Source organism: Blennius ocellaris, assembly GCF_963422515.1.
Source record: "Blennius ocellaris genome assembly, chromosome: 1".
Taxonomy (NCBI): Eukaryota; Metazoa; Chordata; class Actinopteri; order Blenniiformes; family Blenniidae; genus Blennius; species Blennius ocellaris.
Genome location: NC_137650.1, coordinates 21,360,043 through 21,504,221, shown reverse-complemented (window position 1 = coordinate 21,504,221; position 144,179 = coordinate 21,360,043). Strand labels below are relative to the sequence as shown.

At 40.7% G+C, this 144,179-nt stretch overlaps 5 protein-coding genes across 5 annotated transcripts; 1 reads left to right on the top strand and 4 right to left on the bottom strand.

Moving 5' to 3' along the window:
• Positions 1–46,681: 46,681 nt before the first annotated feature.
• On the bottom strand, positions 46,682–47,644 carry LOC308130811 (protein phosphatase 1 regulatory subunit 3E; the record flags this gene model as incomplete). Its single annotated transcript, XM_080497300.1, has 1 exon — positions 46,682–47,644. Exon 1 carries the CDS (start codon positions 47,603–47,605, stop codon positions 46,682–46,684), a length of 924 nt encoding a protein of 307 aa, XP_080353426.1. The 5' UTR covers positions 47,606–47,644.
• A 6,161-nt stretch (positions 47,645–53,805) lies between these two features.
• atmin (ATM interactor) lies at positions 53,806–62,817 on the bottom strand. The gene is made up of 4 exons (XM_080497417.1): positions 62,534–62,817; positions 58,354–58,479; positions 57,621–57,832; positions 53,806–57,523 (listed from the first exon to the last, which is right to left on the bottom strand). Exons 1-4 carry the CDS (start codon positions 62,768–62,770, stop codon positions 55,747–55,749), a joined length of 2,352 nt encoding a protein of 783 aa, XP_080353543.1. The 5' UTR covers positions 62,771–62,817; the 3' UTR covers positions 53,806–55,746.
• A 2,627-nt stretch (positions 62,818–65,444) lies between these two features.
• Positions 65,445–69,766, bottom strand: cenpn (centromere protein N; the record flags this gene model as incomplete). Its single annotated transcript, XM_080499099.1, has 10 exons — positions 65,445–65,566; positions 66,119–66,242; positions 66,359–66,456; positions 66,590–66,644; positions 66,841–66,942; positions 67,031–67,204; positions 67,338–67,411; positions 68,157–68,216; positions 69,090–69,135; positions 69,596–69,766. 10 exons carry the CDS (start codon positions 69,764–69,766, stop codon positions 65,445–65,447), a joined length of 1,026 nt encoding a protein of 341 aa, XP_080355225.1.
• A 1,576-nt stretch (positions 69,767–71,342) lies between these two features.
• On the top strand, positions 71,343–74,552 carry cmc2 (C-x(9)-C motif containing 2). The gene is made up of 4 exons (XM_080503334.1): positions 71,343–71,603; positions 72,285–72,401; positions 72,485–72,556; positions 72,656–74,552. Exons 2-4 carry the CDS (start codon positions 72,321–72,323, stop codon positions 72,737–72,739), a joined length of 237 nt encoding a protein of 78 aa, XP_080359460.1. The 5' UTR covers positions 71,343–71,603; positions 72,285–72,320; the 3' UTR covers positions 72,740–74,552.
• Positions 74,553–78,074: 3,522 nt separating this feature from the next.
• On the bottom strand, positions 78,075–111,419 carry LOC308132005 (chromodomain Y-like protein 2). The gene is made up of 7 exons (XM_080498940.1): positions 111,309–111,419; positions 92,068–92,674; positions 86,564–86,781; positions 79,387–79,559; positions 79,080–79,290; positions 78,848–78,991; positions 78,075–78,771 (listed from the first exon to the last, which is right to left on the bottom strand). The coding sequence occupies exons 1-7, from the start codon at positions 111,330–111,332 to the stop codon at positions 78,613–78,615; spliced, it is 1,536 nt and encodes a 511-aa protein (XP_080355066.1). The 5' UTR covers positions 111,333–111,419; the 3' UTR covers positions 78,075–78,612.
• Positions 111,420–144,179: the final 32,760 nt, after the last annotated feature.

Genomic DNA, 144,179 nt, shown 5'->3' with positions numbered 1-144,179 from the left:
AGATCATTACTTCTGTTTGAAAAAAACACATCTAGGAAATCACAGTTTTATTAACATTCCACACACAGGATTTAAACCATTCCACTCATTCATACTAAAGGACCGTCATAGTTGTGATTTTTCGTTTTAATCTTTACATAAAATTACATTTATACATGGGCTGATTGCAATTTGTAGGTCAAAGTTCAGATGTGGTTTAGTGTGATGTTGTCGTTCTCCGACGTGTGAAATGTTCTTCTTATCACTTCTATAACGAAAATCGTGCGACTGCATTACAGGTTCACTCCCCCACTCTGTGCCCAAATTAGTGTGCCCAGTATGTCCATTTGTCTGTGTTTATTGGACATAAGGTTGGGCAGAAAACCCATCATCCATCACTGGGTTCAAAAAGGTTTCTGTTCCAGGGGTTAGACCTTCCTGTTTTAATGCTGGCAGACAGGGAACATTTGGCTGGGTGTAATCTGAGATGACCCCGTCACAGCGAGCTCGAGGTTACAAGGTCAGCAGGCCTTATCGTTCAACAGCAGGGCCCGTCTCCACACTGCACTCTCATCCCCAGAACACACACACTCTGAGTTTTCATGCATTTTGGGGACATCGCAATGACTTATGTTATTTCTTGTAGACTTAACTTGATCTTTCGAGCCTCAGACGCGACAACGAGCTGTCCAGCCATTAGCCGGACCGCAGCACAAGTCTCACAACATGTTTTCACCTTAACATGGAATATGTCTCCTCATATTACTTTTTGTCCCCATAAGGATGACAATTCTCTATAAGGTGTGTAAACAGAAACACACACAGATATGCCTGTGTTCCCATGGCTGCAGCAGGTCCACTGGTTGATGTATAGCAGCTTGTAAAGCAGGGTTGTCAGTCAGCTTTTAACAGCCTATCACAGAGATCCAACAGGACCACAATCATGCACGCAGACTCAGACCGCTGACCGGTTCAGCAACACTCCATAAAAACAGCTCAGACGCCGTGCTCACTGACTCCGCCAAGTACAAAAAAAAACAACAGAGAAAGACGGCTTTGATCTGTGCTGACAGATACTTAAGATGCTCCAGTGCTCAGAACGCTCTCGCATGTGTGCGCATAAGCATGAAAGCCCGGACTGCCTTTTGCACACAATCGCAAGCTTATATACAACTCTGAACAACTCTGACACCTGTGGAGCGGCGCATTGTGGGATCCGATCCAAAGCCTGCTATCATTCCAGCGCCGACACATGTTCCACATTGAGTGGAAGTCAAACACCATCTGATCACCGCTAAACCAGCGTCAGTCTGTCTGAGACTCGGGTTTGTGGGAATCACGGTGCTCACTGCTGTCCTCAGGCAACCAACAGGTGGGCAAACATCGGCCCGCTAAATCCTCACCTGGGCTGGAGAGAACACAGCTGGTCATCGTATGGCCAAAATGATAAGAGAAAGAGTAATCGCATTATTTCGTACTGGACGCATGCCATATTGGATCAGAGGTGGTGTGACTGTTAAAATTGCATGGATAGCTGAAAGCTCGGGTCATACAATTTAATTATAGCGAAAAAGTACACAATGCCTGACAAACTATAATTAGACTGATAGAACAAAAACATACAATATAACCATTTAACTTCTGTTCATAAGAATATGCAAAGTCCACTTTACGTCCTCTTACATGGTTTTCTCTCACTATATCAAGTTGACAGACAAACTGAAGGTAATGACTCTGGCAGACACACATCTGTGCCTCAATTGGCTAAAACCTTGAAAGACAAATATTCATTAGCAGACTGCTAAGCTACCTGACCTGTGACCCATTCACTTCCTCTTTCGAGGATACTAAAGCACGGAGTTGCAGGCGGATATGGTGCCTAATAAAAATGTCTCTTCTTCACCTGTCTTGTCTTTTGATCCGTTCTCTGTGACATGGTATGTCTGCAATGTAGAGTTGTTTAACCAATCTAAAGTAAAGCTACATACTAAACCCTTTTGTTGCACATTATTATTTCTTTGAGCTAACAGTTATAAGTTAATGATGATAGGAAACATTACAGATACAATAGGGTCCTGGACTTTCGGGCTCAGTCCCGAATAAATGAACGATCACAAAAATGAAACACTTTTCAGAATATAGCGTTTTCTCCAGTAACAGGTAGTTTAAGGGATGTGACAGCCACATCGTGAAAGGTTTTTGAAGACATCCAGTGAGCATTTTATTCCATTTACAGATTAATTTTCGTTTTTTTTTTTCCAAGTTTGGCCAAAAGATTTTTAAAGTATATGTATTTGTTTCTTTTAAATAGGGACTTTACTATATATATATATAATATCTACAGGAACTCAAACATGGCTATGTTACTCTGAACAAACACTCAGATGCTTACACAACACAGACAGCATTCAGCTGTGTGTCTCTGACCCGGAGGCACCACAGGCAGCAAGAATGACTTATGTTTACAGGAAATACAGAGCAGTGCCAAAGACCAATATCCCTGACAGCCTCTACAATTAGTCATAGATACATATACAGACACAAGGATGTCCCCTCCTTCTATAGTTTACATTTCCGCATGACTTTGGTGCATAACAGCCACCCACAGAAATCTCCTCTCTCACTTTAGTTGTCAGCAGCTTAGGTGTACAGGGAATGACTGAACTGGAAACGCCTCAGAGAACACTGGAGAGAGGTTAAGGTCGGGTGATATTGGACAAGAGAAACAAAGCTGCTTCAAGTAAAAACTGGGAAATAGAAAAAGGCAGAAAAGGTCCAAGAGAAACTCAATGGTGAAAAATAAAAGAGATTTAGGGCAAGAAGGGGACACTATCAAGAAATATGTGAAAAGTATGAAGTCCCTGTGTCTCTCACACACACACACACACACACACACACCACACACACACACACACACACACACACACACACACACACACCACACACACACACACACACACACACATCACACACCACAACACACACACACACACACACACACACACACGAGCACACACACACAGCCCTTTCATACTCTGCCAAAGTTTATTACAGACACCTTTAAAGAATTCTGAAAGGAACAAATATAGACATCTGGGAACAAGCTGACCAAAGTAACCATGTGCTCAAGTGGCTTCACAGTTGACCTTTCATAATTACAATGGATCTTATCCCAGAACCTTGGGAAATTAAAATATTCAACACATACAATTTGTGCGAACGGTGAGCAAAAAGCATCACATCACTGCAATGCAGAGAGGATTCAACCTCATTTCACTGATCAAATAACTAACACAATGCATTGCATTTGTACAATGAATACAGATGAGGTAGTGACAGATATTGCACATTTTAAAATATGCAAAAGTCAACTATAACTAAACCTATATTGACACACAATGGTGTAGTTGTTAGCCCTCTCGCGTCATGGAAAGACCGTCTCTGATTCAAATTCAGGTTTGGCTTGAGGACCGTTCTGAGCTGAGTTGCATGGTTTTTTTATGGGTTATCTCCTGTCAATGCAGCGCTTCCACAGTTCAAAAAACATTTATTTTAGGCTATTCACAACTCTAAATTGTCCATTGCTGTGAATGTGAGTCTGTGGTTGTCTGTGTTTGCTCTGAGATGGACTGGAAACCTGTCCAGGATTCATTCTGCCTCCACCCACAGTAACCTGGGAATGCTCCAACGCTACACAATCATGAACAGGATGAAGATCAAGCGGTATAGGAAAAATTGATGGAGGAATAAATGGACCGGATACCAACGGGTCTTTACAATGATACGCACTGGGATTTGAGACTGGTAATGTATACAGACAAAAATAAAAACACAGCCACAACCTTCCAACCATGCATAGTAATTCAATCTAACCAAAAAACACACACCCACTCACAAACCTTTTGTCTTTGTCCAGTTTGTACATATATTTACTGTGACCCTCTGATTGAGTCTTGAATCCTTTTTTGCTGTAGTGTCTATTAAGAGTCGTAAATGGAAACGGAAGAAAGATCAGTTGGGGACCAGCAAGAGATTAGGAAAAAAATAAAAATGTGTGGAAAGCTAGGTCAAGAGTTATCACCTCAGTGACCTGAAGTGATGTGACAGGACGTGTCACCACCTTCACAAACAGAGACCGAGAGCTTGAGCAGGCTTTGCGCAGAAATTAAAATCCAACAGGACTTCATAAATCATCTGTTTGTGAACACATGGTCCACTTGTGTGCATGGCTGTTCGTATGCATTGGTGGTAGTGTTTATGCTGCACAGATCCATCGCTCTTCTTCTGCGAGAGGAAACGTGTCGGGTCATATGGTTGTGTTCAGAAGACCCCCACCAGGATGGACACCACGTCAGTCTTTAATGCCCCCCCCCCCCCCCCCCCCCCCGAGGTGTGAGATCATGTCTGCATCAGGGATGTTGCCAACGGAATCGGGGAGCTCTGTGTGTGTGTGTGTGTGGGTGTGTGTGTGTGTGTGTGTGTGTGTGTGTGTGTGTGTGTGTGTGTGTGTGTGTGTGTGTGTGTGTGTGTGTGTGTGTGTGTGTGTGTGTGTGTGTGTGTGTGTGTGTGTGTGTGTAAGCATGTGTGTGAAGCAGATGGGAGGAAAGAGAGAAATTAGAGAGGGGTAAAAGGAGAGTAGCGACAGAAAGTCTGCGAGCGCATGTGTGTGTCTGTGTGTGTGTTAGACAGAGGGGGCTGCAAGGGGTTAGGGGGAAGCAGAAGGGAGAGGAGAGGGGGAGCAATGTGGTTAGGCATCCAGAGTCAGTGAACATTTTTCTGGCAAGCTCTCCTCTATGCTCCTGGCCGCTTGCCCGGCTCTGAAGCAAACTTAAACAAACTCCTGTTGCAGCCATCTGCTGGGCCCGCGGGATAAATCACAGCACTGCTATGCTCTGTACTGCTCAGTTGCACCACTATCAGGTTACTGTGTTAGCGGCTGTGTGCGCGCACGCACACACACGCACGTGCACACACACACGTGCACACACACACACACACACACACACACACACACACACACACACACACACACACACACACACACACACACACACACACACACACACACACACACACACACACACACACACACACACACACACACACACACTTACTGTTAGGCATGCAGGAACACATTACAGTTCTCTCTCTCATTCACACACAGCTACGCGTCAGCCTGGAGCCAGGGCCTTCCATGGGGCTCACACCACCAGGGAAGACCAGCAACATGTGGCCCCCGTGAATACCACAGGGAGAGATGAAGAGAGGGGGGGAGAGGAGAAAGGGGAAAAGAGGGAAAAAATGGGGGCATAGAAGAAGAGGGAGGGTGATTGAGGTGATGGAGGGCCGGGGGAGAGAAGGAGAGAGATAGCAGAAAGACACAGCTGGGAGATGAAGAATGAGGGGGGGGGAAGACTGAAAAGGACCTCTGACACCTAACTTGAGCCAAGTGCTATTTTTGTTGCCCCCTGTAGAAGAGGGGGGGATATATAAACATTTTGAACCCCTCTCCCTTCGTGAGCTTTCATAACAACTTAAGCGTTTTATAATGCAAAATTTATCATCTCAAAATGTGGAACACAGGCTTTTGTCAGTCTTATATGCTATGGCTATAGTACAGTCTTAAAAGTGTCATGCTCTATAACCTTGCCTATGATAGTGTTTTGCCCAAGGCAGTTTGGGAATCATTTGGCCAGATTAAATCTACTCTGGTGGCTCACCACTCTGGCCTAGCTTGAGGCTGTACTCTGCACTTTAGCCATGGCCACCACATTGGTCCACTTCATGCACTTGATGTTGTGGGAAATGCCACTGACTGAGCTGGTGAGTTGCATGGTAGCAGAATGCTAACCACATAGTTTGGGATTAGACGAGACATGCTTTCAATAAGTGACGGACATAACCAGCAACAGCAAACAGCCAAATTAAATCTATATTTCAACATGGCAAATCTGATACTTGAAAGGGATAGTGGGCACAAAGCAACAAATAAATAATGACCAGGCTTCTGAAAGTATCTTCAGTATTTATCTGTCACACAGATGCAGAAACTGTATCAGTTCATTTCTGACTCACAGCATGGTCACGTCAGTGTGGGAGGAAATTTACCAATGGAAAGTATTCACAAAGTATCCTGAATCCCACAGAGTGTCTGTGTCCTCATGATTGTTTGTGTGTGTGCGCCTCTGGTAAAAGTTTAGATGGATTCACGTTTTTGTTTGTGGGGCACTTGGATCATCATCTAAACAGAGCCAGTAGAACCTAAGTCGATGTACAATTTACAAAAAAGAAATCCAATACAATGTGTACGTCATCAATTCAGTGCCACAATTGTGTGGTGAGTCCAACCTGGTGGGGCAAATTTAGGCATCCAGCATTGACATCACGCAATGCTAAATGTGTCAGGGCTACTGTATAGTCTGCATTCTCCCAGAGGCATCGCGGTCTTTCGCTTCATGGGCGGCTCAATCCAAAAGTCCCTCTCCGTCTTTCCAGCTGTCCCGGAGCTGGCAGGACAAGCTGAGTATGCGAGAGGCCAGGTGGCTGCATGGTATGGTGTGGGGGGGGTTGGAGGGGGTCAGGGCCAGGAACGGAGGATGCTTACAGGAGGGGGGGGGGGGGAGTAATCCAAGAAGAGTACGTCTACTGCAGCCAAAATAAGCACCCAGCAGATCACGCGTAATGCTAATCTTTATCTCTGCTCTGGTTGGCTGGCAGAAAGAGGTGAAGTAATCTCAACTCTCGTTGGTTGGAGCAAATGGTTTCCAGTGAGCTGAGTCGTGGGGAAGAGGGAGCGTCGTATATTTAGTCCATTACGGAGGTCTCTTTGGGCTACAGCTGACACCTCCAGTTGTCCTGACTGCAGGGTGAGGGTGAGTTCTTCTCACCTCTTTGTAAATACCAAAAGGAGGGAGGGTGGTAGGAGTTGCCCTGACAAGAAAGTGTGAACGAAAGAGGAAGAGCCAAAACATTAAAAAAAAAAAAAAAAAAGAAAATCACATCCATACAAACATTCAGCAACGCGTGGATGGTCTAAAAAAAAAAAAAAAAAAGAGTAGCACTGAATCGCAATGAATATTATCCAGTCAGCTGAGAGCATGACTTACATGTTAAATGTCTGGCAAGGGAAATCGTTCTGCTATTCGCTACTGTGCCGCCACACACTCCAGTTGTGTCCAGGTGCAGCAGCACACACGCACAAGGACACGCATACGTACACAGCTGTGGCAGGATCCAGCTGCATTTTGCCAGCGCAAGAGCAAACACCTGCCAGTGCTCCCAACCACCTGCCCTACACACACGTGTGCAAACACACACGCTTGCAGCTGCACTGTATGCAAATGACGACAAAGATCGCATTCGGTGTAAGCCTAAAAGTCTTAAGTGTTCTGCACTTAGCTGTGGCGGTGGGCGTTTGTGTGTTGCGTGCAGGGGAAAGCGAGCAGAAAAGCCAGAAGCTGTAGTTACATTACACTCTGTCCTCTATTATTACCACACTTGAAGCAGGTTTACTACTGAAGGAACCAAACTAAAAAGCAGTTGCATGACAATCTTCACAACAAAACCACAAACATCAGGTTAAAAACTGGCCTCAAACTAGATCTTCTTTTTTTCTTTCATAAATAATAGGCAAGATTAACTAAGGTTTCATCTGCCAGAGATATTGAGATAACACATTTTTTTCTTTATTAGGATATAAAAACACAAATTTATGAAAATGTACATAGAGGTGAATGTTTTTACAGACGAACAGAGAAGATCTTCAAAAAAGTATCCATGGAAGTCAGCAGCTGTCTTTAGAAAAGCCATTGCACAGAAATAACTGCACCACACGTCAACGTCTCCGAGAATTGCTTAATCACATTTTCCATATTAACTTTAACAGAAAAGTATCCGTTTCTACTGGGAATGTCGGCTCTTTTAATGTAGACCCTGTAATGACAGCATTCTCTTCTTAATGGAAAGAGCACGCCATCGATTTAGCTTCGTGCCATTAGAGCACAGTCAGCTGCATGATTGACAGTCTGACAAAAATGTTTTGAATTGCTGCTGCTGGGAGAAATGGCTATGCCGTCTTTCTATATGCTTCCACTTCCTCGTCAAAATGCCATCTTCATACCCATGAAATCACTTAAGGCATTTATTTTCCCCTCTGGAACCAGGCCTTAGAAACATTTATCACATATGCAGTCGAATCCACACAATTTTGAAACAAATTAGTCGAAAAATAATGCTCCCCTTTAAGTTTATGTCCAGCAAATTTAAACAATGATATCTCAAGGCTCAATTATATTTCTTAAGATACATGAGGATATACCACCTTGTGTGCTGCAAGGTCGTGTAGTGGTTCGCGCCTGCTTCTCACAGTGAGAATATTCCGAGTTTGATTTTTGTCCATGCATTAACTTTCTGCAAGTAGTTTTGGTTTCTTGCAAAATATGTTTGCAGTTCATCTAAATTGTCTCTTTCTGTTTGTCCTGCGATGAAGTTGATGATGAAGGAGTTGCTCCTGGATGGTAAACAGCTAGTTTATGTCATAAATCGTGGTGCCAAGCAGGCACACACAAAGACAGAATTGAAAATGATTCACAACACAGAGATTTGTCTCTTTGTTTCTTTGCTCACACTGTCCACTGAAACTGAAGATGACTTTTTATGTAATAAAGGCACATTATGAAAGCTTTTTTGTATTGGGGAGAAAAAAAAAGCTCTAATAATATTTGTTTCCAGATGCTACTGCCAGGTATGAAGCAAAATCAACCTACTGATTTATCAGAACATCAGCACATGTCAGACAATTTTGTTTTCATTTGCTTTATGCAATGGCTATCTGAAATCCAAAAACCAACAGGAGAATTATAGTCTATACAAATCATTTGAAGTCACTCTTTTCTGTGTCATTGAATAGTGATCCCAAATATATTTTTTTCCTTTCCCCCATCCTTGATCTCAGATATATTGTGTACAACAACCAAGAAATAGAAATGGTGTAACTTCATCCCTGCTGTAAAAATCGAGGAATTTTTAATTAAGCTTCACATTATCAAGTAAACCAACAGTGCTTTCAAGTGAGTGATGAGTGAGTTAATAACCTTGTTCTAACAAAATACTTAACAGCTTTTCCAAATGTGTAAATGTGTAAATGTACTTTATTTCTCCTGGGCAAAAATATAAGGTAAAAAGCTACAATTGTGATGATTTATTTAAACTCCAACTGTTAAAGACAACTAGTAAGTCAGACAATAAAAACAAAAATAAATATCAGTGGAAAGTGAACACAACAGTTCTACTAAAGGTGGAATCCTCATCAGTGGAGGGATGACTTCAAAATGTTCTTTTCACTGTTGAATAGTATTTCAATTCGATTGAGTTTATAAAATCCAAAAGGCAAGACTGCATGACTTTAAGACGGTGTTGGATTTAGGGTTAAAACAGTAAACAGGTGTGTCAGAATCTTCTTGTATAGTTTCTTTCCTTGCAGTCTGACAAATGACCCCCGGCGACCCTGTCCCGCAGTGCCGAGCCAGATTGATATCCCCTCCCTGCTAAACTCTGCCGGGTTTAAAGGTCAGAATGTCTTCATCTATCAGCTCCACACTGCACACAGACTTCGAAGAGTCGGACAAAGACGAGCTTGGAAATGCCAACCTCACTCTTCACCACTCTGTATTTATGAAAGAAAGTTTTTTGGTTTTTTTAAAGTCGCTGCATTCATGCTCATATTATGCCTATTTACTCCAGCTCATGACAAGATGGGAGGAAACATTCAAAGCCGTTTGGTTCAATCCATCTATTTTTTCCCTCCTTGGCCATATGCAGCACCCTCCCATGCCAAGTAACTTCAACATTGAAATCCAATTTATGATCCAATTTGTTATGTGCTCATCTATTTGGATCCCCTACTTCAGTATGGTCATACAAAAAAGGAGCCTATGACTTTTGTAATTTAACAGCTGTTCTAGGAACTAACTACGATCTTGAAATTTCCCGATGGCATTTGAAGTCAAGAACTTTAAATCTGACCGTAATGATTTCTAAAAGTGTCCAGAATACAAACCTTTTTCAAAGGGTCTCCTAGCGTTTCCTGTATTGACCCACCTACACATAGAAAATACTAAAAGAACACATTTATAATTATAAATACATCCTCTCAAATGAAGCAAATACAAGACCTTTAAATCAAAAACCTGGTCAGCAGTGAGCAGTCAGCTTCTCAAAGTTCAAAGAGAAACACAAAAGTTTGATTGGCATTTAGTTAACTACACCTAAAAAGATCATCAGAAATGTTTTGCTCTCAGTGTCATTAAAAGGAAATATCTTTGAAACTATATACTGTATAAAACAACGGAAGTTTCATGGATTTCTTGGATTTGTAAAATATAGCAAGAGTAAAAATAGAAATGAACAAATATGTCAAAGAACACTTCCACTCAGAGTAAGGTTTCAGTGCTTATAATACCACCATGACATTTGCCATAACTTTAAGCATGAAAGAAATTAAAACTTGATGAGTTTTTTTGAAGAGCCTCTACGGTTTAAAAAAAACTGCCACAAATCTCAGGCAACAACAGAGAACTTTTGAATATTTGCACTTTTATTGCAAAGGCTGGATCCCATCTGATGAATCCCATGATGAGTTCACTCATTACTTTTAGAACACGCATGCGGAGCAGGAGAATGTCGTGCCATATCTGCCACACGACAGCAGTGAAAAGGGTTTTATTGTAGCGAGATCAAAGGCATCACTCTTCTAATATATTGAGAGCTGAGGCAGCCCAAAACAACATCTCTGACCTCCAAATACCTGTTAAACCCAACCAGATGAAATAATGAACAGGCCAGGTCCAGTAGAGGGCTCTGACATCAGTCTTGGGTGTCCCTGTACCCCTAAAAGTATCAGTGAGTTAGGCTTGTACGCAAGTTCACCTTTGCCAGGCTGGGAAATAAGAAAGATGAAGTGACACACTGGAATATTTCCATTTCATCTGCTCTATGTCTGATTTTATATCTTTATCAATTTATGGAGAAGAATGCAGCACTAAGTCAAGCTGGCGGGAAGAGTGTGATTGAAGCTTTGAGAGCTAAATCAAAACCCACCTCCAGCAGCTTTGACATTAAGCCCCTCGAATACTCGAGGATTCCCTGTGAAACGCTACGCTGTCTGTCAGAGAAAACAGCAGAGGGAGAAGAGACGCACAGCTGCAGAAGCTTTCCACAGTACACGCAATAGGAACGGTTTTGACTTTGACCAAGAACACACATTTTTACCAGCTTCAGCAAAATATACCTCACACACCTCATATTGGGCATTTTAATATCCAGTTTATCGGATATCACTGGGCTGCATCCACTCTGAGGCCAGCATGTTGTAATAGTTCCTTTTATGATGAAATGATAGCAGTGGGACTTTTCTCTCCTGTTTTCTTCTGGCTGCCATTAAAATCAAATTAACCCCACCACCTCTATGCAGTCTTCACTCCTCTTTTCTTTCCAATAATTTTCTCTGGGTAATTCTTTTCTCTCCGTTTTTAAAGATCATATCTAAATTCGCTGTATAATCTTGAATTTACGTCATTCTGACTTTGCTATTAATCTTACTTGGCGACACTGTCAGGACGCCAGCATGTTTTTCCTGTAATGGCAAATACCTCTTTCACGGGATATGGGCCATGTAGTGAGAACAATATTCATCTTTCACACCAAACCCACATCAACATATGATATGGAGTCACACATACAGAAATCAAAATACAAGTTGTGTTCTCACGGCTTTCGAAGATGTTAAAATGACATATATTAATTTCCTACAGACTTACTTAAACACAGCCTGCAACTGACTTTAACCTTAACCCTTATCCAAAGCATCACACCAACCTTAGAAACCTTAATATTTGTCCTTATAGGGGCTTTTCTTTTTTCCTATCAAGGATAGCAAAATCCCACAATGTGAGCACAGATTTTGGTCACCATATAACCCATAAAATCCCATCAACACACATACATGCGTACACAGTAACTGAATGAATAATCTCTTCCACACAGGTCAACAACAATCATCCACTTAAAACCATTGCTCAGCAGAGCACACATTCATCTCCACAGACAGGAGTAAAAGACGTTTGTTTGAGTACTTCTACATACAAATGCATAATTTATCATTGCAATACCAGAGGGTTTATTTACAGTTTGAACCCTCTCCACCCCCTGTACAAGCGCTAGGTGCATTGTCAACTACAGAGAAATTGTAGGTTTCGCTGAGAGCATGTCTGTGTGCATCCAGTCTCTAACACTTTGTTGTTCTTGTCATTGAAGACAAGTTTTGATGACTTTGTCAGCATGTTTGTTGTCACAGCAGCATGAATAATTCCAGCTTAAAGACCAGAATGATTCACAGACAGACGTACAGACCAAAAGTACTCCCGACATCATGTGCATCTTGAGCTATTGGCATCGTCAAAATCATGTGCACCTTGTGACAACAAGTATTCCAATTTTATTGAAGCGCCCGAGAATCCCTTCCACGGTGTCGTCCAGTCCTATTTATATATTTCTCTGATATAACATAATAAAGACTTTTTGGAATGCAAAGCTGCTCTTTCTTTGTGCAGCACACTGAGTTTAAAGCTTCATCGTTAGCATTAGTGGACGCTGTGGTCTCCGGTGAGGAACAGAACTATTTCGCTGTACTCCTGTTTACTGGAATAGAACCTCATCCATCCTGTACTAACTCACTCCACTGGAAAGCAACATGAAAGACATCTGACTGGAAGATACATGAACATTAACAGTATTCAAACTATGTATGTATTAGCAACCTTGTGAAAACACGAGCTTCCCTTTACATCTCTCATCATCATAAATGTGTTTAGTCCTTAATATATGAGTAAAATCCATATTATAGAGCATCTTTCACCATATAGCTGATGTAATTTTAGCTGAATGAATGGATTAGTTATTAGACAGGCCAAGAGTGCTGCAGCTCAGCTATTATCACACTATGAGGAGAATCCTTACTTAGGAAATTAATTCCAAAGTAAATTCCACTTTTAAAGAAGCAATTGTAGTTCTCAAAAACAAATCGTTTTCAATAGCTTAGGCGACACTGCTTGCATCAGAAATAACTATCACAGACAAAACATTAAAGTAATGCTTCTCTCACAGTTTAAACTAAAATCTGAATAAAGGAATGGGTTTGTTGCAGTCATTTTGTGAGAGTTTTTTTTTATACTATGTAAATTGACCGTGTAAAAATTGTACAAAACACTAATTTTACTTTTTAAACTACAAAAAAGTTTTATAACATCAAATTAAATGTTGCAGCTTGCTTATTTTCATGTAAAAATCCGATTAAGATTTCACACTGGTATATGTAAAGAGAATACAACTGCAGGGCAGCGGAGATCCTTTTCACTCAATGTGCAAGTGAAGGAACTGCTGACCAACCACCCCTCCGCAGTTCTCGGGTGCGGGTTTATACTTACACACCTGTCGAGGGTCATGCTCAACATACTAATTAAACACACAGTAGCAGAACAGAGTACATGATGAGCAGCCATGCTTGAGCCTGTGCACGTTATTTCAAATGCTTCAAGAGTGGCATGTGGCAGATCCCATTTCATGGGCTAATTCAGATCTTGCCAAGCAGGAAAATCAGACAGTGATATTTTCACACTTTGTACTATATACTCATGCATACACTGTCATGTTTACAACATAACAAGTAGTAGAATTACAATAAAAAAAGACTTATTTTGGTTCTTCATTGATAGTTTATCTACGTCTGCATTAGTGCAACTGTTTACGTGGCAATCTCTCAATTACAGGGATGAGATTTTAAAAAAAAAGTGCCACATAAAAATGGCAAATATAATAGACTGCGATAGAAAACTGCACATAAGAGCGTTTACATTTGCAACGACCATCCACTGAGCACTCGCAGGGTTTTAAGGAACCAGATGGGCACTCTCTCATGACAGCTCACGCTCACGCGATGACAGTCCCTTTCATGCGTGGAGTGTGACACCAGGGGACGAAATGCCTGTTCCCTGGACATCCTTTGCACTGCCCCTTTCCCAATGAAACATACGCAATCATTTTCTCTGATATAAGGTCCCTGGCTTTCACTGGTCACTCACTGTTGCCCAAACTGACTGCTACATGCAAACTGATCATCCAGAACCCTTAATGTCCTCTCAAATGGTCACTCAGTTTCCTCTCCTCCTTAACCTTACCGGGGGGATTGTCACATTATCAGGCTCAATATCCAGGCTATCCATACAGAATAGAATAGAATAGAAATACCTTAATAATCTCAGAGGCAAATACTTTAATGAGATTGCTAAAAACCTAAACTGAGTAGTGTGGATTTAAGTACGACAGTTCTAACATCAACTTTCATGACTGCAAACAGGGACATAGACAGAAAGGTGAACAGCTGGAATAAATGCTCAGCATGTTGAAGTTTCTGAGTGTGAATGGCATCCACAGATGTTCTTCACATGTCTGCTTAGTTGGATGGTCGGTGTTTGTTTGCATGATAGATCGGTTCATAAGGCCAGCTGGCTGTCTAAATGCTGCACAGCTCTTCATTAACACATAACTCAATTGGTCTGCACTGCCTTCAAAATGTAAAACTTGACTATGGATCATGTGGTTACATCTGACATACAAAAAAATGGACTTATACTGTATGTCTGTTGTTGAAAGAGGAGTATACAGTACATCAAAGCTGACTCAGTGCCAAAAAAGCATAGAAAGGGAAGAAAGTAAAAGAGGATCAAATGATTGTTATTGAAAAAGCACAGAAATGAACTGGTCACTGAATAAGCTCCATTGAATCACATTTGCAAACATCCTCACAAAACAACTCATCACAGCACATGTAGCTATGCCAAGAATATGAAAAAACCCAGAATGATGAATACAACATCACACAATACCTTTGAACACACACTACAGACAAATCTGTCAAATTAGGAATTTTAGTCACTGTATGACTGATTGTTGTGCTACAGGTATAAAGTTGTCCCTTTACAACTCACTTTAAGCAAGTCCATTAGATCAGTGAGAAACAGTTAGCAGCAGCTAATCACTAAGCACGTGCTGCTAATGGATGTATACTAAATGCAGCACCAATTCCAAACAAATGGACTTTCAAAAAAAGGTTTTATCTAATTTTAGATGCAATAGAAAAACTCCATTATGATTGAAGTGATGACAGTGATTGGAAGCTGCTGATGCTGTTCTTTAACACCTCACGCCGAGTTGAATGTGATGCACACCATAGTGCAAAGTAGAAATTGATACCATTAGGCGTCAAAGCTATGTGAAATACAGGTGGAGCAAACTAAATGCGCTATTTATTTCTTCAATGTTGTAAATTCTGCATTAGGTTGTCAATTCGTGAGTAAAATAAATTAAACAATTCAAACGACAAGAAAAACCTGACAAATATCAACTTTCTGAAAGCCATTTTCTCACTTCATTGCGCTTATCAGATTCGCACTGTGACAATTATTAACTGTGGTTACACGAATCATAAGTAATCAGATTGCTGTTCCATTTCAAATAACTTCATTAAAATGGGACTATCTGATTAGATTTAACCAATCCCATTGAATTTATGACAAGATTGACAGAGGAGATATAATCCCATTTATGATCTAATCATAGTCTATGTAAATGGCATGTTGAATTGCTTACACTGTTGGAGCTTTGTGCTCATTTCTGTTACATGATCCACGATGTGGAGCTTCTTCCAGAGTGTTTGGGGGAAAAGGTGGAGGAGCATCACAGTGCAAAGCATTATGGGATTGATTCACTGAATCAAATCAAATCCACAGCGCATATAGTCACACATCAGTCCAACCTTTTTATTCAGTGTTCTTATAAACGGGACAGAATTCATTCAGACAAACAAAAAAGTTATTTAACCATCAGATCAATTCTCTTGTTATTAAAACTCAAAAACTTTTAAATAACCAAAATGTGTTGTCATTTTGACACATCATTTGAGAATAGTGAAACTATTTATTGATGTCAAACAATCAAAGCAATGCAATTATTTTTAGATTCAGCATTACAGCCATTTTTCGAGAGGTAAAATTACTCTCAGTTCACTTAAATGAAAACAAACATATGAAACACCTCAAGATACATTCCAGTCATGCCAGCTCTAATACAGCAAATATAGCACTGGGTTTTGTCTTTTCATCTCTTTGGGCTTCCTTTGATGATGCAGAAGTGTGAATTTAGATGAAACTATTGAATTTCCCACCATCCGATATAGTGTACACACACACACACCGTCTCAGCTGCCCATAGCAGGATATACTGAGCAGAAGCACTTGTAATTCATTAAGACTATGATTATGACTTCAAATGTTTCACATACCCATGTCATATGACTAAGAGGTCGTTTCAGGCCACATTCTACACTGCTCTGTGGAGTAGGGGGATTTAACAGACGACAGGAATCAGTCATTTTTACTAAATTCTTCAATGCACTAAATGGAATTTCAAAACATGTGGCGTGTCACATCAGGGTGTTTGGTTTGTTCTTACCTTGTGTCGAGACTGTGGTGACGCCGATTCTGGGCCTCTCCTCTCCCGGTCTGAAGATCCAGGTCCCAGCCTGGTTATGTCCTGCTGCACGTTCTGTCCCACCTGTACCATTGCCTTACATTCCACACAGGAGCCAATCACCAGTCTCTTGCCATCATCCACCAGGAGTGTGCGTGTGCTGCGTGGGGCATACAGGAACACAGGCAGCCTGGCCACAGTAACGGCACTCAGCCTGCCCTGCCGACGTTGTTCCTGTCTGCAGAAGAAACACACAAAAGCCTCACAGCTGTACTGCCGGGCCCAGGGTGAGCTGGGAGGCTGAGGGTGGGCACCGGATGAGCTCGAGGTAGAAGAGATTGAGGGACCCAGACCCTTGCTTTCATGTTGGGCCCACTGAGCATGTAGGTCATGGTAGCAGAGTGTACAGGCTGACACCAGACCGGTGGCGTCAACTGGCTTGGCACCAGGGGCAGGAGGGTGGACCGTGAGAAAGGGGAAGAAAGGCTCCCTCTCGCCACATTGACCAGGTGGATTGACATGCAGCTGGTACTCTCCGCCTGCACACATCTCCGCTCCACACAGATAGCACACCGACATGGAGCTGCCGGGGCGCGAGGTCACCCCTGTCTGAGGGCGGCCCAGTGCAGGCCCATCAATAGACATGGCAGCATGGTACCTGACTAGAAAGGAGCTGACAGAGGTGATGAGGTCTTCACTGAGGCTGAGTCGATATGCACCCCAGATCTCTTCGAGGATAAAATAACACGGTGGGCAGCAGTGTATGCGGTCATTCCTTATACCCTGAGAATTAGGTGGGCAAGGCAGAATGTTGATGAAAGGAAAGTACATAACGCCACGAGATTTGCCAACTCCTGCTTGCGCATATGCTAGTCTCATATCTCCTTCACAGTCCTGGCCGCAGAGAAAACAGGCCTCGCGGGACACCTTGTGTTCAGGCATGCATTCCATGATCCCTGTGGGTTTTCCCTCCTGTGCAGCAGCCTGAAGATGATGGAGATCACTGTTGGTCTGATTGAGGGGAACCACATACAAACGCTGGAGGACGGGCACATCTGCCACCTGGAAGCTGTGCCACTGCTGCATGAGGGAGGTGTGGCAGCTGCCACAGACAAGGGTCGTACCTGCAGCACTGATAGGTACTGCACCGCTGGGAGCAGAGTGAAGCCACAGGAACGGAAAGAAAGGCTCCCCCTGTGCGTTCTCCTGCTTCTGAACACTGACTTTGAAACGGCCATCATGTCTGAGTCCAGTGCCACAGATAAAACATGCGTACTCATCTGGACTGGAGTTTACAGTGTGGCGCAGCAGGGCTTTTTTTCCACCTGAAAAATCTGTGCCATGTCGGAAGTATGATGTTGGCCCTGGTTTTCTGACATACATGTCCCTGTCATCATCACTTGTGATGTTGATCTCATCTTCATCAGAGACGTCAGAGCTATTGTCCCTGGCAGCAGTTATGTCACCTTTATGGGTGACAGCAGTGGTGCCAAAAGAGGACAGAGGTACATTGGAGTGGTCCTCTCCTCTCCCTTGGTACAGAAGTGATGGATGCCGGGATGGGGCACAGCTGCTGTCAGCAACACGCTGGATCTGACGCGGCTCCACATGTCTGACGTTCTCCTCATCCAGCCACCGCCTGTTGCGCATTATGACCCCGTTGTCCTGCACAGGTGTGTCAGCGAGAGGATTGTCATTGCATCGCTGAGGGAATCTCTCCTGGGACTTTGCCAGAGATTCTGATGATTGACAGACATTATTTATAATTTTAGCACCGCGCCTCGCCGGCACAACACCCTCGGCTTTTGGCGACCCCTGCGCCCCGTAAACACCCAGGACCGGGTAGCGCATCGCCCGCTGTGAATCCGGGCTGTTTTTAATACTGATGACACTGTTTTTCCTGCTATTGTCTCTGGGAGATTTACCAGCCGGTCTCAAATACTTGTCTTTGCCCACACCGACTCTGTCGACTAAATCCATCTCCTGATCTGACATGTTCTCGTTATCAGAAAAAGACGAGAAGTCGGAGTCCGCGCCCCCGTCGTAGTTCTGACTGCCGACACTGATCCTTCTCTCCAGGTCGTAAGAGATGTTCCACTCCTGTGGGACCCTCCGAGAGTCGCACTGGTAGGGTCGCTTTAACCAGTACATGCGCTTCTCGACGGGCGTCCTGCTCCGCTCGAAGGAGTTCCACTGCTCCGCCAGAAAGCAGTGACACACGGCGCAGACCAGCGCGTGTCCATCCGGGCTCACTTCGCACGCACCGGGGGCTGGCTCCTGGTTTTGCAAAAACGGGAAAAAGGGAATCCTCTCTTTTTGATATGCCACTTGCAACCTCAATTCTTTCCCCGGCGTAACTCCACTCCCGCAGACGAAACAGTGAACAAGCCCCGCTACTCCATTGCGATCAGCCCTGGAAGTTGTAACGGGCAGAGGGCTCTCTTCACCGGGCAGAGCTGCAGCCATGAGTCGGTGTTTCCGAGATGGTGCCAGTTCCTGGTCACGGGGGGAGTTCATTGTTTTTTTGTTTTTTGTTTGTTTGTTTTTTAAACCCCCGACACACGGCTACATGTCACGATGTGAACGGCGAAGTCATGCTCGTAGTAAACACTTGTCTCCGAGTCAGGAAACCAATACAATCGATTCCAGTGCAAGTTACTCACTGAGTGATAAGACAGGCGACAGTCCATTGAAACGCCAGATTGCAGCGGACAGGGAGAAAATCACGAGGAAAAAAAAAAAAACAACATCCATAAAAAAAAAGTGCACAAATGTCCTTGTTATTTAGAAGTCCGGAGCCCACTGGACATTCGTGTGTCGCGTGACAGAAGTTGGAAACACGGGTCCCCGCTTCTGCGAATCCTTGCTGCCTGCGCGCTGCAACTTTGGCTGCGAACTCACTTTCACTGTACACAGCGCCATCCCCGCTCCGTGGGACACCCCCGAAGGCAACCTACACACCCCCAACGATAGCCCACACTCACATTTCTGCGGATTATTACGAGCGCCGACTTCTTGCAGAAAGCAGCTCGCGCTAGAAGATATCCACTTTAACATGCACACAGAGGCGTGTGTTTATCCAACAAGCTCTCAGAGGAAATCACCTGCGACGAAAAGAAAAAAAAAAAGAAAAGAGAAAAAAAGTTGCCAAATCTTTTGCATCAATCAATGTGGGCGTCTGTGCGTCTGCATGTGTGAGAACGTTGTGACTTCCCACCCAAACTTTTCTTTTGTTCTAACAGTTGCACAAATCCAATGTGCTGCATGTTCCCAACAACGTCCTTAGATTCAGCTGGCATAATGCCAAATATCAATCAGAATCACGTGACGGTATATATGGCGCACATCTATTCATGTGCAAGAGAGTTGCCCAGAACACGGGAGGATTGTGACAATAAAACATCCATATCAGTATCTCTGAGTTTGAAGCTTAATTTGGAATGCACATTTAATCCCGTTTTAGTCTACTGCTGGGGTGGATAACAATTAAATTCAAATAAAAAAAGCTTCTTTTTTTTTTTAAAGACACCTTCATTTCAAGTCACTTCCAAATCTTACTTATACTTTATGCAAAGGAGATAAATATTTGGATAAATATATGTATCAACAAGTGAAAGAATATAAATCAAAAGTATAAACACAGAAATATAAAAATTAACAAAGTGCATAAAAGTGGTATATACTAAAATGTAAAAAGTACAACGCTCATTGCAGTGTCTGAACAGTGGCTCAGGTGAATTGCCACTTTTAAGAAAAGCTGACTCACCATCATCTATATACTGTTTTATCATGGGCGCTGAAGCCAATGCAGGTGACCAAAAAGGAAGACATGGTACATCCTGAGGAGGTCGACAGTTCATGGGCAATTTAGAAAAGTCAAAGACACATAGGGGGAATGTGCAATCTTCACACAGACAGGCCCCTGTCCTCAAACCGGGCATGAACTGAGAATTTTATGGGGTGACTGTGGGGGCACTGCGTAGCCCTGAAGAAAAACATTATAATTACAGTATGGCTAGTATGGGGAACCTCGGTAACAACCATGACCTTTTCTGGTTTCATAAAACCAAAGCTGGCCTTTTGCCATATATGTGAAAGCCAAAGCTGGCAAATGAACAGCAGCAAACTTTCCCCACATTTCAGTACGGTGGCAGCAACATCAAACTGCAAGGTTGTTTATCTGCTGCAGACCCTGCTCGATTCACAGCACAAAGTACGTTTGGCAGACTGCCCTCACTGTGTAACTTCTTTCCAGTTTGTGAAAACTGAGCAATAGAGATTTACATTAGAGCAAGACAATGACCCCAAACATAAAGTTAAAGTTACACAGGGATAGACTCCTCAACTGAACGCAACCGAGAATTTGTGTCAGAAAAGAAGCACTTTCAAGACTGCCAAAACAGGCCCAATATTTTTCTTTTGTAAATAAAAAGGTCTATCTATCTATCTATCTATCTATCTATCTAGCTAGCTAGCTAGCTAGATAGATAGATAGATAGATAGATAGATAGATAGATAGATAGATAGATAGATAGATAGATAGATAGATAGATAGACAGACAGATAGATTATCTACATAAATAAACAATTTGATTGTCTACTTTATGCTACACCTGACTTCATATATGAGCAGCTGATGTCACAATGTTATGAAAACCTCTTTGTACCTCCTCCGTATTATCATACTCATCACCTCGGTGTTGTCTGAAGAAAAGCAAAGCTTCCTCTTCACTATTTCCAATATGAGGGCGCCAAAATGTTGCTGTGCAAAGACTCCGATTTTTAATTAGTACAGTATTTGAGTAATATCCTCCTGACAAGGGAATCTATTGTGACAATGCTTGTTTTCATTGGCAGTTTCCTCAGAAAGGAGAGGACACACACACGCACACACACACACACACACACACACACACACACACACACACACACACACACACACACACACACACACACACACACACACACACACACACACACACACACATACACACACACACACGCACACACACACAAAAGGGCTGGTTCTTCACAGCACAGTGTATCAGTAGAGGTGTTTCACTTAATTATCCAAGTAATTAGTTCTCAAATTAGTGTAAGCGCATATGCAAATACCTATCACTGTCCTCACTTGAAGTCATTCCTAGCACAGAAGTGGTAATGATCTACTGTCAGCATAGATTTACAACACTGCCTTACACTGTCAAATCTGGGTACTACATCATCTGGGAAATCCCCGATTTAACCAGGCAGAGGTTTATTCAGGCAAACTCACAGATGAGCAGCAGAAAATAGCAAAACAGTGAGAGTAAGCAAAAAGAAAGAGATGGACATATAGAGAAATGAGAACTTATATATTTAGTGTCACATTTCTGTAATTGCACTCATAAAAATAGCAGTAATATTATTGCAAGTGAAGAGATCTGACAGTTCAGACGCACTAAAGCCTCAGATATGCATCAAATGAAGAGCTATCGTTCACTCACAAGTCACATCATGCAAAGGTTATAACTTGTGTTATCACCCGTTGTGCGCCACTGTATGGAAACTCCTCAAATAGATCTTTCAGGCTGAAGAAGAAAAAAAAAAGATCCCAAAAAAGGAATTCTGAAACCTGCATAACAAAGATTAAACTGACTTTTAATGTCTTCTGGGAAACCAATTAGAGCAATCAGAGTATAGTAAATCCTGATTATACTGTATGTAAACATATGCACAGCTCGTTCAGGTGCAGCATTTAAACAACTTTCACATCCGGCTGATTTCACAGCATTCTTTAGATACAGACACAGAACTGCTGCATAGCACAGGATGGCGTTGACTGTGTCCCTGACCTCGACTTGATTAAAAAGCTTTTTGGGTCAGGTTGCTCACCTGCTAAGTCTGTATATCTCACACAGGCTTTATTCAACTAAACCTGAACTTTTCTGTCAAACCTTAATCATCCACATCAAAATGTTCAGCTGCACCTCAACAGATGTTTTCTCTCATTTTGACTGATTAAGAGTCTCCCGCAAGACCCGAGGATGCTGGAAAAGAAGAAGTCGTGATTGACAGCCTGGATTCCTCAGTCAGTCACACTTGTCTTTCTTTCCTCTTTTTGTCAGATCATTGGCTTGATAGCTTTCTTGTGCTACTGCTCCTTCGCTATTATATTTATGTATCTTTTGCAAAAGGTTTGTCCTGGACTCGTAAACTCTGCGGGTGGATATGCTGTACCGTACAGTAAGTCTCCAGCTTGATATATGGTTTTAAAACGGCGTCGCCCCCAAAGGCAGAAGTGAGAGGTCATGATGTTCTGGAAATTGCTATTGAGTACAATACGGATAAAAACAAATGGCTCCTCCTAATTTTTCAAAGTCATACAACACATGGTTGACACATGAGTGTCCTCAAGTGCAGTCGCTGTTGAATTTATCACACAGTCAGGGGTGAGCACTCACCTCAACACTAGTGCTCCAGCATGTAATCTACAAAAAGGGGCTGTTAAAGTCACAACGGGATTGTTTTTTTTTAAATACAGTAGCTCACACATAACACAATAACACTGAAAATGCAAAGATTCTTAATTCCCCTGCTTTTTGTTGGGACTGACTGATGTCTGATAGGACAGGGGCCAAAGACAGGAGTTGTATTTTGTTTATTATTGTGTGGAAACAGCAGACACGTTTTGATGCAAGAAATAACAGGGAGGCCTCACTGTCAGCTCTGAGGATAATATACATGCCACTAGGGGGAGGTAGCACATGAATAGCATTAAGGCAAAGTCAGCGTGTCAGTTCATTGATAATGAATTTCCATAATGAATTGCTGAAGAGCACTGGTCATACATTTTGCAAACTGTTTAATAAAAGAATACTATGTACACCTGTAACATGTTAAAGTTCTGAGGTTGTTCAAGGCTGAGTTATCTTTAAAGCTTGACCCATTCAGTGAAACCTGAGCCGCAGCACATTAAAAAAAAATGTCCACGCTGTTCTCATCTGAACTTAAATCCAAGAAATCAAAGACAATTGGGCTGTTTATATTTTGAGACAGTTGCATTTTTTTTTTTTTTTTCTGCATTACTGTAAGAAATTCTCAGGCCAAATTGAACTTCATGCAAACTATAGAGAAGGCCATAAAAAAAAAAAAAGCTTGTTTAAACAGACTCAATATGGTCATATGATGTGACCATCTGAGTTTTGGGTCAGGAAGCTCCTACTTTGCCTTTTATAGTGAACCACATCACAGCTGTAGGCGACCTCTCCTCTCTTTCCCACAGAGGCGTAGCCTGGTTGGGGCCTTTGTATGTGACACAAGGATGACCCAAACCACTTTTCACCTGTACTTGTCAGTCAGTCGTGAGGCCCCTCCCAGTGCCTGAGGGCCCACAGCCCTCCCACTGGTGAGTTTGAAAAGTCTTGACATACTTCTGATGTGCATTCCTCCCTTCTCAGGTCACCGAGACCCGACACAGGAAGAATCCTCAGAGGGAAGCTGAAAAGAACATTTGAAGGATGAGAGGAAGAAATTTGGTGGAGAGAAAGAGAGAGAGAGATGGGGCAAAGGAGCAGAGGAGTGGATGTGTGGAGCAAGAGATGTGATAAGTGACCCTATTGGTGTTTTGCTGTGATCCACATAGAAACTAGAGAGCCTTGGACACCTGTTCCCTGTAGCAGATGTTAGCCTTCACTCTCCCTCACCCTGACATCCATCTGCAGGACTTACTGTGATTTACAGCAACAATTACTTGTTGTAATTTCAGTCAAACAGAATTGGTGAAGTGTTCTTCACCTTGATTAACCTGTAAGACCTGACGGCGGGAATGTCATCAAGATGGAGAATGTAGATGAGGAAGAAAAACCTTGATCCGCACACACACACACACACACACACACACACACACACACACACACACACACCCACACACACACACGCACACGCACGCGCACACGCACACACACACACACACACACACACACGCACACACGCACACACACGCGCACAGGACCTTGTGGTAGTGGCAGCTCTGGCCCCTCCCTCTTTTTGCTCTCTGGCACATCACCATCTTGTACTTGAGCAGCTAATAACCAAAAAATAATGATGAGGATGAAAACACAGGACATCAGGGGCGAGAGGAAAGGCCAGACGAATCCGGGGATGGTGCTGCTCGTAAAGAGACGCCTGGAATAATGGGAAAGGAATGTGGTGTAACGACTCTCCTGGGACCGACTCAGCCGAAGGCCTTCTGGCTCGGCAACAACAAACGGGAACGCTTGAGGAGTGCAGGGTGCACGCATAAGGGCTTTAACAGCCCCCCACCCCCCCACCCCCCAAATACATACACACAAAACACACACACTCACCACCAACCCCCCCTTCCTGTGCCGACCTACTGGAGTCGACTGTTGTTGTTGGCTGCCTGCCGCCTTCGGAAGAAGTGCGCCCTCGGCCTCTCCCTCCCTTCCCTCTCTTCACTCCCTCTTTCACTCGCTCTGCCAGGGAAATGCTGATGACATGACATCTTCAGAGAGGTCCCTGGAAAAAATGATTACCTCCCACCCTCGTCCCTATCAAATAATCCTCCTCCTTGTCTGCAACCCCGCCTTTCACTCCATTGAACACTAAGCATGAACTGATGAACTGTCTGTGTGTGTGTGCGTGTGTGTGTGTGTGTGTGTGTGTGTGTGTGTGTGTGTGTGTGTGTGTGTGTGTGTGTGTGTGTGTGTGTGTGTGTGTGTGTGTGTGTGTGTGTGTGTGTGTGTGTACTTTTGTTATGAGTCAGATCACTTATCTTCTGCCCAAGAGAATTATCTTTATGTGCAAGCTTTGGCAAACACATTTGCACCCATGCACTTTCACCTGTCAAAGTAAGTATTTTCTTCGAAGACCCCATAAGCTACGTTCGTGTGTGTGTGTGTGTGTGTGTGTGTCGTCTCCTGTTGATTTTCCTCCAGTGAGCAGAGGTGCTGTCTGACACATGAGGTGTCTGACATACCTGCAGCTTGTAAAAAAGGGTCTTTAAGACACTGCACACATACACACACTTTAGTGCACATGTGGATGCACACACAAAATCTCCTCTCATGGCTCGCGGGGTTTCCTGGGGTGTGTTGGTCACGCGAGGAGTATGTGCATTGAGTCTGAGCCAGTCGTCAGAAGACGAGGAAAAGTTCGGAAGGAAGAATGGATGGAGGAAGGGCGAGCTGCTTTATTTGGGTTCAAGCCATCTTTATATCCAGCTCTTTGACTCACAGCTTAGTCTCTTCTGCCAGAAGTATTAAACCACTATGAACTATTTAGTACGCCTTGGAAGACAGAGGGGAAACAATTGTCTGTTAGCTGGAAAGAAGCACAGTTTTATTGTGAAACCACTAATAAAATCAACAATGGCACAGGTTTTTCTGTTCATGAACATCCAGGAGTAAAATGTTCAGTGATTTTTGTTTTTTCAACTCTATATTTATATTTCTCTTTACGATGTCTGAATCATTGGCTTTTCTCAAGGATCACCTCATACGTAGCAGATTACGAGCAGTTTGTGCATTGAGAAATGGTGGTTTCAGTGTGTCAGACGTCCGTGGCTTGATCTCTTTCATCATAGTTTGGAATATTGCAATCAAGATTGACTGCCATGCAAATCTGTACAAGCTCACAAACAAATTCAACTTATCCTGCAGTTTGATCTTAACAATTTGAAGTAACCCCTTGAATTTTCATTTCATTCATGTATATATATATAATTCTAATTATAAATTATAATTGACTTATATTTGACTTGTTCTCAAGAATCCTTTGCAATTAGGAATGAGCATCTGAGCATATCACTTAAAGGTTTGCCTGTGTAATAATTCCCAGTCACTCAAGTTACATCTCCAATGCTTTGTGCTCTACAGTCTTTAAAACGAGAGACAAAAAGCAGAGGTACTATCCACTTCCAAAAAGCAATTCTTTTCTTTTCCCAATGTCAGTCTTCTCCTGCCTTCCACCATGACGACCACTTTCACAATCCGGCTTCTCATGCTATGTCCTGCCAAGGGCCAGATTTGTGAGAGACTTTCTTCTTTTCTCTCTCTCAGGGACAAAACATTCCCATTACTTTAAAAAAGAGCCGTCTTCAGTGGTGATTGGTCTTCTCTTTTCTCAGGACACGGTTTGTAACAAGAGGTCCCCCTTATGCAATCAAGTGTTGGAAAATAATTGTATGAAGGAGCCAAAAATGCTGGACCAGGTTCTCCTCACATATTTTTTCATTACAAACGTTTGTTTTGTTTTTTTTTGTTTTTTTTTATTTAGCATGGATTTGTTATCATTGAATTCTTAGTATAAATTTTTATTTTAATGTTCACCAACTTTACATGTCCACCTTAATATCCCTAGCAATCCAATCAAGTCACTGCTGATGGGTCAATACAGCGGTCCCCACGACTCCTGTGCTACAACCATTCAATCAGAGACAAGATTCACCATTGCAATATTTTGTAACAAGAGCCCCCCCCCCCCCCCCCCTCCCACGAAGTAATAAAAGGATTATGGTTTTTGGTGAGCTTTTTTTTTTTTTCTTAGTTTTTTACTAGTGTTTTAGTTTAAATGTAATTCAATGAAAATGGTTTGAATTGCACCACGCAATGTCTCTCATATTGCAAAACACTGTGCCATGTGTAGGAAGGTCATATAAGGAAGAAAAACAAAGAAGATGTCACTAATGTATTCACCAAACCCCAGCAAATAAATCCAAATGGTCCATGGTGGATAAGGTCTACTGTGCTGTATTTGTTCCAGAGCCATGTGTTGTAAAATTGTTAGTGTAACTTTGTCTATTGAGCTTTCAGTGTGTTGGCTACATCCACAAATTTCCTAGTGTGTGTGTGTGTGTGTGTGCGTGCACGGTATGTGTGTGTGCACGCGTATGTGTGTGTGTGTTCACTCGTGGCTCGTCCCAGATGTGCTGAGCAGGTGGTCAGACAGTAAAGGTCACTCACAGCAGCTCACACACATATTATTGTGTACCACGAGGATAGAGGACAGTGGGAAATCTAAAGCCGGCCTCTATATGTGTTTGGACCTCACTTTATATATGCATGCTGGTCTGCAAGTTCTCATGAGAGTGTGTGATTGAGCACATGTGTGTTTATCATGATGCCTCACCTCAGCTCTCCCACAGCTTCCCAGCAGCTTCCCGAGGATGAAAGCAAGTGAAACCCCAGACTAGTGGGGCTCCACAGCCAATTAGGATTGTTTATTTAGCCAGCCACGGCCGCCTAACAGAACAGGAGCACACAGCCAGCCACACAGCCCTGCAGGGGAAACCTTTCCTCTCACGCTTTCCCTCTTTTTCCACTCTTTTAAACTTCACTGGCTCCATCTCTTCTCTTGCCTCTCACCCTTTGTCCCTCTTTTTCCGACTTCCACTACACTCTGGTCGGATGCAACTTATCCAGGATGTTCCGTAGTGTATTAGCCGGTTGTAGTGATCACTATAATCATGATCAGATTTATTTGTTTGTTTGCTGATGCAACAGTTGCTACTTGCATTACTGTCTATAGTCTGCCCCATTCGAATCAGACGAAATTGCTCACATACACTCGATCGTTGGTTATTTTCTGTCTCCATCTCTCTCACGTTCATCCTTTGGTAACATAATAGTCCAGTTGTGGTAAGGCCTGTCATACATTGTTGTATTTCCAAGCGTTCCTGCATCTGCATTTATCCAATCTTCAACTGTTGGACTCAGATCATGACAGTACTGCGGTTTCTCCTTGTCTGAGTTTTACTTATTTCTGACCAACATAAATCCTCCAGCCTTTTGTTTGATGCTTTCATTGTTAAAAAAAAAAAAAAAAAAAACAACCGAAATGGGGAGTTACCACTGCACATCATTGTTTAAGAAAATTGGTCCTCGCCATGACAGGACTTTATATAGTGACCAAAATTGAATCAAATCAGAAAATTAAACTTCCATCGTACCTTCATAAGGTCAAAGTCGCTGTGTATTCACATCCTTTGGGAGTATTACACTGACTTGAAACCTGCACACTTAGACAAACCTCAGACATAACAACTCATTTCCAGGTCGTAACCTTAATCCAACCGTAATTTTGGTCTAAACATAAAATGTGTCCTCACATTAAAATCAAACACTTTTATTCACCAGGAAGAAAATGGCAGGTTTCAGTCGTTGACACACACACACACACACACACACACACACACACACACACACACACACACACACACACACACACACACACACACACACACACACACACACACACACACACACACACACACAAACATAGCTTATGGGGTCTTCGAAGAAAATACTTACTTTGACAGGTGAAAGTGTATGGGTGCAAATGTGTTTGCCAAAGCTTGCACATAAAGATAATTCTCTTGGGCAGAAGATAAGTGATCTGACTCATAACAAAAATACACACACACACACACACACACACACACACACACACACACACACACACACACACACACACACACACACACACACACACACACACACACACACACACACACACACTGATACTTACTGAGTGTATGTACATCGAGATCTCTCTTTAGATTTCCGGTGTCCATAAACACCGGCCATCTGATAGACTGATTCTTCTCCTGAGTTCATGAAGGATTCAAAGAGGAGAGGAGCCATCAGCCAGTATTCTCTCCCTCATCCATCACAGTGATCAGAACTCCACACCTCCCCCCTCTCTTCTTGTCTCTCTTTAACCCTATACGTGTCCTTTTCTCTTTCTCCACTGCTTTTTCTTCTCTCATCTTCTCATCAGCGCAAACATCTTGTGATGGATTGGCTCCCTGACTGAAGCCTGAGGGAGGCTTTGGTGTTTTGTGTGCAGTGGGGTGTGTGTTGAGGGATCGTGGAGACACACAACGTGCCTCGCATAGAAATGAGGTGAACAAGCAACATGATATCTGACTGAGGCACAGCTTGTGTACGACGGCTACACAAGGGAATGATAAGTCATCATTGAACAAACCACTCTAATCACACCTCGTGCAAGTTTAAACACAGACACGTACACTCAAAGACAGTTCCTGAGGTTGAGGGTCAAGGTGAAAATCACCGGGGAGCCATGAGAGGAAAGTCTTTGGCAACTTACATTAATCTGTGCTTCCTCCATGCACACAAGCATGCATACATTAATACATGCACACATCCACAACACTTCAAGCCTGTGCTTCTAGGAAAGTGTCAAATATAAAAGGACCTTTGTATACCTCTGCACATGCCTGCTGTGCCAGAGCTTTGAGATAGGTGGAGAAGTACCTGTTTACTTACATACACACTCAGTAATCTAATCAGAGTGCCAGACAGGTACCAAAGGGCCAAACTGGCTCTCTCTCTCCCTCTCCCTCTCTCTCTCTCAAAGGCAACAGGCCAACCAGCCAACCGGAGAGAGTTCCCTCAGAGGTCACAGAGCTGGAAAAATGAAACCCTGTAGGTTAGAGGGTCACCGCGCAAGAGCATCTCCGCGAAGCATTTTCAGTATATGAAATCACTTGTGGGAGTCAGAGCTCGCAGTATATATCCCAGTAAATGAGTAAGTAAAGAAAAGTGACACTCACAGATTCAGACAGGTTGAGTGAGGTAGTTCACTCATTGAGCAGCTCAAAGTGGGAATAAAGGTCTGTTCACTGACTTGTTCCACATGGGTGCCTGTGGTTTGAGCCTGTCGCGACCACAGGGTGTGTGTGTGTGTGTGTGTGTGTGTGTGTGTGTGTGTGTGTGTGTGTGTGTGTGTGTGTGTGTGTGTGTGTGTGTGTGTGTGTGTGTGTGTGTGTGTGTGTGTGTGTGTGTGTGTGTGTGTGTGTGTGTGTGTGTGTGTGGACCCTTTGCCTCTTCCTAAAACCTTCACTCAACAATATGGGCATTGCTGAGGAGAGCCAAAGTTCATGGAAACCAAAGATTGGATGAGGTCATTTTTCAGGACCTGACCGCACTTTGATGAGTAAACCTGCGCGACTGGGAATTGGTTAAAAAAAAAAAAAAAGGGAAAAAAGAATACAGTGTTGACTAATTTATCAGCAATCTTTGTGTGGGTGTACTGAGTAAAATGATATGTGCATTTAAAACGTTATGCGTCAATGCATTCATACTCCCAAAGTTCTCTTACAACAGTGTGGCTTTTAAGCACTACATGCAATAGAGGGCAGTGGAATGTATGGTAAGTTAATATAGGTGATCAAAAGCCGTACTAAATCTTTTTTGTAAATTTTATTTCCCGATACCAAGGCAAATTTTTTGGTAGATTTGTTCGCATCCACATACACATTCGCACAGTCTTTCTTCAACGTCATGTTGTCTCCTTTGCTCTTGTCACTGGTCGTACGTGACAAGACTACCCCACAGTCATCAGTGGTATTACTCCATTTGCTAAGCATCCACAAGCTCCCAGGATACCGACCAAAATTATGCACATAACGAACGCAAAAGAAGGCCAAAGCTAGAGGAACACATTTACAGACTGTTCTGAAAGAGCAGCTACTGGCTGACAAAATAAATGCCTCTTTTACACCAGTGAAAGAGGCATGGGTTTTTTTTCCTCTTTATGACTTTTTTTTTCTGACAGATGTGATCTACACAAACGTGTGACTGATTACGTGATGAAAAATATGAAATGAAACTCATTTTGGACACAATGGCCAAAAATCAGGCACATGTTATTATTATGAAATCCTACTTACAGTTTCAACTGCTCACCCTCAATTCAGGTCCTATAAAAACAAGGCAAACAAAAAACATTTAAAAAATGGAAATCAACAAACAAATGGTTGCCGTCACTGTGCTTATTTCCACTTAATTCATCCATCCATCTCTATCCTTCTATGGGATTTTGTATTCAGTCTTAACAACTACTCAAATAGGCATAGAATGTGACTTGCACACCTTTAGCAGACTAACTACTGACCTCCTCTGAAAACAAAATGGAGAAATATCCCTGCTTCATGTCTCATGACTCGAAAATAATAGTCCTCAACACCTTAAAGTGCCTTTTATTAGTTTAAATGAAAAATAAAGCAAATCTACACAATGTAAACACTTGAAAACTCCTGTACTGTAGTCATCATTGTTGAGTGATAACTCATTATGAAATAATGTGGAACTCAAAGGGTTTACTAAATTTGGTCTGTATGCACAGTAGGTTACCTGTCACATACTCTCCTATCTGATGATGATGATCTGTTTGAGAATAGGTGTTATGTGGAGTCCTGCATGACTGCTGTACATCACATCCGCATCAAGAGACTGCATGCCATGGAGCGCTTCCAGTGTAACATTTCTTTAACAATGACTGATTCACTCACAATAGCATGTGTGCCGCCACCATTTCCTGCTAACTGATGTAGCTTCAACTGAACGTAATGAGTGAATCAGTCATGAGACCGCCCCACACGGTGCTGACAGCTCACCTACTCTGTCACAGCAACACTACAGTAACACAACTATGTGCAGATTACCAGCACGAGCCACGCAGAGACTACGCAAAGGTATTTTCTCAGTAACTAGTTACTTTATATTTTCAGGAACTCCACTACTTTTTATCGCAAAGTAAGTGGTTCATATAACCAGTCACTGGTCATCAGTAACCTATGCATCCTATGGTCATCACAATTTATGACACTTTTTTGGTGTCTTTTAAAATTGTTCTTGTGTTAATGACATCACAGATCCAGTTCTAAAATAATTTCAGATATCAGTGTATAGGAGTATTTTTTAACAAAGACATTGTTGATCCAACCAATTAAATTGAGATGTATTTGGTACTAGTAGTGTAAATGAAGACTAATCATGTTACTTTTTGGGGGGAAAGTTGGGTCATTTAAGAAGGCTCCTGTCAAAATAGAATATGATTGTTCATCATTGACACAATTGGCCAGAAAGCTTTTTTTTCTTTTTTTCATTGTCCTCCTTTGGCTTGATGGATAATATCAATAGTCATGCACACTCAATCTGCATTATTCTCCACCAGTGGAAACACCTCTAAAAAAAAAAGTCTCTCTGGACTTTGTTTGGTACATAACAGTCTTTCACTCAGAGTTTCTGTTTGACTTATTGTCAGGTTGGCAGAGCTGCTGCTGCTGCTGGCCTGCAGACTGGTAGGCCTATTGTTTTCATTTCCCTTCCATTAAACACAGCCTTGGGAGAAAAATAAAACAGGGGGTAGAATAGGAGGAGAGTGAAGAGGAGGGGTGGGGAACCATCTTGGGAGGATCTGTTGCTACTAGACAGCGTGTTTATCATAACAGCTGCTGTCCACAGGGGAAACTTGGCAGGATACATCAAAAGGCTCATTCACAGCCCACCTCAACCATCTGACACACATACACAACCATACACGCAGACACACACACACACACACACACACACACACACACACACACACACACACACACACACACACACACACACACACACACACACACACACACACACACACACACACACACACACACACACACACACACACACACACACACACACACACACACACACACAAACTCACAGAGAGATACTCACGCAGGCCATCCTCATACATCATGTCCACTGAAATTGAAAGAAAGACTGTAAATGGCTCATTCTCAGGTTAAAGAAAGGTATGTGTCGGCTTGATTACCTAAGCTGTTAGCTCTCAGCAGTGAGGTCTGTTTTTATGATTGTTCTGGTTTTTGTGTAAATGAATTAAAGTTCCATTTGAGTGGCGCCCCTTGTATATGCCAACACATTCTTCAGATTGAGAGCTGAGCTGGCCTGGCTTCAACACATCTCTCTCACAGACTTGTTAATAGGCAGCAGTCCTCACAATCCCTCCCTGAAAGACAGAGAGAGCAAGAGAGAGTGAGAGAGGGGGGGGTAACAGCATTTTTACCAGACTCCTCAAAGGCTCAGAGGATGAGGTTACAATTTATTTCCTTGTTAAATCTTCCTCTGCTTTGTGAGGGGAAAAGAGGGACTCGGTTATGCCACTCTGCTGCCATCATGAGGCCAAAAGTGTGCACTGCACTCTTCGTTTTCAGTCACAGTGTGTGCTTCAGGCGGATTGTCGGTTCGAATCTGGGTCTTGCTTTTTCTGTGTGGCGTTTGCATGTTTAATTTAATTCCATTCAATTGTATTTCCTTAATACAACACAGTCATCTCATGGCATTTCTACAGAGAAACATAAATGCACACAAGTCGGCAAATCTTTACAGAACGAGGCTGAGGGCTGGCAGATTCCTGTTGATCATGTTGAGGCTGAGGGACAGAAAGTGAGAAAATGATAGCACAGAAACAGATGTTCTCTCTGTGAGCTGGTTTCCTCTTGGGTACTCCAAAAAAAAAAAACAGCATGTGAGCTTAATTGTTGATGCTAAATTGCCCATAATCATGAATATGAGTGTGTGTGATTGTCTTATACAAAGAGAAGATAGGTATACAAATTGTATACCTTTTATCTAGCTTGGGGTTATATAATACAATATCGATGGCTTCTAGCCTACAAGACTCAGACGAGATTGATCCTTTTTATTTTTGAACATTCCTTCATTGTGCCTTTTTGGGGAAATTCCCTGTTTACATTTTACCCATCATGCCTCAACCTTGACTACATAATTTAATTATGGTACATTTTGTATTAGTGCAAACTGAGTCCAGGTTATTCAACTGCTCTCACCTTGAGGTAGTTGAAGTTCTGCAATATAGTAAGTATGTAAGTATGGAACATTCATGTGGACAATACAAGTCAAAGTTGGTGATTTACCTAAATTCAATAGTACAACTGCAAAAGCCTTTAAAGGAAAGTCATCTAAATTTAGAAATGGGATCTTGTTTGTATTATTAGTACAATTGTAATTAAACACAGATACATATTACAGGTATACTTGTTAACTTGCAAAATCTCACCTTCTTTATTGAATCCCATACAGAAAATCTGTCGTTGATGTACTTTATTATCCAAAACAGTGATTCCCAGCCTGGTTTTTTTTACCCTTCAGATTTTTCCCAAAGATTTCCAAGATTTTTCCCACTCTGATCTCAGATTCAGTTTAATTCATATTTCTTAAAACTACATATAGGGGTGTACTTTAGTTATATATTATTAAAATAAACAACTATTGATATTTTAGAGAAAAAAATATAGATTGACAAACTGATTTGAATCCTACTCATGATGAAAAAGTGATGTGATTTCCTTCCATCTGCTTGGTTGTCCCTTTCAGTGTCTTTCTTTCGGTCTCGCTGCCTCTATCTGGCCATCTTACCGCAGTGCTCCCCTCTCGATCTCTCCCAGCTGTTCCAGGGGCTGTACAGCTGAAACAACACAGGGTGGAGGACCCCTCGGAGCCCTGCTCCATCCTCTCTCACACACAGCACCGTCTGAGTCCAAAGCACTCCACTCATCTCCTGCCAGACCCTCTTCCTCAAGGGCACACAAGTGTCATCTCTGTTTGACATCTGCTGTGATGAATTAGCTGAGGACATTGCTGTATGAATTAGCATCTGTACGGCACAAACATAAAAGGGCAGCGGCATCTGTGTCGTTACTCTGCGTGTGTCGCTGTCTAGTCACCGCTGGAGACACCTGTGAAGTGGCAGATCATCGTGGCAGCGGTGGAGGCTGAAGAAAAATACAATGACAGAGTGGGAGGTGAACTGACTATCATGCCTGGTGAACACAGTGCTGCTCTGAGAGGTTCATAAATACATTTGCTCTGTTACATGTAAATCACAAAGTGTGACCTTTTGAAGTGAGTGTTGTCACTTTGATAGAGCAGTGCGTGCGTGTGTGTGTGTGTGTGTGTGTCTGTGTGTGAGACCATCCAGAACACGCCACGATCATGTGCACACACAAACGTGACGATTGCACAGAAGAGCCCAGATGGCGCTGGGTGTGAGAGGTGAGAGGAAAGAGTGTGTGGAGTCCTTCTGCCAGATGGAGGCAGTGAGGCTGGTGGAGATGACTGTGGCAGGGCAGCCGCCTGCGTCTGCTGCCAGCAGCCTCAAACGCCGGGCTTTGTTCTTTTTAATCTTGTGACCTGTGGAGTATCCACACAGACGGGGCACATTTAAAGGATATGAGCCAGGGCCACAACCGTGCAGATATGACACCAACAAAGCTTTGTTCATTAACCTGACTTGAGAGCACAGAAGATTGGCACCGTCTCCAACAAAAGACCAGGCATGTGTGGAACTGATACGTGGTGTGTACAATAGATTTAAAGCACATGAAAAGAGGTACCACTCTGTTTTATACTATTCGTGCTTGTTTTTTGTCTTCTTTTTTTCTTTAAAACATAAAAAAACAATAATCATGAAACAGATTTAACACAGACAATATTCATTGTGTCTAGATTCAAGTTAAACCTTTTCTATCTGGAGTTTGCATGTTCTCTCTTGCCCTGAGTCACTTTTCTGTCTCCGATTTAATTGTTTATCTCTACGTTCAGCTTGTGATGTACTGGCAAGGCACCTTTCTTTTGCTCTCCAGCCACCCTGCCTCACTACCTTGAATAAATAAATGCATGAATAATTTTGAAATATTTGTTAATTCATTTTGTATGCATATAGATTGTATCTGGTCATTCACATGTTTATTAAACAAAAATCTCAGATGAACTGTTGTAACTTCTCGACACAAGAGAGGGCAGCAGAGAACACGTTTCTGTCCTCAAGAGTAAAGTCACCATATGCAGTCTCAGTGCACACATGCATGAAGAGATCAGCTGGGTACGTCACACCGAAATATTTACTTCTACACGTGTGCACGTGCATGAATACATCCAATTTGAGCACACGTTAAGACAGAAGAGCATTTTGCACAACGACACAGCCGTTTGTGGTTCAGTTATCAAAGAGACAATGGCAATATAGAGACTGTGTATGACCTCGTTTTGTACTGGAAAAGGGAAATGTAATTGAGAGGAATGCATTCAGCTTAATCGCATGTTTGTTGCCATTATAATGCATTTGTAGAACACATAAGGATGCAATAAAAAAAAACCAGTTATTAAATATTAAAAAAAAAATATATGGAGAAGTTGATATAATATATGGTGAACCTTAGCCAAATTCAAGCTAATGGAACCCACACTTGTCCTGGTGCTACATTTGTTTCTACCTATTCATGCACCTGCAGTTACAGTGAGCTGTGTCAAACGGTCAGCAGCAAAGAAAGACGAGAGCAGCCCCAGTCACACATCCTCAGCATGTGACCTGTCATTGTCTGCTGGAGGGACTTGGAGAGACATAAGAGAGTGCATTAGGCTTGAAGCCAGAGACACGGAGAGGTGTGTGAGAGTGCAGCAACATAATTATTTTATGAGACCTGTTGCGAGTGTGCTGCACCCAAAGGCAACAGGGCTTACAGAGATGTAGCCACAAGGGTAAAAACGATCTGCTTTGGTTACCATAAGGCACAGAGAGGACAACCTAATATACACACAACCTTCTGTCGATATTCAAGGTACTTATTGGTATATGCAGACACAAACACAGTATTTTTGGCATTTTATGCACGACTGCTGCTTTAAATGAGACAGATCCCAAATTTCCTGCACAGTTTGTGGTGAAGAAGCCCGTTAACAACCAAACAAGTATCTGTCGTGACAGCAGTCACGTTTTGCTGAATCACTCACATGGTCCTGCTCCTGTTCCTCACCATGAAAGGGGGGGGGGGGGGGGGGTTGGCTGGCATTGAAGGTGGGTGAGAAAATCTGTGACGTCATGCTAAGTGACAAAGCACCCCATCCCTGCAGGTTTGATGTTGGTGAGGAGGCAGGACGGGCTGCTCACGTCAAGAGTGTGTCTCACAGGATATTTGTTTGTGGACTGGTGACTATTGTAAGATATGACCTTCTTCATATGAGACTGAATAAAATGTTTCACCCTGGCTTTCCGGACCCTTTTAAAATACCCAAACAGTGTCATTTTATGGCTAATTAAATGATTTCACTATAGTGGTCACTTACCTCCACACCCAGACTATCTCCAGTTTGAGTTTCAGTGCAGTTTGCAAGTTCTCCTTATGAATTTATGGGCTTTTACCAGGTACTGCAGTTTATTCCCTCAGTAAAAATTGCTTGTTTTAGGTTATTTAGCGAGTCTTAGTTACTTGTAATTGTGATTTTGTGTGGTTGTCTTTGTATTTGCCCTGTGATTTGGTCGCAGAGTTGTTGCTAATGCACCCCACCAATCCCCAGTTAGACAAAGCTGTACAAAAGATAAATACAAATATTTTAATAAAAGAGTTATAGTGAAATGAGTTAATCTACTACACCCAACTGGAATGTTATACGGCTGTCAAACTCGTTTTCCAAAACTAGTTTGATTACTTCCTACATACATTCACGAACCATCTTTTCCGCACCCATCACTTCCTTTTATTCATTTATTTTTTTGATTGATTCTCTTGATTCATCCAATCAAGAATGTAAAAAGACAAAACCTCTTCTATATATTGTCCAATTATCACCCTGTCCATGTCAATACATCTGAGAAGTCCTAACGTTAGTGACCAGAACCATGTTTTTGATTCTTGTTGCAATGACCCCCTTATCATGATGCTGCACATAAACTGAACACTTCCATGTTTCGGTGAGGGAACATTTCCTGGCCTTCACAGTATCTTGACCTCAAACACTTCCAGCATCTAAGGCCCAAGCTGAAGCACCCACTGTGGACCAGACCTTGTCGCAGCAGCAGTGCTCAGCACGACTAATACACCTGTGGCTTCATTTAAAGAGTTGCTTTAGCCAGGTCCACAGATCTTGTGGAAATTAGGTCCATAATATTGTTACAACACAGCGACACACAAATGTGACAAATATCTGACTGTATTTTACAACTGCAAATGCACACAGGAATGCAATGCATATTTTAGCCTCTACTTCATAGAGTAGTTATTTTTGTTGAGTAAATGTTCTCAGTGTCCTTTTCTTCTTTTACCCTCTCAGCCTCAAGAGCACACATTATTGTGTATCCCCCCCCCCCCCCCATCCATAACAAAATCAGACAAAGATGCATTTATCCCCAGTACTTTTAGAGGACAAATCATCCTGTGTCCTCGGTAACCTATCTTGGTGTGACAGGAAGGACTATCAGATTTACAATGGGTGGCCAGATGATGATGACGACGATGATGATGATGATGATGATGATGATGATGATGTTCCATTGAACATCTCCAGCTCTTCAGTGTGTGCTTTTACTAAAGTGCCCAACACGTTGCTCTTTCTACCTGGCTGCCGATCTGACGCTCTCTGTTTTTCTGTTTGCTCATGCAGGGTCTGATGCACTCATAAAAGGGTGGAAACAATCTGAGTCTGTTGATTATTTATGAGTGTGCTTTTGGCCCAGAGTTCCTCACTGGTGCCAGGGAAAGAAATTTACTGTGCTTGCAGGAGTCTTGATGTTCAATGCGTTGCTGGAATACCAGATAAGAGTCTGAGGAAATTGAAGAAGGTGAGGTTGAAGAAGACATTGAAGCGAAGAGGATAATAAATGGAAAAAGTAATTGACCAAAAAGTGTTTCATTTATTTGAACGCATCAAAGAATGACAGTGAATTGCTTATATAAATCATGAGTGTTATAGAAAAGCGGAACAGAAACTGGAGAATGGAAGTTAAAGGCAGAAATGAAAATGCTAAAAGGCTGTAGGAAATGTGATGCTTCACCTTTTGTTTTATTCAGAGTGATATTCCCTTTGCAATAACTCGTGCTGGGCTCATATGAAACACAACTCCAGTGTTTCATTATATAAGGTCCATAGGCCTCTAAGGTCTAGCAGGAGAGGAGTAGCATACCAAACAGTCTCTAAGAGGACATTTATACAGCTCTTTGGAATCATAGTGCTCCCAAAATAGATCGGACTACAACGCTACACAACGCTTTTCAATTCATTTTAGACATAAAATGTTGTACTGATTTCATTTATTTCATCAGGAAATGCTTGGGTTTCTGCACAACACAGTAAATAACATGATTCTTCTTTCACTGTTGTAATCAGCAGCAGGCATTGCCCAGTACTCTGTGTGAAAAGCCAAAGCTTTTTACCCCAACAGTACTTGTGACATAATTACTGACCGAAAAAGTTTGTTGCTTTCAAATAAGGTGTTAAACCAACCAAGTTCTCCATGAATGCCAAAGGGAGACTGTATCCCGTGCTGGAACATTTCTTGCATTTGGAAATACCGGATTCATGAACTGTAAAAACACTGTATGCTTGACTCTGTTTGACTTCCAACTACTGCAGCTGAACTTAATGAGCGAATCAGTCATTAGGCTGCCCAGCACAGTGCTGACAGCTCTGCTAATGTGTCACTGCAACAGTACAACTATGTGCACATCGTAACTGACAATTAAAAGTAACACATAAGTTATTTATCCAAAGTAATGCCTTAATTTATTTTGGGCTTTTTAGAGAACTAGAACATCAGAAGAAATGTAACAGTTACAGCACAAGGTCATTCCTGTGTTGTGTTTGTAATTTGTCATGGAGGCTTTCTTTGAAATAGTTATCTTAGTATTTCTAAATATGGTGCATCTGGAAATAACTTATCTCTTTTTTCCAAAGAGTAAACCAAGTTAAGAGTTTGGAAACTTCCACTGAGAGTTTCTAAAACAAATGTCAGAAAAATAAGACAAAAATGTAAGAAATGGCCTTGTCACTGTTTCTGTTTGAAATTATTCAGCCAATGTGTTTATATATCATTTATGTGTTCTCGGCATTTAATCTGACGAACCCCCCACGATAAACAGCCGTGTCTTATGAGGTTACCTTTAATACTGAGGATGACAGTTTGATTATTATCTCCAACTGTCCAAGTGTTGAAGTGTCCAGATTGACTGGCATTAATGTAAGAGTATGAATGGGTGAGTGTGGCCTATCATGTAAAATGCTTTCAAAATGCTAATGGTCTGCTTCATAAGTGAGATTCATTTAATATTTAGTATACATGGATGATTTCATTGTCCTCTTTTGTTTTGCATTAGTGCCAAGTTATTTTAAAAATAACAATGCTTTTCAAAGTGTGGAGTGGTTCTCCTCTGAGGGTGTCAGGAGGAGGAGAACAGATCTGGGGGCCGGATGTAAAAAATATTCTCAATCCTTTTTTATGGTCAAAATCTATGAGAGGACTGCGCATCCTCTTATACGTCAGAGAAACTTCTGATGGAAACTGTGACAATTCAGAATATAGGCAGTCAGATTGAAATGTCAATTAACTACTAACGATTGAAGAAAATGAGACGACAAAAGTGAAATAAGAAAGGACAAAGCAAAAGGGGGAAAGTTGGAAGAAAATAGGACAAACGTTTCAAGTTGCAAATGATTTGGACTTCTTTCAGAATCTTCATGAACATTATGATCAGAGGTAAAAGTAATGAATTAAAATACTATGCAATCACATGGTGTTTTTTGGAATGCGCAAGCACAGTGAATGGAATGTATGCTATTGATGATGCATTAAATATCCAATGATTGAAAGATTACCAAGACTCTTATAGTTTTTCAAAGACACTCTTTGTTCTTTTGAGTTTAGAACTCAAACTTTAAGCAATATAAGTTGTACTTGAGTCTTTAAGAGATATATGAGAATGATGGTTTTAACTTGACAATGATAAAGAGGAAAAAGCTAAAGAAAGAGTTCTGAAAAATACTTTTTTTTTTTCATAATCAAAGAAATAAAGATGGCATCATGGGTGGGTGTTTGTACACACTTCCCAAAATAATTTAATGAATTACACAGTGTTTCATTCAACCGATGAACTTTGAATGCAGCGATGGCTGCTAATGATGCAGAGTCAGAATAAATCCCATTTCTGGAAATGCTTCACATTAATTATTGAAGGTAAAGTCATGAAATGTTGTGAGCATCAATATTGTGCGATTATTATAGAACCAAAGGGCCCGCTGTGGTTGAGGAGAGCGATGCGACGCAGGTGGGATGAAAATGACTGTGGGGCTGTGGTTGCAGTTTAATAATATCAGAGGCCTGAGGGGGAAAGCAGTCACGGCAGCAGAATCACATGCACGCCACCGTTATGTAAGCAGCTGTTGTTACACAGCATGATGATGTTGTATGATCACTGCTTGGTAATTACAAAAACAAATCAAATGCACTTTGCAGGCACAGGCTGTTTTGTTTTGATTTTTGTTGCCTGTAACATGCAACTGCACATACATCTATGTTAAATGCTAGCTTTGCGGTGAAATAAATGCACTGCCTTGATATGCGTCCCTCACATCTTACAGATAGTGAAATACATTCCAGACAAGGCAATTGTGTTGCAATGTAGTTAAACCAAACTGTGCATGTCTTAATTTCACGCTTCAGCACTTAATGACATTGGCTGTTTGAATCTCTTTTTTGATCTTTATTGTGGAGAGTGATGAGATGTTCCACTTGGCACAAGCCGCTGAGTAACTCTGATCACAGAATTGGAGCTGGAGTCTCACAGCAAGTTCATACCGGCAGACCATATGGAGTCAAACTGACGGGTTACTGAAGGCATCAAACTGCTACATATAGCACATACCAAGTCAGATTTCTTCTGGCAGTTTGACTGCTGCCTTCTGTTTCCAAACTTTTAGTACTCTCCCTTTCTGTAATATGTTTACATTTTGAATTTAGGGTGGTCAAAAAATGCTTTTGAATTAAATCGGTCTGCACTTTGGCCCTTCTTATGTGTATCCTGACATGTAGAACATACATTTTTTTATTTTATTTTACCTATATATATATATATATAGGTAAACTAAAAAGGTAAAATAAAAAGTAAATAAAAATCAAATGTAACTGTCCATCAGCTGAGCATGTGCACTATAAAGTGACATACTACTTATTTACTTAAATATAAGAGTTGGAGATTTTATTTTTGCACTCTACAAGTCACATTTCCCAGAGGCTTCTTGTTGATGGGACTATTGTAATTCAAGGGGTTATAGATGGAATCCATTGTGATATTTGCAAACACAAATAGTTAACCACAGCACATCCAGAAGTACTTTGCACCAACATGGCCACGTGGTGTGTGCATGACCAAAGGGTAATGAGGGACGTTCTTTCATTTCAGGCCAGCTTTAAAACAGAGTGCATGCAACTCCACGGGTGTAAAGAAGAGAATGCAATTACCTCTCATTGTCGCTCTCATCTCTGCATCTTGCCCCCAGCAGGCAGTTCCTCCAGCGTATTCAGTTTCAAGCATCAACCCCTCCCCTTCGTAGAAAACAGGAGGGCGGGGGGGGTCACACTGCAATCGATTCAAGGACATGTCCTCAGCCATGTCTACAATGGCGATGGCTACTGCAGCGTGCTTCATGAATGGTGACCGTTAAAAACGCTTCCAAAATTAGATGCTCTGCTCACTTCGCCATCATCTGCAGTGACTGCGAATAAAGAACTCAGAGAGAGCTTGGCTTCCATCACAAATGTTTTTATTTAACCAATATTTCAAGAAGGTATGGCTTACGTTAAACAAAAATTAGAAATAAAGATATCTGTCAAATGCATCATGCAAAACATGGTTGAAAGTCACTAAACGATTGACAAACTAACTCACAGTGCAGATGGCACAACACAGAAAGAACGGTTGCATAGGAATTAAAAAAAACAAAAAACAAAAAGAGAAACATAAGTCCATAAAATGGTTATAAATTAGAGAAAGGTGATTTAGGCTCCTGATAGTGAAATAAAAGTGCAATATAAGAATCAATGGAAGAAAAAAAAAAACAAACATTTTATTTAGAAGCGATTCACAGGAGAAGCTTTCATTTGCATATCACATCCCTTCCTACTCTCACTGTACCAGACCTGCTTAGTCTTCTCAGTATCAGCTACAATCATAAGTCATCATTGCAAAAACTTACCAAGCAACAAAGTGCATCGAACCTTGAACATCTTACCAGATAAATTCCTCACCAATGTGCAATGTTTACAAAGTCTACAGCAGAGTTCCCCAATTCTGCTCCTCGAGGGTCCGGTGTCCTGCAACGCTTTAGCTCTCGGCTCCAGGACACCTCAATCTGATGTTGACGCCATCTTCAAGGTTGTAAAAAAAAAAAAAAAAAAACAAGTAACGAGGTCCTTATTGTATTCAGGTGTTGCAACTCGGAGAAACCTACAACCTGCAGAACACCGGCCCCTCCAGGCCTGGAATTAGGGAACCCTGTTATACAGTCATATTCCTTCTTGATGAACACACTTTCGGTTTTCATATTCCCTTTGCATGTCCCCAAGTGAACTCACAGTTTCATAAGGCAGTGTGCACACAGCAATGTGCACATAGGACTTCCAATATGTGCACTTCTTTGAGCTACACTACTGTATTTTTGCACAAACTCCAGGGAAGCCCCTGCCGTGATTCAATGTCAGATAACAGACGAAACATTTGAGACCAAATAGTCTAATTTGTGGCATTTCCAATGCCGTCACTGTCCTTGTTCTAAACTGTTCATTAGACAGAGTGGATTAGTAAGTGTGCTTTAAGAAGTAGTAACAAACTTTCACCATTTGTATCTTTCAGCTCTGCCCTGAAAATGCTTCAAAATACACACAACGTACAACAGTAACAGGAGGACATTCAATATCAAACATTAACACGTGTACATATTATTTGTTTATCAGTGAGTTCTGACGCAAAATGTCATGTATACACTGAGGTGAACATCTACTCAGACCAGAAGCCCTTCATCTGTTATATGGTAGGAATGCACCAATAGCAATATATTTTATGTATGTCTTCATTTAAAATGCTCAAGAATGTTGAAAGTTTAAACTGGCAGAAAGCAGCGAGGGCATGATATTTGAAGAGACAACCCCCCAAGGCAACATCTCAGTGCAAATGAGATCAGGTGTGGGCCAAGGGTTAACATCTAAAGATCACAGTCTGTGCTGGCAGTGATAAATTGGTATTGATGCATTTCTCAGTTCTCACTTCAGTCACTTCATGCTTTCTGGTACTGTACTGCATGGATGCTTGAGCGAACTGCTACACAGAAGCAGACAACATGCAAGTTCTCACAGATCTAACAATATAACACACAGTGAACTCTGCCATGACCAGCACTTTTATATCCACAATGTATTCAAACAAACAGGTGAGAGCTAAGCAGCTCTACACTCGATAAAGCTAAAGTGCCTGGAAGCAAATAGTATCGCAAATACCATCAGACCATCGCTCACCAAAACGAATCTAACATCCGAAAGGTGTGGCGTTAAAGTCCTGACACGGTCTTGTCGAAGTTCGAGACAAACACTACTGATGGACTCACAGTGGAACTGCTCCAAAAACTAAGTGGTTACAGGAATAGTCTCCATCCACATGCCAATCTGATGGGCTCGTTAAATGGAAAGCTTTCCTCTGAGGACGTGATGATGTAAACAAAGGCTGAGAGGTCATGATCAGACTACAGTCTGGATGCTGAAATTTAAAGCACTATGTCTGTTTTTGCCCTATTTTCTGGAATCTCAACTATATATACAATCTGGAACATATTAAAAAAGCATGTTGAAGATCTGCTTTTTTTTTTTTAGGTTAATTTAAATAGGACAGAAGATATTTTTGCAATATAGTTCAAGTGTGTAATATTAAAGCAAGAGGGTTTTGGAAGACTGCCCGTCACTGAATGAAATAAAACTTTACAGATCTCAGACACACCAGTGTCTAGAAAGACAACATGGTTGTATTACATCAATCAAAAAGTAATGAAACAGTATTAAAAAATAAATGTGACTCCGGTATGTGACTGAGGAAGTAAATTGGCTATAACGGTGTTCTTGTAATTATTTCAGGGAGCAGCACTATTCCCACACAGTGATTATGGCTATCATGTATCTTTAGAACAGCAGCAGCTGATTAAACTCAGTTCTGTGTGATAGTGTCTAATTCGACGCAGAGCTCCTTTAATGAAAACCAAGAAGGGAACAAGAGGTTTACATCAATACTGCATTGCCTGAATCGGTTAAGTTTTCTTTCAAATAGCATCTGTTCAACGTGGAGGAGAAAACATAAGATCTGAGGTATATCTAATATTTCCAACAGCCAATGTATATATTTGCTCAGGAAAACGCGATGGATTGAAGGAGTTAATTAAGATTAGAGCATGAGAGCATCAAGATACTTTCTTTACAAACAAAGCTTTTGTGATTCAGTAGCATGTGTTGGTTTAACTATTGATTTTTTTTCTCGCATCTAAGGTCAGGTTCTATATATACTTTGGTTAGACCACAACGCTTTGATAAAAATACTAAAAATCAACATTTATTTCCAAAAGATAATGTGCAATGGTTGTTGAAAAGCTACACATTTATGACTGAAAGGCAAGTTTCTTGTTACAGTGTCCCTAAATAGTTTAAAATGTAACTTTAATGTTAATAATAATAATAATAATAATAATCTGATAGGTTTATTCTATTCAAGCCTAATGGAAAAAAAATACTGTAGCACATTCAATGTACAAATTCCTACAACATATCTTAGAATAAGGCGTTTTAATGTCACAAGTAGGAACTTGTGCATTGAATGTCTCAAAACCAAATAAAATAATCTCAAATAAAATCACCTCCCACATATTTTTCAGTCACCTCAGTAAGACATGAGTGTGATTCTCCTGGTAAGGAGAGAGGAGGCTGCTACTTGCTTGGTTTGGGGTCCTCATCAGCCAGGATATGATGCTTTCTGGTTCCTGAACAGGCCGATATGTCTGCATACATGCAATGCGCACAACTTTAGAATCAAGGTGCCATCAAATAAATGTACAGTATCTCCCAGAAATGAGCAGTGTTGCCTGAAGTTGGCATTGCTCAGCACGTTTTCCGTGGCACGTGTATCTACATTACATAACGTGGTCATGCCCTCCCAAAGGGCACCAAGCTGTACAGAGCCCTGACATCAAGGCATAATATCCAACAACATCCCACACCAGGAACTCATTTCAGGCGTTTTTGGTAGTTTTTAAACACTTTCTGTGTTTTCAAAGCAGGGCCGCTGTTTTGAAAATAGAAGGAACATGTTCCTGTATTACAGCTTGACAATGGCAGAAAAAAAAGGGCTTTTTTTTTTTTAACACACCACGTGTCACAGATACCCGGGGATTAATTACGCGCAAATTATGCACACACACTGTGAAGCTCAGATGAAGTGGATCCATCCATTTTCCCATTCCCGAGGTGGAGACATCTTGAGCCGGTGACGCCGCACTTTGTAATTGTTCCCATTATTATTGTCCCAGAACTCCTGACCACCGACGCAGTATTTGATGGCGAACTGCAACGTGCCCCCGTTCTCCAGATAAGTGGGCATGACGACCTTGAATCGGAACTTGTCAGTGACACCGTTGCTTGAATCGGGCACATAGGAGGCCAAACTGTCCATAAATGTTATCCAGTTATTCAGGGAGTAGCGCAAAGAGACGCTCTTTTCAAAAGCCAGGTTCAGGACGCGCACAAACCCGGAGAGGCTGAATTCGTCCGCCTCCACGCTCTCCAGTACGACTTTCACCTCCCTCACTTTTTGCTCGAAGCCGGGTAGTGTGCCAGGATTAGTGAACTGCAACTCCATAAACAAAGACTGCGCGGGGGCCCGGGGAAACTTGGTGTCCAAATGGTTGAGGTGGATGGGTCCTTTGGGTAATTTGGCCAAAATGCGTTCGGGCACCTCTGGCACATCTGTGTCATCAAAGTGCTTCACTGAGATGAGCTCCAGACCCAGTGAGTCGGCGAAGCGGACCTTTTTCTCGCTGGTTGGACTTCTGCTGCGGGAGATCTCTAACTTTGCTCTCTCCGTCGGCGTGGGCAGCGACTTGCACCTGCGCCGCAGGTTTGGACTCTGTGGCGGCTTGAGGAAAACCTCCCTGCCCCGTGGCCTCTCGTCCACGACCGGGTTCTCGATGGGCTCACACGTCGTGTTCACTATGTCAAAGTCGTCCCCATCATCCAGCCTGGAGTTTGCCGCCGCCAGGCTCCCGAACAGCCCGGCTATGCAGCTGTAGTTCCTCGGGAGGCAGTTCTTCGGGGGCAGCATGACGACGACAGGTTGCGCGGAGTCCGCTTCCATAAAACACGACAGTCTCTGCACTGCAGAGCCGGAGTGGTCGTGATGAGAGGGGAAAAAAAGACCGGCGTGTCGGGGGGGATGGAGCCGTCAGGTGTCAGCGTTCCTTCTTTTGGATAGGCGCTGCGGCGGCGTCGGAGGCGGACACTCTGCGCCGCTGCACCAATAAACCGAGCGGTTGTTGTCCAGCAGCAAATTTATCGGATTCCTCCTGCAGATTACTCAATTGAAATTGCACAGTCTGAAAAAAAAAAAAAAGACAGCGTCGTTGAGTGTACGTAAATCAAGGAGAGCGCCTCCGTCCGTCGCGCGCCAGTGGTTAAACGCGGCGATCTCGAGTCGCGGCCGGTTTCACCTGCGCAGCGTTTTGACGCTTGTGTGTACGTGCTGAACTCAACGTAGCGGCTCCACACAATGGTTTCCTCCAAATGATAACTCGACTCACTTTCTTCTTGACACACAAAGTCAGGGGAATAATAATAATACTAATAATTGGAAACTAAAGAGAGAGAGAGAGAGAGGAAAAAACACGTTGCCCTGCCTGTATGTAAGTGTTTAACAGTGCAGCTCATTTCACGCTAATTGCGTCTATTTGGACTATTCCATCAAGTTACTACGAGCATGCTCGGCCCGGTTGGATCACAGGGAAGCACCATGTAACGTTCATATTTATTACATAACAGAGAGACGTGCTGCAGAGTGGACAGCTCCCGTCTGCACGCCGCCCCCTCCTGACGTCACGCACCCTGCGTTACCATGACGACGACGTCACAGCTCGTCCCTGAAGGCATCCGCTGCTGTTAAAACAAAACAAAAAAAAGTGTCAACAAAACGGACACTAATGAACCATCCGAGGTGGATCTCGCTCAGTTAGCTGACACTTTACAAAGGATTCAGCAGGTAACATCTATGTTTAAGTTCATGCAAAACGTTACTGATCAGCAGGTTTTAAAACATTAATGTGGAAATTTAACCACACGGCAAATTCAGTAATATAATTTTCATAGCTTAAAGTTATGCAGAAATGCACTATTTTACACATTTTGATATTACAGTGGTCAATCTTAGATACAAACTGGAGGAGGAGAAGGGAGCCAAAAAAAGAGGAAAGTAATTGTGCAATTTCTTACAAAAGTCAATTCTGTGTAAAGGTCTGTAAAGAGACTTTCTTTTTCCATTCTGGCTTTCTGTGAATTGACATATAACGTCACAATGTTCGGATTCATTTGCATTTGACATGAATTCACCTTTTATTTTGGGATTAGCTGATCAACAGCCTCAAATCAATTTTGCATTTACACAAATATCTCAACCGTGCAGATACTGTGACAACTACAAGGGCATGCCGACATAGAGGCAACAAGGTCAGTATTTTTAACCCTAGAACAGTCACGTTGGGTGATTATGTGAATGCTGCTTCTGAGAATTATTTGTATTTTTCGACTTGCTTTGGCTCCTGTAGTTTAATCAATTTGAACCATTCCAATATCAATATGGGCAGCTATTCTAAGAAATTCTTGCTATGCTGTAACTTTTTTTTATCCTTTCCAGTTTAAAAATATTTTGACTTTTCTACAATATATTTTCCCATATAAATGGCTGGGGATTTTTTTTTTCCAGCTAATGCCTCTTCAAAACCTTCACCAACTTAAACAATTCAACTTTTTAATAATAATTTAAAAAAAACCTCTTTAAGCTTCTTCATGTCTTCTAAATGCTTTTAAATATTTTAACTTTAAAAAAATATTTTTAACATTGAAGTGGAATGGAAAACACTTTAACTCTTTCAACTTTGAAACCTGTCAGGTTTACCATACTTTATACTTCATCATCATTTGAGTCAGGTATGCTGAAGCCGGGAGAGAACTCAAATGTGCAGGACACCGACCCCCCCAGAACCGAGTTTGGACACCCCTGCCTTAACCCTTCCTGCTGAATAAGTACACAAAGCAATGGAGAATACATGACTTCCTGTGTAGAGATACGGCACACAAAGAAGACTTACTGTGTATATTTATGACTCTGTGTTTGTGCCCTTCCTGTATTTGTTTGTAGTGTTTCATATAAATTGAAAAAAATAAGAATAATAAAAAAAACAAAAACAACTAAGACTTACTTCTTGTATGAAGATCACGTGACTTCCGGTGTCGAAAGAGAAATGGCGGCGTTCCTTGGTTGCAGCTCGCTACTCCTCGACTTTGTTGCTGTGTTTGTTCCTCGTCAGATCTCGAGAGGAAGTACCTAAACTAACCATGGAGATCTCTAAAGAAGATGACATTACAGCGGTGGACAGAGAAAAGGGAGCTCGTCCAACAGAGGAGGACATTGTCGAGCAGCAGCCGACCGACACACCGGAGAGGAGCCATGTTGATGTCCTGTTAGATTTTAGTGAGCAAGACTTCTTGAATGAACAAGGGCCATATGAATATCATTGTTACTCAAGCTTGGAAGACTCTGTAAGTGTTGTGTACGTCGCTGCTTCCAAGTAATTTGGCTCGTTCTCTTCTTGGATCTTGCACTGTTTATTTTTTCTTTCCTCTCTTTTTGGTCACTTGCACTTCTGCAGTGTTTTTGAAGAGGAGTTGAGCGATTTTATTGTTTTTTGTAATACTTCTTCACTTCTCACATCTGGCCTGATGTCAACAGACATATGTTTTTGAAATAATGACGTGAAAATAGAACGTGGTGTCAACTTTGTAGAGTCATTGGGCTCCATCTAATTGTCCAAATATGTTTATATGCAGAGTGGAATACATGATTTGTTTCAGTTCTGTCTTTTTGGATGGTGTATATTGCAAATGTTGACATTGCAGTGATGCTACTTTTGCGGTATGTCATGCAGCCCCAATACCTTTCCATTAAGTAATACATAAGGAATGTCACACAGGAATTAGTGATGTACTGCCGTGACTCTCAATGTTTTTCCCCCACAAACTGACTATTAATAAATAGCACTGCTCATCTTTTCTACTTTACTCAGGGTTCAGTCATATTTTTATAGTTTACTCCTTCATTCTTTATGAAGCCAAAGAAATAGGTCAGTGCAGTGATGCTGAATATCACGACTCATGACATTACTTTTTTCATGCACTCTCCTGTTGAATACTGGCATCCAATTTACCAGAAAAACAAACAAAGAATGAACCTTTCTCGGCTCAGTCATCGTTATAGATGGAAGTGATGAGATGAATAATTATACTGTTTGTTTTGTGGCCCAGTCAACTTTTCCTGTGAGTCATCATTTACATTAACCCCAGCTTGGACCTTGCTCACCTCAGAGTAATGTTCTAATTTCATGTGTTAATACTTTTCGACTGATTACGAGATGTTTCTTAAACATAACTTAATTTGTCTTTTCCAACAGGTCCAGGGTTGGGCCAGAGTGGCTCCATTGAGCTGCATATATGTGACTGAGAAGAAATGCAGGAAACCAAAGAACAAGGAGGCAGAAAATCCAACCCCTCTGTCTGCTGACCCAACACAGTCTCATGCAGGGAGGCCAGCCAGCAAGGCAAAGCAGAGCAGCGCGTGTCAGGAGGGCAACAAATCCTCATTAAAAAAGAAGAAAGTGCCGTTTAGTCCAATGGCTGCATCAGCTCAACAGTCAGAGTCTGCCATCAATACCATGGCACATCTTTCGATTGGGGAAAAGGAGGAATTTACATTTCATCCAGCTCATGTGCCGCCTCATCATCCGTCATCTAATTGTTCTCTGTTGGATGACAGAGCCGTGAAAGAACAGAAGTACAGCCATCGACCCAGTGACACACTGGTTCCCATTAGAAACTTCACATTTTTACCTCCGATCAAACCCAATCCCAACATCAGTCGATCTCTCTGCAGATGCACGGCTTCAGAAGGGGAACTCTTTGAAGACAGCAGTTGCACATTAGATAAGAAGAATGGAAGAAGGGGATCAAGAATAGAAACTCTTGCTCAGTCAGATTTTCATGCTCGCAGTATGGGCCTGAGCTCCAGGCACCATGGAAATCAGTTCAATCCTCAGTTCTTCTCTGCTGCTCGTGGTTCCATCCCAAAGAAGTATCGAGTAGCTGTGTTTTCCAAACCCGAAGCAGAGCAACACACTACGTACTCGATGGGAAGGAGCATCTCACGGACAATTGCACAACCTCATATGCACCGCAGATGCCTGTTTTCTTAATAAACAATCCATTTCATGCTATAAGACTGTCTCATATATATATATATATATATATATATATATATATATATACACACACACACACACAGAAGAAACTGGAATAGCAGGAGAAAGCCCTCATCAAAACCATAGAAAGTGGTTACCATTACACTGCTGTTTGCCCCCATATCATTTATAAATGTGCATTCCTGAAAATCCCTGCTGGCCACTGTATGGCCCAAAATCTTCATGCTGACCTTTGCTTTGGTTGTACCAGAGAACTTCAGTAAGAAATGATGTATCAAAGGAAAGCAATAGTTTGGTATAAGAACTTGAAGACAACCTGTGGAAATACCTCTGTACAGGGATCGTTCACTATACATACTTTGCTTTAGTTTTTTATGTCACTTGTTTTTGCAATTTTAGTTTTTGCTTGTGGACGTCTTTGAGCTAACTATCATCCCCTGTCAAATCGTTACACAGAATGTTGGAGGTTTTGTGGGGGTGGGGAGGCACCAAATAAAACTTTACCGATGCAGAGCTTATGAGTCTATGTAACATACTGCTATTATTGAATATTTACATAATATTTCAACTTGTGGCTTGGCCCTTGTCAATTTGTCATGTGGCCCCTTTAGAAAAATAGAATTTCCCACCCCTTCTCGATATTATTTGGACCCGTCTTTATTTTGTTCTGGCCAATTCCCACAAGTGCTTCAGTAGCTGTTCTTGTTACCTAGCTACGGAGCACCAACTCCAGTACAGCTCTGTGTTTGCCTCACACGTTTCTTTTTCTTTTTTTACATTTCAAACAACCAGATGACAGCTGGGTAGGAATTCCACTGTTGTACTGTGGAATTACACAATCAGCTGCCAAACTATTGCATTTGCTCAGCACAATTCAACACGAGTTGTGTTGTGACTCCTGCTAATGGTGATTGGGGGTCTGAGTTTGACAGATGCACAAAGATCATCTCTGCAGTATTCTTGAGATCCGTAAACTGTGAAATTTCCATCAGGGTTATTTTTGTCTGCTCATTTACTCAGAGTGTATGCTTTTGTTGTCATGAGATTTCAAAGTGTTAAAACAACTGTCCTACCTGACAAAGTAAAATAAAAATGACTTCAAGCCATGGTTGTTTACATCTCGTTCATCAGTGTGTAAAGAATGATACAATATCATCCATGTCACTTGTTAGGAGAGTGCAAACCACATCTGTCAAACCGCCTTTATTCACTTCTATGTTTAGCAGAGCAGAACAAAACACGATCATGAACAAAGCTTTGTTGGGAGTGTACATTCATGCATTTTTATCTCCTGGGCTGAAATCACAGAGCAGGGAAGGAAATTATTCTGACTGATTTGGATGTAACCTTGCAAAGAACACGTCACCTGTTTAGGGTGTGCTTCACAATTAACCCATTGGCAGCTTCCAGAAATTCTCTACCAAGGGTATGAAGGTGTTTCATATAGCCTACCTTCACGTCAAACAACCCTGGACGAGTAAAGTCATAGCATGTTAAACTTGGAAGCCAAATTGTGGGAAAAGCATAGATATTCTGCTTTTAGTGCAAATATTTTTGCAACCGCAAAACAAACTGGACATCTTAAAAGAAAAATAAGTCAACATGATGCCTTGTGTAAAAAAAAAAATCAAATGAAATGTTGCAAAACAAAACATCCTCTCTGTTGAAGGCTTTGGAATGCATGTTTTTACAGTCAGTGTGGCGTGAATGTTACTCGGTCAGTAAGAGAAGTAGCTTTGATCAATAAGAAATAGTTCAATTTCTGGAATGCTTTGCAATTTTCATACCTCGAAACGTCATCCCGAGCGCCAGATTTGACCACCTCGTGGAATGGTTTTGTCCGACAGGCCAGATGTCCAACACCGTTGCCGTTCACGATAAATCAGATTATCGAATGATTTTAGCACGTTATTTCGACACTGCATTTTTTCTTTTCCATTCGTTGTGCAAGTCACAAAAAAAGACAATCAACACTTTCCAGCAGTTTATTGTCAACATCTGTAGTGTAGCTTCAACAATTAATAATCAAGGCAACCTTTAACTACACATAGGTGTACACACACAGCAACAGAAACCAATTCTGCTGAAACAAATAGTTTGTACTGCAAAAATAACAGCATGCACTCCCTACAGGGAGGAAATAAAGCACTGTAACTGACACGTAAGACTGACAGAGCTACTACACAGAGTTGTTTAATGCAAGCCACTACCCCCGTTACAATAAACTTGTGAGGAGAAGCTGTGCTGTCTCTCAATTTGACAATCACAAATGAAAACTGGAAATGCTGAAATTGAAATTTTTTTTTGCCAAAGGCCTTAACCCAGGGAAAATATCCTAACACAGGGCAAAGGTAGTTAAAAAAAAAAAAAAAAAAAAATAGAGCTCGTTATACTTGGGCACAGTGACATGTCCTGTACATTCCTCAGTACTGCAACCGTCTAAAGGGGAACAGCGTTAACTACCCGTCCATACAAATAGGGAGATGGAATCAAAGAAACTCTTTTCAACAAAATGCTGCATAGCAATATTCTTAAGTGACGGGACATGAATCTTTCCATTGAACTTATGGACGAGGACGTTCCAATATTTCATGCAACCACGATGGGGACACCACAGAATGGCTTATCATGCAAGGCAAAGACTGAAAGGATTCTGACAGATTTTCAGCGTCTAGTCATTTCTTACACTGAATACTTGTAAAAAATAGGAGCATTACTTTAAAGCAGCAAACAATCCGTAACACAACTCAAGTTTATACTTGGGCTAAGGCACCGACGTAACTAAATGAACACACAAACAAGGCCTGAAGCTCCGAGTTCCCTAGTAGAACCCAGTGTACTTGTGGCACCCATGAGGTAACTGCCTAAGGGGAAACAATAACTTTGATCCACTTTGAGAAGAGTAACAAGTTAGGAATTGGGAATAAAACTCATTCAATAAGATTTGCTTCAGTCAAAAACAGATTGTGAATACATACAATAACTCTGTGCTAATCCTAGCTCTAATCCACTATGCTCGACAACTAGATCACGACGCACAGAGCACTGCTACTGTATACACTTACACCCAGCTAATGAATAAGTCAAAGACGATGACAGCTTCGTCCGCTCACCAACTCCAGTGGACTTCTTCACTTTCGAGGACCAGACGGAAAAGAAAAGGTGTCCACATGACATCGGGCTCTGCGATACACCGGTCAATGAAAAGGTGTACAACATCTGACAAACAGACATTTCACGGTCACTTGTGCCACACGTGTGTGAGGAGCAGTATATTTCAGAGGTACATTGACAGTTTTGAGTGATGCCTTGTTCGTTGTTGGAAGGCCCTTTAGGGTTTTGTTTTGAAAGATAAAGCTGCTATTTACTGGATTTCTCTTTGCTGCAAAGTTCGGATGTAACTTCAACGAGGCAACCATAAGACACACAAGCGCAAATTCGATATCTAATGTTTCTGTACTGCGGTTCATGTGAAGGCTTCATGCATATTTCGGATATGTGAACTGGATGCACAATATTGTATACTGTACAGGATTGAGGAAACTATTGTAAATTGGTGTATCCATATTTGGGTCAGGTCATACAGTGATGTTGCAAGCCTTTTCATAACAGCCGGACCTCGAGTAAGACCAAACAGCAAAAGCCAGCCACAGTGGTAACGCACTGAAATATACAAGTAAACCGGCTTTTCAGACAAGACGTAATACTTAAAGTGCAAATAAATATGTAAACTGTCACAGGAGATGAGAATTCCTGCCCATTGAGCTAATAAAGTGCAGCAAAGCTGTCAGGATTTACACCTGGAAAGGCTCTGGACACAATTCCCCCAGTGGAATGGTCAGAAATGTTTTCGCAGATTTCTGACTTCTAAGACTATGGTCTGCCAGAGGACAGCACATACAGATCAGCCTCACTGGAAGAGGCTTAGAATGAAAACCTGTACTGCAACGGTTCACGGAGCTTCACTCGGAGGCCTTCAGCGATTGGGTTTCTCGGGGTGGTGAAAGAGAGCGCAGAGCTCCTCGCATGTCTGGGTTTCCACCGAACTGAAATGAGACTCCATGTTCCATGCCAGGTCTGCAGACAAGAAGTCATCCATGACCGTTTGCGTTTCATTGCTGGTCAGAAAGAGGTGTCCCAGGCCTTCTGCTTGACTGGTCACGGTCTGCGTCTCTGTGCTGTTCAGCAGCCTCACGTGCTCACTCTGACCAACCGCGGCCTGAGCAGGGAGGCCGGTGGTAAATGGAGGCAGGTCCGTCTGCGTTTCTGTGTCTGAAGATTCTGTGCTCATAGAGAAGCTTGAATGTCGTAAGATGCTGCTCAAGGGCATGTGGCTTCCAGCGTTCAGCAGGAAATTGAGGTCGGTTTGAGTCTGAGTGTCAAAGAGCTCCAGGTCGCTGGCCTGTGTTCGACTTGGTCCCTCGTTTTGGTCCAGTTCATCCATGAGGAGAAAGTCTGTCTGCGTCTGGATGTCCAGTGACTCCAGCGGCGTGTCACCACCCAGCCCCCCCAGCTCGCTCTCCTCGGTCTGTGTCTGAATATGGCCGGCGTTGAGGAACTCTTCAAAGTCAAAGTCTATGCCGTTGTGCTGCTCCTGAACTGAAACGAGACCAGACCCACAGCCTGCAGAGGCCTCCGTGAGCACCTGGTGTCCCGACATGCTGTGAGACAGAATGTTCTCTAGGTCATTTAACAGGGTCATTGTTTGGGTCTGATTGTCTGCCATGTTGTTTGTGTTGAGCTCGTGTGTCTGCACCCCATAGCACATACCACCCACTGACTTGGAGTCTTCATATAAACCACTTCCCGCAGCACTCAGGGTGTCATCAAGGTCCAGAGCAGTCTGGGTGGAGACACTAAGAGAGTCGCCAGCGAATAGATCAGAGCAGATGATTGCTTGGTCCTGAGCCTTCTCCTCTGCCTGTGACATAGCAACATATGTCTGCGTCTGCCTGGTTTTGTACGGGAGTTCAGTGGACAAGCAAGGAATTTGGCTCAGGCTCTGGCTCTGGCAGTCTGTCTGAGCACCGATGGAGGATGTGGCTTTTGCTCGGGAGGAGAATGTCTGCGTTTCAACACTGACCGGCAGCAGGACTTGAGCACTGACGCTGATGTCGGTCTGTGAGCAGGACGAGACCGAGGACTCAGCCATGGAGCAGAGGCCCATTCCCTCAGCGGCACTCATTCCTGACAAGTATGATTTGTCTGTCTGAATGTTGGTGGACGTGCTCCTTCCTCGCTGGCCTGCCACGCTGCTGGCTGACTCCTCTGCACACACAGGGTCCAGACTGACCTGCACTCCCGTGCTGATGGGCCCCAGGCTGGAGCGGGATGTGGGCATGCTGTCCTTGAAACTCAAACTTTTACAATCGACTTGGGGAACCACTGCTCCCATGGCTTGTGGCAGAAGCTGCAGGGTGCTGACAGAGCCTTGGTTGTCTACTGCGAGGACGACAGATCTGAGAGTTCCACTGTCTGTGGATGGAAGGAGAACGGGCAGGTGGGCCAGCTGCATCACAGGAACACTGACCAAAGCCATCTTAGGCTTCAGGAGAAACAACTTGGGAGGGTTCCTTAAAGAGTTCGAGCTTTGATTCACTGCATCCGGGGTGTGAACAGCTGAATCAGAGGGGAGGGCAGTCTCTGACAATTCCTTAGTCGCAGACAGAATCTGGAAAGACGACTCACTGGGCTTCACCTTTTCAGCACCTGTTAAGAGTTTCTCCATCTTTCGCTTCTTCACGGGAGGATTTCTGTCAGGAAACCAAACAAGAACAAGACACAATTTAAAACCATTCTTATGATGTGAAACATTTCACCATGGCTCTAAGAATCGAATCTGGGCTATACACGTGTACATGCCTGTGTTCAGTAGGTATCTCGTGACCTGTCCTGTAGATATGCGAGAGCAGAGCTGCTCTGCTGGCGTACGGACAGCCACAGGTACACTGGTAGGTCTTCCCACAGTCTTCTATGTGTCTCTTGAGGTCCCACTCGGTGCTGTAGCCATTGTTGCACTTGGAGCATTTGTGTTTCTTTTCCGCATGCATCTTCATGAAGTGCTGGTGTCAATGAGGTTAAAACGCAAACAAGTTATTTCAGACAACAGTTTGAGAATTACATTTTTCTTCACATGGTTTTGGAATATTCAAAGTGCAGGACAACATGAACAGATTCAAACGGGTTCTAGAAAAATGAGGAAGTGGCTGTTTTCACCCTGTGAGTCAGACACTGCTACAGCGTACTGTGTATTTAGGACAAAAGTGGAAAATGGCTGTTTTTGATCGGTGCCAAGTTTGTTGATGAAGTACTTAAAGAAATGCTGCTATTTGGGAAAAAAAGTGCATTCCTATGACTTATTAAATCCGTATAGGATAGCTAATCAAACTGATCACATTATTCATAGAATATATATTTAAATCCTTTATTACATATTACACAAGCTTTAATGTTAATATTTGGTTTTATTTCAAACATCAAAGCAGGTCTTTTAGGCGTTACAGATGGCATTTAGCTGATTAAGATGATACAGATTGAAATGTTTTCAAAATGATTGTTACAAAAGAGTGTAGAAAATGCTTACTTGTTTAACCAGGGAAAATTGGGAGAATGGCCTGTTTGGCCCCCTGGGACAACCCTCAATTGGACAGCAATAGAGTTTCTGCAAGCCTTTCATCTCCTTTCTGACCGTGGGATTGACAATCCCATCCTGCATGTGACAAAAACAGGGAGTCGGTTAAAACAAAGACATGATTACATTTTTAAACTTTAAATCACAGCCATTCTTGGAATAAAAGTGACTGATCATAACACTTGCATTTGCTGTGCTTGCAAATTTCTCAAAGTAATGTCCGGAATCAGAGACTAATCATATAACTGCTCTGAAGATTTTAGCAAGCCACAGTTTCATTAATCTAAAATATAGTTCCTTTGGTAAAGTGTTTGTCGTATACCAAAACCACACCATACATTTATTCATGATTACCCACCTGTCAAAGGCATCGTTGAACCTACACTGAACAAAAGTATAAACACTTTTGTTTGTGCTTCCATTTTCATGAGCTGAACTCAAAGATCCAATGCTTTTTCTGTCAAATACTGTTCACAGATGTGTCTAAATCTCTGTTAGTGAGCACTTCTCCTTTGCTGGGATAATCCCTCCACATCCCAGCTCTTGTATGTCCAGCATACGTCACCGGACAGGTCACCCATTGAGCATGTTTGGGATGCTTCGGATCAGCATATATACGACAGTGTGTTGCAGTTCCTGCTAACATCCAGCAACTTGGCACATTGAAGAGGAGCGGACCAACATTCCACAGGCCACAATCAACAACTTGATCGACTCTATGCCAAACAGATGTGTTCCACTGCGTGAGGGGCAAGCGGTGGTCACACCAGATACTGACATCCCCCCTCAATAGAGTAGAACTGCACATTTTGGAGTGTCCTTTTATTGTCGCCACCCTAAAACACACCTCTACAATAATCCTGTTGTCGAAACAGCATCTTGATAAGCCACCTGTGAGCTGAATGGATTATCTCAGTGTCAAATCAAAACGGGATCTTTTTGGTTCAGCAAAACTTGATTAACTAACAAACCACCTGCAGGTACAGCAGGCTTTGCTTTACAAAGCCGCAAAACACATTATTGCGCTTGAGTGCATGTGGGAAGATCAAACAGTGTATTTTTCACTCCACTCAATCTCCTGAAATGTCAAAGCTCTGACCTTTGTAATACATCAAAGCACATTTTGAACGATACTGAAAAAAAAAAAAAAAAGAATGCCGCTGTTCATAATAGACAAGTCCATGACAGGGCATTTATACTGAGGCCTTGGTCAAGGTCACCTCTATCAGCTGGAACACCAGAGGGAGGAGAACAGCTGAAGCAGACAAAAAGCATTTGCTTCATGACAAGAGGTTCATCATAAAACGACAATTTCGGGATGCTTTTGCAGTCCACTTCAGCTACATCATATGATCTGTAGGCTGAAGCATGACTAATGTGTAGGTATTATTTGTCATCAGTCAGTAGTGGGCTGCAGCTCAAAAGAGAAAGCAAGCCCACATTAACAGTCTTTTGTTCCAGCAGTGCCAGTCCACTGTCTTTCAGCACTCACCACCCAGGTTACTTTTATCTCCAGAAAGCTATACAAAACAGTGATAAGTTGCAGTAATTATCTTTAAATCCAGCTCCTTTTTGCTGCAAAGAGCAGTGGATCGAAAGGCAGCTGCAACCCAAGCCAAAACAGACACATTAGACTTATGAAAGGAGTTTGAATAAGGCTGAGGGGACGGAATGAAAAAAAGTATCAAGTAAGGTAACAAATCAGCAATTAATACTGTTGCATGCCGATGCAAAAAAAAAAAAAAAAATCTACATTGGTTTGAAGGTGGACACAAAATAAACCAGTATGGTATCCCACATCATGCCCCACACTTGCTTTCTGACCTCATAAATAATGCAAAAGAAGCTGATAGTGAGTAACTGTGGGCTTTAGGCACTTCTGTCATCCTGTCATCCACAATATCATTAGCACTGCTGACACTAGTCTCACATTGCTGTGGATTTAAAAATACCAGCCTTGATCTGTGCTTTTGGGCTAAAAGAAATGACTACAAAGAGAGCATTGTTAGCGAGCGGCACTCTTTAAAGGCAATCTGTGGTTGAAATGTGGTTGCACACTGAAAAATAAAGACATTTTGTTCCTGTTAATTACATATCCTTTATCATATTGAAAGCAATGCAGTTACAGTTGCCGGTCATTTCTCAAATGTTGCTCATCCCGACCACGCTTAAACAACAAAGTGGAGTAAATCACACGGCAAACGTTCAGTTCCATTCATTGGGCCTCTTAGTCTCCTCTCTGGGCTACATGGAGTACTTAGAAGAGCTAATTCACATTCTCACATTCACCTATTTCAGACAAAGAGCTTAGTCTACCGCGGGACAAAAGGCTGCCTTTCCCACCAAAAGAACTTTTTTCATGGTGGGGAAACAGTGAATCCCTGCCTCCCACCAAAAACACCCAGTCCAGTGAGGACAGAGGAACCAGAGCAGGGGTCTCCAACCCTGGTCCTGGAGGGTTTAGCTCTCTCCCAGTTGCAGCACACCTGATTGCAATGAAGGGCTCGTTATTGGACTTTTTCACAACCTCGGTAACGACATCCTCATTAGATTCAGATATGCTGAAGCAGAGAGAGAGAGAACAAAAACATGCAGGACAGGGGCTCTCGAGGACCTCTGAACCAGAGGAACCAGGGTCAGAGGTAGACTCTGGTCCACTGAGGTGGGGCTGCAACAACGGATCAATAAAATTCAATTATCAAAAGTGTTGGCGAACTAATTTCATTATCGGTTCGTTGTTTCGCGCAATTTCTGTGCCACTCGCCATGTTGCGGAGCCGTTTATTGTCACCTTCGGAGCTTTGTCAATTTGTCAGGTTTTTTTTTTTTTTTTTTTAAAGCGTCACCCTGCAGAGCGAGTTGAACAGAGCGAGGCTGAGGCAGAGCGGAGGCGGTACAGTAGAACCTCAGAGGAGCAAACTGGTAAGAGCGACACGTCACTGTGCAATATTCAGACGTTGTGGTGTCAGGAGATTAGTTTTGAGATGTGCAGTGCTGCTCTGTGAAGCTCCTCTCCAGTTAGTTTCACTTTGCCTTTACAGCAGAGGACATAAGGCCCTTGGGCCAAAGCCAACAGAGGCTCAAATCTGGTCCCACCAAGCAGGGAGGTTATATATATATATATATATTTATTTTTTTTATTTTTTTTTTTCCATTGTATTTTGCACCAGAATGTTTCATTAAAATTGACTTTATGTTGAGATTGTAATCATTTTCACAACAAACTGTTGGATCTTGTAAACATATAGACAATTCCATTACATACACTGTGACCACAACAAAGAAAAACTTTAAATGTAAAGGTTATTATAGTAATATTTTACCAGTCAGGTCCACTCGAGATGAAACGGGACTGTATGCGATCCCTGAAGTAAATTAAATAAGATTTAATAATTATTTTCTATACATCTTATATACATGTATATATGCATTTATATTGTACACATCTTTGTATTGATTCAGTTATGTACTCTTAAATAACCATAACATATTTTGTGTTTGGTTCCTTCAATATCAACTGGTTCTCCAATATGTCCTTGTGTTCCATCCCTTTGAAGAGAAGACACCTGTCTTCAGGGGACTCTTGGCCTTGGATTTTAAGGCGTCCCTCCATCAGAGGTTTTACTGTATATTGTATACATCTTTGTATTGGTTCAGTTATGTACTTTTAAGTAACCATAACATATTTGGTGTTTGGTTCCTTCAATATCAACTGGTCCTACAATTTGAAATGTTTTTAAACCGATCAATTGATTAATCGAAAAAATAATCGACAGATTAATCGTCAGTTGCAGCCCTACACCGAGGTCAGAGGAAGACTGTGGTCCACGTGATCCAGACCATTAAATGACAACATAAGTAGATCGTTCCACTCAAGCTAACGTGTTAATCATAAGCGTTTCAACTAAGTAGACATTAGAACCAGAAATAAAACAAAAAACCCCCAAAGTAAACTTTCACCAAAACGGAGAACATCCTGGTGTCACGAGTTCGCCATCACTCCCACCCTGTTGGTCACGGATGGGCTGCAGTTTTAAAAGAAGGCGTTTCACCTCGCGAGTTAGCCAAGTTAGCGCAGCAGTTCGCCCACATCTGTAAAAGCTCACGGTACCCCGGCTTCGGGGAGAAATTACCTTTATCCTGTGCGACTTGACGAGATGCATGTTCAAGGCAGGTGTGTTGGGGAGAATCTTGCCACATCCCTCCACGGTGCAGAGGATGTTCGTCCTCACTTCTTTGGTCAGCTCCGTGATGGTGGGCTTGACTATTTCACGAGACTGCGACAGAGGCTCCTCGTCTGTCGTTGTGTACTCCCTGTTATTCATCTTGGCCGTGGCAGAGGCAGCCATGATCCTGTGTTGACAGTCCATCGTGTGCTTGGCGGAGAGCCCCGGCGGTGGCAGCAGCAGCGGCGGCAGGTCTCGGTGTGTAGAGACATTACGTCCCTCAGACCCTCAGCTGTGGCTGACAGGCTGCTTCCACCTTCCTCTCACTCAAGCGGACTAGCAAGGGAGCCGAGTGCGTCACTTCCTGTGTGGAGCCCGAACTTCCGCCACAAACAAAATTAACGACGCACGAGCAAACAAACAGTGATTTAGAGGCTATTTGAATTGACACAATCATGCTGAAAATTCCTCGTTTTAATTATATTTGCATACGTTAAATGAAAAAAATTATTGTACAAAATGAGAAAACATTGAGCTGTCTACCATTATGGCTAACTTGAACGTGCATATTAGCTATGGATTTATTAATTCAATACATCTTTTTGATATGAATTCTATGTGCTAATTTTATATATTTTAAAATAAAATTAAGTAAAAAAAAAAACTTTTTATGACTCAGCATTAGGGGGAGCTCGTGGTACCATAGTTAAGGCTGTAAATTATAGTCTCAAACGTGACATCTGAAATCAAACTTTAGACTGTGGCCACAAAATAGTAATCTATGCCAAAAAATATAAATAATAATTTGTGTCTACAATCATTTCAGAAATCATGTCGGGGGCAGAAGCATAAAAGTCCATTTACTTCAGGGAACATATAGTCCAATTTCATCTTGAGTGGGCCGGACTGTTAAAATTGTGTCAGGATAACTTAGAAATGTGAACCTGTTTCACAGAGTATTTGTAATAAAAATGACTGTTTTCACAAAACCAATTACTACTAAAAATTAATCAAATTTAAAATCGAAGCAAATGGTAATGATACATTTTTGTGTAAAATACTGGGAAATGTTTCCCTTTCTAGCTGTTGCAATGTGCACGCTTTTACAAACTCACCCTCACAGTATGGCTTTTTGACAAATGCCAGTTTATTGACAATGAGGCTAATTTTGGCCCACACCCCCTATGTTTAACACCCTTGTAATAGATAGTGGAGCAGAGTAAGCTAAATTAGCCAAGACGTTGTTTTTGTGGGTACTGCGTCTATCCCTTTTCATAAAAGCCCTATGAAATGAGAACAACTTTACCCCGTTTTTAATCACGCCTCTGAAGGCTTGCTGAGAATCTCATAGAAAATTCTAATTGTTTCAAAAATGTGTACTTTCCTATCAAATGTCCGGCTTTTCTCTGTCTGTAAAGCAGTGTCAAATGTGTAACTACTCATCCTGCTCTTTCAGAATGTTTGCATAATAATAGCAACATCATCACCTGAAGAGGCCATGAAATACAATGGTGTACATGTGTTCAGTCTGATTATGTTTAATGCATTGTGGGATACCTTCAATAACTTATATCAGGGAGTAATGCTCCTTACAATATGACACGCACCAGGTACACCTTTAATGAATTAGCAACTGTTCAACTGTTGAAGCCCTACTGCCACATTATGTTGCATATGTAGTATCCTTCTCATACTGGAGTTACTCATTTCAAAATAGACTCAAAACTCATAGATCTTTAAAGCAAATTGCCTAAATGTCAGGTCACAAATGTCGTGAAGTTGTGGCCATCAACTCGGAGTAACTCAAAATTGCACAAAAAGGTATTATGTTCACAGCTACTAACCGATTGTCCATCAGAACAATTTATTGTAATTGCAATCCATTTGTTTTCATCAGCCGCTGTATACGTCACAGGGCAATTTTAAGGTTATTTGAAACCTAACCTCTATTTGATCACATTATACCTCATCACATCACTGCACTCACATCTCCTAATCACTACTGCAGCTACCGTATATTCAGATTTTTGGCCTTTGCAACATGAATTTGGATTGTTTTTGATCAGGCAATTCGCATGTGGTCATGTTGCTTGTCACACAGTCGAGGCTGAACCAGGGATAGTCTGTTGTTGCTTTGCTCATTCTATACCATTAACGACTTTTTCTTCATGAGTACAGCCTTTTTGTGTCTGTGGGTTGCAATTTAGTTTATATTTTAATAGTAGTACATCTATAGTGACTCTTAGGTTGGCACAAATACCCCCAAAACATCTAGTGACACTGCACAGTGGTGTTATCAATTATGCAGCCAATTCTTAACATGGTTTTGCACCAAATCCAGAGTGTAAACGATGCACGTTTTCTCTTACAAGGGACCTGCATTAAGCACAAAGGACCACTGAACTATTACCAATGGTGTTTTTAATAGATAGGCTGGGAAGTGTTTATCATGGCATGCTTGAAAAATCTGCACCAAATATTCAAGCTTGAATGTCCAGACAAAAGAAATTAAATACATGTTTAAATGTGATGCATGCAATTTCAGCATGTGAGGAGGAAAGTCACTTGGAGCTGGTATTGTACTGCTGGCCATGACAGCAAGGTACAGCATAGAATTAAAAAAAAAAAGATGGGATGATAAATATTGTGCAAGGGAAAGTGACACACAAACCAATGTTTCTACTATATCTATAAAAGTAACTAACACTGGAGGCTTAAAAAAGGCAGAAGATAAAATGAAGAAAGTTTGACTTTGACACAAACAAAACTTTCTGTACTGTTAAAAGAAGTAGAGCAGTGACACAATATTAGACACATTCCTTTTACAAGAGGTAACAAATAATGTCAGGGGAGAAACCTTTTAATCAAGGCTCTATCATCAGTTCTGTGTCTGGCGCATTTGTGAGGAGGGACCGGGGCCGTTGTCTGTGATCACAAAATAGTTCCTTCCTTTTAAAGGGACCGATGAAAGAAGGGGTGTGACAGGGGTGGAGGCAATTCCTGCAAGAATAACAAAAAATGCACAATTTAAAAATAAAGTTGAATAAAGTAAGATGTAATGAAAAACATTTAAAAGGACTGTTTAGCACACAAAATCAAACAATTGACATTCAGAGTTTAAACAACTCCCCAACATCATCCATGGTACAGGTTTTAAAGGTCCATGCTGGGGTGGACAATATCAATTTCAAATATGAAGTCATATGGCAATAACAATAGATGCATGGTCATGTTGAGAACTGAAAAGATATTCATGTGCTAATGATATACCCATATACAATTTGACGACTGCTGCTAAAGTATCTATCTACACTGAATGAAGCAGCAGGTCCTTAAAGGACTGTTGAAAGTAGAGACAGAAAGCTGGAAAAAAAAACTGTAAAGTGGTTTAAAAAAAAAAGAAAAAGAAAAAGAGAAGAGTATGCCCTCCAGAGTGTCATGGCGCCCACTTGTGGTCATTTAAAGAATTGTCAACACAATGAAGCAAAGATAAATCAACATGTATATCGTTTCCTTCTTAAGACAGAAGCGGTTCTCGTGTGGATTCGCTACCTGAGGAAGCACAGTGTCTGAGGGACTCCAGCAGGTTCACACTTGCAAATTTAACAACACATCTGAAAGGCTCCTGCCGCTCAGTCATGACCTTGTTGGTGTGATCTCGGAATTTGGTTTCAAGCTGTAAAAAAAAAACCAAAAAATTATTTAAACGAGAGAGAACATTAATCAGACTATGAGAACAGAGGGAACTTTTGCATCTGATTGACAAATTCTGAAGAGCACAATTGCTTTTACCTTGTAAACTGCAGACTGTAGCTGAGGTAAGGCTCCGTCACCAAATGCCTCGCAGGCCAGCCGCCGTCTCTTTGCCGCGGACTCGGCTTGTTCTCTTTCTATATGCATAAAAAACAGCCAAATTCACACAACCACTATGTAGAATTCTGCCAGAAATTCACATTTAAGTCAAGTGTAATTTTTTATCATTGAAATACTGTACATAGAGTAGCTTCAAGAAGCAATACGTACGTGAAACAATTTCATTTTTTTCTGCAAGAGGAGTTGGATACTTGGTGGGAAAAACCTGAGAGGGAGTAAAGACAAAAAAAAAATCATTAGTTAAAGAAAACTTGCAGGTAAAGCTCATTGCCTGAATTCCTTTGAATGACAAAACACTGTATTAAAAAAAAAAAAAAAAAAAAAAAAAGAAGCAGCAAGAAACGGGCAAATAAAACGCAAAGCTCATCTTTAAATACATTCACACATCATAATGAGCTTACTTGCTGGTATCGCTTCATGAGGAGGTCTGTGATGGCCGTGAGATGCCGCCCGCTGAGGTGAGCGTCCTTAATAACTCGATGCCGGGTGGACAGAACCAAGGCCTGCACAGAGCCGCACATTGTTAGCGGGTAACAAGCCGGTGCCTGCATCGACGTGATAAAACGATTAAATACAGAAGTCAGTCCTCACTTGGGATAACAGAGGCTTGAGCTTTGAGGTCACGCTGGTCACAAACACATAAGGGCTTTGAAGATAATAAACAACATAAGTCGGCTTGAGGTGGTTGGGCCGAGTCATGGCGTCTCCCCATGCAATTCGAATCCATATGGCTTCGTCTGTGTGCTTCTTTATTTTGATTGAGACCTTTGTTTCAACGTAGAAAAAAAAGAGACTATATTTAACACAGAGAAGCAGATCAAACTTTTTTTTTTTAATACAACAATAACAGTCCGAGTTATCTTAAAAAAAAAAAAAAAAGAGCAGAAATGTTGCTTACATGTCGTATGAGCTCACTGAGATGGCATTTAAATTGCTGCTTGAACTGTGTCAGATCAACAGAATGAGCATCATCTGGGAAAAAAAAAAACATGATTCAAACATGTTTTAAAAAAAGGGTCCAAATAAAAATTCCATTTCAGCCAAATGTTACAGAAGCACGGAATCATTTCCTAATTACAACACGGAGAAACATCCAGTGAGAGTCTATTTGACAACCTATTCCACTTAAATGCAGGTACATAGTGACAATAAATGAAGTATTTTTAGGAAAATAATCCTTGAAATTGATGGAAAAAGCAGAGTTTCTGTGAGCTTTCCTGCACACACAACGTTGGACCAGGATGCATTGTGCATGAGACCAAGACCCAGTGCTTCCATCCTGCAATCATTTTCTTTTTTTGAGCTGCACAACCCCAATCAACAAGCACTACAAATCAAATCCAATAATGCTTGGAGTTCCTCTGTAACATTACTTACAACACTTCGCATGTTAAATATGACACTGGAACAAGGAAACTGCAACTGTAAACTGAGCAGTAGCAGAGGAATTAAATCCACTAATTGTACTTCAAAGTCTTTCTATAAAACTGAAATGGATTATCAATGGTTACGGAAAGGAACTGCATTTTGGATGAGTTATAAATTACATTAAAAAAAACAAAACATACAACATCAATTACAAAGATGAAGATCCCGATTCAAACTGAATATTAAGGGGAAAAACACTGATCTCCGGAGAAGATGCAGTGATTTGTTTAAAGGGTGCTGACTTCAACCCTAATAAGGTGCAAAAATGAATATTGTAGGCTGAACATACCTTCAGGGTCCAGGAGCTGGAAGGCGTGCCACATCCCCTGGTTTGGATTTTCAATGACATCTGAGACGGTGAAATCAGAACGAGCGGCATTGAGTCACTACATCTAACTGGGTTTGATAATTTTACAATCTAAAACATAAAAACCAAAAACAAGAAAACAGGATCTGAAAATTCATTATGACCAGATGATATGCTTTTGAATTTGCAGGGTAAGGTTGGGTTTGATGTGGACCTGAAGCAGTGTGATTCAAAATGAAGTATTATTACTCCATGTATTATTTATAGTTTATGTAATAAGTGTTAAAAAAATGATCACAATGAAAGATTTTATTCAGTTTGATTAATGGAGCCGAGCTGAGCTATTCTCACTCCTTTTTGGATATGAACATTTATGTTTTTTTATTTCAGTGTATTTATTTCACATTACCAACATCATTTTCCACACACATAATGTATTGCCTTTGGTTTAGTATAGATAATACTTTATCAATCACAGAGGGGAATTCTTTACAGCATTGCTCCACAAAGAAGATGATATTAAAATATCAGTTAACAAGTAAATAATATGTACAAGGCTTAAGGGTGAATAAATATATACACGGAGAAGAGCGGCTGTGGCTCGGTGGGCAGGGTGGATGGAGCTCCATGCATGTCAGCTGCCTCTATTGGTGTGTGTGTGTGGATAGTGTAATTAACAGTGTGAAGCGATGTGGGGGCTGGTCAAGCAGTAAAAAAAAAACGCTATATAAGTGAAATCCATTTGCCATTTACTTGGCAGGAAAAACATTATTCAAGATCTTTGTACATTGTAAATAAACCACCATTTTTTTTTGTAATCACTTAGAATTGAAATGTGGACATGATGCTTGACAATGTGCGTTAATACTGTATGTTAAGGCTAATAAAAAAAAAAAAGTTTCGAGATGTACTCACACAACATTTCCAGCTCTGTGACGTGTTTAACAGTCAGTCCATTTTCCTGAGGAAAGAAAGAAACATCACAAATTGTTGTGGTGTAGACTATGCATTCTAATAAAGTCTGTTTTCACAAAACAAAACAATTAGTTGAGAAAATGACTACAAGCTCAACACGAAGGCAATTTTAATACAAAATAGAGTGAAATATCCAAAAACCTTCTCTAGTAGCTGTTGAACAGCATGCCATTGGGGCAGCCTCACTGATCTCAGCTCAGGTTTCACTTTTATGTCTGCTACTTTTAAGAATGTTTTGAAAAGTCTGGTTTCTTTACAATGTTTACAATTGGCTTGGTGGGTTGAGACACCGGTTTGGAGCCTCTTGCGGGCCGGTTTTGGCCAACGGGCCTCATGTTTGACAAGCCCGGTTAAAAATTAAGTTAGTCATTAAAAAAAAAAAGTTATATAAATACGGTTCCGGACACTCAATAGAAGACGATGACAGCCGACAACGTGCCGCATACCTCGCAGATCGTGAGCAGCTTCTCCGTCAACGCCCATTTGGACCTGATGAGGTCCAGAGATCGCCGCTGGGCCTCCGACACACGCTCCCACTTCTCCAGCGAAGCCCGCAACTTCTGCGTCGGGATCCGTCTGAGGAGTCTGTGCAGTAAACGCCTGGTAAAGTTGTCCATTGTTTCGTAGATAAACTTCGGTGTGGTGTTTTCCACTCGGACTGAAGCCTGCTCATTCGACTTGCAGAGAAACAACTGATACAAACCAACCGCCAGCAGAGAATACGAATCCACCAATCATACACTTCCTGTGATGCTCACCACCGTGTAACACCGCCCTCCGCTGGACCGGAGTGGCATTGTAGCCGCCTCACGACTACCTGGTTCTACGTCCAATGTCATGTATAATTAAAAAATGTAAGACCAATATGATTTTTTTTTTGGGGGGGGGGGGGGGGCTGAGATTTTTTTCCAGATATCAATTTTCACCAATTCTGTTTGTTTGTTTGCTTTATTTTTATTTAATTTCTGTTGGCATCTTGTGAGTTGTTCCCCCTCCAATCAATCACCGTGTCATAAGCTTAAATGTGTGTGTGTGTGTGTGTGTGTGTGTGTGTGTGTGTGTGTGTGTGTGTGTGTGTGTGTGTGTGTGTGTGTGTGTGTCCTGATTTCAAATTCAAAACCTCTAATGCAGTGTTTTTCAACCTTTTTTGAGCCAAGGCACACTTTTTTCTTTGGAAAAATCTCGAGCCACACCACCAACCGAAAATGTTAAAATTTTAAACTCTGTAGCCTATATTAACAATATAAAGTCATTCTTATCAATGCTTTACCAACAAGAATCAAATAAATACAGGAAAAAGTATTTCCCAATTTCTTTTTTTAATTTGTACTCACTCAGTGTGAAACCTGGACCTGATGGATGAACACAGAGCTGATATCCTGGTTAGATTCTTCCTTTTCAAAAACTTCTCCATCACTGTCACTGACACAGTACTTTGATACAAGATGGGAGCAGCCAGGTGGTGGTGATTAACTAGACTGACCTCTATTAAGTTTCATTTCACCGGCAACGTTCTGTGCTGCCATCTAGTGGCGAAGAGTATTGTAATATAAACAACCCACCAATGCCTATTCCAAACCAAAGACATAAGAAACTTTTAGCTCAGTTGGTTAGAGCATTGTGCTAATACGGCCAAGGTCGTGGGTTCGATCCCCGTTACGGGCCACACAGTCTTTTACCCCAAATAGAGAAATTCACTTCTTTTTTTAACGCTTTAACCTGCTTTCGTACCACGTTCTTACGTAATGACGAAGGTGTGAAACCCAATTTTTACTCAAACTAGTCCAGAAGAAGTCGGGTGTACTGTTCTTAGTTTTATTCATTTGCAGTGAGACAAGACGCTCTTCAATTTACGGTACCTTGTATAACAATAATACAAGTTTACTATTTCTATTTCTATTTCTATTTCTATTTCTATTTCTATTTCTATTCCTGTTCTCATTTTTAACAGCAATAAAATGTATGGAGTTAAACTTATGCCAAACAATAAAATGTAAACATACGCGCGAGTGAAAAACCGGAAATGATACGAGGGCATTCATCTTGTTATTCCTGCTGCCTGCGTCATCACAAGGCCCACCGTTCATATAATACGCGAACACTATTGGTTATTTTCTCGAAGAAGGCGGGCGCTGATTGGCTGTAGCTGCTGTCAGTCAAAGCGCCACCGACACACAGTTACGAAAGCTTGTAGTGGTTGTAGCAAGCAGCATGTCCTCCAGGAGCTTGTTGTCATTGTAGCAAAGACTGGTGTTAATACAGGGGTAGTAGATTCACTTCAGACCTCTAAGGTTGCATCATTCATTGTACTGTTACTATACAGTCGAGATAAAGGGAACCAATCGCTAGTTGTGCGGTGGTTGAGCAGTTAGCGTTGATATTAGCTGAGGCCACAGTTAGCTTCAGTGACATTACACTGAGGGAAACTTCTCATATGACGCCGACTTTCCTCCGGTAAGTTACTCTCAGCCCGCAGGATACGGTGTTACTTAGTAGTGGTAAACTGTGAGATAATCACCAAACTGTTGAGGTGACCGTGGAGCAGGAGACAGGGCCAACTAGGTGTTTCCAGTAGCTTACGATGGTTTGATGTTGTTATTTTCCACGGTGGTGATTGTGTCCCTGCTATCTCTGTGTCTGCAGGTAAGTGTGGCCTGGAAACACAAACCCCAGCAGCACAATGACAGCTCAGGAGGGAGAGGGATGGGGAGGCTGTAGTATCCTTTAGAAGACGTGTCCTTGGAAGGTGCTTTTAGCATGAGCTTCTCCATAATTTACTCAAAAGTAATGTAAATGCAAGCTGCCAGTGATGGCAGTCATGATGGGGTCAGAGTGGAGGAGCAGAGGAGGGAGGCAGATTGTCCACAATCCCCATCTTGCATTTGTTGGCTTTGGTCATTCCTGTTCTTCGTGAAGCTGGCACAAGGACTTCTGTCCCCCATCAACATTGACATTGTTCAGAACCAATGAGAAATGGGGTGTACATGCCGATCAGATTGGCTAATCAGATGTCAGGATTCCCACCACGCCACAGTGGAAGCTGTGATCCTGCCAGTTTGGCTTGACTACAATCTGTAGACCGTTGGCCTGTGAGTGTGTATTCTCAGTGGCACCTTTTGTCTTGTGGCTTTCCAGTCCTGCCGCAGTGTTTCAGTAAGACCTTAACTCAGAATGCACCCGGACCTGTCGCCTCACCTGCACACGGACGAGTGTAACAAGCTCATAACCCTTCTAAGACAGTGTCACCAGGAGGTACGTCACTCTCACATCCACCACATGTACTTTACACGCCCTGTAAACCTATTATCAAGATGAAATCTCTGTGTCGCCTCCAGCACAATGTCCTTAAGTTCTTCGGGACGTGTAATGACGTGGACCGGGCGATGCGAGACTGTCTAAAGAAGGAGGTTAGTCTGTTGTGCCTTTTGTGAAAAAGATAGAAAAACTGCTCTGATAAAAGACATGTTTGTTTTTTTTTTCATTCACTTTTCTTTCTTGTTCAACAGAGACTGGAAAAGCGAGAGCGCAGCAAGCAGCACGCAAAAGAAATGAAAAAGAAGCTGAAAGAAGGACTTAAGGAGCCTCTGTGAAGGAGAAGTTATTCTAATGTTGCCACTGGTTTTGCAGCATCAATGTACTGAGGACAGTAGGACATTGAACTCAGCATGATGCTGCTTTTAAAGGTTTTCTTCTCTCTTGTTGTGTTAAGATCATGGCGGGTCTGAAACTCTGCTGCCGTGTGTGTTGAGACTGGATGGTTTTTTTCAGCTGAGTTTCTGCTTTGACTCTTCTTCGTCCAGCGACACAAGAAGCCGATGGAGTCCAGGTTGTAATTTGAATCACATCCAGGTGTGTCCCAAAAAAGAGATTTTTTTTCCCAACAAGTTAGCTCAGAGATACTTTCAAAATATATGTTATATTTATTTCACATAACCTAAAATGTTTCAAGCCTTTAAACTCAAAACTGCAGCATCAAAAGATATGTTTTTTGGGTGTGCTTTTTTTTTTTTTTAACCAGAGGCCATCGTTGTCACAATGAAGAATGCTTGAAATGTTTTAGTTCATGAGTGTCGAAATGCCTGAGAAAACTATTATTTGGGATACGATGTACATCTGCAGCACCTGCTGTTCTGACATTCGAGCTCAGAAGGCAGTATACGTGCTCCCTTACAAATGTTTGTGAAACTGACAGGAGGTTTTAACATGTTTAAAGAGTTGCTTGGGGCCACTAAATGTCTTGATCTTTAAATATAAATTGATTTTGCCCTAAACAAGTCTGAATACTGTGATATGTCGCATACATCAAATACAACCTGGTGTCTGTTTCAAAAAGTGGATTGAATTAAAACATTTTAATTTTCACGTTAAGGGACAATCAGAGTTCTCCATTCATAAAGTTTGTCAGTTCAGCCCGAAGTTGGTGATATTAGCGGAGCTTATAACCTGCTGGCCGGCCAAAACCCTGAGTTTGTCACCACTGAATCCCCGGGGCAACTGTGAAACGCAGGCTGTCCTTTCCTCATTGAACTCACCAATGTTGAAGCTGAATGAATTCACTTGTACGTATTTCAGGATACAAATCTTTGACCTGATCAGACATGCTTACCATTCTCAGATGAAATGATCCACTTTATTTCCCACTGTAGACATGCACTTGCATTTGAAGACACTCAAAAAGTGTAATTTTGTGCCTCGTCTACATTCTTGGAACCATGAGTTGTGGCTCTGCTGCTCTGTGAGAACATAATTTTAGGTCAATTATCCCCTGTTTAGGGTTAAAGTTGCAACAGATTGAGTCACTGGTGGATCGTTTTGAGGCTTCTTTTGTCTAATATTTTGACGAAAGCCAACGATGTGTCATCATGAGGCTGTCGGCCAAGAAAAAAACCGAGTCGTTTCTTCAGCACGTCACGCTTTCAGAGGCTTACCATCAATGCCCATTGTAGTGACGCAAATGAAAATACAAGTAGTTTCGGTGCCTATTTTCTAAAGAGGATAAATATATGGTGGTTCCACATGTGCTAAACTCACAGTTTAACCATCAACTCATGGACTGTAAAATCTGTTTTCTGAAACTCAATTATGGTGATAATTTGATATACAATTGTTTATTTCTGACATGTTAACGTGAGGTGCAGATTCTTAAATATTGAAATCATACTTGAGTCGTGATAACCTTTTTAAACTCAGAAAAGCTCTTTTTAAGATTTGCCCAAACTTAAACCTGCAGTGAACATTTAAGTCAACAACACAAAACCAAGTGCCTTTACCTCACGGGGATTAAAGAGAGCTGTTTGGAGTTTTCAATCATTTTTCTATCAGCAGTGTGCTGTGTCAGACATTCGCGTAACTGTGAGTCCAACCGTTGCAACCGACCTGAAGAACATTCTGGTAGCAGAGAGAGTTACAACATAATATTCGTGAACACAGATGTTATTGTTTGGTTTGATTGAGGGATCATATCGATTTGATTTAATTCTCTTCAAATAAAGTGAAACTATTTGTTCACTTAGGGATCCTCTCGTTTTTTGTGTGTGTGAGAACAAAGCATCATTCTTTCAGGTGACCGAGGAACAGTGTGAAAAATCAACTGAGAACATATGTGGTTATGTTTTGAACAGCTTTATCCAGCTGTGAATCAGAGGGACTGGAGTCCAACTTAGTATAGGGCAATGATTTCCATCCGACAGGGCGACAAAAAGGTACATAAAGGTAAGCTTGCACAGTAAGCAGCGAGAGAAAAAGGGGCGGTGTGTCAGGCACTAGAGCAGGGGTGGGGAACCCTGGTCCTCGAGAGCCGCAGTCCTGCACGGTTTCTGTGTGTCCTCACACTGACACAGCTGACAGCAATTAGTGGCTCGTTATCAAGCCTTCTGTGGGGCCTCATGAGAACTCCGGTGTGTTTGAGCAGGGAAACATCTAAAACATGCAGGACTGCGGCTCTCGAGGACCAGGGTTCCCCACCCCTGCTATAGAGGAAGATGAATCCATCAAAAAGAGGAAGATGGGGGCATCAAGGCAGAGGGAATGTGGCTTCATGGAAGCAATGGACAGAATTAGAGCTCAATGCATCTTTTGGGGTTTGACGTTTCAAGCTATGGAGGCTGAAGCGGCGTGGAAACCCCAACAACTTCATTATCAAAATAAGGAAGTCATCATTACTACATATGATACAGATATATAGAATGAATGTTTATAAGGCTATTTCACTTTTTTTTTTTTTTTTATTGTATTGTCAATAGTAAAATGTTTCTTCAGAAATAAGTTGGAAACCAGTTAAAGGACACGCACGCATGCACAAGTATGTTTTTGAACTATGACAAAAATAACAGAGCAGGAAGGACATTCAACTTCACAAAGCAAAGGTTCCTTGAGTCCAAAAACAAACCCAGTATGAGGTCAGTGCCGAAGACTGCAACAGCGTCTTGTTTGGTTTTTGGTATCGCGAAAGAACCTTTGTCAGTTTTTACTGGAACTAAAGCAAAGTTGCATTCAAAGTATTGTTGAGCACCACTTGATTTTAAGTTCAGCTCAGGAAACAACAGACAGAATATCAGTTAGTAGTTCTGACTGAACAAAAGTATGCAGATAGTTTTTTTTTTTTTTATAATTTATTTGAAGCACATCACTCGACCCATCACGATGTATTGATCAATCATTGACAGATACTGAAACTATTAAGGCACCCTAAGGTGTGCTTTCAGACAATGCAGAGAGGAAAACCAAAAAGAGTGAACTCTGAAATGCACAGAAGTTACAGTGGTGAGAAGTAAAGAAAAACACAGAAATGTGGCCAAAGGTTTGTCGTTTATAATAACTATCTGAGAAACGACGTGTTTTAATTTCAGACACTTCTATATCAACTAAAGTTGAAACACGCTCGTGTGTTGATTTTCACCTGGACTCAAAAAGAGAAATCAGCGTTTCTCATAGCAAAATGCTCCTTCTACTTTAGGTTGCACACAGACAAAATTATAAAATAAATAGATGAATAAATACATAAAACCCGCTGTTTTGGAGGATCAGTGTAATTAACATTCAGCAGACCTGAATAAGTTGCAATGCTGTACAGAAGCTACATCACAAGTCATCACCTCTACCAGGGACTTGATACAAAAATCACAAACTGGGGATAGAAACAAGTTTTGGCTGATTGATAAATACAGGTGGCGTGGATACAGGGAGTCATTTCACAGGAAAACAAAAACAAAAATAACAAAACACAAATCTCATACAAATAGTTTGATGATGTGAACGAAAAGGACAGAGTTGAACTTGTGAGGGGCTCCGGTACAAGTGCGCTGTATAATGGTTATCTTCAGTACTTATAAGTGACTTTAATGTCAGAAAAACACGCGATCAAACCAATACTCCATTCCCAGCATCAAATGACCACAAACAAAATCCACCACTGAAAATCATTTAGCAAGTAGTAGTACATTGAAATTGATCAATTTAAACAATAGTAAGTTGATTTATCAAAACCTGTTAATAGTGATGAAGCTAAAAAAAACATCAAGTATTTCAAATTATTTAACATGCCTCTGATAATTTAAAGCAAAATGCTACTGTGATGTTGGTGCTTTTAAAAGTAAACATTTGTACGACAATAAGTGTTTCTGTTTTGGTCTTGAAATTCTTTAGAAATGTTCTGCTTTCCTGACGCAGTTTGCTCATCAAAGATGAATTTAAAAAGGGTGATTAGAGGATCAAAGGAAACCACATGGCACTGCACAACCAAACAGTTTCTTCAAATAAATACAAAAATAAACAGCAACATTTCTAACAATACTTACAATGCTGGTACAAAACCTACCTTGAAGTACAAGGTATTAAGACAGGCAACACATTTATACAGTATATTACATGCAAGTAGTTACAGGGAAAAAAAGCAGTCTACATTTACATATATATTATATTATATTATGTTATATATTATATTATATTATTCTGTGCTGCATGTGTACAACAGCAAAAAAGGACAAGTTTTACAAAACAATTTACACAGACCTACACACATTTACATTTTGGTAAAACAAAATAGATCCCTAAATATGATACACATCGCAGTATAAAATTTTCTTGAAATCTAGAGTTATCACATGCAGGAAAAAAACAAAGTCGACTCCAGTGACATAAAAGTTCTGATGACACAATATTGTTCGACAACACTGAGGACATAATTTCTTTAGTGAGCCCTATGGACACACAACTAAGAAATAGGTGTAAGGCTATATGAACATAACTATTTAGTTTGATCTAAAAAAGGAAAAAGAACCAAAGCAAACAACAGCCACACATTTCATACAGCTACTATCTGTGTTAAAACAAGAAGCCATTTCATATAAACCAAACCATGACAGTAAAAGATGGGATACAAATCTCCTTTTTATTCCCTGTGATATGTGCCATCTCCTAATTTATATATGTAATGCTACTATACACATGACACTTTTATCCATTTCACTTTTTTTCTGATATGCAAACAAAAATCAAGTGTCTTTTTTTGGCATTAAAATCGTGACGTCAATCTGATTATTTTCGAGTAAATAAATGGTTTTGAATGCTGGTCTGTTCTATGGCATGTCAAAAGAATCAAAAACAAGTACACTCTGTCAGTATGAGGATATAATTGTAAGTACATATCCAAAACCAAACAGTTTCCTTTTAGCAAACTGAAGAAAATTGTTGTGAATGAAGACAAAGTAAATGAAAAACAAAGTTTCTTCACCGTGACAGACAGATTTTTACAGTATAAAGAATGAATCAAAGTGTTCCAAAAAAAATAGTTTTTTTTTTTTTTTTTTTTTGCGATCACTCAGACGGATTTTATGTTAATTTACCATCATATAAAAATGTATCACTGAATGTGATTCACCAGTGTGGAGGGTTTCCTTCAGTCCATAAAGACAGTGACGAGAGGAGGGAATGTGCATGTTAAGGAACAAGCATCAGAGTCCTCATGCAAACTTTGGTTTACACAAAAACAAAATAGGCAACTAAAAGAAAATCTCACAAAATACATCTTATGTACACAAAGCGACTCTTCTACACACGAGAAATAAATATATATTTTTATATATTATCATCACTTTATCATGTGCATTCAGACATACATTGATTTCATACACCCGGATGATGCAGCATCACACAAGTTCAGATAAACTCTGTAGCCCCCTGCTTTGTAGCTCATTTGGCCCTTTGCTCTTAGACCTTCTCAACATATAGGATGGACATGAAGACATCAGGGAGTCAGATAGAAAAGCTGCTTTACAAAATCATGACATAATTCTTTTTTTTTTCTTCTCAGAGCTGTAAGTAAACAGAGATCCAGAGAATCCACTCAGTCAACGGATGCAAACAAAGACCCATAATGCACTTTGAGATCACAGCATTGTCATCGTCCTTCCATAGGTAGCTTCAGACCCACACAGCCAGGCTCGGATTGTCTGCGTGTGGATAATTACTTCTCATGCGTCTTGTTGTGGAGGTAACTGAAAAGTGCCTCAAGTCCTTTGGTTGAACACCACAGCTGCTTCAGCATCTGACACTCTTTCTCGTTCACTTCTTCCAGAATGGACATGAGGATGCTCCTCACCAGGCATTTGGACTCTTCTAAAACCTTTCAAATAGACACAGGAAGGAATGAGATTATGCGGCTGTATTCAAAAGACGAGCTTTGCCAGATCAGGTCCTACCAGTGCATTGCAGGACGCCATTTCTTTCACTCGAAGCATCACTTCTTGATTGAACGTGGTTGGCCAGAACACCTGTGATACCAGACCTCGGCTGCATGCTTCTTGAGCTGTGAGTTTTCTTCCGCAGAACAGCATCTCGTTGGCCTGCGTTTGGTAAATGAAAATGTTTCTACTCAGAAAGTTGTACACAGAATCCAAAACAGATTATAAGAGTATTTTCCCTGGGACCTACCAGAGCGACACCCAGTATCTGAGGGAAGGTGTAAGAGGAGCATCCGGAGGGGGTGAGGTGAAGCGCTGCACATGGAGTCTGAAACCAGGCCCTCTCACTGGCCCACACCACATCACACAGCGGCAGGATGGATGCCCCCAAGCCCAGAGCTGGCCCGTTTATTGCAACCACAATGGGTTTCTTGAAGTGGATGAATGCCAAGACAAAGTCCCTGAAGGGGTCAAAGAACAATCAGTGCCGCCCCTGTCAAGGACTAATGGCGACTGATAAAAGAGTACCGGGGTATGGCAGCAGGATTTGTTCTTACCGAACAGCATCGGCGATGCGGCTGCTCTCTTTTCTGCGATCAGTGGACAGACGCCCGATCAAGTAGGACGGCTCCAGGCCACTGCAGAAGACGGTCCCCACAGAGCTGAGCAGCAGTAACTTACTATCGTCGGCGGCTGCGTTACCCAGAGCTCGACAAACCTCCTTCATGATCTGAAGAGGGAGAGGAGGAGGAGGAGGAGGAGGTGTTACAGCCTTGACTCAGACACGAAAGAAAAAGCTGAAAAGAAAAAGTGAAATCACAGGTTCTGAATCGTTAACTTCATTAATTCATAAAGCTTAATTAAATATACACTGCTGTGTGTGTGTGTGTGTGTGTGTGTGTGTGTGTGTGTGTTAGAGCCATAAACCGTTTAGTCATGTCAGCCCAGGATTGGCTCAACAACTCTGGGTTGGCTGCTGCAGTGTAGGAAAGAGATGGATAGTATTATTTTTTCAGGTTTTGCTAAAAATATGCCCAAGTCTACAGTCCCTCACAATCAAGAACACAAAAGAAACAACAACTTACAATCAAAGGAGGTGGCGAGGCGAAGGTGAAGTCAGTTAAATGAATAGATTTACATTTTTAACATAAATATTAAAACTGTAGAACGAATGCATTGAAAGGTCTTAATTTTAAATTAGAATGTATAGAGTGTTTGGCATTTCTACCTGCAGATTAGAGGTTTGAAAGTTGGGAAGCATAAGCACAGAGGGTAGACTCACTGGTGCTATTATGCAAGAAACGAGACACATTGAAAATAAACGTAGTGGAGGACATAAGTGATTTGGCTGGGAAAAGAAGTAGAGAGTCTCTGATGTGATGATGAGTGAGGTCATTAAGAGCCCAGACACCAACAGAAGAGTCTTAAAATCAGCCCTGAAAGACACAAATGCATTGCCTTAAGAGTAATGGGATCCTTTTTCTTTATTCTACTTGAAAGTCTGAGTGCGGTATCCTCATCTGGGTACAATGCTCATCTGTTTTTGTGGGTAGTCTAGTATAAAAGCAATTGCAGTTATCCAAATGGCTGGTAAAGATGTGTGATTAAGTATTGGTACAACATTCTATGTTTTGAAAAGATGTTATCTGACCTGGGCATTGCGACTTCAACAATGGATTTGTAATGTACAAAGCACATGTCAAACTATAAGTACTATAGTACAATAAGTTAGAATGTCGTTGAATTGTTAAATTAGTGTGATAATGTCTAGAACATTCTGTATGATGCCGCTCACAATTCGACTAAAAATAGCAGAATTTCACCTTGCCAGTAAATACCAGCAATACATCTTTTAGCGTTTACAGTCTTTGGCCCTTCCTGTCAACTGATGACGAAGAAAAGAGCCGACATTGTCAGTCAGCCGACCTGATAAGATCTCCTCTTGAACCTCCAGTGAGCCTCTAACGCCACATCACTGTCTACTGTCAGCCTGCCGACTCTGCTGCAGCATTTTAATCAGATTATCACCCATGACCCATATTAACCATTCAACCTCAAAGTGAACTTAATTCTCTATGTCTCACCAAGCACATAATCTGTCCCCAATTTAAAAAGGATGTGCTATCTCTGTCTGTGTGTGTGTGTGAGTACTTACATTGTTCCGGTTGAGACAAAAGCAAGTTGAAACTCAAGGTGTGGAGATCTACGGTTGTTTAATGAAGCACAAAGTGAGTTTTTCCAATGGTGATATGGTTAATTTATTGGGTGGAAGTTAGGGCAACGCGTGTGTGTGTGTGTGTGTGTGTGTGTGTCCACAATTGCATCATTCTTGTACGATGAATCAACATCCTGCTTTGATACATGAAACGGACAGATGCTTGTTCGTTCCACAAGAGACCAAAAAAAAAAGAGCTGGCAAAGTGACATTCATGAAGAATAAACTTGTGCTATTGATACGGGAAATATTAAATTTCACAACAATAAAAGGACAAACTTCAAAAGTCTAAAGAATACCTTAAGCTCAGCACTAATGGAACAAGTAAAAGCCAGTATAGGGATGGTGGAAGACAACCAGGACCCACTCAGCCATTACATTACATGTAATTTACCCCATCCATCCATCCATCCATCCATCCATCCATCCATCCATCCATCCCACTTCTTTCCCGTTTAGTTAATTTGAGGTCATGGTCGCAGGATGGAGAGCAAAGAAGCTCAGACATCTCAGTCGCCCACAACTTCCTCCAGCTCTTCTGGGGAGACCCCACAGGCTGCTCTCAGGTCAAACCAGAGATATAATCTCTCCAGCGAGTCCTGCACAGACCTCGGGGCCTCTTCCCAGTAGCACGTGCCTGGTAGACCTCTTAAATGAGGCAACCAGGGGGCTTCTGAATCAGATGCTCGAACCACGTCAACTGGCTCCTCTCAATGTGGAGGAGCAGCAGTTCAACTTTGAGTCTCTCCCAGATGGCTGAGGTCCTCACTCCATCACTCCATCCTGCGGCGAAAACTCATTTTGGCTGCTTGTAACCGTGATCTGATTCTATCAGTCATGACCCAAAGTTCATGGCCATAGGCGAGGGTGGGGATGTAGACCGACAGCTCAGCTCCTCCTTCACCACAACAGTCCGATACAGTGAGTGCATTCAGGTTAGACTAGGTAAGATTAGGTAAGACTGTCCGCCTGGCCAGGGCTCCCAAACACCACCAGCTGGGAAATGGCTGCTCCACTCACGCTGCCCTGAACCTCTGAATTCTACATTTAAGCAACAAGCTTAACTTTTACTTTGAGTGGATTGATCTCCATATTTCAATTCTGAGTGGATGAAGCATTCTTGGACACCGAGTTCAAGCGCAATTGGAAAATTGGCTTGTTGGCCAACTGCGAGTAATTTGTGGGAGAGCACGGGCAAACTGGAAGATTCCAAATGACCTGGCAAACACAGAGGGGGTTAACATGCTGTTAGGGGCGACCGTGGCTCAGGTGGTAGAGTGGTCGTCTTTCGGCGTGAGAGGTCGGAGGTTCGATCCCAGTCTACACCGGTCTATGTGTCGAAGTGTCCTTGGGCAAGACACTGAACCCTAAATTGCTCCCAGTGGTCGACTAGCGCCTTGCATGGCAGCTCTGTCCCATTGGTGTGTGAATGTGAGCGTGAATGGGTGAGTGAGCTGATATGTAAAGCGCTTTGGGACTGCACTCAGTGTGGTTAGAAGGCGCTATATAAATCCAGACCATTTACCATTTAATGGCTCGATAATTATATGGCAAGAAAAACAAAATTTTTACCGCACAGTAAGTCCATGTGGGCATGTGTTAACCTTGTCAACAATCACTGCCGGAGCAGCTGAAAGATGTTTTACAGTGAACAGGTGGAAAGTCCTTGGCTGCTCCATTACCTGATCTCATGCTGACTAAGTTGTTCTCCCTCTGCTGACATCATTCAGAGAACCCCCCCCCCCCCCTCACCACAAGCGAGAACTAAATAAAGGCTACAGCTAGAGACCGAGAATGTCTGGTCACATTGATCTGAATATGAATAGTTTACCCATTAAATGCAGTTTTAGTTTGGTTTTGATGATATAATAGACTTCAATATTTTGTAAATGTCACATCTAAAAGATACCGCTCATGTTACGACTGCGTCACTATGTCAATGAACGGCAGCATGGACAGTCACAACTTTGCAATATCGCTAAGATATTGCAAAGCCGTGCAAAGAATATTCCGTATTCTGCACGGCCTTCACAGTCCAAGCAGAAATAAACATTGTGTTTGAGGCGCTCCCAATTATAATTGTGCTTGTGATGAATAAAGGTTTTCATTCTTGTTTCTTAGAACAGAGGCAGCCAATCGAAGAGATTGTTGATAACGATGAGCCTTAAGCTTCTATCTCACAGGGCTGCAACTAAAACTCATGAAGGAGTCTAATGGTTTTTTCAAACATGTCAATTTGTGATTATTTTTTTTCTTTTTCAACATTTTGGGCAAAAGTGTCTTATTGCTGTCGCAAGTGACTCAAATCCATCTTGAATCCTGCTCAATTCAGTTTCTACATTTATCCAAGAATAATAAATGAGAAATAAGCCTGCAGCATATCAGTCTGGTCTTTCTTCTTGGTGGGATTCTCATTCTGCACTTTTGAAAAGCGCCATTTCACTTGATTGATGGCAAAACATGTACTTGACTGAGGGGAAACTATATTTATATTGTCAAACACCCAACTGTAATTTTGTAGTTTCAACTGTCAATTGTATAAATCTCGGGCGAGTGCTGTGGAACGTACGTGTGGAACAAATTATAACCCAAGATTTTCCAGAAGTTTGTGTGACATTATGGCATTTCTGCGACATACACAAACTACCTTCTCGGTGTAATTCAAGTAAAAATTGCTTTCAATTACAGAATTTTCGAGTAGTCATGAGTTGTTCGATATTGGGCTTCAACTGGGTGTCTTGAGATCGGAGATTTTGGGATAAAAATCAGCCTGCTCTGAATAAAAGGAAGAATAGTTTCAAATATTGGGCTAGTTTAGGGGGGCATACAACAAAACTAGTGTTTTTCTGGGGTTACAGAATTACTCTAAATATACATAGATTATCCCAATTGAAGTGATGACTATTTTGTGCTCACCATTTCAAAGCTTTTCTTGTTCCTGTACATACGAAAGAAGGAAAGGAGAATGGGTTGGTACAAGATAAGAAAGCTCCTGGACATCAAACCAGACTAGAAAGGTACAGAGATTTAAAGCAAGCATTGAGTACTTGGAAGAAAATGTACAGCGAAAATGTTCAAGATTCTCTCAGCAGCGGTCATTCAGAAAGCACATCCATAGACTCTCTGGTTCCTGTAGCTTCAAAGACTGAGAGACGAAGAAGGAGCCATCCGAGCTGTTTGATAAGCCCGCAGCTTACGGGCTTACTGTCACACATGAAAGTACGCACACATGTGCACACAGTTTAGGCCTCTTCAGAGCTTGTGAAGTAGAGGCTGCCGTGCCCACGACACTGTATCAAAGCCAGAACCGCCTCTGTGGAAGATCTGAGACACAACAAACAATCTGAGAGGAGGAAATCCTGTTTGTTCTGAGTTCTGAGCCAGAGGTGGATGACTGTGATACATCCCGTTATCTGTGGCTAACCTTGCGTTATATTATTGGACCTCAAAGGAATATGTGGGGGAATGAAAGTCCCGTTCAAAACAATATTCATCAGTGTACAAAACAATTCGAATCGCATTATCTAAATGATAAAGTTGTGTGTCAGATTTATGGTGTAATGCACATTTTAAAGGAAGACATGACAGGAAAAGGAATGATCTGTCCTGCAAATATTCCTGCAAGTTGATCATCAGTTCAATTCAACATATTGTCAGGAGACAAGTAAACACCATTGTCATTTTTTTATCGCTGCTATTCATCTGTGAAAAGCAAACGACTGAATACATCTGGGGGAAATTTAAAAAGGACCAGCTTGTTGCTGATTGGAGTGTGGAAATGAGCAACCAATCTTAGGCTGCTGCATTCCCGCAGGCAGCCAGTGCAATGAGTGAATCATCACAATGCACAAAGCACAAAGCTCCAAAGCAGAAAGCCATAAAATGACATCCTGCAGCACAGATGTTAAAGTTCCACTTCTGAGGAGGGATTTCAATCAGATCATGTATATCTATTAGGGTTTAATGACTTTGTTGGGAGTGAGCTGTGTAAGGCAGCATATTGTGAGAGAAGCATCAGTCAGCCTCCAACAGATGATGGACACGCTGTTAAAATGATCGACCATGACAAAGTCTTTCCATCACTGTGACGCTTTATAGTAAATCAGGACATGCAATTTGTTTGGTGTTGGATGGTGATTTCATGGAGGGACTTTGACTGGCATCAAGGAAGCCAGTGATGAACAATTTGCTGAGGAAACGGTGTGAAAATGTATCAAAAACAAGAGATCACAGCTTGACAAAAGACTGTGCATCCTGGGCGCCCGTGGAGAAAACTCAGCTGGTGGATCATTAAACCTAATCAGAAGAGCCTCTAAAAATAGTGACACTCTTTACCGTGTCACAATCCAACAAAACTTTTTGTTGTTTTAGGTCACAATTAAATTACGCAGATTCTGTAACTGTGATGGTGAAAAATAATAAATATACACTAAGTCTCAAACTCTTTTTGTGTTGAAGATTTTCACCTATTGCAATGGGTATTGATCAATGACTTCATCTTTACTTATGAGTTGCCATGTCAGAGTAAACTATAACAGTAAATGAAGGAGAAATGTACATGAAAAACACTAAAAGGAACAATATTTACTCAAGACTGCTGCTGATGCGACATAATGCTCATCCATCATCTAACACCATAGTGTTATATGGGCAACAAATCAACAATCACCACACACACACACACACACACACACACACACACACACACACACACACACACACACACACACACACACACACACACACACACACACACACACACACACACACACACACACACACACACACACACACACACACACACACACACACACACACACACACACACACACACACACACACACACACACACAGTAAGTATACATGTCTTCATGTCTTTGCATCATCATAGTTTAGCAGATGTTAGCAGTCACTGTGTGTTCTTGCAAACATGGCCATCTTTAGCAGCGCTGAGAGTGTAATTCCTACAAAGCAAGCAGCGGAAATCACTGGAAATCATCTCTAGGGTCTCCGGTTCTCTTGAAGAATAATTACATAATGGTCTCCTCCATGAACTTGCAGCATAATTTCCTCACCAGTTCAGCTGGCAATTTGCTGCAGTGACAACAGATGGCATAACACTGGATTATATGTAGACCCAATTACTAAAGTTGTTGAAGCCATCTTTGGCAGGAGGCACTTTTGAAAAGACTTTCCCCCACCCCCCCCCTTGCATGGCTCTGTTAGAGTCATGCAGCTCACATTTCCAACACCTGGCAGCTGTCAAATAAAACCACAATTTTCTGATGTGTCCTGAAAAACTCCCCTTGAGCAGTTGAGGAGTCACTCCATGGCTCCGGGCCACCTCCACAGCAGTTACTGGGGGAACTTTTATAATTTATTTCCCTCTAACAGAGCTCCATGGCAACTCAGATGCAATCAAAACCAATTGGTTGTCTGCCTTATTACGCTGTTACTTAACAGTGCAGGACCCCACATAAGAATGCAACTCGAGAACTAAAACACATTTGTGCGCTCACCTCTGGTGTCAGGGCATTGTTGTCCGTCGTTTGGCTGGACAGCAGGACGTGGGTGAAGCCTTCTTCTTTCCTGACCACGATGTCTCGAAAACGACAGTTGCTCTCGTTCTGTCGCACGTTGTACCTGAGCCGCTTGTCAAACACGTAGCCCTTCTCCTCCGCCAGCTTCCGCTTTACTGAGCTGTGTAGATGCATCTTTCCATTAGCGAGAGGGGATCCTGACACACAGGGTGACAAAGCAAACATCACTCTGTCTGTTCGGGGCCTTTTATACAGTAAAGAACTTTGCATATAAAACATTTTAATGAAATAAAAAAACAAACAAAAAAAAAATCACCCCAGCCTTACTAAAAAACAAATGGGATGAAATTCTCCAACATTTTCCATCACCTTCTGTTTTGAAAGATCAATAAAGTAAACTCCTAGTGTTGAATATTTGAATATTGATGTGAAACAGTTTGTACATGAAGGATTTAATCTTGAGGCTTTTATAAAAAATTTAAAAAAAGGTCACCATTAAATTGGCATTGAGCCACAGGAGGGTTCGCCTCCATCCCCGCCTCGAGCTCAGTGTCAGACTTCACAACATCCAAGGATCTCCTCTGCCTCTCTTTCTGCTCTGCAGCTCTGTTATAGCCTCCATCTCGTCACATCAACCCTGACTCTCCAGCTTTATCACAAAACTACTCAACCTTCGCCGTCCCTCTGATCCGTTCATTTTCAATCATGGTCATACCAGTGAAACTTTCAGCATCTTCATCTCTGCCACATCCAGCTCAGACTCCTGTCTTTTAGACAATTCCACCATCTTCAAATCATACTACATAGCAGGCTCACTACCGTCTTGTCAGCCCTCGTCTTTCAGTCTCACTGCTATCCTATCACACATCAGATCAGACACAGGTCAGGGCCCATCTCCCACCGCACCATCCACTTTCTCTTTCATCTCTTTTGTGCACTATTGCTTTGTACTTATACTCATTATTGCTCCCTCCACTTGTTCCTACTTCATATTTATGGTTGCCTTCCTCTCATTCACACACATGTATTCCGTCTCATCTCTGCTGACTTTCATTCTTGTGTAGCCCTCTGCTCCTCCAGGTCCGTTTCCAACTGCTCTCTACTGTCACCGTAGACAACCATGTCATTTGCAAATGTCATAATCCATGGAGCCTCCTGAATGGCCTCATCTGTCACCCTGTCCATCACTATTGGAATAAAGAAGGGGCTTGAAGCTTGAGGTACTCCGACTGACTAAAGCAAGGTGGTCCAGCATCACTTCACAAAGATGTTTTGACTCTGCTGCATGAAGAAAATTATTTCTGCGAGTCTGAGTAGCACAATAATATTTATGGACTTTCATCATTTGAATGGATGAATAGAAAATTATGACATCAGGTGCTGTAAAAGCCCCTCATGCAGAGCATTCACTGATGTCATGGTTGTTAACAATAGCTCACTAATAACTCATTGTTTTGTCATCAAAACCAATGGTGTGATGCTTTTAGGCCCAATAATGTGAATAATGAAATTAGTAAGACAAAAGCTGCATCTATAATACAGACAATGGCTCCGGTGTGGATGTTTTTTTTTTTTTGGTCTTTTCACACTTAAAAAAAACCCCAACTGATGGCTTTTTTGTTTTTAAAGTAGGAGGGGTTTGTATCTAGATGTATGACAAAGAGAAGAAGACCTCAGTGAGAAAAAGCCAGTGTTATATGTTCATTAGAACAAAAACAATTAAAGATAGAGATTTATATGTCAGAGTTTCTCAGACTCCGCATGTATAAATCCCATTTCTATTTTAACAAATATAAATGGGAAGACATTTACACAACAAAATGAACAAGTGTGATAAGTCACCTGGCTTGACTTGATAGGATTTGTTGTGGTGACGGTGCTTAATATTACATTTTCAATGAACATAAACATTTTAGAAGGGCAATAAGGTGATTTACATTATGAATAATATCTGTATCATCTAAGGATTTCATCTAGAGATGGTTTTTGGTTGAAAAAGTGGATTGTGATATTTAATGATGACTATTAAGCCGGCATCAGAAAGTCTAAAATATGTGGATCAAATGTAGCAAATTAATTAAATGAGATTTGAATGAGATCTTCTCACACGTAGGATTTAAAGGGGTCATATTATGCAAAATCTACTTTCTATTGGTATTCAATCAGTAATAATCATCCCTATACCTGGGAATGATGCTCCAGATTTGAAGAAAGCCTGTCATCTCTTGTTTCATATTTTAAAAAGTGTGTTGCTCCAACAAGTGAATCAGAAATCAAACCCAATACCCTTCCTTTGACCCTCCCACAATTACATGGCACGTGGCACCACGAGAGGAAATACTTCCTCCTCTTCCCAAGCTAGACATGTGTGGTTGGACCCAGTCCAGTTCACACAGACACAGCAGATTCTGAATGCAGTTCATATGATCCAATAATCAAATGGCTGAAAATCAAGGAAAGGATGGATTTGACGTAATACATTTTGAATACAAAGTTTTTGGACCAACGAGACCCATGTGAAAGTGTTGAAAAGTTGTATAATATGACCCCTTCATCCTTAAAAGCTTATTGTAGACTAAAGTTCCTGCCTGAAATCTTTAATCGTATTCAGCAATGCAACCCAAAATGGTGTCCTCAAAATGGGAAACTTTTATACGTATAACGTAACTGCTGGATTTCATTGTCGAGTCATGATGATCAAAAGAATGTGTCTGTGGAGTCACATGGAAATACAATCTCATGCATAGCATGTGCCATGGTGGTTGGACAAAAAAAAACAAACAATCTACTAAATATTTATCCCAACATCTGACAGAGACACTCTGTAGGTGGTGTGTATCTGATCTAAAAAAAAATGTAATCTTTGATTTACACAATAGAAGAAAAAAGCTTATTCAGCAGGTTTTAAGGAAATGCATATTGACAGAAAGCTCTCCATTCTGATCTGGTGATTTTTATTTAACCAAGTCAAGAAGATTGTTTTTTTAAACAACATATGTAATGATTAACTTGGTAGGTTCTAGACCTGGACTGTGACCCAGGTATGAAATACAAATGTGTTATCAGCTGTTCCTGCTGTAAAGAACTACACCGGGAGCTTTTACAAGGTCTGTGACACCATAGCACCCTGTAGTCCCAATGTATCCCTGCAGAAATATTGTAGGCTTACATTTTTTAAGATGCAATGCAATCTATCACGCAATCGGAAGGGTTTATTGTTGATGCAATTAGGAAACTACACTGAACAAAAACTATCAACGCGACAACTTTATGTTTTTGCTCACATTTTCCACAAATTTAAAGCTCAAAGCTTTTTCTATATCCATAAAAAAAAAGCCTATTCCTCTCAAATATTGTACACAAATTGGTCAAGATCTGTGTTCGTAAGCACTTCTCCTTTGCCGAGACAATCCATCCCAGCTCACAAGTGTGGCATATCAAGAAGCTGATGACACGGCATGATGAGTGCACAGGTGTGCCTGAGGTTGGCCACAATAATGTCCGTTTTTGTAAAAACTTAGGTACGTGTAAACGTGGCCTAAAATGTGCGGTTTTATCACACAGGACAACGCCACAGATGTTTGAAGCTTTGAGGGAGAGTGCAGTTGGCATGCCGACTGCAGGAATGTCCATCAGAGCCGTTGCCTGTGACTAGAATATTCACTTTTCTGCCATAAGCCAAGGGCATTCCAGAGAGTTTACCAGTATATCTAATCAGATGGATAATAGATGATCGTCTGCTATAGTCATTTATAGGGTGCAGAGCATGCTCAGTATTTACCAAAATGTCACCGTCGCCTCGACAATTTGAATATTGTTGAACAAACTTGCCTTAAACTTTGTAAATGGGCAAAGAGTTTGGCTTTCAGTCATATCAAGAGATTATATTCGGGATATGAAATCTGTCTTGGTATGTAATTATCATATTACAGTATTTGAGAATCAATGCAGATGTATCGAAAAAAAATATTACAAAAGAAAAACTTGTTTCCCCATAATTGAATTAAAACTTAAATCGTGAATTTGGAATTAAAATAATTAAGTTTTTATTGTTTTATTTGTCAAGAAAATCTAAATTACAATTTCTCAAAATAATAGAATATGTCACAAGATTGGATGTTTTTTTCTGATTTTCATCACCAGAGGCCATAATCACAACAATTAACACTTCCAAAACTATTTTTTCTTTGTGTCATCGGTATATAAATTACTCAGAAAACAATTAACGGCTGGGGCCTTCTCTGTCCCGCCGGGGGTTGGGGGGGTGGTGGGGGGATGGCCCCCGGGGGTGCGGCGGGCTCCGCTGTCGGGGCCGGGGGGGCTCCCTGCCCGCGTGGCCTGGGGGCGCTGCACTGGCCGGTCCCGGCTTGGCGGCTCGGTCGGGGCCCGGGGCTCTGCGCCCTTTATCCTTCTCCTGTGGGCCCCTCTGGCCTGGGGGGGGTCCTCTCTGCGCACTCCATCTGGTGCCTTCCGGGTTGGGGCGTGGCTCTCCGGGGGGGTTTGTCGGGGCCTCCCTGGATCCGGCGGGTCGCTGGGTGCCGGAGTGGCGGCGTCCGGCCCTGGTGGCCTTGGGCTCCGGGGTGGTGCTGCGGCCCCCCCCACAACAGTTCCATTCACATCCAGAGGACAAACCACACACACACACACACACACACACACACACACACACACACACACACACACACACACACACACACACACACACACACACACACACACACACACACACACACACACACACACACACACACACACACACACACACACACACACACTTCCACTCCTCATTGACGAGATTGTTCTGTTTAATTATCAAAACCAAGTTGTTGTTTGCTTTTGTTGTTGTTGTGTTTGTTTGTTTGTTTTATTTATTTATTTTTGTTCTATGTCCTTTTTGTTTTTGCTTTTGTTATAATTGCTGTCATTATTTAGGTCTTTTGCTCTGTTGTTGCTCAGGCTGGTCTTAATCTCATGGCAGTTGGAAAATATTTAGATCACTATGGTTAATGTATTATCAAAAAAAAAAAAAATAGTATGTAGCACTAACAAGGGTATTGTATGTATTTTGTATTTTGTATTTTTTGTATTTATTTTGTTTCACCAAGCCTTTCTCTGTCTCTCCTCTCTTCTCCTCTCCTCTATCCTTTCACCCCAACCGGTCCGCAGAATGCCGCCACCTCTGAGTCTGGTTTCTGCAAAGGTTTCTCCTTGTTGAGGGAGTTTTTCCTTTCCACAGTCGCAAACACACCTGCTTGCTCATGTGGAAATGTTGGGCTTTTCTATTTTCTCTATAACAGCAAATTGGAATGACTGTAAAGTATTTAAAAATAATAATAAAAAAAAAAAAAAAAAAAAAGAAAACAATTAACATTTCAATGATATCCTGATTTATTTATTTTTTTTTGGGGGGGGGGATTCACAGATATCCAAAACCCATCACTAATTTTCTCCTTCACATTGCATTTGCTCTCTCAACATCTTACCTAGTTCAGCGGTGAACTGCTGTCCGCTGGTGTCCGCGTGTCCAACTTCTCCTTCCACTCCGTCAGAGGGCAGTCTGTGCGACCTGGCTGCCGTCCGGTACACGATGGAATCCATCTCTCCATTCTGGAGTCCGTTATGAGGAACTCTCAGTGGAGGAACAAAATGCGGTCCACCGACTGGAGGAGCCTTGTATGTCATCGTTTTGCTGACTTTGTCCCCTAGAGTGTGTTTTCCCGGTCCTAAACCCACTTTCCTCTGCTTATGAGTCGGCCCAGACCCTCCACTTCCAATGGCAAGAGCACCTCCGACTCTGACCCCCACAGCCGGGCCGAAGGACCTTTTCTTCTTCCGTGCCTCGGACCGAGCTCTGGAGTTGTCTGTTGCCGTAGCGTAGCTGCTGGCGAGGGGCTCCCCGTGGGTTTTTGGGACTTTGGGCCGTTTGTGCGAGTGCAGTTTCAAGCTGTTGAACTGGTCAATGAACTCCTCGCAGTGCAGCAGATGGTGTTCAGGCTCCCATGTGTCCTCCTTACTTCCATAGCCTTTCCACCTAATCAGGTACTCCCACTTACCCTTCTTGTTTCGCCTCTTGTCCACGATTCGCTCCACCTGAAGGGAGCACACAGAGGAGACGGCAATCAGACCACATCATTGACAGGTACCGCCATCTTTCCTTCATTCTAAAAACAACACACTGAATATTAGATGCAACTGATGTGACAAACACAGACGCTCACACCGCTCTCGATAAACACGTTTAACCTTCAAAAATGGGATGAAAGCGTTTTAAAAGGAACATAAAACGTGGTTTTATCACATCATGAGCAGATGAATTTCATTTTGGCGAGATTCGGGACTCAACCTATAATTTTTAAAGCGTGTTTCCCTGTTGCAGGCTTTACACGTGGTGATACGTTAAAACTACTCTCTTGGTTTCTTCTGCAATTTCTAGGATGGCTCATTTTGTCAACCACCCACTCGTGCTTCACAGGAGCTAAAAACCAACACAACCCAGGCTGAAGCTAAAAGGCACATTATGAACACTGCAGGAGCTGCTTTAGAGGAACTTAAAAGTCACGGCACAGAAAAATCTAGTCAAAGTGAGCTTTGTTGTCAATTCTACTATCTTGAAATTTCATCTCGCTTGCCATCTTATGGAATAGACATGTATCGCCTAAAATAGAATACAAATAATATATACTATAGGCAACAAAATGAGTGCATCAAAAAGTGAAAATGGAGTTTGAGAGACTGAAATGAAGGTTAAAATCAGAAATGATGCCATTTAGAAAAACAAGCAAAACATGAAGCAAAAAAGAAATAAATAAATAAACCCTCTTTAAAATCTAAATGTGACCTTTGTGTATGTTTGGTCCTACTGTGTTCATATAGAAACATGCAAATAACTCATACATAATTTGTACAAATAACTACAATAAGGTGTAATAATTGGATCAACTCATGCAAAAAATGTCCTGCACGGTTTTGTAGCATGACTTTGCAACAAAAAGTGGAAAGTGACAGCTGAAGCTTCGGACAGAATCTCTGACAGCTCATGTTTTAAATTAATAAATATATAATATGATCTGCCGGTCCATGGAAAAACTCACGATGAAGTCCACATCGCCACACATCTAAATATTTTCTGCTCCACCTTGGAGATACTGCAACCAGCATTTTAGAAACTCAAACAAACAAACAAACAACTTCACTCCGGCATCAATATAAATAAAATGCTGTGTTGCTCATCCAACGAGAAAACACTGAACTAAAGTGCGACTCGTGTAGACCTTTTGTTGGTTGGCATCACATATTGGCTTTATTGCCTCAAGATAGCCATGTGGAATGCGCAACTTCACTGTTGCACAGATGACAAGGATGCACCTCAAAGAGCATGAGCAGGGTATGATATGAGTGAATTGGGAAGGGCACGTCCCTTCTCTGGTTTATTCATATATGGATGGTGGACTTCCTGTCTTTTCACATTCAGACCTATCCGACTTCGCTGACGTGTTTGTTGAAAGCTTTCCTCTTGAAAAGGAGAGCGAGTGGAGAAATCCGTGGATAAGCCGAGTATAGGGGTGGGTGGCTTAAGTCCACTTCCTTCAATGTTTCAAATGTAAATCCAAATGAAAAGCTGAGAGGTTGTGCTGGTGAAGACTGGTGAAACTATGGTCTCAAGTTTGTCTTGGGTCTTGGTCTTTGATATATTCTAAAATTTTCGTACAGTCAATCGCAGAGATAGTAGTACCTGCACTTCACTTGAGTATTTATTTTGTCTGACAAACTTTGAATTTCTATCTTTGAACATGAATGCCTGTACTTTCTCCTCTGGCTAATTACTGTTTTCAACCTCTTCATATCAGAGCTACATTAAAAACATCAAAGCAGCAGGCATTACAAAATGTGGACTTTAACGTAGACCAAATTACATAATGATCGGTTGAGTGCTAATACTTCCGATTCAAAAATTTAAGTTTTCAAAGAAATCTATATTGTATACCGTTTGATGGAAGTCGACCAAGGTTGTAATTGGTTTTGTGTCATAATATTATGTCATATGTTCTCCACTTCTTCATTGTGAAATTATGTCCCTTAAATAATGTGAACGATTGCTAACAATTTCTTATTCCATGTTTCTTATTACAAAAATTACAAAAATAGAAACACTGAACTTGTTGTGCATAAATGATGCATATTTCATTCATTGCAAACAGACTAATAACCACGATGGCGTTGTCAAGTCGTTTTGTGTGTGACTAATCAACCAAACAATAAGAGTGGGAATCATTACTTTGCAATTCAGTTTGATTGCATTTAGCTTGATTTGCAAAGGTGTTGATTAGATTCAAGATGCAATGTGGTTTTTACGTTCCATAACTTAATGAATCACTCATTCCAAGAGACAACTATTTTTGCAGAACAAACTTGAAACCCATTCACTGGGAACACTGGGAATATTGATCATCACAGTAAAATGTGCGGGATGTGAAGTGAGAGTGTTTTACCATCAGTTAAATCAAACTCTTCGTGCCATTTGCGTAGCTTCTGCTTGTGTTCAATTTTTCACATTTCGATGAGAAACAACTTAACAAAACGCAAAACACTTTTACAAGCTACGATATACATTTACAAATACAATCTCTACTGGACAGGGAGGGGCAAAAGTCTGGAGATGACCTGAAAGTGATAAGAGGAGCAGGTAAATCCGACTTGGTAACGTTAATGGACTGAGATGGAACACAACCGAGTCATGTTTTGCCAGTTCTGTGGACCAAATAAGGACCAATTAATGCGGTTTTGTTGTTCGCGTGGTCCGTCTCTACGATGTTTGTGGGGCATGGACATCAGATATTATAAATGATAAATGAGATAAATGAAATTTGTAAAAGCCTTTCACATGTTGTAATATTGTTTTTCACCTCTCAGCCAACGTAGAAACCAGGTATTGACTTTATATAAATATATAAAAAATATACTATACTCATTAAATCCGACTTCAATTGGACTATATGGTACATTTTCACCACTTCAGTCAGCCTTACTCGACTTGTCACATTCACACACATAATAGAGATGAATGCCATTTAAGGGGCTTGGCCAATTCAGAGCAACTTGGCGTTAAGTGTCTTGTCCAAGACATGAGGACAGGAAGAGATAAGGAGTCGAATCACCAACCCACCCGAGCAACTAAACCACAGCCGCCACAGACTACAATATGTTTTATACCCAATTTTGCCAACTTGGGTGTTGGATTGCATCACTGCTAACTCTGGGGAAAAGGAAGGCCACACCTCCAAACACGTCACCAGCCCATCACAGAATCAACACAGTGAAGTAATTACATCCTATTCACACACCGACAAGTGATTCACACGCTGGCACAGCCGAATATGTGTATTTGGAAGACTGGAAAAAAAGCAACACAGATTTTTTGAAGAAAACCTGCACAGGCAAAGGGAGAAAATACAAATGCCACACAGAAACCAGACACCAAGCCTGGAAACAAGCCACACACATAGGCATGCATACACATTTCTGAATACAGGCAATTTAGGGTGAAAAATAAAGCTCACTGCAGAATCTGTCATTTTCAAAAACTCAAAACACCAACACAAATAGACACACGTCAGGCTTGAAACATACAAATTGAATGAAACATTAAGTCTCTATTAGGGGTTCTATGGAACACTGCCTACTATGGAGGGAATGCATTTTTAATAACAACCTCCAATAGTTCTATGAACATGAGATGTCATCTCTTCAAGCCAATTAACTGCTAAAAGAAATGTGAATACAGATTTTCAGCCTTTAGGGTTTTTTTTCTTGAGTTACAAAAGACAAGATGAGGCAGTTTTAGTACATTTTTGCCTCTGTGCTCCATTTGGAAGTATCATGGTTTTGGGCGACGAGACTGATGGAAAATTGTTTGAAAGTTTGAGCGTAGCTGCGTAATAACTGCTCATCATGCTCGAGGATGTGCTGCCCGCATTAGCAGGAGTAAACAGCCTTTGATGGGTGAGCCGCCGGGGTGTCAGAGAGCGGAACAGATGATTAGGCTTATTACAGTCCCAGAAAATGTCACACCTAACTAACACATGCAGAGAAAAGAGGAAAAGAAATGAGAGAGCTGAACAGACTTGTGTGCACAGCACAGAGGTTTGACATTTTTTTGCCGTTTAAAGGGGCTGATTAGGTTATATGAAGTGGGCAGCAGTAGATCAGGGTCTGTGTGTGCTCACTTTGGAGAATTGGGCTGCTGTATGCAAACAGCTCCACTGCGAATAGAAATCACAGCACACCACATTATATCCACCTAAAAAAAAAACCCCATCAATGTATTAGACTGCACTCTCAACACTGAAAATTACTTTGCCATGCCTTCAGACAACCCTTTCTGAACAAGAGATTATACTATGCTTGTTTGCTTTTGCCTTGATCAGTAGTTGTTGAGTAATTCTCCAAATTTATTATGGTGTCAGATTAACACAATATAAACACTGTTGTAAATGTTTCAGTGAACAAGGTTAACCAAACATGAAACCAGTTTGGTCAGAATAGGCGGACCTCCATGACAAAAGCACAGCTCTTTGTTAGCGCTCTTTTAGATTTATAACCAGAAATTTTACAGTTCCAGTAAAAGTATGATTTGTGGGTTTAGGGTTTTCCCTTTAAATAACTAACAAACGTACCAAAAAAAAAATATCCTCAGTGAATGAAGTGTGAGGCTATTCAAAGTTTAAGGCTTGTCATCTGGAGTAGGTAGCCTGATCAAGTGCAGCCTGTGTAGAAGAAATGCTCCACTCCAAGTGCAATAGCAATGCGCTATGGATTGCCTTTACACACTACTGTCACATTCTACCCACAAGCCTGTTACACCTGCAACACAGTGTGGTTTGCAAATAGATGGAATAAAGGTAAAGGTGTGTGTTCCTGTCCAAATCAAGTCTCTAAATAGTAGTATACGTTATGATGCAAACATACGAAGATGTGCAAGAACCCATTCATTTTATCAATGGATCCAATGGTGACGTGTGTCATAAAAAAATCAAAAATTTCTAACTACTGTTTTACAGTCTGCATAGGGTACACTGCTTGGATCAATGAATATTGTAAAGATGAATCAAAGATGGAGTCTTTTGATTTCAATTTGGTTTCATTAAACATGATGAAGCGGACTAAAGATGTATAGAGCAGTGATTCCCAGCCCGAGGGACCCGAACCCCATGGCCAAAGATTCATTGGGGCTATACAATTTTTGTTTTTTAATGTTTTAAAAGCATGCAAGTTAACATTTTTGTCACAAAACTAAAAAAAAAAAGCCTAAACAAAACTAAGCATTCATTTTAAAAAACATTTATTTTAAAATACATTTTCTAAAATTACCATTTAAAAGTTTTCAAATACTGTGAAGGTATGAGCTTGTTGAACACAAACATCCTGTATTCAATATACACAAGGGCAAGCTCGCTCCGTAAGCAACCGAAGTAAAAAGGGCGGTGTGTCGGGTGAAAGAGAAAGATGAATCCATCAAAAAGAAGAAAAAAAAAGAGTGTATCAGGAGAGTTACATAACATATGGCTTCATAGAAGCAAAGAACAAAATTAGAGCTGAATACATCTTTTGTGGTGAAAAACTGGCAAATGTAAATTTGAATCCGAGCGAGATGAAGTGGCACCAATCCACCAGAAACACCCTGAGACTGTGTAAACACAACGAGTTTATCCTCAGAGAAAGGAACACATTGTTATAAAATATAACAAAGAAATTGTATTTCACGTACTGTTATGGGGTTCATTCACCTTTTTATATATTTATTTGTTTTGTATTTATACATGGTGTGGTGGAGTTGCCTTATTTGACAATGGAAAAAATGTGGGTCCCTCAAGAAAAAGGTTTGGAAACACTGGTATATGGAAGCTCATAAACCATGCTGGTGGAGAAGTTGTGTTTAAATTTGTTTTACTTCCTTGAGAAAAGCAAGCTCTGTTATTGATTCGACAACTCAATTCAGCGTCGTACTAATGAGAACATGATGAAAATAACATTGGACATTGAACGAAACATCAGGGCTTCAAAAAGGCAATTGTAATGACAACATTTCAACAAACCTTCTATTATCATAGACAAACCCTCAACCAAACTTTGGAAGCTCGTCTGAAAGACATTTTTACACTCAGAATTTGGTGATATTTAGATTAATCAACTCTCCTATCTATTCTGTACCATTGTTCGCTCCACAATCCTACAGCCAAACTTCCAACTAAGTGTGAAGACTTGGCAAGTTGGTATTTCTCATCAAATGCGGAAACTTTTTTCCCCTCCAAACCAAGAGTGCCGATTGTTCCTTCCCTGGCTTTGCAAACAATATATCGTGGGATATGTTATAAGGCCAAAGGCAACTTTTGCTTCTCAGGAAGACACTATTTCTGGAGCAGTGGTGCACAGTGAACAGTGCACATCTCCCCCAGCATAAACCAATGTCTTCCCGGCAGCCCCTCGGCTGTGTTATTGGGGGTTTGCTTTGTGTTTTCTTCCCAGCAGATGTCTGGTTTTATTTGAATATATTGTTTGTCTTTTGGAACTCGTCTCGTCCTCCACAGTTCCCCTTAGCTGCCATATCTGAATGACATTTCAGACAGTAGAAATTGCAAACTGGAAAGCGTGATATCTGTTGACTGTTTTGTAGGCATCGGTTAGCCTCATTTTCAGATCGTCCGGCAGCTGCTTTGAGGACTCTGTGGTTGTTCTATTTTACCCCAAAGCTCAAAACATCAAAGGGACATTGATTAAGCTCTGAATACACCATCAGAGACCTACCGTACAATTCCTAAACAGTTCAAACTTAATGAGCCGACAAAGATTGACTGGACAAGAGCACTTGTGCACTGGCCTGATTTCTCGGATTTGTATAATTATTGGTACATTAGCATTTGAAGAAAGTCTTGTATTAAATCTTTTAATTTCTCAGTTTTTACAAGGTCTACAGCCTTCAGCAGGCAAGTGTTTTCAAATTCACTCTCACAATTTGGCTTTGATGCCACTCTGCTAATAATAAGCGTTTTCACTTCATCGTCAATGATCTCTTGGCGTAGATCTCGCTGCACGCCAGCTTCTCTTAAAACGGTAAACAAATAAACAGCTACTCCTAGTACTTTTATTGAAAAATTAACTGCATGTCCTTGTTATTTGTACACTATGACAGCTCCTCCTGTGGAACCTCCTGGTGGTGAGCTGGTTATGGGGCCCTGATCATATGATTGACATTCCCTGCATCAGACATATGGTTGAAGTTTTATTACAGACCTAATCGACACTATGGTACATATGCAGATAGAAGAAACGCACTGGCAAGCTCAACAATAGTAAAACACCTGGAAGTCAAAGGAGACAACACAGAATCAGTCCATTTCATGCCCTGGTGCGGAAACAGACCTTTAACAAGCTGGTGCTCCAACACACCCCAACGATGTGAGCAGGGGAAAAACTAAAACGTACTATAGATTACTGTCCTATCACGATCACGAGGAGGTGGGCTGTAATGTAAATATAATCTTCATGAATACAGAAACAGACTGGTTTGCTTGTAAACTATTGGTAAAACTCATAAACAGAAAGGACAGATGAAACGAGGAGAATTCTGAAAATGTACACACCGATTTCAACTGAGGACATGAAGGAGAGGATAAACCAACGGCTCCCTCCAATGACTGTCAAACCTGAAGAAGGCAATGTTATGGAAAGCGCATGCGAGTAACTGCCAATAGACCTGGGTCACGACAGAGAGAAGTTGCAAAATTAATTCTGACATGTTCAGTGCTTCATGTTCTGTTGAGATTCTGTCAAATGCTTCACATCTGACAGCACAGCCCACCATGGTACAAATGAGACAGAGCATGTATTTATAAAGCGCTTTTCACAGATAAAAATCACAAAGTGCTGTAAATAAAATTGGTGCAATAAAACAGAACATACAAATTTCATAAATTACAGTCAAAGTAAGAAAAGCATTTAGCCAAAAGCTTTCTTAAATAAAAATGTCTTTGAGTGCTTTTTAAAAGACCTTGTGGAATCGTGAGTGCGAAGGGTCGGGGGCAAGTCATTCCATAGCCTGGGGGCTGCAGCCTGAAAGGACAAGCCCCCCCCCCCGGGTTTTAAAGCGGGACTTTGGGACCTTCAGGAGACTCTGGCCTGAAGATTGGAGGGTGCCCCCTGAGGTGTAGGGACACAGCATGTCAGCCGTGTACTGAAGCGCATGACCGTGACCGCGAAGTGAGAATTAGAATTTTCAAGTCAATTTGAAATTTGATGAGATGAGAGTGATGTGGGCTGTTTTGGACGAACCTGTCAAAAGTCTTGCAGCTGAATTTTGTATGACCTGAAGTCTGCCGAGGACGGTCTTATTGAAGCAAGTGAAAATGGAATTGCGGTAATCAAGAGACAAAATGAACCTTGGACCTTCTTAAGCGCAATGGGAAGTCCAGCAACATGAACTCAACATAGCGGAGCAGGATTTTCATTTCTTGAAGAAACAATGAAAGAACTGCAAGGAAATATAGATAATTAAAACAAATGGCCAACTGTTCCGATGGAGTTGCTGTAACTCTGTATTTAAGGATGTCCCACGGTTTTATTATTAACTCTGTCATTTACAACCACGCATCATAATGGCACCTCTTCAGATAACTACGTTAATTGCAGTTTTGTGTAAAGCGCTGTGCTTTGGCAAGAATCTACCAAACTTATACTCTTCATTATGTGGAAGTCATAAATCCATTCATCATCTTCTGTACCGCCTTTTCCTGTGCAGGTTTGCTGGGTGCTGGAGCCAATCCCAGCTAACTACAGGCGTGGGCAGCCTCGGCCTGTCGCCAGTCCATCACAGGGCAAACACAGAAAAAAAACATTTGAAAAGAACGCCCAATTAAAATCTTACGTAAAAAGCTTACATCATGTGTAGTTTATGCAGCTTCATGCTGACTCGAGTTTAAAAACAACATGAAGTGACCCATTGTGTTCAATAAGCTTTCCAAGGAGACTGTTCATACACGTCAGAGCAGGGGATAGTACGAAAAAAGTAAAAATATTGTTAATTTAGCATGATATTACTCAATGAAAAGTAGAGAATAGGCATAAAAAAAACACTTGCATAAGAGAAATTAAGTACTTGTATTAAAATCTACTCAAGTAATGAGTCACTGTCGAATATCTTTGTGGAAACTGAGATTACAATGAAACTTCTATGTGCGTTATATATTATTTACATTTATATTTTTTAGCTGAACTTTAAATACTTCATGAGTGAAAACTCCATGTTTTCTTTATTGCGTGTGCAGATTCAAAATCACATCACTGTTCAAATACCAATGAACCTGACTGTATGTCTGCTCCAAAGACATTTATTTTGCCTTATAAATAAACAAAATATACCCCCCCCCCACTTCTACAGTGGCATTATAAATAGGTATATGTTACAAATATAGCTTTGAGTGAAACCAACAAACAAAACAAATCCATGTTCGGTCTTGAGTTAGACTCTGCCGGAGCAATGTCTCTTCATAAGGTAGAACAGACTTTCACTGACAGCAAAATTCACGAGATAACCCTATTCATTTCAATTTGGGTGGGTGGGTGGGTGGGTGGGGGGGGGGGCTGACATCATTCACTGTATATTCAGCCACAAATGGTTAGATAGTTTTGACCATGATTTACTGCACCTTTGAACTCATTACCAGGCATGAACAGTGATGGACGGAGGACTTTTGGGGTGTGACACTGAATTACATTACAATTACAATTACATGCTGCCAGTTGAAAACGGGGTCACACCTAACAGCATGGCAGACTTGCATACAGGCAAAGACACAGGACCGGAGAGAGTAGATAGACAGTCCAAGTTGCAGCCACAAGAAATTAAGTTAATAATGCTATTTTGGTGTGAGCTTAGGGAATGGAGGGGCTTTTCATCCCTGAGCCAACAAACTTTATTTCAGTGCCCCTTGAGGCTGAAACCGAGCAAGACGGACAAAGATGGCAAGACAGGAGTTGTGTAGTCCACAAGATGACACAAGTTTTCTGAATGGTTGCAGAGGCGATATAGCATATTCCTGACCACACACCGCCAGTTACACCGAGTATGCATCAGCATCTGCAACACAGATTGCATCACTCCAACTCAGACAAGGAAGTAACCTCACAGTGCATGCAAACCCAACAACCAAAGCCCTTTGAAACGCCGGACGAATAGTGTGGCAGCTGGCACAGTGTTGAGTGAGCCATTCCCTCCCCAAAACACAAAGTTTGTGCCTCGAGCAGAAGCACCTGGTTGGAGAAATAATCCTGCTGTTAAACACACTCCTTCACTTACCTTATCCAGTTACTACGTATTAAGCAGCTTTTGTTTCCCTTTATATAAGCACTCAATTCTACACTGCTTATATAAATTCAGAAGAATTCACAGCACACGTTTCGTACTCCCCAAGTAAATCTAACACTCAGGGCCCATCACAACCTCACCAAGAATGTACTTAAGTAGCAATCCTTCAAACCTGAAATTAGATTCTCAATTATAAAGCTAAAATACCAGGATTTTACTTCACATTCAGTAATGTGAACAAGTCAAATCCCATTGAACCAAGAAGCAATTGATGGGTGACAATGTCCATAACTGTGAGATTTTCTCATGGAAAACTACTTCTCAACGTAATTACTTTTGAAGAATACAGAAATATTTACATTTTCTCTTTCATTGATCAATTTCATTGATGTCATCAATACATTATTTTAAAACCACGACTGAATTATTTTTAAAATGCAAAGATGAAAAAAACAAAAAACAAACTGAAAATACGGAAAGCTCAGATGACATAAGCAGCGACTTACGTTTATTTGAGACGTGTTAATCTGAAGCCTCAGTTGTTTAAAACAGCTTGATCTTTACCTATGCTCACTGACACATTGTAGTTGAACACCACAATCCTCTTTGGATTCCCAAATCTACTGCAAGTCCACCTCAATGAACATCAAATTTATGATACTATTTTCTGACTTTAGACCAGTGGCAGCTGGTCAATAGAGGGCGCCCCCCCCCCCCCCCCCCCCCCGGAAGCAAAAGGAATTAATATATTTTTAAAATATAGAATACATGAAAGCATTTGTTTATGCCAACAAGCTAACAACGGGCCCTGAAGTGTTTCGATTAATTTTCTACCGATAATTTTCAATAAAAGAGAGGATTTCTTAATTTCTGTGTGTGTGTGTGTGTGTGTGTGTGTGTGTGTGTATGTGTGTGTGTACCCTGGGGTGATGAGGAAAGCCGCCGTGAGGAGGCAGGGTTTAGTAGTGATCTTACCAATTACTGATTAACACCCGAGTGACTGACATGAAATTAAACTGATCAGTGTTATTTGACGTCTGAGACTTGGGGCGCTTTTTAAATCGCCCATGGCTCAGTGATTGGCTTAAAGTCAGTACTGGTTTGTTTCTGAGATGAAGACAACAAGTGGTGACTCTCTGTTATTATATCTCTCGGTTATTAACTCTGTCACATCTCTTCTGACTTACTAGTTTGAAACGAGAAAGTTGGCTGAAAAGCTGCAGGTCAAGTTCAACTTTCTCCATAATAGTTATTTTTAAATGTACACAAACAGAAATGTGTTCAGAATTTTGCAAATGTGTCCAGGTTTGTTTCTGTTTAGAAATGTTTAGATATCAATCATATTTATTAATGACTGAAAATCTAAGAGCTTAAAAAAATCTGTTTATTTTGCACTTCTTATTTTTTTTTCAGGTTTCTTTCAAAGTATTCTAAAATGCTTTGAAAGATGAATTGATGTGTTGTTTGAAAATACTTGATATACCTTTTGTTTTCCCTAAACTCAGACAATCTGTCATGTCAAGTAAACCAGCAACAAAACACTTTCATTTTCTAAAGAGGACTAATGAAGCTTCGGCTTGTATTTGTTTACAAGTATGTTAATAAAAAGAGTCTTAAGTGTTTAAAAGAACTAGAATGTTTTATCACGGCCTCTCTCGATCTAAATAAGGCAAGATTGTTGTATTGTGGTTTATAAACACATTGTATTTAAATGAAGTTAGCATTAGCTGAAATCGAATATTATTAAAGAGCCCCACCGAGGAAATGCATCACCAACCGCCATTGCTTTAGACACTTGAATTCTGTCATCAGAATTCCCTCCAGATCACATGACCAAATATAAGCAGATTTTTGCCCCAAATAGTTTGCCATTGTGAAATTTCTTGACATGGTTATACATAATCCATAACCTTCAAAGAAAATGTGGTTAAAGAGCTCTTTATATATTGACATGAATGCGTGTGCTTTTCATAAAGGCAGCAACACAGGGAGACTCTTAGTCTCCTCCTGTCGCAAGAGCAAAAACTGTTCTAACACCGTAAGGCTCTCGATCACATCATAGTGTCTGCCCAAGCTGCCAAACAGGACAACGGGGGGAAAATAAAAAAATGTGTGACCACACATTAAAAAAAAAAATTACTTTAGCAGCAAATCTTATCTGGGCGCCAAGACGTGCAATGTGCATGCTGCCTGAGAAGTATAGTCTGACCATAGCCGAACACGAGCTGAGACAGACTCCAGCTCCACCAGCTCTGAAGCAATCAAATTCAGCAATAAACCAATCAAATCACTAATTTTATTACAGGATGCATGTTGGCATACTGGTTAGTGCTCTCGCCTCACAGTGAGAAGGTCCGGGTCCAGGTTCCAACACCAACCACGCCTTGCCATGTGGAATTTGCATGTTCTCCCTGTGTGTGAGTGGGTGTCTTTTGGGTACTCCAGTTTCCTCCCAAAGTGCAAAATCATGCATGTGAGGTTAACTGGTGACCTTGTATTGCCCCTCAGTGTGAATGTGACTGTGTGTGTTTGCACTCTGATGGACTGGTGACCTGTCCAGGGTGTATCCTATTCACACCCATAGTGAGCTGGGATTGGCTCCAGTGCCCTGCAACCCTGCACAGGATTAAATAGTATAGGATATGGATGGATGGAGGGAATTTCACGACTTTGACTACATATGACAGCGTCAGTTAAATTGGAGAAAACAACAGTGTCAGCATGAGTCAATCAACAAAAATGGCACTCAAGCTCAAGTGCCATTCAAAAAATGCGTTTGTCATGTGATTGGTATGCAGGGCTGCCAGTCTGTTATCTATGTGGGCGGCTGTGGCTTAGTTGGTAGAGCATCTCTCAACCGGAATGTGGCTGGTTCAATTCCCGAGCAGTCCACATGTCAAAGTGTCCTTGGGCAAGACACTGAAACGCTACACGTATTAAGAAGCTAACGGCACATGGATGTAGTCGAGCATTAAGCTCCATGGAAATAGGTTAACAATTGCTTGTGTGTGGATTGTATTTCCATTGGATGTAATTACCTGTAGGCACTGAGCAGCATAGTGGGACAGCAGTCGTCCAATACGTGAAATTCAGGTTGTGTGTGGCTGCAACACCGTGACATTAGTTATCAATGAATCCATTCCACTGTATTACATAAGACCACAGCTTTTGAGGTGTTTATGTACAACAAAGAGCCTCCCATGTAATGTTGGGCTCACCAAAGCCATGAATGACAGAGTTAACATTTATACCAGTCACTCAACTTGATATTGTAATTAATATTTTACTGGATGGTTGAAAAGTTCAGTGTCATGTTGCGCAGAAAATGTCAACAAAGGCATCAAGATTCAATCTTACACAAAAGATAGTGGACCCGTTTTCTGGGCGGCTAAAAAGGATGCCGCATCACAACACGGTTGCAACAAAGATTTTACTGGGTTAAAACATCCATCTAATGGAAAATCTCATCGATCTAATGATTTGTGTCATATTTGCAATCTGTCTGCACCAAAGCACTTCAAGAAAACCACAGCTAGAGAATGTTTTAAAATGTTTTTCCTGAATGAGATTAAAAAAAAAGAAAGAAACTTTGACAACAAATCTTATCACGAGGACAACATTTGTTATTAAAACAGCAGATATGGGGGATAATTCTAGTTTAGTCTAAAACTATAATCCTGAAATACACCTTTGCATTGCATTTATACAATTTCACAGAGCATTTACCTCGAACAACTCTTTGTTCATCTCTTGTATGCACCATGTTTCAATCTGTGAGATGAAGATGAGCAGAGAGCTTATTTGTTGAGCAACGGACCCCAGTTGCTCTTTTGTCAGTTTACATTGTTCTCCTCATTCACGAAACCTCCACCACTTCTTTGCATTTTACAGCTCAGCAAACACGGCAATTTAGCAAAAGCGCTTACAGGTTACTTTTCCAGTCGTTTCAACATCACAATGTTTGTTTAACACAACTTGTTCGTTTGCTTCATTTTTGCTTCATTTTGTAAATGATACCGATGGCCTTGTTTACTGATGGCATTTTAAAACAAGCAATAGATGTGGATGACATTTTCAAATGTCCCCGACACATTGGAGCACCAGCCACAGCCTCCCAGTGCTTCTTACGCAGCACTTAGTGAGTTTGATCCGACCCTTTTGAACAATGCGATTTGTACAAAAAAAAAAAAAAAAGCCATCAGAGTCCCTTTGAAAAAGTACGGCACACACAACTGAATGCTGGGATGAGACAGAGTTTAGAATTTCTACTGTTTTGCCTCCTTCATACATTTTTGGATGTGTAGGTACAAATCCTACCATAATGATTCTACATGCAGTGTGTGGAAAATAGTCACACAATATACAACTCAACAGCTCGTATCTCGACAAAATCCCCCCCAAAAAAACCCATCCCAGCCCCGCGACAGAAAGTGCAGTGGGACCGCGGCTTCAGAGAGCGAACATCAAATTCTCACACATAATACAAGTCATGAAGTTAATGCTTACCAACTTCGAAAGGTCAACATAAGAGTAGCTAATTTCAATGCCCAACCTTGGTCTCAGCCAACCAAACTCTGGCCTGAAGGTCACTGATTGATTTATGTCTTTGACTTTTCAACGTCTCAGACCTAAATGATAAATGTTCTAACTTGAGGACTCCAAAAGATCCAAAAGCAAAGCTTAAACACCTCATAGTAAGCCTGGGTGCGATTCAGACAGCTTCCTCCCCACTGAAAAATATCCAGTCTTATTCTCAACTCATCAAGTTTTGCTGTGAAATCCTGGTGACTGTGTGAATCCTTCCTCCTTCCTGTAGTAGAGTGCACCCCAATGCTGCTTGAGCCATCTTGTTGTGTTTTTCCTCAAAGAAAGGAACAAAGAACATGCAAAAGCAGAATGGTATTATATTTCCTCACTTCTCTTTGTTGTTCTCAACCTGTCATAACAAATCCATATGCATCAAAACATGAATGACAGTGAACTGACAATAATATCTTATTTTCCCGGCCATTTTCTGCAGAACCATGAAACAAAACAATTCCTCACAGCCAAACTGGCTAATTAAATAACAATGGCATCTCCACTATGCACACTCTACATAAGTACTTGTCATGAATCTCAGCAGATTTCCAGATGATTCATTTTGGTAATTTCCATCTAAAAGCGATAAAGCATCAACTTGTCAACAAACTGTTGTTATGTGAGCAGAGAGAAACCACTGAGGCACTCAACTGGTGATGGCTCTTCATGGCAAACACGAAGCAGATTTCTTACAAAACCAACAGTGAGCAGGAAGCATTTTTCAATCTGGGGCCGGCAAACTAAAAATAAAAGTACAATATTGTTCAGCACCTCTTCTTTGAGGTGAAAATACAATCCCGCAACATACAGCCGTAGACAGGGTTTTCTGTCCAACTCAGCAGCCATAAATACTAAACAATATCACTGGGACCTGTAACAATACAAATAACATTTTTCGCAACAGTTTGCCAATGCATGAAGTCAATGTACAAGCAGCTAAATTAATGCATTGTAAGTCAAAACTGAAAGTAACAGTGAGTGAAATCAACAACAGCCAAATCGCACATGGTTGCAGAGGCGGAGCCAGCGATGGGATGGATATATTGATTTGGTCTTGTGCAAAATATAGTATATTGATCCTCTCATTGACAATATGATGTAACAAAATTGCAAGTTGATCATGTTCCCAGGATGAGGAGCAATCGTTGTTATACCTTATAAAGAAAATGAGAAATGTATATGTGCTATCAAAATTAATTTAAAAAAAGGCAATTACTTATTGCCAATTATCTCAGGTATTTAAAACATGCTTCAATACTTGAGAGTGCTTATAAAGTGGGTATTCAGTGACCAATTTGTATTTTGGCAGGTTGGCCAAAAAATTAATGAATACATTTTTAATTTTTTTTGGAAATGTAAAGTTCTACAATCTGAGTGATTTCTCCCCCCAGCGCATCAGACTTGTGAGAGTTGGTATGGATGAAATACAAGTACTACAGTAGTAACCTGTGTTAGTGTTACACAGCGTTGGTGAGGATGAACCGCAGAAACGTGGAGGCGCAGAGTGAACCTGTGAAACAAGCATAAGGAGGAGGACCTGCCATTCCACACATGATATAACCTCCTTACAGATGCTTACCATGTAACTGGGCTGATGCCTATGTTTCTATTGATAGTTTCCATCACTCAGGTTGCTAGGGAGGTTGCTCTTGAAAACCCTGAAGGTGCTCTTAATGGCACGTTACAAAGCTCAGTAACTCAGGAGTACTTGGAGGTTTTTGTGTTCATGTGCAAAGAAATGGAAATCCTAATGCCCACAAACTATAACACAGTCATGGATAAAGCAGCAGAAACAAGTGCACTGCCTCACAAATGTTGCCGGAGACAAGCCTATCATCAATGCTTACGTTGAACCAGAATATGTAAGCTACAACAACAGCAAAAACCCAGCATCTGGAAACAAGATTAACACAGCCCTCATCTATCCGTCTTCCATACTGCTTGATCCAATTGAGTCACAAGGGGCTGGAGCTGACCCCAGCTGACCAATGACAAAGGAGGGTTGCACTCTGGACAGGTTGCCATCACAGGGCAAACACACAGCGTCATCATTTGGCCTCAAATGCATGAATTTGAGGCCAAATGAACCCACGCATTCACACACAGCACACGCAAACTCCACAAAGAACGCTTCAGGCCGGACTCAAACCCTCAACCTTCCCAGTTTGGACTTTAGTTTGTGGTTTCCATATCTATTCGGGGATCCGAGGAAATATTTCCTTGGACGGACACATTTGTTTAAAACTTTTTTAAATTGTGACTGTGAGAGCTGACCTTCAGTGTCACAGTTTTAACCTTTACCGAGGACGAAGCGGACCACACTGCCGGGGTCCCACACCGGCCCTGCTGTGAGCTGATAATCTAATCTATTTGAGCACTCGGAGGAACCACGTTCCTTTTCAGAATGACTTTTTCACGGCATGTTTGATGTGTCTGTATGGTCATTGCCGTTATGGCTACTTGACGTTATTTTTGTAACTGTCCAGCCTCTCTAATCTTCTACCTCCACCTGGCTCTCTTCGCCAGGCACGTAACACATGACAGCAATGTTACTGAGGATATTGAACAATATGACTTCCGACAACACTTTTGTAAATGATGTTATATCTTTTTGTATTTAAATTTGTCCACTAGATAGGAACTAATTGTGGTCATTTGAATACATATTTTTAATCAATTAATCACACAATTCTTGCAAATGATTCACTACTTTCTACGTGCAATTATGTCATTATTAATTGGCAAAGCAAAAATGCTAAGCATTTGGAAAACATCCTTTATTGCAGCTCTGTCCAGCTTGTAAATATAGATTGCACATGTTGGTATTGTTATAAGGATAAATCTACAATACATTGTGCAGCCCTAATGAAAATTAAACCAGATTAAAACGGCAAAACTTGTGCACAAGTATAATTATGACAAGACTTGCAGAGTAAAGTTAAAATTGAACTAGTATAACCAGCATGAGAAGAATAGGACCTAACGTCTGTTAATAGTAATAAGTCATAACAATGTGTTTGAAAACCTTGCATTCAACAACAAATTACTTGCGAGACAAAGTCGGGAGGGGGTTAATGTAGTGGGAGCTTTTATGAGTGAGGGCTCATCCTCCCACACTGGCACAGTGACACGAAAGTGTCTGTTTAGATAAAAGCTGATTTAGGAACTGAGCTTCAATATCTGGCACCGGTTCCAGGGTGATGGTGTGTACGAGGGCAGAGTGACCTTCCTGACACCCATTTGAGCAACTTTATTTTACGCCCAGCAGTGTGGGAGTTTTTTTTTTTTTTTTTTTTTTTTTACAAATCCAGGCAATCGTATACTTGTTCACTCCAGGTATAACTAAACTAGTGTGCTGTGAAAGTGCAGTAAAAAAAAAAAAAAAAAAAAGAAACCCGTGATGAGCATGTATGCGCACCTCCAGAACCCATCACTCCGTCTGGAGCTATTCACTATGCCCGCCCGCTCGCCCGTCCGTCCGTCCGCTGCGCGCTGCTGTCACTTTACCACGACTTTCAACTCGGCGTCAGACTGAGGAGTTCAACGCGTGAAATTACACCTCATCTATCCACCGCAGCCGCCAAACAATTATGTCAAAGTCGAGCAGAAGCGACATAAAGTATGCGAGCGTGGATCAAGCCGCCTGGTGTGGAGACGGGTTAGTTTCGCCTGTTAAAGGGCTTAGGACACCGCTTTTATACATGCGCGACGCCCTTCCCTTTACTTCCTAATTCCATTATTCGTCAATATTACATGCCATTTCGCTCGGACAGGGTGTCATCCTACCTCGTAAAGGTCTCCTGAAGCCATAGCGGGGTGCGGAGCACGGCGGCGCGGCGTCCCTGCCTGCCTCGTTGGCTGTTTTTGGACCGTGTACTCCGTCGGTGTTTCGGAGAAAGCCCCGGCGGACGGGAATTAGCGAGCAGCCTTGTTATTCTGAGCAATCCGCAGCAAGCAGATCAGCAGGCAGTGTCAATCGAGCCCGGCGCTCCGCGATGGATCGCTCCACACTTAAAACAAACAAGCATCGGGGCGGTGCTGTTTACCCAGAACCAAGTGGAGGGCTGGAAATTAGTCCCCGGCTCAGAACGCGCAGCCTGACGGTCTGCACGCGCTCCGCTCCGCACCGCACGGCTCTGCTGCAGCCCAACTACTCACCGGGAGAGGATCTGTTTACTCACCACCAGCTGAGTCAGATCCCCACATATGTGATGTGATCAACTCTACCTGCACGCCGGAGTGTCAACGAAAGATCCCTTCATGTACTTTAATGGTGAAACATCCACAACAAATGACTTGTGACCACTATAGAGACCAAAGGGAGGGATATCTCTGGCACCAGTGCCACAGTTGGCATAATCCAATTGGCACACTGGCAAAGGCATATAATTGAAAAATCTGCCTTCTTTAAATGGAACCAGCTTTTCACAGTCACACAGACAGAACCAATGCATTTTATTCGTCATTAGAAAACAAAAACAACCCCCCCCCCCAAAAAAAAAAATCGACTGACTTCATGTTAAACTCCCATTGTGAACATCAGGGAAATATATTCTCTCCTCAGTGGTTGTTGTCTGAATGTGTTGTATTTGACCTAAAACAGGGCTGTCAAACGCATTTGAGTTCAGGGGCCACGTACAGGACAATTCCATTGAGAGTGAGACTGACTGGTAAACTAGTGCCATGATAAACCTTCGAATTTAAACTTTAAACTTTTTCTTTGTTGCGGTGATGAAAATGTCTATATTTTAGTCAGACTCTTATATCTGGGTGGAATAACAGACAATGTATTGGAGCAGAGTGACTGGTATTTATGTACAACTTTGCCAATTGCTTCTCAAAAGGTGATCACCAAAAACTAACTAATTTTAACCTCCAACCTTAAACAATTGATGGGTGGAGTTAAAGGATTATCTACATTGGAAAAGATGACTTGATGACAACTGACCTTTTTGAAAAATAGGTAAAATTGACTCCTTTTGCTTTTCAGGGAAAATTTAAATACATTTTACGTTAGATGAATGCATGTGCTATGTTCTATTTGTCCTATATAATGTCAAAAATGTGTCATTGAAAGTTAATAGTTTTAAAAGGAAAACAACTATAGTTTAGCAAACCCAAACAATCGCTACAGAACATTTATTGAATCTTTAATGGTATCCTCTGGTGCACAATACAGTCAAATGTCAAGAAGTCTTCTCCTATATTAATTTTATTATGCATTACTTTGCCAACTCATGGTGACAGCATGATTTTGATTCTCATTTGATAGCGATGAGGTAGTTAATTTTCACGGCAGCATCACCGATATCTCAGCTTGGGTCTCAGCGTTGCCTTTTGCTCTCTTAAGAAATTTGTTCAAAAACAAAAATCTATGTTTTCTTTAAAATTATTACCATTACCACCTGCCTTAAAATGTTATTGTGGATGTTTTATATGTCATACAGGTAATCAATACATTCATTTTAGCTTTCTTTTGATACTTCATGTTTTAAGAAGTCACCGAAAGCTGCAGTTTGTAAATGAAGTCATGCGATTTTTTTTTTTTACCCGCTGATTAAAAGATAATGTGGACAATACAACTATATGAGGCTGCATGATGAGGCGGGGGTTAGCACTGTGGATGGATGGTGGATAAAAACAGATGATTTGAATGATTGAAAATAGATGATTAGATTCAGTCATTCAAAAAGCGAACTGACCCTTGATTTATACTCTTTTACTAACTTGTGTATAATCAGATAATTGCTGTAACTTGAAAAATATAAAACTTTGGTTAATTTGATAATAGCTACATTAAAAAAAAAAAAAAGGAACTGGGTGTGGGAGGTAATCTGGACAGAGCGGTGGCCTTAGAGGTCAGAGAATCAGACATCATATGGAAAGTTCTCAGGTGAATCCCACTGCTGACAGGTTCCCTTTGGAGCAGGACCCTTGGCCCCAACAGCTCCCCGGGCGTCCTTCTGTGGCAGCCTACTGCATGTATCGTTAAAGTTAACTATGAATAGGATGAGTCAAATGCAGGGAAGTACTTTCCACAAGGGGGATCCGTGAAGTACACTTTCTCTGTCAAGTATTGTGCTCCATAATTTTAATGGAAAAAGTGAAAACAATAAAATAAATCATATATGGTATGGAGTACGCGGAACAAGTCCATGCAAACGCCACACAGAAAGGCCCAGCCAGCATTTGAACACGCAACCTTCTCATCATGAGGCGAAAGCACCACCCACTGTCACTGTGCGGACACACACACACACACACACACACACACACACACACACACACACACACACACACACACACACACACACACACACACACACACACACACACACACACACACTTTAAAAATAGCATTTATTTAACATTTCTTTAGGATCATATTTATTCTTACACTAATGATGATTCACTGCAAATTCTCTGTTTTCTATTCAGGCACCATATTCTGTTTGGAACGTCTTCAAATCATGCAAGATATATTGTAGTAATGGTCATTTCAAAGAGCAGTTTTAGTTTTTGCAATTTTCTATAACTGTCTTTCATTCTGTCTTTCTGTAGACACCGTAAACACTGACACCAGTTCATTCTGCTCAAATAATTGAACCAAAAATTAAAGAAATGGATTAAAATTAATAAAAATCAACAAGCTAAGCAGGTCATCGTTATCCCTAATGTCTTGTTAAATGTAGTTTACAGATAAGTCCTAACTATATAACATATAATTATATAGCACAACAACATATGGTGACATTTAGTTTTGTGTCTTGAAGCAATAATATGAAACAACAGCAGCTGATTGTTTCATTTCTGGAAAAAAAAAAGGCGCTTATAGAAAATAATGTGCAACTGCACACTTGATTTGTAACACAATTGCACTTTTGTGCTGCAAAATGAAGACAGCACTGCAAATTATTAACAAAGGATAAAGAAGGTCTTGTCCTATATAGTTGTTCGAAATACTGAACAGACCTTGATGATATTGCAGCAGATGTCTAGAAACACTCGGCTGGATGACAAGATATTGTTTTCAGATTATATCCACATGCTGAGATTGTTTACCCAAACCAATTTCTCCTGAAAATGTAATCTCCCTTTTAATAACTGCACTTTTCATATCATCTATCTATCTATCTATCTATCTATCTATCTATCTATCTATCTATCTATCTATCTATCTATCTATCTATCTATCTAAGTATTGATTTTGCCTGCTTCAAATTGATTACAGTAACAGTCACAGCTAAAATAATGTAATTTAGAGTATGAAGGCTTTTGTCAAGATAGGAAAGGAATATAAAGTCATATCCAAATGTGTTTAAGGTCAAATGGACACAGTGAAAAGCACTGACAAAAGCGACTGAGAAATGTTCTGAAGGGCTTGGTGGAGAGCCAAACGTCACCCTGAAGAGAATGAGAGTGTGAGAGGCCAAGAGATAATCCAAGGATCACGACCAAGGCTATGCTGATGAATCTCGACAAATCTGGTACCAACATCACAGGCTTCGAGCCAGACAGCGTGAAGGACGCTGCCTTCACTATCTACAAATGCTGGCCATGACAAATTTCCTCTCCTTAAGAGTCAGCAAACAAAAACGTGGCAACTCTTTGCAAGAGCTCAGCTGAACTGTGAAGAAAACATTTCATTAGGGATTTTTTTTTCTCTGGTTAAATGAAGCAAAAAAAAAAAAAAGATTTGCTAAGACACAATGATGTGGTTTGGCTTGGGAAAGAAACGGTGAACCCCAAGAACTTAACAAATTGTTAGCATGGTATGGGATGCAATGGTTTGTGGCTCCTTTAAAGACAGTGATTCTGTCAAACTGCTGTAACGAGCACTGTAAAGACAGAGGACTTCATTCCTGATGGGTTTTTTCTCAAGAACCAAAATTCAAGTATTTGGAAAAACGTGTTTTGGGTTTGGCAGGATTAGACCTCTCTGTCAAGGATCCAGCTCGTAATGGCAATGTGGTAAAGAAACAGTTAACTTTGGAGTAGCACATCTAAAGTCCAAACCTGAATCCCACTGAGAATCTGTGGAGGGCTCTTAAAGCCAGAGTGATTGCAAGGAAGCAGTTGTTTCAAATTCCAGGGCTGGGGTTAAAAGAGCATGTAAGCAATTGTCGGAGTACTTCCCATCTAGCATTGGTTGCTTGATGAGGGAATTGTCATTTTGTACAAAGAATGTTTTTGTGAAAAATCTTAAAATGTTTTGCTATATATCTACATATAAAAAAAGAAAAACCTTAAACCTTTGATCCTGTCTTGAATGTACGTCAGCCTCAATAAAATGAAACTCACAAATAAATCTATATTAAAAACAAAAAAACGAGATATAATTTTCATCTGAGCAGTCAATGTCAAGACAGGTTGTGTCCTTGGAATTCAATAAAGAGAAATACATACATTTTAAACTGCAAAAAGCTGTTGGAAAAGTTTCAGAGTCAAGGTGCCATCAATTTACTTTCAAAGTACTTTAAAGCTCTTAATTATTTATTGAAACATTGGAGTAGTGTAACCTTTAGGAGTAGAGTTAACACTGAAGGCTGCCCTCATTTGCATTTATGTTCAATTATACGTACGTGTAATAATCAAAGGTTTTGGCTGAGCTGTAGCTCTGGAAACAAAATGAGCTGTTTACCACTACAGAACAGCTACATAGACAATATCATGTTCTTGGAAATAACCTGCATGTGTGGTCTGCACGGTGGTGTAGTGTCGAGCGCTCTCGTCACAGCACTAGAGGGGGGGGGGGGGGGGGGGGCCGGGCCTTTCAGTGTCAAGTTTGCTTATGTGTCGGTTGGTGTTTTTTCCCTCCTCAAATATGCATGTGAGGTTAATCTAAATTGTCTATAGGCATGACTGCGAATGTAAAAAAAAAAAAGAAAAAAAAAAGTGGATCCACTGACAGAAATGGAAGAATCTGTGCTTTATTTACAAGGTAAAGTATATCTGCCTGGTACCCTGGAAGTTCCTCTTTCAGAGTTGCAACCTGTTACACTGATGTTTCTGCAGCGACACAGACCAAGTGAACCAAAACAATGGCTGGATAAAGGGCCTTTTGTATTTCACCTGCACTGCAATGCTGTCAAAGGTCAGACACAAAGGTGAGAGGGAGTGTTTTCAGGCAGTTGCTAGCTACACTTTGTTAGCTTGTTAGACACTGATAAACCTTGTAAATTGATTTTTTTTTTTTTAAAGTGTGAATTTGAAAATCACTGTTAACGAAAGGCATTCTAAGAAGGGTCATGATCAAGATGGTTTATTATAAACCCTAGTGTTCATGTAGGTTCACCCCAAGTCCTTAAAACGTTAAATTGGTGTGTTCAGTAAAGACACAAAAGATTGCTGCTGCTCACATGGCATAAGCTCAAGCATGAAAGGTTGTGACAATCATGTCACACTTTCTGACAAATTAAACCAGAAAATCAGGTAACTGTTGACCAAGTGCCGGTTTTAGTAGTACAGTGGTGTGACGGCACTATGCCTGACAGAAACAATGTCGAACTCTTCATGAAAGTCATCAAAAATGACAAACCTTTTTATCATGCATACTTTCGGAGATATTTTTTTTCTTCATAAAATAATAGGTGTGACAAGAGCTAAAATGGATTGTTTGAAAAAAGCTTTTTTTTTTTTTTTACTTCACTTGGCTTTAGTGGCATTTTCAATCACGTAGCCTTCAGTTGGCTTTTGAAACAGAGAAGAACAATGTTTATTTCTGTCTATTATTGTGTATGCACAACATGAACAGTCAAATGAAAACGATTAAATTCCCTCAAGGGATGAAGAGAGAAAACAACTGTCAAGAATGATTAAGATAAAGGCTTCAAGCCCATTTTCAAAAGACTTGACACTCGGGTGACAGTCGCTATTAGGGTACGAAGTTTAAGGTCTATGGGATCGTGGCCAACCTGCCTGGCTGCCAGAGGGATGACGCAGATTGAAAAAAAAAAAAAAAAAAGGCTTGCTCAAACAGTTCAGAAAGTATCACCACAACATCTAGACAGCTACAAGCTGGCCTCAAAGATAACAGTAACAATCGGGGGCAGATACAGAGAATGTTTTGAAAGGAGGCATAGGACCTACAAAGATGTTGGTCTGGTCAGTGAATGTCGCTCCATTATATTTAATCTACTAAGTGCAAATATGCTTTTTAATGGTTCAGTTAGTACATTACTCCATCTTGCATTTGTTGGTTAAGCAAGAGAAGATTGCAAAGAATAATCATCCGAATAAACATCCGCTTATGTAAAACAAGAGGATCATTGTTTTAACATGTATCACATTGATTTAAAAAAAAATGTATAGTGAAAAACATTCAGAAATATCCTCACATTGAAATCAAGGAGTCTAATCCTACTCTTCTGGTTCACATTACTTTCAGGTTTGAGTTTTTTTTTTTCTTTTTTCTTACACAATGAATGACAATGCTTAAAAATCAATGCCAATTGAAGAGGCACAAGGAACAGGCAATCAGATTACAAGGGGTGGCAGGGACTTCCATTGAATCTTTGCCCCTATGTCTGCTCCTGCCATCACTTTTTGAAATTAAATGTCCTCAATGTTAGAAGAATTTTGGCAACTCTTAAAAAAAAAAAAAAAAAAAAAAGCCTTACCGTGACTGGAGCTTTCTAGAACACTTGTGTCCTGGACAGTGTGGGATTAAAACAACTTTCGAGGGAACACAAACAACATGACGTTCACAGAAGTGACAGACACTTTCAAAGAGAAGAATACCATGGTGACATCGGGGGAGGCTGTTATATTATGTGTCTGTTTTCATCCTCTGATACAAGATGCTTTGCATGTGCACAAAAAAGAAGACTATATTAAGAGTGAAAAATCCAGCTCAGGTGATGGCAGTTTGCTGTCTCAGGGAAAGGTCACGGTTCCTCCAACAAGATAAATATGGATCTAAAAAGCACACAAGAAAGGATAACAAGAAGACTTTGAACTGTTCTAAGGTGGCCTGGTGTTAGTAGTTTGAATCCAAATGAAGATGAGGTCAGTGCAGCCATTCTTTTGGTTTTTAATGCAACAAAAAGTATGACTGCACTGAAAAGCACGCTACTGATTACTCACCTTGAGGTTGCGAAAGTTGCTTCTATTTTATTTTCAATTTAATATATTATATAAAATTTTAACATTTCTTATCTTGGAAATTCAGAAGCTATACAATTTGTTGTATTGTAGGGAACACAGAACATCACATGTTATTTCTTTTTGACAGTTTCAGAGAATCGAAGAAAAAAGTAATTTTCAAAAAAACCATGTCCGTGACTGACTGGATCAGTTTTTGCCAATGCTATGCCCATGAAACAGAGAATTGAATGCTCTTTTTTCTTTTTTTTTAAGGTAGTCAGACAGATGTTATTTTTTTGTCATCAGCAATGGGCCTGCGTCTTGTGGATTGTATGAAGACATATATAAAAAATAAGGGGCAATAAAACTTTGACAAAAACTGTATTATTATTGAATATGTTTAATAATCACGGTAAAAATTGTCATGGAAGTGAATAGCATGCTTGATTTTTTCCTTCAACTGAATGGCAACCACCTCCTCAAGGAAGTATATTCATTGTTTCAAGCATCTATCTTCTCAAATAAAATTCAACTTAGATTTTAAGAAAATGATGACATGTAAAAAAAGTTGTGAATTAAAAAAAACAAAAACAGGCTAAAACTCTAAACCGAAGTTTGTGATCGACCTTGACGAAGGGTGATTGGGGTCACATTATATTATGTATAAAAGCAGACATAATCATTTTAAGCTTATTAAGGGCTACTGGTGAACATAAAATACAACATCAGATATCATTATGTTGATCACGGAGGCCTGATTTGTGGAGCTAAAAATGTGACAGAGACATTAGACATTAGAGTTAAAAACATGTCTTGGTTGTAACAAACCAGAATTGACGGTAAAGGCCTAACAGCCTTCTGTGACTGTTCTCCAGCACACCCAATTGATTCAAACCTCCTCCTTCTGCCAACTTTGTGCCTCCATATCCCAACACCTGACTTCCTCCCTTGCTTCCACTGAGCAATAACCATAATTAATATGGCAGCTGAAGGGCTCTGCCACTTAAACAATTATCTTGTTTTTACTCATTCAGCTATGGACTAAAAAAAAACCCTGTGGTTAAGTTGTGAGTAAAAATGTAATGTGCTTTCTAAATTACCAAAGTAGGGGGCACTCACTGCACCAAAAACTAATTACTTGTTCCTTGGCCCGGGGCCTAACTTTTCAATAAATTGGATTGGAATCTATTGACGCATTTTAGAAGTATTCTTCTAACCAACAGCCAAACAAACAGCCAAACAAACAAACAAACAAACAAACAAACAAACAAACAAACAAACAAACAAACAAACAAACAAACAAACAAACAAACATAGCAGCAAGAACTGTTTGAGGGATATAAAAAACATTTTCATTAATAATTTGGTGAATTTGTTTAGGGGATGAGCAGCTTTTTTTGTGTTTTACTTGCCACTTGAAAATCACAGTCATTTGTTAGTGATTTGAAAGGCTTTAAAAATCTCTCCTGTTGGACGCACCACCACTTGGCTCTCCACAGTTTCACAGGTTGTACGGCATATTATACGCAATCACTGCAGCTCTTCACTCTGCATCAATTAATTTTCTTTCAGACTTCACAAGTGGCTGTGGAATTATGTAGAGCCCGATCGTCTAGTCACATGGTGAGAACAACATCAGGTTGAGTCCAAGTTAGGCTGGGAACTCTGGGAACTCTGGGAACTCTGGGAACTCTGGGCAGAGTTTCCATGCTTTCTGCAGACTTCTGGCTCTACGACAAAATGTGTGTTTTAAGCTAATTGGTGACTCCAAATTGTTTGTCTCTGTGTTAATATGAATATGTGTAATAATAATAATAATAATAATAATAATAATAATAATAATACTATTCAATTAATTTCAGTCAAATCAGTTATGGATCTCTCTACAGTTTCCATTGTGTGCCTGCCACACTTGGTCTCAACTAACAACCGTAACCCTGGTTACTCGGGATGTGAACATGTGAGCATGTTTTAAATTTGGGCCGTTAAAGAGAAAATAGAACATTGCATAATCTTGCCCCATTAAGTTGCCATTGAGCTGCAGTCAACCACAACCATGATGGTGGATTATTCCAAATATTTCTGGAAAGCATGCCCTCCAATATTACTACTGCAAATTGTTGTTTGACAGCCTTTTTTATTGAAACATCTGGTTATTTGGATTTTATACATCACATTTGTAAGGAACATGCATTCATGCAAGCAGAGGTGAGCATGTATGGCTGTACCTATGAAAAAAAAATTTCAAAGCTTGTCTTCCGATTCCAAACAATTCGTCTTTCCTGATTCTTGTTTGTTTTTCAGTGAATGACTGAAGTATGAAGTAACAAGAGATAATGGCAATTTCACAATTTATTCATTTTACAAACAGGAGCCTCAGTAATGACTGGGAGATTTTTTCCTTATGGTGGTCACCGGCCGGGTCACACACTGCTGTGGGGTGGTGTCACTTTCTTTAACAAGTGTTTGTCACAACTCAGCTAACGTAGCTGTGTTGCTCAGTCTGGAACAATCAGCTCGTTCCACAAGTGTTAAATGAGTTGAGGTTGTGGAGGCATGTGATTGCCAGGAGTTTCACAATTTCATCCTCAGCTTTGCTGTTGTTTCTCCAGTTGGGGAAATGCTTCCCCACACTGTCACACTAACCTCAAACAGTTTTTACTCTACAGGTAGAACAAAATGCAACGTTTCTTTTGCATCTTCTCCTCTACAATACAAGGGCTACCGGCAGAGTCAGAACTCATCTTTGATCATCATCGGATTCCAATCAGGACATGAATTCAACACCATCTCGCAAAACAAGTCAATAGCAATAGAAAGAAAAGTTGTTCATCATAGGCATAAATTAACATACTCTGCTGCTCATCTCACAAATGAATGATCCTAAATGTGACACCATTTCGGGGAGACATTTTCAGACATACATGGAAAGCAGGAGGAACACTGGTTATGAATTCAAGCTTGAGAGGAATAGATCTGAGACATCAAGACGAGGGATGCACCGATACCGAAACCAGTATCGGGTATGGGTTTGATACCAGGCACGAGTACTCGTACTAATAAAACTGCCACTGATACCACATGGTTTCTAAATGGACATTGTCAGCATTGTAAAATGAACAAGGTTTGGCATTTTTAACATAGCATGAAGGATTCCTCCAAATAAGTAAAGTGATGGCTAAAAACATCAATGGGTCCTGAGTATATTTTCAATTGATAAGAACGTATTGTGTTTAGAATTTGTGATATGTGCTCTTTAAATTTCAGTCATGCTCAATGATGTTTTGTACAATACAGAGTAAATGTATATGATGCTTCAACACCACAGCCATGACTGAAAACATCTCTGCAGTAGAAAACAAAAAAAAAAAAAGCATTTTTCTATTCTGTAAACCGTATTCATACAGTAAGATGTCAGAAACAATGTCAGTGACAAAACCATGGTTGTTCTTTGTTCCAGATTAAGTAGGAAGGTTACAGTGTCAATCAAATATGTGCCCACACTGCCATGGAAAGAAGTTGACTCAACTCAGCGAAGTGAATCATTAGAACGAATGTCAAGCTTATTTCCCAAAGCACTCCAAAAGCTTCCATGTTCCAAGTGGGAAACCAAGCAGTTAAGATGGAAACCAATAGGTGACAAACAAATGATGGAATTATTCCTGAACTACACGTAAGCTTTACGTCTTTGTATAATGCATGGTTGAAAGTCACTTGAATGCATATTTTGTAATATGATGACCATTCAAACAAACAGATGGCAAACTGACCCCATTGTTACCATTTATGTAACAATATGACATGTACTTCAGGATTGTGAATCTTTGTTAAAAAACAAAAGAAAACAAAAAAACAAACAAAATGGAATGGTCAAACCTGTAATGTTTACTGAGTTCAGATGGTCAGTTCCCACTTTCCCCAGTACATTAGTATATCTGGAATGTTGGTATGTATATTGTTGTTAAGATGCATACAATCTTCCATACGTACAATCTTTTATATCTGGCACATGTTTGAAATTTGGATGTATGATTTTTTTTTCTTTAAAAGCTGGACGCTTTGGTCAAAATTGACTTGCAGACTGAGATGTCTTGCTATAAACGCTAGGGGGTGTAGGGTACCACCTCTGCTCTGTCCAAGATAAGTCCAGGACAAGATCTTTTTACAATATCTGTCCATTTTCACTTCTTTTAATTAATTAATTTTTCTTTTCTTTCTTTTTTTTTTTTTTTAAATAAATAACATGTTATCAACTTTAGGGAAGTGACTCAACTAAAACAAATTGTCCAACCTGCTTTTCGGAACACGGAATAATGGAGGAAAAAGCCAGGGAATGATCCACTGTCTAGCTACGCACGCGCGCACAATGGCTGCAGGAAGTTAATGTCAGTACTGGACCAGGTACCTGGAAAACACGAGGTCCAACACAAGTGCTGTCGACGCCTTTTACTGGCACATTGACGACTCCTTTTGTCCCAGTTGATAGAAAAGTATAAAGAGGCGTATTGACAAGCGACATATTTACGACACATTTACCTTCGTAACTCAAATATGACCACGGAGGAGCAACTTGTTTGGATTTTATTTTGCAACACACCTAACCCTAGCCCTGGTTAAAGCAGCAAATACAAGGTAAGGACAGTGACTTTGTCATGTTTAAAGTTGGTGTCATGTGCATTTATCTTACAGTTTATTGCTGGTTAAATATATCTGACGTTTGAAAATGAAGTAGATGTATTGATGGTGACATGATCTTGTCTGACTTGCAGAAGACTGATATTTGCATTTATTGCACCAATTGAGTTGATTATATGCTGCCATCACTGTCGCAATTCCCGATTACTTTGTTTTTGAAGTTACTAGAAGATTGCATGTCAGATTTGTTTGTTTTGTTTAATTGTATTTTCGAACATAATGAAAACAAAACAACAACTACTCTGACAAGGAAAACACACCATGCTCGAAGTTGATCAAATGCTCTCTTCATCCCATCTGTTTGGATTTCTTTCAACAAATAACGCACTCATGACCTTAAATAACCACAAAACAAAGAAAGCAAATCACACGTAAATTAGCAGAATGTACAAATTAAAAATCCAATCTTGTTCCACCCTTTTTTCTGATTTGTACATAATTTGCGCTGTTTGAAAACGAACCAGATTGGTGAATTGTAATGTTTTTGTTGTCACGAAACAGTGGATTAGTGTGATATCTGTAACCTGTGTTGCGAATGGCACTTGTGGCTCTTTTCTGCAGTATAGACAGTGAATGTAGTGTACATTTGTAGGCATTGCACAGTAATTCAAATATGGTAATGTGGCTGAACAGTCGAGAATATGGAGTGAATTGTGGTCCAAAAAGTGTTATACTGATAAATACTTCATGACAGTTTGTCTTGAACATGTTTAATGTGTAATTTCTAGTTTATTTTTCCATCCATCCATCCATCCATCCATCCATCCATCATCTATACTGCTGTCCAGGGCTACAGGGTGCCGGAGCCAATCCAATCTCACTATGGACAGACAGACCAGCAAAGGGAGACTCACAGAGACAGACACACTCACATTAACACCTAGGGGCAATTTAGGGTCATTTATGAACCTCCCGTGCATGTTTTGGACTGTCTGAGGAAACCAGCCTGTACCCGCAGGAAACCCAAGCACACATGGCGAGAACATGCGACCTCCAGAGGCCTCAAGACCTCCAGAGCCCAGAAACAACACCTTCTCCCTGTATGGTGAGCACACTCGGTACCCTCAAATAAATTAGACTTTGAGTTTTTGCAATGTCAATCTCATTTATCTAGTTAATACATTTAGCATTCCTTTAACAAGTTATTCCTGTCAAGCAATTTCTTTAATTTACTAGTTTGTGCAGTTCTGGTCTTCAGTAGTTCCTGTAAATTCAACCTTGAATATATAAAAAAAACCCAACCTGTAAATAAAACATATTTCAAAATGTTAGACACTTTACAGATGTCATTTAGGTAGAGGGTGATGCGTTTGGGGTCCAGTCCTGCTCTCCGAGAGACACCACAAGCAATATCCAAGCAGAAGTGAAGTTTTCCCTCTTCGCAAAGTGCCTCCTGAGCTCATGTCCATTCAATAACTTTGCAAACAGCCAGGTTATTTGAAGTGCTCTCTCAATGATTTATCTTTATCTTGTACATCTTTTCATATAAGATGTAAAATTTGTCAGCGTTGTCCAGGAGTGACTTGCAACCCCTGAAATAGCACTGCTCTTCATGTTTGCGGCATTGTCCTGATGATAAACTCATTATCAGGCCTCAACTGATTTTTATGATGAATATTCAACTGTTGAATGAAAATCAACTGTTTTGGTGCAAGAACACATGCAACACAAGCAGTGCGGGTGGTTCTCGAGGAGCAGGATTAAAAAGCACCGGCTTACAGTGTTTAGTGTCACTACTATTAATTCAGATGTCTATTATGAATAAAACTGACTATCATATACACCAATAGACATGGTTTACTTTAGCTGTGCAATAACTCTGATGCAAGCTCATACATTTTGTGACAAAGTAGAGACATTTGTTTAACTTAAGTGTAATGATTAGATCTGAATGAGAAACTGAGGTTTTTCCTTGCAGAAGAGCAATAAATGCTTGAATTGGCTAGCAGCCTTGAATTAATTATAAACCTGTAAAGACCTCAGACTAGACGAGGACAGTATTTTATGTCTAGATTGCTTTCAAAACTGCAGGTCAGCAGAAACTTAAAAGAGATAGTGGTATTTATTAATAATACATTATGTAGTGTACATTCCGTATTGCACAGCCAAATATCACCCAGCTCTGTTGCTGATACAGGGGGGGGGGGACCCGAGCTTTCATCAACACATTGCCTACAGACTATACAAACATCTCCTCCACGCACTGACCAAGGGGAGCTCTATGTCCAGACTTGTGTGTTAAACCGATTTTAGTTAGGACTGTCAACACTCAGCCAGTCTCCATTGGGTTGGACCGGTGAAATGACAGCATCTCATATTGCATGAATAACGACAATCATGTTAATGAAAATAATTTAGAGCATATTTTATACTCCCTCTACCTGTCAGGAAGAACTTGAAGCTTATTCTAACATAAGTGCAATCTGACATCCTCAAGCAAGGGGATTATTGTCAATCTGCACTTCTATTGCTTTCAAAGCATTTTTTTTATTTTTCACAAATTCATCCTTCATTGAATTGAATTTTATATTGTGATATCTAATGTCACTAGCTCAAGGCAGCTAGCATTTACTGCAGCATCCTGTTGCCATTGGATGTTCAGTTGTGGATCTTAGTGTTGTACAAGGGCCGAAATCCTCTGTCCAAACCTTCTGAAGGGTGACCTTTGATAACTAGTTTTGGACAATTTCTTTCCCCCCCCCCAAAGGGGCTACCAGCTACTATAAAGGCACCCGAATCAATATTTAATATGCATTCAGCATCAAGAGTTACAAAATATTTCAGTGTTTTTTTTTTTAAACACCTGAAAGAAGTCATGAGAGTACAACTCTTTATCTGACCTCACAGTAACTGAAAGGGTCAACTATAGTTGAAAATGTGGGGAGCAATGAGAAATCCAAGCGATACTTGAATTTGCCTGGCCTTTTTGTGTTTTGCGATTATAATCTGCTCAACCTTTCAAAAAGTGTATAATGCACTCTTCAATATATTCAGTATAATGTGAAATAACAGAGACATGTGGCATTGTAATATCAGGATTTGGTTTCAGACCTGCTGTGTTGAGTTGTAAGTCTTTGTTGATCACTTATATATTGTTCATTTTTATCAGTCAGTGGTCAATAATGAAATTGAAACTGCACCTGAAATGTGGACTGCATGAGGAGGAGGACTCTTTAAATACCGTTTCTAATTAAACCAGGGAATTAATGTATCAATGCTTGGATTAAACACCTGCAAAAACTACTGAAACATTGAACAGTTGGGCATGTGCATTCAAAAGTATAGATGAGGTCACAATAAGTTCATCTGTAGAGGTTTTGTGCATTTTAGGTTCATCCTGAAATTTCACTTGAAAACCAAATATGCTTAACTGATTGAGTAGTGTACTTGGTAGTATTTGTGTATTTTTTTCCCCCATTAAAAATGAACTCGAAAAGTTATAAAAAAAAAATCAAAAATACACTATCTCAAAATATCACTCTATTTCATAAGCTGGGAATATCCATTTTTTAATTGTCTTCATTTGAGGAACCCCCCTGCTCTTGCTGTCTCATCTTTCAGGATAAACATTTCTGCTGGCACTGCATCTTCACAAAAATATGTCTGATAGCTTAATTCAGAGTTTTGGGGAATTTTTTTTTTCCATCCTACTACATCTAGTTTAAAAATAAAACATTTGGTATAATTTTTGACAACCTTGACTATGTAGATGGTGTAAATATGTGGAGAGGGTTACTGTGCGACAAAACCCAATACGTAAGATTGTTTTTACCTTGGGGCAGCTCAGTTTAAAAAAAAAATGTTTCTTTGTGTTTTGAAGTGTGTGTTTGCAGCATTCCCTTCTACTGTGAAGTGTCCCTGAAAATGTCACATTGAGGACAATGGGCAAAAAAAAATAAACAAAGAAGCAGTCAGTCAAATGGTCAATAAAGCCAAGAAAACAAATACGAAAGGAAGTCTTACATACTTTCAAAACATAGGCCTTTAAATGTTTTTAATCACATTAGAAATGGGTTGAATCAAATGATTTGAGGGTTAGACCGTCGAAAAGTTCTGCACACTTTGCCCATTTGTGCAATGAAAGCATGCTTCATTTATCATTCAACCAATAAATAGATGTAGGAATGGAATTCAATTGAAATAACACACCTATAACTGGGAGATCCTTGCACCCTAATAATTTGGTTTGGGCAGTTTTCCTGTTGCTCACTAGATGGCAACATTGTCTTACTCTACACGCGTGGATGATCAGCGTTCAAGAATGGCATGGTCGTTCTGAAACTCTTAAATCTTTTTTTGCTTCGTTTTAATTCTACAATGGCAGCTCGTCATGAAACACTGATGATGAAACCTCAGTTTGTAAGATGCGAGGTCTGAGCTGGCACACAGTGAAAGCAGCATTAACAAGAAATTACTTGACAAAATAACCAACTTTGACCATGACCATTTTGTTTTTCTGTGTCCTGGTAGTTATCATATGGTTTTATGATCTTTTTATCCTTTTAAGTTGCATCAGGCTGTTTTGTGAAGAGAACAACTCATCCATACAAAGAAATGAATCAATGAATGTTTAAAATAATGTTTCCTATTTTTTTTAAAGCCATTTCTCCCAGATACGTTTCTTCGTTGATCCCCTTCGGGAAATTCTTTTTCTGCATTCTAGTCACGGTTAACTCTAATTATACAAACTAGCAGAAGTGGACTACCAAAAGTGAAATTCCTGTTGAGCAGTGGAGGGGTTTAGAGTTCTTCCTGTGATGAGGGTGACGGAACAGTGACTTTAGTTTTTCCTCACCTAAATCACTCTTGCTGGTCAAAGGATTTGAACTGACGACTTTTTTTCTGTTCACAAGTTTGCTTCCTTGTTGTATGGATAAGTTGTCATTCTGAAAATCCAAAAGGTCTTTTTTTCTCATCTGAAATAAAAAATAAAAATAAAAAATCACCATGAAAATAAGTATAAATTAAAAACTTCCTGAAAATTAAAAACTTTGTGGAATATTGCAACCTATAATGTCTGAAAAGGGTAATGGAAAGACAATACATTTACATTGTGTTCCTGTTTAGCATTTTTATCAAAATGGTACCATGAAAGCATCCAGATGCTGCGTTTTCGTGACAGTCGTCTTGGAGAAAGTACAAAATACTACACAAATCTTATCCTCAAATGTTACACCTCCAATTTAGGGGTTCACAACCACAAAAGTGGGTGTAATTACTGAAGTAAAATGTACCAATGTGGAAGATGTCGGCACAGTTAAACGTAGAGCCCAACAGAGGGCAGACAAGTGCTGCCCACGTCATGGCTCGTGTTCACTGAGTTTCATTGCGCTGGCAGACAGGAATATCTGACAGATACAGATATCTATGTATAAATAAGTATGTATATTTCTTGCACGAGATGAACTTGCTTTTCCATGTGCAGTAATTGGGTTTTATATAGTTCACTTCCTAATGAGTGTGTTATTCAGCCTCATAAATACTGTGGTGGGATTTTTAAATTCATGTGTTAATTGTTTTTTATCGATACGCTGTGGTCGTGAAAGCCTAATTATCGGTCAGTGTATTTCCTTAAACATGACCTCAACCGGAGGAAGTGATACTATAATTGTCCATGAAACAAAATGATCCTCTTTATAATTAATCACAATTCTAATGCACATCTGCCACATTTATCTCACCTATTCAGGTCCCGGTACTCCACAAGAGTAAGGATTAATTATTCAACTACAATTAGCGTGATGTCGATAGTAATTGCCGCAAGTGCAACGCTCTTCTGACACTGAATCAACCCGCGGTGTGACAGAGATTACACGTTTCTCATTTAGAAATCCTCCATTTAATTCAACGTTTTGTTTTTGCTCTTTTGTTCCCCAACACACACACACACACACACACACACGCCACCTGAAGACTTCGCTATAAACATGCACGCACAGGAGTAAGCATTATTTAGTTGTTGTATGGATAAATTGTGCAATTGCGGCTCCTTTTAAAAATAAACTAACGTCTTAATAATGATGTGCATTCGCAGTTTAATGGAATATGTATTGGCGGTGTGTAAGTGAAACTTGGATGGGATTTGTTGGGGAAATAAAAACAAAAATATGGGAGGTGTTTTGACTGGAGAGTGGGGAGGTGGAGTGAACATTTTTCAGTGGCTTTATGCTAATCCTGCCTCTTCTTTGCAGGAATATAAGTCCCGCTGTTTCGGCTACGCATATTTTTCTGTCAGTCTACAATAATCCTAATTTTCGTGCGACATGGCTTTCCACAGTTTGGTGAAGACTGGGGCAGGTGACAGTGAAAACACACTGAAAAAACAAAAACAGTCGTCCCATTATTGGTCTCTTACACATTTCCTCCAAACCAACAATGTTCAGTAAATAACACAAAGATGCATACTGTATGATACTGTATGGAGATAGGCGCTCCATTTGTAGGATATGTGGCATCATTTTTAAGAGAGATCCAGCAAGGATTGTGTTCAAATATAAAATGTTTTCAAGCTCACAAATGTCAATTTCCCCACTCACATTTTATTACATGTAAACGTTTATTTGAACTCACTTGAATTTCTCATTGTTCGTTTGTTTCAGTTTGTGCTCTAAAACCTAAATGCATAGAACAAAACCCGAGATAAACAAATCCCGTTCTTTTGTGATTATGAGCTACGTTGCAGAGAAAGAAAATGTATTTCTGACATGTTACTGTACTTTATTTAGCTCTTATGATTTTATGTTTGTTTGGAGTGATTGTCACTTGGCACTGGTAAATAATCACATTTATCAATCCTTTATATCGTGCACTTTTGCGTCTCCATATTTAACCTAAAAGTAAAACATAGGTTTGATATTTTTATTGATGTTTTTTCCAAAACATGCACAAAACACACACGTGCATTTATATACAAGACAAAACTGAGTAACACTTTTATTCCTGATCCTATTTTCCCTTATCATTTTACTCTTTCATCTCCATCCTTTGCTTTGGAATCTGTATCATTTCTGAAAATAAGTATAATTTACAGCTTTAATTTAGAAGATGCTGCTGATGTGAAAACTAAATGAGAATGAAAAGTAGATCAGGCTGCAAATTATAAAGGCAATTCATGAGTTGTGAGGGTGGGTTAGTTTGTGTTTTAGACTTAAGTGATAGATAAAAAGCTAAACTGGCCCTGTTGGAATTGCCCCATACTGGGATTTAAAATTATTGAAAGGACAAATGTCTTTACCAATTTTGCACATGGTTAGTAAAACAAATGATACTGTTTGTGGAGCCTGATGAGGGAACAAAGATCTCAGACCTAAGCAGACTTTTTTTTTTATTTTTTTAAATAGATGTATACATTTTTGTAAACCCTGTGTTCATAATATATGAACTTTGAAGTCCTTTCATTTCAGATTTTTGGTCAGACCTGTTCTGACCAGGGATTTGAAACGTCTCCACCTGAAGCTTGGAGTATTGATGATGGTGATAAAGACATGTAATAATGTCATAAAGCCAGAGGAGACAATGAGCTCTTAGAGGAGACTCCCTCAACGGTATAACCAGCAATCAGTCAGCAGGGTGAAAAATGACGAGGCCAATGTGAGCAGACAGAAATGGGAAATAAAACATGGGGCTCATGAAGGCTGAACAGACCACAGCAGTAAGGGGGGCAGGGGAGCAGAGGTGACCTGCTCTTACGGGGGCAGGCCTGTCGCGTCTCCTGATTACAACCAATAGGTCTCAATTTGACATGACAAAGCCAACTACTCATTTGGGGGAGTGTGTGTATTATCAGGGCTGGAAGAGAGAGTGGAGGTGGGGTTAATGTCCCTTTAGGTTTGTGATACCTTCCTGAAGACTTTTTTTGTCCCAGCACTTTTTTTTTCCAAACTGCAGTATAACTCTGAATTCATCTTTTATCTTCACATTTTTAAAAACCTCAGGTAAACATACTACATTTCAAATTCCCTTTCTTTTTGGGCCTGTGGGAGAATTGTTGATGAATCTCTTGAACTGTAACAGATACTCAACATAAAATGTAATTTTTCTTAATGTAAAAAAAAAGATGTCAAATGACTGATAACTCATGCTGCACTAAAGGTATATTTGAATTAAACATCTAATACTTAGTTATTTTACTCAGTGGCCTTTCCCAGCCACTGCTGCATGTAACACTGTGGGCTTCATCCTTGATATAGTCCTCGCCTTCAAAAGCTCTTCAAGCATGTAACAAACATTTAGCTGTTTTTTTTTTTCTCTTTTCAAATTGAAACTATGGAAATCTGAAGTAAGGTCCTCTCTATTTTGAAATGTTTTACTGTAAATGCATGATATGACATATACATAAGACAATGTGAATTGTTGTTTGAGGATGGATGAGGAGCGCTGGCAATCAATGGTAATTGTGTGAATTACTCTCTATTTATTGAAAATAAGCCCCCGTTTTATATTTTATTAGACTCCAAAGTAAAGTAGTTGTTTTAGTAAAGTAATCCAAAAGTTGTGACCACCTGAATTAGGATCTTAAGAAAAGAAAAAAGTCCAACAACAGCAAAAGTGACAAATCTTTTATCAGAGAAGTGTGCTCAAGTGCAAACAAATAATGGTCTGCCTCAGTCCATTAGCTGCACTGTCGGCTGCTGCTGAATGCTTCGCTTGCAGGTGGTCATTCAAACTTGAATTATTTCTGTGATATTTACATTTCAATCGACGCAAGTTGCAAACTGCTTTTGACTTGCTGACCGGGCTGATTCGAGCTCCAGAATGTAATAATCTGCAACAGTTCTGATATTATCATCACATTACATTTGCATCAATGGATTGTTTAATGGCTTGCTAATTGTGGATCTCTAAGTCTTATTTGTAAATACTAACATTAAAAAAAAAAAGGTAGCAATTGATTCTGAAAATGCGTGGTTTAGTCCTCTCTTTAAAGTTTACTGTCATCTACGAGCAAAGATGTCTGTTATACTGCTTTGTTTTTCATCTGTACACATTATTGGGTCATGCAGATACCACCAGTTTCATTTAATGAACACAGAACTGATGTGTTAATTTTGGGTCTCACTGGGTGGAGATATTTTCTCACTTCCTCCTCTAAGGAAAATGCTTGTTTTTCCGAAAAAAAAAAGCTTGGTTGGGAGTTGAACACTTAGTAGACTTGACAGGCAATATCACTGACACCGCTCCTGCGCTCTCAAGTTTTATGCAGATAAGACTGAAGGCATTCCCCTCCCAGAGCTGGGTGTGTGCCCAGTATGCAGAAGTTTATCTGGCACACGTGTCCCTGCCTCCGTATTTCACTTCTGTTTCTTCTCTCTCTTTCTGATAGCTTTATCACTGCGGAGGGGTCAGATGCTGACACCAGCATAAGGGCTGCTTAAATCGCTCGAAACAACATCTATCATGGACCCTATAAAATAAGCTTCATGGTGCACACAATACCTTGGCCTTGCACTTGGAACTGCTCGTCTATCATATGGTTACTTGACTCCAAGGAAGCTATTTTTGATGATATGTAAAGAATTTAGGAGATAAAGGCTCTCCTTTGGCCCTAATAAGTCTTTGAGTAGCTTTAGATTATGGATTGCACACGAGATCAATCACTCATCAGGAGTCAGGTTTTGAAGCTGATAAATATCTCAAGCCTACAGTCCTACCTATTGATGGGATAAAAGTATTCTCTTGCATTGTCAGGTGAGGGGGAATAGGGGGCACTACCTGACTTTGATCATTGGGCTAATATGGCAATTAAAAAAGATGTAGGTCTTAAACTAGATAGATTGGAGTTAAATTTCAGTTGAATACAGTCATTAATAAAGAAAAGAAAGATAAGTTTGCAATATGTGGGAAGACTTTCTGGTTTCAATATTCTCACCATATTAAATAAATGTTCTTTTTGTGTATGAAAAGGGTATTAAGGCCTTTGTATTACGGCGGCAGTAGTATAACGTGTTCTGGGCCAGCCATTAAAGGTTAAACACTGCCATTAGCAAAATGCAAGTGATGTTCAAGGAGGAAAGAGGAAGAGGGAGAGCGCTCATTCAAATTAGGGGTGAATGTCAGCAGAATTTGATGGATGGCACGTACATGCATTTAACTTGTGATTTATATGAAACACAGTTATCTTGGTAAAGTCACATGCAAAATACTTGTGACTGATGGACCTTTTTTACTAAAAGAGTCTTTTCCGTAACTTCACATTGCATTCCTGCATTGCATTATTGTGAGTGAACAGGACATAGTCGAAACAAGGCTGCACTTTTCTTTTTTCTTTTCTTTTTTTGCTTCTTGCCTTGTTTATTTTTGATCATCTTTGTTTCAACAAATCAACATATACATACATGACTGCTGTGATATACTTGCTTTATATACTACTCCTCAAACATTTACTGCAGTTGAGTGAAAAACGTGTTTCTGAAAATATGTAATAAATCTGAAGGCATTAACGATTAAGGTAAATATTTTTCTAGCCACATTTCAAAAGTAGCAACATTGAAACCTCAAAACCATGCATCTCCTCGCTGCCTGACTTGTCTGAGGTTATAGACATAAGGCAGAGGTCTCTAATTATAAATCTTAAGTAGAAGAGCAAAATGTGTCTGCAGGAGCTGAAAAAAAGAGAACAATCAATGACCCAGAAAAGAGAAATTATTGTCCAACCCCATCACTTAATTTCTTTAAAAGCCTTTTGAGGAGTCAGAACCGCTCCGTGTGCGTCCACTAAAGTTAACAATCTCGGTATGCCATACAATTTAATTATTAGGACATGATTCATTCAGTGAGTGGTCACCCATTCAGTGGGACCATTTATGGGCCAGCGTATTCTTTACAGCTCAAGAATCCTCCTTTTGGTCAGTAATCACTGAACTGTACAAATGTAATTTAGATACTTGATTGAGGAAGAGATTTTGCTAATTAAGAGTTTTTGTAGAGTGCATAATCATTTTGGCTGGCTATTCATCAGGAACAATGTGATGATTAGCGCTCATGGCAATATAAGTGCTGCATATCTGCTGCAAAGAAAAGTAAAGTCTCTTAAAGGATCCTTTAGCTTATACAATAACTAATCAGGCTTTCTAAACCCAAGGAGTATTTTAGGGGCAAATTACATAATTAAATCAACTCAAAAATGAAACATGCACAGTACAAATTAATTCAACGTGCAAAACGTGCTAAGATCAGGGATGCAAAAGTGAATTATCTCAACAAATACAATGGGTATACCCTTCTACTCCAACATAAATTAGCCTTAATAAAAATATAATGTGATGAAAATATGCACAAATCATTCATGCTTAATACTGCTCGCATGCATGGACACATTCTACTTCAGCAAAGTGGAAAGTGGCCAACTCCTTTTACTGTCTTTTCAGTTGAGGACTTGTAATAATGTTATGAGATATTCCAATTGAAAACCTTCCTGTCTACAAAGCTGGCGCAAGCTTAGTAACCTTGCCTCCAACCGAACATGTAGCCATTGTTATAAAGTCCTTTTCGGAAGAACTTACCAGTATTTAAACACAAAAACAAAAACAAAGAGGTGAATGTCATTATTTGAAAATTAAATCTCCTAAATAAAAAACAAAAATGATGAGACAATACTGAATCACAGAGACTATGAGAAGGGTGAAATGGGGAGTAATGGTGCATTGTTCGGTTAAGAATTTATTCCACTGGTGTTGAGCCACAACAGACAACAAAGCCTTGTTTGAGATGAGCCACCCCAAGGCCTGTTGGATCTGTATCTGCAGGCAGTGGTTGGGCCAGGGTGGGGCTTTTACAAAGGCTTGCAGATATGACAGATCAATTTCTACACTACCCTTTACTCCAGCGCCAGAGTCTTAACAATGGAGACTTGCTGCAACAAACATGGTGTAAGGCTGGCTCAGTTTTCGTAGAATGCAACTTTTCTGAAATGCTGCTGCTGTATTAGGAAATAGTTCTATAATAATAATATATTATAATATTGTATTAATAATTAACTAATGGTATTAGTAAATAGTGATTCTGCATGCGAGATGATGGCCAATAACAACAATGGTGGCAACAACGTTCAGGATTAGCTGCTGATATCTGATAGTCGATGATGGTTTTTAATGTACTGCGCATTGTACTCTCCTTTATTCACGTTAAGAGTGGAAAACGGCCTCTTCGCAGTTTGTGCAATTCAATTGCTGGCATTTTAAAGTACAAAGAAACTTATGTATGATTACAGATATATTCCGTTTGGCAGCTGAGGCTGGAGAAAAGATGGATCAGTTGGGATATGTTTGTTTACTTAATATATAACTTTACAATTGTAAAGCAGTAATCTGACAAACGGGACTTGGAGTAAGAAGACGTAGATTTTTGTTTGTTTTGTTTAAAGGTTCTGCACCGGCAGCATTTTTCAATAGTAGCCTTGTAGCAAAACAATCCTTCCCCATTACTGATGATACACCATTAACAAACGGCTGGACTTTTCTTCACTTTTCCCCCATTTTGCCGAAGAGAAGTTTCACCAGTTTGTTTTTTCAATGGTAGTACTGAAATATTTCTATATGCGCAGACTAATCTTGATTGATTCAAAGTGAACAGTCCACTTTATACAAAGTTGCCCAGCCTTTGTTGCTTTGATCTATCTGTAAATGACCACTCACCGAGATGGGTAGGTGTATTTTGGCTTTTATTCTCTTGACAATTGATGCTTAATAATTTTAATCCTATTGAATCTGTATTGAATGGGAATATCAATAATTGGTTTCAGTTGAAGTTGTAACATTGCCTAAGGAATAAAAAGAGTGGTAATCATTCTTTTAGTAAGGATTGCTATTGGACCGAACTGATCCCCCCAACTCCAGAGTTTACCATAAATCAATGGTTTTCAAAATGTACGAGGAGAAACTCCTCACAGAAAGGCCAGGGTCAGATCCAAACCAACAAGCTACTCGCAGTAACCACAACGCCACCGTGCGATCTGAGTAGCATGACCATTTTCAGTGTTAGGAGGTGCGCTGAGCTCATTGACTGCTGCAGGTGTCTCATTCAGAGGTTTACCTTTTGAATAACTGCAAGGCAGATTACTGAAAGAGGCCACAGCGCCTACCACCCAAAATCCCCTCCTGACCAGCCCTCTGATCCCCTTTTAGATTACCTTTCATGTGTAAATATTTAAAGAATCAACATTGGTCTTCAGAAAACCACTGTTTTTTGGAACAGTATAGCCAATACATTTTTACTTCCTTAACTTGTTTTTTGGTTTCACTGCAAAGCTCAGACTTTATATAGACCCAACAAAAATTGTGTCGATTTTTTTTTTTGGGGGGGGGGGAAAAGACAACTTATAAACTTTAAGTGATTACCTCTGTATGTCTACTTCAAGGAATTTTTGTATTGCAGTGTACAGGCAAGTGACCTCTGGTAGAAATATTTCGGGTCATATTTGGTTAGTGCACTGTGCGTTTAATGCCTCTGATCCCGACTGAAAAAAATCGTACCAAATATTTGGGCACTTATGCTTAGTGCGACCAGTTAAGAAAATAGAAGAAAAGGGAAAGACGGGGTAAAGATGAGAGCAAAGCAGACTGTGTCTTGGCACCGGAGCTCTGATTCTATTTACGGCTTTTAACAGAAATCTGATTAACGGAGGCATTTTAAGCAGAGTGACCTGGAAGAGGAGTGAGGAACGGGGGAGAGGAACAGACGCTTTCATTAAATCAGCAATCGATGCCAGCACTCCTCAGAGACCTGCGTACAGAAATAAAGGAATAAAATAAAATGAAATAAAGGAGCCATTTCCCATGTTGCTCTAACTTGGGTCTGAGGTACTCTGTACAGGCAATGTTGCTTTACAGTGCTGAGATTTTCTGTTCATATTATCCTCATCTTGCCTGTCAACACTAAGTTGTTTATTCCTGAAGGAGTGACACAATTACATAAGTTACTATTAGTCTTTTTTTAAGTAATAATTTTAGTGTCTGTCAATGCTGATGTCTGTCATCAAAGAGCTAGAAGGCTGCGTAATAAATATGTATATATATAAGAGCTCAGTGATCAAAACAAACCATTTGAGAGAAAATGATCAAACATGAGAGAATTTTATGTGAAATGGACCTGAGGCGATGGCCTGAGGGGTTGCTAAGAGAGCTGTCTCTTACCAGCCGATACAGTCATCCAACCTTGCATTATGTCCCCATTATACAAGGCTGTTGCACTGAATGCTTTGCCTACCAGTGATGCTGTGAGTTATTACAGCTGTACAAAGGCAACTGGATGTATCAATTTTCAGGATTAGAGCTCATTATACGACGCCTCGGAAAACAAACACAAACGGTAAAGAAAGGCCAGTGTTGCGCAGCACATCAAATTTTAAAGGTGTTGTTCCAGTTGAGTTGATGGTTTCGGTTTAGTGAGGAGGTTATTAGTTTGGGATTCAGCCGACCAGCCTAATGGACAGATGCACCTGAGTGTCGTGAAGTTCCTTGGTGTAATTCACCTGCTTCAGCACTTTTGTGTTGATGAGTGGACAAGGAGAAGCGGTAATGATAACAACACTGATTAAACAATACATGTGAGGGACCAAAATTACCAAACCTCTGATGCTGCTGCTTGAGGAGTTTGTCTGATGCATCATAATGAGACAATTTTGTCTTTTGCAAAATATCCCATTATGCCAGTTTTTAACATGTAATCTCCTTTTTTAGTACCGTGCTAATAGGAAAGAAGGGAGGCAATTTCTTGGACATAATCATCCATTTACTTTAACATATCATGCATAACAACTTGTTTTTAAAACTACTTTGACAACTGAGCCAAATTCTGTGGACTGTCGGGGACCAAGTTACCTGTTTATCTGTGTGACTTCCACTACTTTAACACAAATGGATTGAACCCCGGGAATGGGTAATTACTTTGTGTCTATGTGTCGTGTGCATGTTGGGAATCCCGCCACAGAAGAGCAGCCTCATTGATAACAAGTAGCAGCAGGAATCGCTCTTCAAGTCTAACGGGAATTTGAGTAGTTGGCTGATCACAGTTGGCTGACAAATGGACAATAGAAATCACTGTACTATTTTGAAGGGAGGGCATGGCGTAGGACAAGCATGGGCTTACAAACAAATAACGTTTTCAGATCTAAAAAAAAAAAAAAAAAAAGGAAACTTTGTGAATGTCAGAGGAAGCAGAAGTAATTTGTATAACGGTGTGGTCATCAGCGTTCTCCACAACAGGGTTGCCCTTCAACAAACAGCGCTTAAAGTTTGAGAATGAGTCAAAGTGAATTGAAAGTCAAATGGGAACTCTCAAGTGGGGCCCAACTCTATATATTAATTTGTCCTCTTAGCCAGCTGGAGAAGTAATTTTTTTGCTACTTCAGCCATACTGCTTTGTCCTGATTCATGCATCTGATTTGCTTTGTGTGGGCTGATAGGACTGCCGTGCATAAATGGTTGAATGGAGAGGAAGCAGGGTGAGGAGTGACAAGTTGAGTGGCTGCTACACTGATAAATAGCCTTGGTTTTATTTAGCTTCATCTGTTTAAGAGAGGCTCAGTGCTCTCCTTTCAGCTTAAGAGTCCCAGGGAGATCCTTATCCCTGGGCAGGTGGGCTTGGTACACAGCTCTCCTCTTTGGCTAAGCATCTCTCCTTTAGCCACACACCTAATGATCTTAGCCAGCATCTGGCGCAGGTGGCTTCAGTCATTTTTTATTCTGGCAGAGGAAGTGACAGCACGACAATGTTTCTTCTCTCTTTTTCTCTTGTGTACTTCTGTTTTCTTGTGTTCTTTCTCCCCCATCGCAGCCTGTTTTTTCCTTTTTCCGGTATTTGCAGTATCTTGCTCAACTTAAGGACTAAATGCATATTTAAACTACATCATCCTCGTATGCTTTTACAATGAGGGAGACGTTGTAATTACATAGTAACTTTCTTTAATAACACAAGTGCGGTTCACTGGTTTGGTGCAGGTGCAGCTCCACGTGGGCTTGGAACAATACACATAAAAAAAACAAACAAACAAACAAAAAAAAACTGTTTACATAGTCTGCTGCTATCGTTTTTCTATTTTCAAGAAAAGTTTCTTGTGCAGGCAGCAACATTTTGATAGCAATCACTGTAGACTCAAGAATGTGAGAAATGTTAAACGCTGTCGTTTGCATGCTCGACCACCAGTTGGTAGTGTGTTTTTCTAATCTAATCACACAAGCATGCACACAGGGAACAGTCATCTGATGTGAACATTCAAACTCCTTTCAGCTGTTCTTCGCAGACCCTCTCAATATCTGGTGCATGTTCGACATGAGTCTTTGCTGATTGAGGTAGTAAATGGTGATAAATACATAATATAAATGAGCAGCCAAGTTGCACTCTGAAATATAGCATTGTTTAGTTATTCGCTATAACCATTGCCTGCTTGTACTATATGCGGCATTTGGGAAAAGGAGCTTGCTTCTTGTTGAACAAGAGATAGTGGCGACTCTAAAATGTTACGTTCTCTTTAGTCTTGTTCACATCATCTTTGTCTTGGGAACAGCCAAAATGCAACACATTTTTGTGGCTTTTACTCACAAATGTCATACAAACTGGGACTAAAGCAGTCAATCATCCAAATGATCAGCATACTAGCTATTGTTTTATTTCCTTTTGCAGAATGCATCAAATGCACAGTTTAATTTTGTTTTGATACTCCCAAGTTACCTGGAAGTCTTTGAAGACCTCAGACAACCCAAAGAAAATCTTTTTCCAAAGATCCTTCTAAACTGAATTAACAAAAATCTGCTATTTAAAAAACTGAAACAACTGTACATATATAAACAAAAAGTATAGGAAAATTACATAAAGAAGTATTTTTAATACAATAGAACAACAGACGTAATCAGAGCAGCATGAGTCGTGCAACGAATTGTATACTAGTGTTTTTTTAGTGAGGAAGTCTGTGACTATTTACAGCTGTTCAGAAGTGTAACGGGTTTATTGGATGCTTTCACAGCAATGATAGTATTTTTGGGCAACTATAAGGTATGCAGTGTGCAGCACCAGTAGTAGAAAAGAAACTAAATATGTTGATGCTCTCATCTCTTGCAGTTGGACCAAAACTAACCAAAACATCACTCATCAGTATTTCATCATTGAGTGGTAAAACAATAACAGTGTTGATGCTTGCACTTAACTGAGAAAAGGTTTTTCTGGATGCTAAACAAATTTAGCTTAATCTATTTTGAAATACAAACTATTTAAAGCTTGCCTAATTTTTGGACTTTTGAACAAAACAAAACAAAACTCATAAACTTTACAGAGAAGGATATTTATGGCAGCCCTTCAATTCATCACATCACAGAAAAAGATGAAGAATCTAAAAAAATAATGTAAGCTTTGCTAACAAATACTCTAAAAGTGGCCCATCACCTGGTTGTTTGCCATGAGCTCTCAAATCGCAATTTTGAACCCCTCCACAATTTCCAGTATTATACTGTATTTATTTCATTATAATTCAAATGACTCTTTTGTTAGTTACTTTAATACATTTGGAGCCATGCAAATCTTGAAGCTCAGCTAAAAATGACCACAAAAACACCCCCCAAAAAACAGCCCTTACACTACACCTTGTCTTCAAATGTTTATTAATGAGAATTCTGTAAAGAACTTTGGGCTAAATTTTGAGTTTATGGCTGCCATTTCCCCCAACCCTGTCCAATTTACCCTATCTCTCCCTGTGCTTAGTTTGATATGCGTAAAGAATGCAAATTAGCCACTTAGTAACCACATCAATTACCCACCTGGCCTCTTATCAGCCCCACTGTGTTGTTTGCAAAACACTCGTTACGGTCCTGTGGTGATGAAGGCGGACAGTCGTTGGTGGAGTCTGTGTTATGGTTCGCTCTGGAACCAATTAGTACTCAATGCCCGCTGTCCTCTGAGACCAGTAAAACAAAGAGAGAGGCCAAGACTTAAAACAATAATGTGCACCAAGGCCACACCTATGTAATGTGTCAACGTGTTACTAAACAAGGATCATCGTCGGACTTTATCGTAAAGTCAACACCCGTTTAACGGTGCATATAATGTTTGTATTACTTCATGAGAAGTGAGCGCGCCGAGAAAAATGGTCTTCAACAAATATACGGAGACTCGGGCACAAAGAGGAAAGTTGCAGAACCGAAGCCATATTTCAAATGTATTTTTAGAGTCTGCTAATCTGCTACCATCCCCCTGTGCCCCCTCTTCTTGATAAAATGACGTCAGCAGAAATCTTTTTCCGGCCCTCCTCTATTTCGAGGGGAGAAGATGGGGCTTGTATCATGCGGTTGTATGCAGCGTTCAGTATCGCGGGATGGCAAAGTGTCGGGATGAGAAGACTCGGCTCGCAGAGGAAGTGGAGAAGTAGATGGAGGTGAAATTGATCGCTCTCTCATTATGTCCTCTGTCTTTGTCAGATAACCCAGGAAACATCTCAGACTCACGTGCAGCTTTTAGAAGCTTGAATTAGATCCACTGTGCGCCACAAACTTACTCAATGAAACAGAAGAATTATGGCGGTATTGTTAGACTCTGGGACTTTGTGTGCAAAATGTGAGCGTCTGTGTGTGAGCATCACTGAGAGGAAGCCATGTGTCTGCACTGTGTGTGTGTGTGTGTGTGTGTGTGTGTGTGTGTGTGTGCCATACAATCTGTTCTGGACAGCGTCCTTTGAAAGAAACACAGCTTTGATGAGAACTTAAAAGATTTGATATAACTTTTTATGCCACTTTTACAGCCCTCTGTGACATAATGGAGCTGGTTATATCACTACCAAACAAACTGTACTCTCCCCAGTAGGTTTGTGTTGATTTGTGATTGAAAAGATGATCAATGTCAATCAACCCTAATTTATCATAATTTTTTTGTTGTTAATAGAAAAAAAATTGCCTCATAGGCCAACTGCTTTAAATTTCAGCTTTAATGTTAAAAGGACAAAGTATAGACAAGTCCCATTTTGATGGATTATACATGTAAATTACAGTATTCAGCATGCCTCATATTTTATTTGCTGCGTTAAATGAAATCCATATAGCTTTCATGCTGTTCACGAAACACGTTGTGCTTCAGCCTGTAATGTCTGATAAGAAAGGGCTTCCTCTTTACTTAGTAAACATTTAGTTTGTGTATGACTGTGTATTATATCCTTTTTGTGCTACTTTAGCTAAGGTCAAACATGAAGCGCTGCGCTGTTGTTTTTCGTCCTGCAGCCTTTTTTTCCCCTCACAGAAGCATGGTTGTTGCTATGGGACAGCAACACTTTTCAAAGGTATGCCTATCAAAGGAGAAGGGCATTTTCAGCAGTTGCTATTTGCATTCAAGGATATATGCACCTAAACTCGTCAACCAGAATAGGATTTCGTCATGGTGAAAGTGATGCTCTTGAGATTTATGCTTTGATGTTTTGGCCCCAGATCTGATACTAACATTTCATGAGGACATCCAAGACAGCTATGGATGTCAGGGGGGGAAAAGACATAATATTTGAACTTTAAGATTTGTTGTCATGAGGGCCATTAGATAAACACTGCTATTGCTGTAAAATGCAGTTCCACAATAATAAAAGAATGGGGAAGAGATATTCCCTCTTCTACAAATTGATGGCTAATACACACAGCCGAGGAAGTATTTTTTGTCCCGCGAGTGGCTTATTAAAAAGTGAAAATTGTTGACCTGCTCGTGTACACTTCCTTCTTTTCTTTTCAGCAACTTCGTTAGCTACACCTGTACATGGGAAGTCACACTCCTTTCAGCCTCCATTTTTTTTTTTTCTTTTGCGCTTATGCTTCAAATAAAATGCTGTTTCAAAGACTTTGCCATATGTGTATTTTCCACACTTTGGAATATGTAATATATTTAGTTTGGTGGTAATCACTCACACATTGGGACAACAGAGGCAAAGCACTGACTAAGAGAACACAGGAGGAGAGTAGCTGATGTTTTAAAACATGTATGGATGATTAATTACCTGGAGCTGCTGGAGGAAAATACTGGTTAGAACACAGAGAGAGCCTGCCACAAAACGAGTGCATTTCCTCCTCTCCATTGGAATAATTGAAATTTGATTAAAAGGGAAACCACACTCTTATTTTTCCCAGTAAGCAGAATATCCACAGTGAAATGCGAAAGTATCCTTCCTTCCTTCGATATGGTAAACTGTCCGTCAGAGTTTGCAAAGGGTCATTTGCCAAAGGACAAGAGGCGAAGTCATTACTGCCTTTCCTTTTACCTGTAACCTCCAACAAATGCATATAACATTGACTGAGGAGCAGTCAATCAATTACGACCATACAATTACAATCCATCAACAAGGCTGCCAGGTTGAGCAGATCCTCAGGCTGGAGTTGGTAATGATGAGTTCAAACACCTGAAAAAGATTTTTCAAGTCCCTTCTTCTCTCTCTCTCTCTCCTTCTCTCTCTCTCCTTCTCTCTCTCTCTCTCTCTCTCTCTCTCTCTCTCTCTCTCTCTCTCTCCTTCTCTCCCTCTCCTTCTCTCTCTCTCTCTCTCTCTCTCTCTCTCTCTCTCTCTCTCTCTCTCTCTCTCTCTCTCTGTCTCTCTCTCTGTCTCTCTCTCTGTCTCTCTCTCTCTCTCTGTCTCTCTCTCTCTCTCTCTCTCCTTCTCGCTCTCTCTCCTTCTCTCTCTCTCTCTCTCTCTGACTGTGTTGAGAAAGGACTCTGAATGTAGAAGGCAATGGAAGGGAGGTGCAACAGACGGGCGGAAGTGCAAAGTTAATTTGGTCACATTTAAGTAAAAAAAAAAAAAAGGTCTGAATTAGTTTAACCAGTCAACAAACAATAACGCATGTATCCTCTAAGGAGGAATCTTTGCATTATCTGATTTTATTATCTGATTCTGTCACAAATGGGCTTCTACTCATTTGGCATTTGTGTGTT

What these genes read in the sequence shown, in the direction of transcription:
- LOC308132005 (XM_080498940.1), bottom strand. Translation starts at nt 111,332, where the DNA reads ATGGCTTCAGGAGACCTTTACGAG. An exon ending in ACAATGCCCTGACACCAGAG is followed by an intron (nt 79,560 to 86,563) that starts GTGAGCGCACAA and finishes CTCCCTCTTCAG; the next exon opens with ATCATGAAGGAGGTTTGTCG. An exon ending in TGGCGTCCTGCAATGCACTG is followed by an intron (nt 78,772 to 78,847) that starts GTAGGACCTGAT and finishes TCTATTTGAAAG; the next exon opens with GTTTTAGAAGAGTCCAAATG.
- atmin (XM_080497417.1), bottom strand. Translation starts at nt 62,770, where the DNA reads ATGGACTGTCAACACAGGATCATGGCTGCCTCTGCCACGGCCAAGATG. An exon ending in TCAAGTCGCACAGGATAAAG is followed by an intron (nt 58,480 to 62,533) that starts GTAATTTCTCCC and finishes TGTCACATGCAG; the next exon opens with GATGGGATTGTCAATCCCAC. An exon ending in AATTTTCCCTGGTTAAACAA is followed by an intron (nt 57,833 to 58,353) that starts GTAAGCATTTTC and finishes CATTGACACCAG; the next exon opens with CACTTCATGAAGATGCATGC.
- cmc2 (XM_080503334.1), top strand. Translation starts at nt 72,321, where the DNA reads ATGCACCCGGACCTGTCGCCTCACCTGCACACGGACGAGTGTAACAAG. An exon ending in TAAGACAGTGTCACCAGGAG is followed by an intron (nt 72,402 to 72,484) that starts GTACGTCACTCT and finishes TGTCGCCTCCAG; the next exon opens with CACAATGTCCTTAAGTTCTT. An exon ending in GAGACTGTCTAAAGAAGGAG is followed by an intron (nt 72,557 to 72,655) that starts GTTAGTCTGTTG and finishes CTTGTTCAACAG; the next exon opens with AGACTGGAAAAGCGAGAGCG.